General features: G+C 35.4%; 1 long non-coding RNA gene across 1 annotated transcript; it reads right to left on the bottom strand.

Moving 5' to 3' along the window:
- Positions 1-42,932: 42,932 nt before the first annotated feature.
- On the bottom strand, positions 42,933-111,371 carry LOC129135737 (uncharacterized). The gene is made up of 3 exons (XR_008536781.2): positions 111,249-111,371; positions 45,352-45,545; positions 42,933-44,179 (listed from the first exon to the last, which is right to left on the bottom strand). It is a non-coding gene; the product is annotated as an uncharacterized LOC129135737 (long non-coding RNA).
- Between the last annotated feature and the right edge of the window lie 32,808 nt (positions 111,372-144,179).

Genomic DNA, 144,179 nt, shown 5'->3' with positions numbered 1-144,179 from the left:
ATGTATAACTAGAATAACCAATACAGAGAAGTGCTTAAAGGAGCTGATGGAGCTGAAAGTCAAGGCTCAAGAACTATGTGAAGAATACAGAAGCCTCAGGAGCCGATGCGATCAACTGGAAGAAAGGGTATCAGTGATGGAAGATGAAATGAATGAAATGAAGCAAGAAGGGAACTTTAGAGAAAAAAGAACAAAAAGAAATGAACAAAGCCTCCAAGAAACATGGGACAATGTGAAAAGACCAAATCTGCGTCTGATTGGTGTACCTGAAAGTGACGGGGAGAATGGAACCAAGTTGGAAAACACTCTGCAGGATATTATCCAGGAGAACTTCCCCAATCTAGCATGGCAGGCCAACATTCAGATTCAGGAAATACAGAGAACACCACAAAGATACTCCTCGAGAGGAGCAACTCCAAGACACATAATTGTCAGAGTCACCAAAGTTGAAATGAAGGAAAAAATGTTAAGGGCAGCCAGAGAGAAAGGTCGGGTTACCCTCAAAGGGAAGCCCATCAGACTAACAGCGGATCTCTCGGCAGAAACTCTACAAGCCAGAAGAGAGTGGGGACCAATATTCAACACTCCTAAAGAAAAGAATTTTCAACCCAGAATTTCATATCCAGCCAAACTAAGCTTCATAAGTGAAGGAGAAATAAAATACTTCACAGACAAGCAAATGCTGAGAGATTTTGTCACCACCAGGCCTGCCCTAAAAGAGCTCCTGAAGGAAGCACTAAACATGGAAAGGCACAACCGGTACCAGCCGCTGCAAAATCATGCCAAAATGTGAAGAACATCAAGACTAGGAAGAAACTGCATGAACTAACGAGCAAAATAACCAGCTAACATCATAATGACGGGATCCAATTCACACATAACAATATCAACTTTAAATGTAAATGGAATAAATGCTCCAATTAAAAGACACAGACTGGCAAATCGGATAAAGAGTCAAGACCCATCAGTGTGCTGTATTCAGGAAACCCATCTTACGTGCAGAGACACACATAGGCTCAAAATAAAAGGACGGAGGAAGATCTACCAAGCAAATGGAAAACAAAAAAAAGGCAGGGGTTGCAATCCTAGTCTCTCATAAAACAGACTTGAAACCAAAAAAGATCAAAAGAGACAAAGAAGGCCATTACATAATGGTAAAGGGATCAATTCAACAAGAAGAACTAACTATTCTAAATATATATGCACCCAATACAGGAGCACCCAGATGCATAAAGCAAGTCTTGAGTGACCTAAAAAGAGACTTAGACTCCCACACAATAATAATAGGAGACTTTAATACCCCACTGTCAACATTAGACAGATCAACGAGACAGAAAGTCAACAAGGATACCCAGGAATTGAACTCAGTTCTGCACCAAGCAGTCCTAATAGACATTTACAGAACTCTCCACCCCAAATCAACAGAATATACATTTTTTTTCAGCACCACACCACACCTATTCCAAAATTGACCACATACTTGGAAGTAAAGCTCTCCTCAGCAAATGTAAAAGAACAGAAATTATAACAAACTGTCTCTCAGACCACAGTGCAATCAAATTAGAACTCAGGATTAAGAAACTCACTCAAAACCGCTCAACTACATGGAAACTGAACAACCTGCTCCTGAATTACTACTGGGTACATAACGAAATGAAGGCAGAAATAAAGATGTTCTTTGAAACCAACAAGAACAAAGACACAACATACCAGAATCTCTGGGACACATTCAAAGCAGTGTGTAGAGGGAAATTTATAGCACTAAATGCCCACAAGAGAAAGCAGGAAAGATCCAAAATTGACACCCTAACATCACAATTAAAAGAACTAGAAAAGCAACAGCAAACATATTCAAAAGCTAGCAGAAGGCAAGAAATAACTAAAATCAGAGCACAACTGAAGGAAATAGAGACAAAAAAAAACCCTTCAAGAAATTAATGAATCCACGAGCTGGTTTTTTGAAAAGATCAACAAAACTGATAGACCGCTAGCAAGACTAATAAAGAAAAAAAGAGAGAAGAATCAAATAGATGCAATAAAAAATGATAAAGGGTATATCACCACTGATCCTGCAGAAATACAAACTACCATCAGAGAATACTACAAACACCTCTATGCAAATAAACTAGAAAATCTAGAAGAAATGGATAAATTCCTCGACACATACACTCTCCAAAGACTAAACCAGGAAGAAGATGAATCTCTTAATAGACCAATAACAGGATCTGAAATTGTGGCAATAATCAATAGCTTACCAACCAAAAAGAGTCCAGGACCAGATGGATTCACAGCCGAATTCCACCAGACGCACAAGGAGGAATTGGTACCATTCTTTCTGAAACTATTCCAATCAATAGAAAAAGAGGGAATCCTCCCTAACTCATTTTATGAGGCCAGCATCATCCTGATACCAAAGCCGGGCAGAGACACAACCAAGAAAGAGAATTTTAGACCAATATCCTTGAGGAACATTGATGCAAAAATCCTCAATAAAATACTGGCAAACAGAATCCAGCAGCATATCAAAAAGCTTATCCACCATGATCAAGTGGGCTTCATCCCTGGGATGCAAGGCTGGTTCAATATATGCAAATCAATAAATGTAATCCAGCATATAAACAGAACCAAAGACAAAAACCACATGATTATCTCAATAGATGAAGAAAAGGCCTTTGAGAAAATTCAACAACCCTTCATACTAAAAACTCTCAATAAATTAGGAATGGATGGGACATATCTCAAAATAATAAGAGCTATCTATGACAAACTGACAGCCAATATCATACTGAATGGGCAAAAACTGGAAGCATTCCCTTTGAAAACTGAGACAAGACAGGGATGCCCTCTCACCACTCCTATTCAGCATAGTGTTGGAAGTTCTAGCCAGGGCAATTAGGAAGGAGAAGGAAATAAAGGGTGTTCAATTAGGAAAAGAGGAAGTCAAATTTTCCCTGTTTGCAGATGACATGATTGTATATCTAGAAAACCCCATTGTCTCAGCCCAAAATCTCCTTAAGCTGATAAGCAACTTCAGCAAAATCTCAGGATACAAATCAATGTACAAAAATCACAAGCATTCTTATACACCAATAACAGACAAACAGAGAGCCAAATCATGAGTGAACTCTCATTCACAATTGCTTCAAAGAGAATAAAATACTTAGGAATCCAACTTACAAGAGACGTGAAGGACCTCTTCAAGGAGAACTACAAACCGCTGCTCAATGAAATAAAAGAGGATACAAACAAACAGAAGAACATTCCATGCTCATGGGTAGGAAGAATCAATACCGTGAAAATGGCCATACTGCCCAAGGTAATTTATAGATTCAATGCCATCCCCATCAAGCTACCAATGACTTTCTTCACAGATTGGAAAAAACTACTTTAAAGTTCATATGGAACCAAAAAAGAGCCCGCATCCCCAAGTCAATCCTAAGTCAAAAGAACAAAGCTGGAAGCATCACACTACCTGACTTCAAACTATACTACAAGGCTGCAGTAACCAAAACAGCATGGTACTGGTACCAAAACAGAGATATAGATCAATGGAACAGAACAGAGCCCTCAGAAATAACGCCGCATATCTACAACTATCTAATCTTTGACAAACCTGAGAAAAACAAGCAATGGGGAAAGGATTCCCTATTTAATAAATGTTGCTGGGAAAACTGGCTAGCCATATGTAGAAAGCTGAAACTGGATCCCTTCCTTACACCTTATACAAAAATTAATTCAAGATGGATTACATGCTTAAACGTTAGACCTAAAACCATAAAAACCCTAGAAGAAAACCTCGGCATTACCATTCAGGATATAGGCATGGGCAAGGACTTCATGTCTAAAACACCAAAAGCAATGGCAATAAAAGCCAAAATTGACAAATGGGATCTGATTAAACTAAAGAGCTTCTGCACAGCAAAAGAAACTACCATCAGAGTGAACAGGCAACCTACAAAATGGGAGAAAATTTTTGCAACCTATTCATCTGACAAAGGGCTAATATCCAGAATCTACAATGAACTCAAACAAATTTACAAGAAAAAAACAAACAACCCCATCAAAAAGTGGGCAAAGCATATGAACAGACACTTCTCAAAAGAAGACATTTATGCAGCCAAAAGACACATGAAAAAATGCTCATCATCACTGGCCATCAGAGAAATGCAAATCAAAACCACAATGAAATATCATCTCACACCAGTTAGAATGGCGATCATTAAAAAGTCAGGAAACAACAGGTACTGGAGAGGATGTGGAGAAATAGGAACACTTTTACACTGTTGGTGGGACTGTAAACTAGTTCAACCATTGTGGAAGTCAGTGTGGCGATTCCTCAGGGATCTAGAACTAGAAATACCATTTGACCCAGCCATCCCATTACTGGGTATATACCCAAAGGACTATAAATCATGCTGCTATAAAGACACATGCACACATATGTTTATTGCGGCACTATTCACAATAGCAAAGACTTGGCACCAACCCAAATGTCCAACAATGATAGACTGGATTAAGAAAATGTGGCATATATACACCATGGAATACTATGCAGCCATAAAAAATGATGAGTTCATGTCCTTTGTAGTGACATGGATGAAACTGGAAATCATCATTCTCAGTAAACTATCACAAGGACAAAAAAACAAACACCGCATGTTCTCACTCATAGATGGGAATTGAACAATGAGAACACACGGACACAGGAAGGGGAACATCACACTCTGGGGACTGTTATGGGGTGGGAGGAGCAGGGAGGGATAGTATTAGGAGATATACCTAATGCTAAATGACGAGTTAATGGGTGCAGAACACCAGCATGGCACATGTATACATATGTAACTAACCTGCACATTGTGCACATGTACCCTAAAACTTAAAGTATAATAATAAAAAAAAAATGTAGAAGAAAAATGGCTTAGTTTATTTTCAGGCTACTGATATTGTGCAGACTTAATTTTATCTCTGGGTAATTAAAATGGTTAGATTCATGCCACAGATATGAATATTAAAAGATAAAATTATTTTAATGTGCATAGTTTATATACAGACACCATAACTCTATATGCCAAACCTTGGTCTCATAAACAGGATATATTCTCAGATGTAACTATAACCTTCATATACTTCCAGTTATTTGATCTATAACCCTGTTTCTAGAAAGCTGGACAGAAGAGTTATCAAGCATTCTAATGTTATCAAAATAAATTTATAAATTGATATTTTACTATTGAAATTATTTTAGTGATTATTTTTAAAGGAATTTCTAAAATTTATTTCTGGTACCCTGTTTCAACTTCAAAATTGATTTTTTAAAATGAAGTGTGTTGGTCATTCAAAATTGTACATTTTCATTTTACATTAGAACTAAAGTATATATTCACTCTGTAAATTATGGATTAAAAAACACCAAAAGAGCTCACGATTCAGCATAATGATATTTCTATTTACCTTGGCAGTTCCCCATCTCCTTCAAAGTAGTATTAAAATCTCATTTTTCTCTGCATGATAAATCATGGCAATATAAAAATGTTTATATAGCATGTTTTATTCCATTCTTGAGCTGCAAAGGGAAAAATGACAATATTTTTATTGCATCAGTATGGACCATGGAACCAGTTGTCATGAAGGCTGATTGAAGAAATGCTCCTATTTCACATCCATTTAAAATGACTTTGCAAAGGCTTAGCTATAAACACAAAATGACCAGAACACAGTAAAGCTAACATGACTATTTTAGTCATCTCAATAATTGATTCCAATGGCTGCTGCTGATGCAATTGTGCAATGATCAACATCTATCATTAGGACAGCCTACATGATTGTACTGGGAACACTATATCAGGTTATCATGTGTATGGGTGTATGTGTGTGTATTTCCAAGTTTGTACATGCACAATTGGAGCTCAGTGAGGTAATCTGAGCTTTTCCAGAGACCTTATGTTATTATTACCAACAGTGCATTTGGGAAAGTGTCAGATTTTTCAAATGAACGCGGTCCAATTATCTATTTCCAGGAAGATTACCTAAGTTTAAAACGCATTTTTTCTATGGTTTTGATAATTGTTTTAAAATTTCTAGCTACAACTAAAAACATGTATACTTATCATTATTCCAGTTTTTAAGTATAAGGGAAGAAAATTCCAATATTATATTGTTTTCCAGTATTTTAAGCATGTTAAATGTAGTGAAATTTGGGTAAATAAATACTAAGGTTATTAATTCTACTGTAGTACTTTATATTTTGAAAAAAGTGAAAGTTAAAATGGCACATACTACATGGCTGTGATGACATATGTTTATTCACAGGATCATTTTCCCATGCAAGGTGGCAGAACATATAGATGTTCTGCTAGGTAGGAAAACAATACAATTTGTGTGTAGATTTGATGCTTTTCAGGACTTATTTATATATTTTCATTTTTCAAATTGTATGTACTGCTATGAGAGTTTCTGTGAAAAAAAAAAAAAAAAGCAATCCACGTTCAAGCATTGTTAAAATCCCTGCTTTCTCCCTATTCATCTGGGGGTGGGAGGTGGTCACAGAGAACATTAATGTATTAAAAAGGCTCTAAGAAGTATGATGATAGTTCACTGACTGATTCTCAAACTTATTTATTTGCGTACTTTAAAAACATAACATTACATAAAATTAAATGTAGAATACAATTTGGAAAGTGCTCATATAAAGGATAATCTCATTCTGTTTTCTAGGACATGACAAATGTTACCTATTAATGTTTGTAAGAATAGAAAAATGACTGAGAGGGGTATTAAAAGTAAGAAATTATAATCTTGCATTAGGTTCTGGATTTTTTTTTTTTTAAGCATTCTGTCAGATAGTCTTCCAGCACTTTCTTGGAAGCTTCTTGTGAAATGCAACTCACAGTTACTCATTGATATCTATTTTTTTGACATCCATGGCTACCTCTGATTCTTAGTTTGATTGTTTCTAATATTGATTGGAATATATTTTTCTGTGGTTTCCCAGTGGTACTAATTCTATTTTCTCTCCAGGGGAGTTGGTGACACAGGAGAAAAATCATCCAAGGCCATGGGTCAGGCTTGATTCTCAGCTTTTGTGAACTGGGGAGTTGAGTTAGAAATGGCCTACCTGAGATGAACTACTAAATGTTATAAGACTTGCTTGATCAATTCCTGTAGAAAAAGAGCTAACAGGAATCAGGAAATGCTCCCCAGTAAAAAGGAAAGATGGCCTCTTCCAAATTAAGATTGACTGGGAGTGAGAAGAAAGGGAACTCTTGAAGCAGAGGGTCTCAAATTTTTAACCTGTAATTCTTTAGTGTTTTTGGTAAAATGAAGATTCATATTCACTAGTTTGGGGTTAGGTCCAAGATTCTGAACTTCTAAAATCTTCCAGATTAAGTCAATGCTGTGGCTCCTCACCTAGGGGAACAAGGCTCTAGGAAACCTGAAATTTTACCGACTGGGGAGAGTGAGAATCTATTGAGCCAGGTTAGTTTTCTTAGTCCATTTGGGCTGTTATTACCCAAATACCATCAACTGGGTAGCTTATAAGTAACAGAAATTTGTTTTTCAGAGTTCTGGAGTCCAGGAAGTCCAAGCCGCATGTGCTGGCAGATTCAGTGTCTGGCAAAGGCCTGCTTTCTAGGTCATCGATGGCACCTTCCTCCTGTGTCTTCACATGGTAGAAAGTGTGAGGGGTCTTTCTCAGGCTTCTTTTATAAGGGCATTAATCCTATTCATAAGGGATCCATCTTCATGACCTAATCATCTTTCAAAAGTCCCACCTCCTAATACCATGATCTTGGCGATTCAAATTTTAACATATAAATTTGAGAGAGACACAAATATTCAGTCCATAGAATTAGTTAATGCAGAATTTCCCAAACTTTATTTCTTATAAAAATCATGTGGAGGCTCATGTAAATATAGATTCCCACATCCAATTTCATATGTGCCAAATAATATTCTTTAGAGAAAATGCCCAGAATTTTTTTTATGATTAGTAATTCCCTCAGGTGGTTCTTAAGATTAGAAAGTTTGCAAAATATGGAGTTAATGCAGTTTTTTCCCAAGTTGATCTTCAGACCACAGCCAAGCTAAATGCGTAAGGATCTGCTTTTCTGAGGAGCTTACTGGAAATAAGCTTAGAAGTCTTCACTAATGTTAGGATTCAGATCTACCCAAGATCCTGATGCACACCAGGCTTGCGAACCACTGAATGTGCATGCTACTCTTTGATGTGAATTAAGATATTCCCCAGAGTTTATAGAAAATATTTAAATATTCTAGTCTGACTGTATTCACACAAATGGAAATGCTAAAAGCAGTGCCTTCCTGAGGTCATTGGGGTTGATAGTGGTAATTTCTGAAAGGGTAGCCAGAAAGGGCTCCCTAGGGAGAGTGGAGCCTTTACCAACCTCTATTAATCTGAGAGGTTTGTGTGCAAGAGTGTTTTAATGATACAGACAAGGTTTCTCACGTTAGCAACTTCAGCCAACTTCCTGAGTTTAAAGAAGAATTTTATCACTTACAGGGAACTAGTGGGGATTGGGGGATAATTGTAAGGCAGAAAAGGAAACTTCTTGGTATATTTGAAAAAAAGACACATAACTTTCAGTTGAATACTCTTAACTGTTGCCTCTGTTTCTTAATGATAATAATAGCAATAGCAATAACAATAGCAATAGTAATTGCACCTAGATCAGGGCCTAATACATAGCAAACACTGAATAACTATTAGCTATTGCTGATAACAAGCAATGAATAACTATTAGCTTGTTATGCTTGTTTTGTACCAGGCCCTGATCTAGGTGCAATACATCTAGTTGCATGACCTTAAACAAGTGGCTTAACTCATCTACATTCTCGTATTTTCTTATTTCTTTTTATTTGATCCCCCTCTTATTTGATGCACAAGAAGAAAGATAATCTTCTACAAAAACTATCCTGAATGACTTTATCTTTAATGTCAGTACCTCTGCAGCACTGTGGTTGCACAGTAGCTTAATCTCTTTAATTTCAGGTGATCTCGCCTCCATTTCACATTATCCATCTATTCCACACCCTGAACCAAGGGCTGTCCCGTTTTAGATATTTCTAAACACCGTAAACCATCGTTAGGCCTAAGTTTCTGGATAGTTACCTTAAATGTGCCTTTACTGTAACTGTCCTTTGACTTTATACTTACAGTTTCATGATTTTTTTTTTTCTTCCAGTCCATCTGGCTTCCTTCCCTAACTAGCCGGTATCTTTGATTTTCACTGGCACTAATGTTTCAGCGAACTCCTCTATTCCATCCCATTAGGCTTCGCCATTCCTAGGAAATCCTACAATCCTCTTCCCCTCTCTGGTTGGGCAGCTTGAGTGCTAACATAGACACTCATACGACCAGCGGGAGTGGTGCCCTTGTCTATTGAGGGGTCTAATCTTCATAGGGCTGTCAGTGCACCCATTATCCTTTCACTCGTTCATGGTCTGCTCCCCAGAATATTAACCACAAGAACGATTTTAAAAGTTTATTGCTATCATCAAGGCCCTAAGGGTTGTTAAGCCTACCTGTAGTTTTGAGTCACCTAAAGAGATTTATTTTCTAATGCTCAGGTTCACACAGGAGTCATTAAAGAAAAATCCCTGAGGGTTGGCTAGGCAATGGTATTAAAAAAAAAAAAATTCCCAGTTGATTCTAACCTGCGCCTATGGTTGAAACCACTGCTCTAATACATCTTCAACGTTTCTTTTCAGCTGAAAGATTTCCTCTCCTATAAGATATTGAGACAACCACAGTTGGATTCCTCATTTATTTCCCTCAACTTTTTTATAGACTTATATGTATTAACACTCATTCTAATAACTTTCCAGTCTCAGGCATTTGATCCTTGGTCCTGACCATGCCCTATTCCTTCAACTTTGTTATTGAACAATTTATTCTTATCCTCTGTGTCAGTTTCCGTACTGCTTCTCTCTAATTCATCTTTGACTTTCTCTGAGCCTGTGATTTGGTGTGTATGCCTCCATCTCCACATCTCCCTATATCTCTCTCTATGGCTTTGTCCCTGTTTCTGTTCCTGTATCTATTTTCTGTGTCTCTTTATCTCTAAATTCGTTTCTCTCTGTGTCTCTGTCTTTGTGCGTGTCTGCCTATATCTCTGCCTCTGTGTTTCTCTCTGTCTCTGTCTCATCTCTCTCCTTGTTCTCACAACTTTCTTTCCTCCCACAGCAACCCTACCCCTTCCCCTGCTTCTGCCTCTGTCTCCTTGCTATGTCTGACTCTCTCCACTCTTTATATCTCCATTGGCTCTTTGTCCTAAGCCTGTAGATATATTCATATACTCCCATTAAAAAATTGCATGATTCTGAATCTCACTCTACTTCCTTCTCATCTAAAATTTCAGAAATAATAACCTAACATGACTATTTCCATTTATTATTTTCACTTACTTTTCAGTAAACTGCAGTCTGGATTTTATTCCTACTCTGCCACAAAAACTTTTCTCATTCTGATCACCAATGACCTTCAATTTACTCATTCTAATAGGCGCACCTATTCATTAGGTCAAATGGTAATTTCATTCTCAACAAAATTTGATCCTGTTAGCCAACATCTTCTTTTTAATGTTCTTTCTTCTTTTGGCTTCCACGATGTAACTTGCTTATTATTTTTCTACAGTTATTATAATTGTCTTATTTTTTAAGTATGAATTTCTATATCTTGCCCTTACATATTGAGTTTCCCAGAGATGGTAGATTAAACAACATTGTTCAGCTCCTTCCCAAAGGAGGTAGATGCTCCTTACCCTGACCCTGCCCAGCCATCCACATATGTGGACTGACCTTGCGTTTTGCTTATACCAACAGAATGTGGTAGAAGTGACATTGTTGGGATCTGGAGCCCAGTTCTCAAGATACATTAGAGGGACAGCCTTCATGTTCTTGGAATATTGACATAAGGTTCCTATGGTGAGAAGCAGCCCATGATAAAAAGCCTGCAGACAAATAGAGCCCAGTCAGCCCAGGTGTATCACCTGAGATGAGCCTCCAGGTGATCTGTAAGTGTATGTGTATGTATATATAAATATATATATATATACACATATATATATACATATATATATTGTGTAGCCACATCAGTGAGCCTAGGCATGACTAGCAAAGGATTCCTTTAGTTAATCCACAAGGTTTTGAAAAGTATCTCATCATTTTTGTTTTAATTAATTAAGTTATAGAATGGTTTTATAAGCAATAATAAAAAAGTGATAACTCCAGAAATATTGTTGTTGCTAACTTCTCTTTACATACTTAAACTATCCCAGAATAACCTTCCAATGTTCTAACTGCAGATGGTCTCCAACTTATGATGGTTCAACTTGATGTTATGAATTTTTAACCTTACAATGGTGCAAAAGTGATATACATTCAGTTGAATCCATACTCTGAATACACTTACAACCATTCTGTTTTGCACTTTTAGTTCAGCATTCAATGAATTACATGAGATATTCAACACTTTATTATAAAACAGCTCTTGTGTTAGATTATTTTGCCAAATTACAGGCTAATATAAATGTTTTGAGCACACTTAAGGTAGGCTAGGCTACGCTATTATGTGTGGGAGGTTAAGTGTGTTAAATTAATTTTCAACATACAATATTTCCAAACCTACGATGACTATCAGGATGTAATCCCATGGTAAGTTGAGGAGCATTTGTGCCTTCTCTGTGCTTACAACTGCCTAAAATATCTTTCCAGTTTTAGTCTCTTAAGGGTCTCAAAACCAGAAATTTGAGGGTCTCAAAACCATAATTCCAAGTTTTCATAAATATCAATAATTTAATGTCTCATAATTACCTCTAATTCAAAAAATCTAAATATTGAACAATATCATTGGCTTTCTAATTTATTTAGTGGTATAATTACCCCCCCATCACCCAATTCTGAAAAATCTAGATGATTCTTGCCTCCTGATTTTTTTCTCAATTTCTTCATTTAATCAACATCCTATTATAATCTAACCTACTAATTATTTTCTACTTAGTTCCTTCTCATCCATCATTGTTGGGTCTCAGACTTTTGCCATCTTTTGCCAGGACTATTGTAGTGATTTGTTGACTACTGTAATTGGTTTCCCTATTTTCCCAGACCCCCTTGAATTTTTACTACATAGAAATATAACTAAAGTTAGTATTTGACTATATCTCTGTTTTTAAATGTATCCATAAAATAAAATTTACTCTGTTAGCATGACACACAAAACCCTTCAATTTGACCCCTAAGAAACTATCCAACTTTATTCTCTCCATTCCATGGCTCCACATTCATCTCGATGACATTTTCTACAATGAGCAATATTGGACTATTCAAATATACATGTATAAATAAAGTTTCAAAGATCATGCTTCAAATAATGCCATTTCTGTGGCAAAAATTACGCTACAAATCATACCATTTTGTTTATTTGCTTGGTTCAGTTAAACTCAGCCTCCTTTTCCCATTTAGAAAAAATGTGCAGCTCTCTGCCAGCACTCATTTAATTTTACATAAACACACTCTTTAACGCTGAAGCAAATCTGACTGATTTTCAATGTGAAAATAAAATATAAAAACTATTCTTGGAGTTTATTTCTAAACATAACATCAGAATAGTCTGAATCATAAGAATCATCTATTTTGGAAAAATCAGATTCATCAAATGAATCTTCAGCCAACAATGGTTTGAGAACGATGTTAACATCATGCATAGGAATGGTAGGTTTTCTAGGATTTGACATTTTCAGCAATCGAGAATTACTACATTTTGTGAATAGAAATAACACTAAAAACAGAATTTTATAAATAGAATGATGTCTTTTCTTTCCAAAGTTGATATACTACAGCGATGTGAAAATAATAATAAAAGCGAGATATTTTGTGGCAAAGTTATCTCGGGGTAAACACTGCAGCCACAAGTGCAAACAGCAAGTATTCTCAGGTCAAATGTGAAAAGGTTTAAAGATGAAACTCAGTAATTATCTTCTAGAGGAAATCTTTCATAAGTCCCTGCAGATTAGGTTAAGACAGTGTCTTCTCCATTTTGCCATAATATTCTGTGCATATTTCTATCATAGCAGCAGTGACAGAGTATTGGAATTACCTGAATTCCTGTCTGTCTCCCTAAATCTTCTATTTGCTCTTTGAACATAGCACATATTCCTCACATTTCCCAGTATTTTATGCAGTTTTGGATTCAAAGGTTACACAATAGGTATTTGTTCAACTTTTGTTTTGAACTCAATTTACTCTGCTATAATGTGTGTTAATTTGTCTTCGTATTATTGTTGTAAAGTAAAATTGATAAAAATATCAGTTTTCCTTCCTACCTCTCATAGAAGAGAGAAAACCAGGGACTGGACCAATAAGGAAAAACCAACCAACTAACTGAAAAACAAACAAACAAACAAAACAACAACAACAAAAACCTAGGCACTAGGCTTTCTAGATATATGATGAGTTAAGCATTATAAAAAGAATATTTTCAGTGCAATAGATATATACTCTCCTGGATACCAGATGGTGTTCTCTCTGAGGCACTACACAAATGGAAACAGATTATTTGGACACTTCACTGACTTTTGTAGAGGGTTCCTAGTGTGCTTGTGATGGCGGCAGAAGACTGTCTGTAGTGGCCACTGCAAAGATGCCAGCTGCAGCGGGAGAGGCTCGGCTGGGCCTGCGTGCTCCATGGAGCCAGTGGGGGCCAGGAACAGATGATCCTAGTGGGAGCCCCATGCCCTACCAAGTTGGCAGGGTGGGAGCCCGAACTCCCGGGCGCAGCTGCAGCTGCCCAGCTGTGGCTCTGGACCCAGGCATTCCTGCACTCTTTGGGGCCTGGGAAGCCCCCGGCCCCCGTAGGCCTGGAAGTGCCTGCTCCTGCTCCCTGGCCTCTCCCCAGTCCTCGCACCCACTCCACAGTGAAGCAAAGATGTGGACGTGTCCCAGTAACACAAATGGGCTGAAACGCGGCCCCCCTGGACGCACACCCTCAGCTAGCCAGACTGCAGGCAATGAGAAGGAAAGAGGAGCTGCAGCCCTTCTGGGAGCCCAGACCTCGGGGATCCCAAGCCAGGGCTAACACCTTCTTTGGGGCTCTGTGGTTCCTGGCATCTCCAAGCTTTTGAGTGTTGCCACGTTCCTCCAAGTGCAGGTGCCTACAGTGGAAGCTGCTTGTGGTACATCTGGTCCAACAACAGCCTCGCATGGAGCCGATACCTGTGCCGGCATCTGAAGCTGCCCGCCCTGCCACAGCAGCCAGTGTGCCTGGCTGTGTGCAGTGACCGGACCCCACGCTTGCTCACTCACTCCCTGCAGCTCCACACCTGGTTTATCCTTGTCAGGCATGGGCTGTGGGCCAGTAGGACGGGCCAAGCACATCCTGCCGGGCTGAGTGGGTGGAATGAGCCCAGTGGGCACGAGGAAAACTCAAACTGAGGTGCCGCCAACCACGAGGTTTCTGGCTGGCAAAGCAACACCTTAAAGATCCTGTGACACTGTAGGTCTGATCCATCAATAGCCAACATTCAATATAATTAGGATAAAGCTGGATTAGAAGGGACCATCATAGATTGTACTAAGTCATATATATTTTTTTTGGTTATTAGGATTTTTTCCTATGCTTATTTTCACTTATATGTAGTGCCTTTATATTTATCGTTTTTTTAAAAAAATCAGAACTCTTGTTTCTCAAGGTGTTTTTAGACCTTGATTCTTTTTAAAGTTTTATTTTATTTTTAGTGAACAAATAATAAGTGTGTGTATTTATGGGATACAATGGGATGTTCTGAGACGTATATACATGTGAAATGATCAAATCAGGCCAATGAACATATCCACCACCTCAAATGCTTTTCAATTCTTTGTGCTGAGAACATTTAAAATTCACTATTTTCATTATTTTGAAATATACATTTTTATTAACTATAGTCACCATGCTATGCAACAACAGATCATCAGAACCTATTCTTCCTGTCTAACTAAATTTTTGTGCCCTGTGAACAACATTTCTCCTTTCCCTGTCCACCTCCCACCTCCCAGCCTGTGGTAACCACTATTCTACTTTTTAATTCCATGAGTTTGTGCTTTTTTAGTTTCCACATATAAGTGAGATCTTTTTAGTAGTTTCTCTGTTTCTGGCTTATTTCACTTACCATAACTTCTTACAGGTTCAAATTGTTATTGTGACAACATGGATGAATCTAGAACTTAATTATCAAAAAGCAAGAAACCTGACCTATATAGAGAAAGGCATGTCTGGGGAGATGATATAAAAGTTAACCTTATTGCTATTGCTTTTATTTGTTTTTACTTATTCTGGGTGTGTATTTTGAATGTCAAATAACATTAAAAATTGATGAGGTATTTTAGTTTATCATAAAATGGTTGCTTCAAATCTTAGAAGCACTATTTTCTACATATGTTATATTTAGCCCTGGAGGACCACGTACACTTTTTATCCAGCTTTGGAAATCACATTCTGGCAAATATGGAGAGCAGATAGAGTGTGTGTGAATAAAAGTATGCAGAATAAAAATTCAATCACTGTACAAATTCCACAAATATGCTTCCTTATCTTCTTCATATAAATATTGAACAGGGCAGAATCAAGAATAGAGAGTGTCCATTTAAAGACCTCCATCCTAGTCTGAAAATTGGTGTTAATCGATCTTGACAATAGATTAATCACTCACTAGTCAACATAATTGGCATTAAAATCTCATCTATGTTCCTCCATATAAATTTTTTTACAAATATATTATGAGAAAGCTGGTCAAATGCTATATTAAATTCCAGTGACAGTCTAAGTGCTATTTATTTTTTATTTCCATCTAGCAATCCCTTTTAAAAAATAAGAAAAATGCTTTTTCTTAGCAGGACAGTCCATTCATTCATTCATTCATTCATTCATTAAATCATTCTTGAATATCTGATATGTGTTTTCCACCGGGAGAGATACTGACAATATCAAAATTCAGTCACTGCCCTCAAACAGTTTATAGTTCTTAGTTACATACACAACAATTGTTTTGGGGAAAAATTATCCTGAACATAAAAATAAACCAGTCATTACTTTTTCTCATTGCAAATTAAGGCAAATAGAGAATTAGATTATTTCAGTTTAACTGAGGAAATTTTAAAATGTAAGTGATAATACCTAAGTTCAAATACTATTGTGTGCCTACTTGTGTGCATGCCCACACACAAACACACTTACATACATAAGCACACACCAAGGGTAAGGAGTGTTACTGGTAGAAAATGAGCAGTTGAGTTGACGTTGGGAAAGTGTAGAGGTGAATAGGGAATCTCTCTTAGGCTTGTCTTGCTGGTTTCTGAGCATGAACCATTGAGCATCATCTTTTGCATGTAAGGCTTTGATTATAAACTACTAAAATAACAAAAAGAAACTAGCAGTGCAGTATAATACACTCAAGTTTTCACATCCAGTCAATAGACTTTTTATTTTTTGGCAAATATATTATTTTTGGTAAACATTTTTGTTAAATTCTAATTTTTTATCATGTCATTATCTATGAGTCCTCAATGTTCATAAGGAATGAGTTTAATAGTGCCAAATAATTACCTTTAAATTTAACATTCATTTAAAATGCCGATTCATTGTTTTAAGATCTTAAAGAATATGCTATCATTTTTGTCAAGGGTAGTAAAAACACAAACATTTCACCAATATAGTTAACATTTAAAATGTTAAATTCTATACATTTTATTATTTTGGTAAAAATCAGAGAGTTTGACTTTGGCATAGGACATTGAAAAGTAAACAAAAGCAACTGTATAAACTGAGAAACAATTTATAATTCATAAAAAATCTTAACAATAATATTCACACACAAAGAACGTGTATAAGGAAACACAATTACAGTCTATGAAACACCAAATAACACAGAATGTGATTAACATTTTTATTTAATATTTTTAATAACTTTTATACATTTATGAGGTACATGAAATTTCCTCCTCTGACTTCACTTTAAAATTGGATTCTCATATCATTCTGACCATAAAATGAATTGTTATCAATTTTCTTTACTTTTTAAAAAATTTATATTAGATACTTTCGGCAAGTCAAAAAATAATCTGAAGTTCATGAAGATCAGTGCTCAATAAATACAGACAGTTATCTTACATTGTTTGTGTTTTAATTAACTTCCTACTTAGTAGATCATTCAAGCTACAAAAACTTTTTCTGTGTGTAATCACATTTAGACTTTATTTTCATAGAAAATTTAAGTGCATCTTCTGTGCATCTTTCTCCTTAATGTTTCCCTAGTTGCAAATGTTATCAAACCATTGCCCTTTAAGTAACCACGGAAAGGTTGGCAACTCTCCAACCTAATTTTCAACATTTTAATTATTTTCTAATAAAGCAAGAAGTTGTAGTCTCAAAGTGTAATACAATACAGGTTCTACATATAAAATATGGTCCAGCAAGGCATCTAAATTTAGAGTCAGGTCAAGAAAGACCAGTGGACAAAATGCTGCCACAAGCTACAGAAGCCAAAGTGAAAAAGGAGAACAGCCTCTCTTTGGAAGGTAGAACTCATTTTCAATTTGCTTTTTTTCTTAAGACACCTAAGGTATAATACATTTACAAACGTTTTCTGGATTGCTGTCTGATTGATCCCTCCTCTTTATTTTATAAATTGATTTAATATGGGCTCTCAAAATACAGAAAGATTTTCTGAGCCATCAGTATGATTACCTATGAAAATTTGAATCATAAAATGATATTGCTACAGGCTGTAAAAAGGTAACTTTTTTAAAAATTAAACAAGATCAAAATAATCATAACAATCATATAATGACACAATTTAAAGTCTGTTGCTTATAACTGCTAAGATTAAAATAACATCAAGTGTAGAAGTACAGAACTTACCACTTTTGTCTATAAATACAAACATTTTCTATAAGAGTAAATTACTTTTTCCTTATAAGACAAAAGTAAGATTATAATAAATGCTTAAATATTTTTAATATTTGAAAGAATTCACAACTTTTTAAAGTTTAGGAATAGTTACTATCAGAGTTAATTATATTGGCATAGTGTCACTCTTGCATATAGATGCACAGTCATTGTGCTGCATAATGACCTTTTGATCAAGGAGGAAACACATACAGTGGTGGTCTCGTAAGATTATAATGGAACTGAAAAATTCCTATCACCTCGCGACTTTGTAGCTGACATAACATCATAGCTCAATCTGTGGTGATGCTGGTATAAACAAAACTACTGTACTGCCAGTGATATAAAAGCATAGCACAGATGAATAAAGATATTCCTAAAGATGGCTGACTAGATGCAGCTGGGTTGTGCCTCTTCCATGGAAAGGGACCAAGAGGGAACAGATCTTTTGAGAGGAAACACTGTAATTCAGTTGAGATGAGTCAGAAGACACCATGGTTGAGAAGGGAGGAAGCAGGGCTTGGTGCTGCCAGGCACCAGGACCAGCCCATGGAGCAGGACCTGGACCCAAGGAAAGACTGAGTGAAAGAACTCAAGAGCACCACAATCCTGCTGTTGATCTCTGAGATTCCAGCTACAGGAGTTCCCACAACCTCTGCAGGCCTTTTGACTGGCAGAGAGACCTGCCTGGAGACCATGCAGAGGCTTCCACATGGAGCCCAAAACGTTCCAGTATGCTGGGCAGTGCAGTAAGATGCACCTCTGCGTGCCTATCCCACAAGGCTCTGCATTTTGTCCTAGGCAGGTACAGCTCCTGCTGTCTGCCATGCCAGGAGATAGCAGCCCCAGGCACACTTTCAGACCCCAAGGAGAGGCCTTGCCACCACTGCTCTGGGACCAAGGCGAATCCAAACCATGTGCCCCATGCTGGCAGGTCTCTCCTAAGACTGTTTGTCTGGCTGTTCCTACAGGGGTAGACCATAGCACCACTACCATTATCCCACCTTAATGTTTTGTTGGCAGCCTGGGGACAGTTCACCCCCAATCACAGCTGGTACTTGGCCCTGAGGGGCCAGTGGAACAATCCACTAGCTTGGTTCCAGTTCCCCAGGCCTTGAGCACACCACCCAGGGGTATGGAGATGAGAGCCATGGCCTTATCTCAACAGGGGAAAGAGCTCTCACTGTCAGAACACAGACAAGCATGTGGTGTGGGTTTGTGTGGTGATGAGAGAGGTGGTCGCTCCTCCCTTTGTGAGACTGGACCAGGGAGGAGAACTGCAGTTTTTGCCATGGGGAGCCTAGCAGTCCAGAAACCTGAATGGCTCAGCAATCTGGATATGGATGGCTTGGAACCAGCCTAACTGATTGGACCTGTTGTTGGGGCCAGACGCCAGATGGAGACCCATTGGGTTGGGGTTGTAAGAGCTGGGTAGACCACATGGTCATCTGCTAGGCTGAAAACCCTTGTCATTCCCTCTAACACTGAGTAGGCTCTGTGGTGCCAGAGAGGAGCCTCTCCCCCTCCCTGGAGTATTGTTCCAGCAGCTTAAGAGCTGCACCTAGATGTCTACCAAGGTTGGTACTTGCATATACCTCAGGGAGCCTGGTTACAGGCTTTCCCAACCCAGCCATACCCAGCTTTCCCCCTCCAGCTGCCTTGGTGGCAGAGTGTAGAATGGGACAACCTGGGAGCCCCATGCCTTGTTTGTCACCAGAGATAGCATGGCACTTCCCCTCCTCGACAAAGGCCAAGTAAAAATTCCACTGCCGTCACTGCAACTGACTCTTTTGCAAGTACCACTTACTAGCCAGAAGATCAACCTGCATGGCCCACCACAACTCCTGCTGACATCATTGTACAGCCACAGCCAGCTCTTACCCAGAGTCACCACCTACTGTCCTTTAGGGTGAACTGTAAAACCCAATATAATTCCACTGACAGACGAGCACAGCACTGGGGAATGAAATAAGCCTCCTGAGACCTCCACCTCCCCGTCTCTGTAGGAGACAGTGAGCCTGACATTATCCACAAGCCACTGCTGCTACAACCTAAAAACAACTAGCATTTGAGGAAAATCCACTACTTTAAGGCTATGTATAACCAAGGAATTCATACAGAACCTTGGCCTTCTAAAAGCACAGAAGCAAAGCCAAAGGATCTTATCCAACATATGCAACAATCACACCCTCAAGGGGGAAAATCCCCACCCAAATGAAAGTTGATTCAAAAATAAGAAGCGACAGCACCTCCAGATGAGAAGAAACTTGCAGAGGAACCCCAAAACCTTGAAGAAACAGAGGGTCATGACACATGCAAAGGGCCACACTAGCTCTCTAGCAATAAATCCTAACCAAAATGAAAACTGAAATGTCAGATAAGGAATTGAAAATATGGAATGTTAGGAACTTAATGAGATCCAAGAGAAAGTTGAAAGCAAACATAAAGAAATAAGAAAACAACTTAGAAGATGAATGACAAGATAGATATATTTAAAAAAACAAATAGAACTTCTAGAAATGTAGTATTCACTAAAGGAATTTCAAAACATAGTTGATAACTTTAACAATAAACTAGAACAAACAGAAGAAAAATTTCCAGCCTTGAAGACTTGTCTTTCAAATTAACCCAGTCAGACAAAAATAAACAAATAATTTTTTATAAGTGAAGAAAGCCTTCAAAGAATATGGGATTAATGAAAGTTTAAAAACCTACAACTTATATACATTCTTGAGATAGAAAAATAAACATTAAAAAGTTTGAAAGTATATTTGAGGGAATGGGAAAATCTCCCCAATCTTGCTATAGGTATGACATCCAGTTCCAAGAAGTTCAAAGAATACCTGGAAGATGCTATACAAGGGATATCATCATCAGACTACCTAAGGTCAACATGAAAGAACAATTCTTAAAAGAGGTAGAGAGAAATATCAAATCACCTGTAAAGAAAATCCCATCAGACTAACAGTAGACTTCTCAGCAGAAATCTTACAAGCCAGAAGATATTTTGGGCCTATTTTTAAGCTTCTTACCGAAAGAAAATGCTAGCCAAGAATTTTATATCCTTCCAAACTAGAGTTTATACATGAAGGAGAAATTAAGTATTTCCCAGACAAGCAAATGCTAAGGGAATTCATCACTACTAGACTAGACCTACAAGAAATGCTTAAAGGAGTTCTAAATATGGAAACAAAAGAATGACACTTGCCATCATAAAAACACATGTAGTAGAAAGCTCATCGATCCTATAAAGCAATTACACAATTGAAACTCTAAGGCAACTGAATAACAACACTATGATAGGAACAAAACTTCATGTATTAACTTAGAACATAAATCACCTAAATACTTCGCTTCAAAAATATGGAGTAGCAAATTGGATAAAAAACAGAACCCAATCATGTACCCTTGAATCTAAAATTTTTAAAAAATATAGCACATACAATTATGTACAGAATACTGGATAATGAAAATAAACTAATATGTTATTCCTTTATGTATTCATTATGCTATAGTTTTTATCACTATTTTAGAGTATACTTGTTCTACTTGTTTAAAAAATGTTAATAAAACAGCCTCAGGCAAGCCCTTCAGAGGTATTCCAGAAGTCATTGTTATTATAGATGACAGCTTCATGTGTGTCATTGAAGGACCTTTCAGGGCTACAAAATGTGGTGGTGGAAGACAGTGATATTAGTGATTCTGACCCTGTGTAGGCATAGGCTAATGTGTGTGCTCGTGTCTTAGTTTTTAACTAAAAAGTTTAAAACTAAAAAAAATAAATAAATTAATTAAAAATAGTAAAAAGCTTATAGAATAAAGATACAAAGAATGAGAATATTTTTGTGCAGCTGTAAGATGTGTTTGTATTTTAAGTTAAGTGTTACAATAGAGTCAAAAATGTTTTAAATTAAGAAGTTTATAAAGTGAAAATGTTACAGTGTGCTAAGGTTAATTTAACATTGAAGAACAAAAAATTTTTATTAATTTTGTGTAGCCCAATTGTACAGTGTTTATAAAGTATACAGAAGTATACAGTAAATCCAAGGCCTTCACAGTCACTCACTACTCACTCACTCTCTCACCCAGAACAACTTCCAGTTCCGCAAGCTCCATTTATGGTAAGTGCCCTACACAAGTATACTATTTTTAATTTTTTATACTGTGTTTTAACTGTACCTTTTAAACATTTAGATACGTTTAGATACACAAATACTTACCATTGTGGTTTTTTTTTTTTTTTTTTTTTTTTTTTTAACACAGAATTTTGCTCTTGTTGCCCAGGCTGGACTGCAATGACTCAATCTTGGGTCCCTGCAACCTCTGTCTCCCTCTGTCTCAGCCTCCCAAGTAGCTGAGATTACAGGGGCATGCCACCACACCCGGATAATTTTTGTATTTTTAGTAGAGACGAGGTTTCATCATACTGTTCAGGCTGGTCTCGAACTCCTGACCTCAGGTGATCTGCCCGCTCAGCCTCCCAAAGCGCTGGGATTACAGGAGTAAGCCTCTGCGCCTGGCCTACTTACCATTATTTTACAACAGCCTACAGTATTCAATACAGTAACATGCTGTACCTGTTTGTAGCCTAGAAAGAATAGGTTATACCATCTAGTCTGGGTGTGAAGTAGGCTATACCATCTAGGTTTGTTGCAAGTACACTCTGTGTTGTTCACAAAAGGGTGAAATTGCCTAATGACACATTTCTCAGAACGTATCTCCATAGTTGAGCAACATATGACTGCACATGTATTCTTCAGTTTTACTAGAAAAATGGCATTTAGTATCAGTAAGAATATTGTCTAGTCTGTGTTTTTCAAAATTAGCTTTATTAGTTGAAAACTTATAAAACATTTGACTTTTAACTAGACAATTAGCACAATGTTTTTAACCACAGCAGGCAATAAAATTTTAAAATTTATAGAGTACATGGAAGATTTTCTTGTTCTAATCATATTATTAATTTTGTTATTTTTGTCATCTCATTAAAATTTACTTTTGCATTATGTAAATTTTGTTTGTTGAAAAATGTGTTATTTTTCTGAAATAATGGAATATTATTATTCAATTAGTTTTGCAAGGTACTTTAAATTTTCTATGCCCTAAACGCCCTCTTTTCTTCTTATTTAGTCTTTGAGTGACCTCAGTGAAAGAAGCAGAAGTGTCCTCAGAATAGATTGAACTCTTTATGTAACTTTAAGCACTAAATAATTTCAGCAGTACTGAAAAAAATTATAATCCACTTCACTCCTCAATTTTGAGAAGGAGTAAAATGGATTATAATTATGTGTATTAGGTGTATCTAAATATATCTCCCCAAATGGAAATTCTGTGCCCATTAACTGTATAAGTCCCACACTGTACACTTGGGCTACACAAAATTCATAAAAAATATTTTTTTCTTCAATCATAAATTAACCTTAGCCTACTGTAATATTTTTACTTTATAAAATTTTTAATTAAAAAAATGCTGAACAGAGCATTTGGAGGATATTTGGATTTGACTTCCGGGCTGAATTGTCTTCTCCTTAATTATGATTTCTCTTTTCAGCAATACTAGGAAGTCTGAAGGTTTGGAGTACTTAGTAAATACTCAAGCCTACTGCAATGTAAGGCCTCAAAAATGATTTTCGTGTGAAGATGACATAAGTAAAAGAAAAAATGGGATTTTACAAAGTAAAGCCTATTCTAATGCTTCTATAATTATAAAGAAAACCTCTGAAGTGAGCATTCTGACAATAATCATGCATCAAGTATTTATCATATACCTATTGGGTTGGAAAATCCCAGTGGAAATATGTGCCCAGCACTGGGGAAGATGGCCTTCCTTTATTCCACTGAAGTCAGTATATGGCCTTAACATTTATAGCTAGTATCTTTTGTTTGGTAAACATGTTAGCTTGAAAAACAAGAGTGCACTTGTGTTAGTAAGATTACTGCCATTAACTTTTCACAGACTTGAGACCTATGAGATTATCTTCTATTCATTTGTTATTTAAGAAGAAGCTTTCAATTAGAGTACATATGCCAGCTGGTTAAATGTGAGACTAAGGTGTTTTATTTGGTTTTAGTTATCTTACCCTTTTTTATATAATAAAGGATATATTGAAATAATTTTTTATTTGTGGTAAAGTATAACATAAAAACTTACCATTTTAAAGTGTACAGTTCAGGGGCAGTAAGTACATTCACATTGTTGTTCAACCATCACCTACCCATTTGCAACACTTCCACCTCCATACATGGAAACTGTACCTATTGAACACTATCCACCTATTCTTCTCTCCCACTAACTCCTGGCAACTACCATTCAACTTTTTATCTCTATGAGTTTGGCTTCTCTAAATACCTCATTTAAGTAGAATCATATAATATTTGTCCTTTTGTGAGTGGTTTATTTCACTTAGCATAATGTCCTTAAGATTCATCCATGTTGTACATGGGTCAAAATTTTACTTTTTCAATGCTGAATAATATTCCATTTTATATGTATGCCACATTTTGTTGACTTACCCATTGATGGATGCTTGGTTTGCTTCTATCTTTTAGTGATTATGCACAATGCTGCTATGAATATGGGTGTACAAATATGGGTTAGGATCCCTTTTGTGGGAAGTCAGCGACCCCGAATGGAGGGACCGGCTGGAGCTATGGCAGAGGAACATAAATTTGAAGATTTCCTGGACATTTATCACTTCCCAAATAATACTCTTATAATTTCTTATGCCTGTCTTACTTTAATCTCTTAATCCTGTTATCTTCGTAAGCTGAGGATGTACCTCACCACAGGATTACTATGATGATTGTGTTAAATGTACAAACTGATTGTAAAACATGTGTGTTTGAACAATATGAAATCAGTGCACCTTGAAAAAGAACAGAATAACAGTGATTTTCAGGGAACAAGGGAAAACAACCATAAGGTCTGACTGCCTGTGGGGTAGGGCAGAATAGAGTCATATTTTTCTTCTTGTAGAGAGCCTATAAACAGACATGCAAGTAGGGAAGATATTGCTAAATTCTTTTCCTAGCAAGGAATATTAATAATTAAGACCCTGGGAAAGGAATGCATTCCTGGGGGAGGTCTATAAACGGCACGCTGGGAGTGTCTGTCTTATGCAGTTGAGATAAGGGCTGAAATACACCCTGGTCTCCTGCAGACCCTTAGGCTTACTAGGGTGGGGAAAAACCCCACCCTGGTGAATTTGAGGTCAGACTGGTTCTCTGCTCTCGAACCCTGTTTTCTGTTAAGATGTTCATCAAGACAATACATGCACCGCTGAACACAGACCCTTATCAGGAGTTTCCGATTTTGTCCTTGTCCTGTTTCCTCAGAAGCATGTGATCTTTGTTCTCCTTTCTGCCCTTTGAAGCATGTGATCTTTGTGACCTACTCCCTGTTCATACACCCTCTGCCCTTTTGAAGTCCTTAATAAAAACCTGCTGGTTTTGCAGCTCAGGTGGGCATCAGGGTCCTACTGATATGTGATGTCACCCCCAGAGGCCCAGCTTTAAAATTCCTCTCTTTGTACTCTTTCTCTTTATTTCTCAGCCAGCCCACACTTATGGAAAATAGAAAGAACCTATGTTGAAGTATTGGGGGCTGGTTCGCCCAATAGATCCCTGCTTTGAGTATATACCCAGAAGTAGAATTCCTGAATGATATGATAATTCTATAATAGTGTAAATTTTTAAGGAACTGATGTTTTCCATAAAGCAATGAAACCCAAAGTAAGTAGATATATGCACATACAAAATAAGGGGATAATTATTTAGGCAACTAAAAGCAGAAATATGAATTAAAAAGGCTCACCCATCCCACTATTGCATAGGGCAGGTGAAATGATGCTTCTGTAGAACGAATTATTCAATCAGTATAAAATATTTGGGGTTAATTTAAGACATTTCTATTACTACTTTGTAATTATATCACATCCAGGTTTCTATTTGTCACTAAAAGAAAATAGAATAGTGATGGCTTAGAGCACAGAATTTAGAAGTAATTAGATTGAGAATGAGCTTGTGTTTGGTAATTTCTACATATAGGTTTAACTATACCTCCTATCTCACATGCCCTTTTGTAATATGATTTTGATCTTCTTTCATCAAGTGGCAACCTCTTTCCTCTGCCCAGTACAGTTGCTACAGCTGATCAAATATTCTTTGAGTAAAATATGGCCTCAGAGTAAATATTTCATTCATTTTTGTTGCTATAAGGCCCTGTGTTAACACCTAAGAAAAATATACAATGATTTCTGGTAGACCGTCTCAAATAGATATAGGACATTTTTTTTTTTTTTTGAAATGGAGAGTCTTGCTCTGTCTCACCTAGGCCGGAGTGCAGTGGCATGATCTCCACTCACTGCAGCCTCCACCTCCCAGGTTCAAGTGATTCTCCTGTCTCAGCCTCCTGAGTAGCTGGGACTACAGGCATATGCCACCACGCCCAGCTAATTTTCTATTTTTAGTAGAGATGGGGTTTCGCCATATTGGCAAGCATGGGCTCAAACTCCTGTCTGCAGGTGATATACCCGCCCGGCCTCCCAAAATGCTGGGATTACAGGCGTGAGCCACCATGCCTGGCCTCAAATTGATATAAGACTTCTAAGAATCATAGTGGCATTTTCCCACAGTATTCTGACACAGAGAAAATAGAGATAGGTTTGTCTTGTAAAACATTGAGAGAGATCATTTAGGGAGCATGAAGTGAGCTCCAATAAGACTTACAGAAGAATATCATACTTATTAACAAATGCACCCCCTGATTACAGTAAAAGGGACAAAGAATGTTCAAAATGCAAAAGGCTTCCAACTTCTAAGGACAACAAGAAATCTGAGAGAGTTACTCAGCTGCAAATGTCACCTATTTCTTTGAGAATAGGAAAGATGACTGAAATGAAGTCAAGGTATCTGAAGAAATAAATGGACTGTGAAGCCACTGTTAGGAACCAGAACTATACCTCACTCAAGTAACGTTCCTTGCACTTAAAGTAGGGGGACCTGGCCACAAATATCCAACTGGATTCAGAATTGCCATGGACTAGTGAGGAATAACTGCTTCCTGCTCTTCTCCTTTTTAAATGCAAATGTCTGTTGCAATTATTTTATTTGTGCTTCCTCAGTGTATTTGGGGTGGTAACAGGCAGGTCATCTAAATTTTATTTCTGAGGGCTCTGGATCAAGAGCAACCGAGCATGAGTAGCTACAGCCAAGAAACTTCATCCACACATAGACATAGTATAATGACATTATGAGTTTTGGGACAACACCTTAATGATACGAGACTTCTTGGGGAATGAAAGATGGATTTTGCATGCAGGAAGCATCAATCCCTCCCATCCTTCACATCTCCTTGCTATGTAAATTTGCTATATCCCTCATTAATAAATGGGATATACTTCCTCTCTTCTTGAATTTCTCCAGGTCCTGGAACTTGTTTCCATGAATAGAATCCAGAGGAAATGGCACTGTATAATGTTTGCCTATGACTTAATAAATCTTGCAGCTTCCATTTTCACCCTTCCATTTTCATCCAGCTACCAAATAAAGAAGCTTAAATGAATGAGAAAGAAAGACATGATGTTCAGAAGAACCTCAAATCCAGCTCTCAATGGAGCGAAGCTGCAGGAATGACTTCAGATGACACTATGTGACTCCAAAAGCAGAACCCATTGGCTGAATATGTGTAAGTTTTGGAATGGTTTATTTACACAGCAAGAGATAGTGAAAGAGATTTATCTGTCTTAATTTTGGTGAGAGATAGTAGGGGTGATAGAAACTTGTTTACTTTTGTTTATGACTCATATTTCCCAATAAAAATATTTGCTATTGTCAGACAGTAGAAATTTTATGGGTAGAATTACAGAGAGGATTGAAAAGCACTCATAGTATGGCATCACTAATTTTCCTTCTTTTGTTTTTTCTTAAGAAACAATTTACCAATGAATTTTTCACCACTAAACTGATTATTTTGGTAATTTCTTTGGTATAGCATCCACATTCTTTTCCTTATTAGTATGCTGGATGATTGTCCCATTCACATTACTTAGCTCGTTTCTTTGATCCCAAACAAATTATTTCATTTTATCTGTATTTGCCATGTGGCTGGCCCAAGCACCAAACAATTCAACTTCTTCAGAGGCAGGCCCATATAATGTTAGTTTCTTCCTGCTTTTAAACTTACATTTTAAAAACTATAAAAATGTTTTAAAATTATGAATGAATATTTCATCTTATCATAGTCTCAAATCATAAGTTTGCAGTAGCTGCCTATTCCTAAAGAAATGTTTAAAGAATTACACCTGTAATCCCAGCACTTTGGGAGGCCGAGGTGGGCGGATTGCGAGGTCAAGAGATACAGACCATCCTGGCCAACATGGTGAAACCCCACCTCTATTAAAAATACTGAAAAATTAGCTGGGTGTGTTGGCATGTGTCTGTAGTCCCAGCTACTCAGGAGGCTGAGGCAGGAGAATGGCTTGAACCTGGGAGGCAGAGGTTGCAGCGAGCCGAGATTGCAGCACTGCACTCCAGCCTGGAGACAGAGTGAGACTCAGTCTCAAAAAAAAAAAAAGGAATCAAAAGATTACAACTGAACCAGTACTCTGGAGTAGCATTTCCTAGCCATTTCAAACCCAGTTGTTTAAATAGAAATGCATCAAGCTGGTACTTCAAAATAGAGAAATTCTATTATATCTAATTGTGTGAAATCTAAAAGGCAAATTGCAGGAAATTTAATATAACTAATTAATATATTTGCATCATAATATAAGTTTACTTAGCCAAGATGGAATTAACTTCAATATCCTTTATAATTTGATCACTTATTAATGTATTGCTTATGATAAAAAAGAGACATTAATACATACTGATAATTTTACAGATTAAGTCAAATCTCATCTTAGAAGATCCCTTTCTTTTAACAAATGTTGATTCAGTGTCATGAGTATTACTATTTTGGGTTGCTGCATTTTAATTAAAGATTTATAGGATTGCCTTAAACATCTTTAAAACCTATACTAAATTGTAACAATTAAAGCAATTATATGCCAAGTGATAGCAATAAAATGCAGATTTTTAGATGTTTAAAATCCTATAGATCTTTAAGAATTGAAAGGAGAATAGATTGTTAATTTGGAGAAAATGCTCAGACAAGATACATTTTCTAAACTTTGTCTTATTTTATTAATAAGTATTTGACATTTTTAATAATGAAGGATTAATTTGTAAATGCATCACATGATTTCCTAATGCTTTTGCACCTGACATGTTTTACCCATTTTTATGTGGTAGAAATAATATTAGTCCTAAACACATGACTTGCTGCTTACTAAATGGAATCTATATAATTAACATTTTAATTACTGTGTATGCCTATTTTAAATATTTTTGATCTTCCTACACAGACTAAATGTGATTAGAAGAGACTAATTACGATTAGAAGACAAAAATCTCAATGATGTTGCTGTTTGAGGGGTAATTGTAATTAGAGGAATTTAGAAAAGACATTAGCCTTTCAAAAGAAAGTAAACAATGAAAACATTGTAGGGTAAGAGAAGTTAGCATTTTTTGAAACAGGTGGTAATATAAATGAAAATGAAGAAGTGTATATGTTTTGGAAAAACTCTCATACTGTTTTCCTTATTTGCACTTGCACCAACAGAGCAGTCAACACAGAAGACTTCTGTGATAAAATGTGTGTGGGTTTTTCCCCATCAACAAGCTGTGGATACAGGCTACGTATTCTCCAATTCAATTCTGATACTATCTACCTGAGAATAGTGTCAAATCACACTGGTTTAGAGCTCAGTCCCCAAGACGTCCCCCTGCTTCAAATATCAGTCACAAGTTTCAAGTCTGGGCCTCTGGAATTCTGACCAAACAGCTTCAAACTGGGGTTTCCACCACTTCTGCTATGGGTTTGATTAATATGTGGAGTAGTTTACAGAACTCAGGGACACAATTATTTATGTTTATTGGCTATTAAAAGGGATATATGAAGGATACAGATGAAGAAATGCATAGGGTGAGGTATGGAGGAAGGAGAACAGAGCTTCCACGCCCTCCTTGGATTCCACCCCCCAGGAACTTCCACATGTTCAGCAAGCTCAAAGCTCTCCATAGCCCTGTTGTCTTGGGTTTTTATGGAGGCTTCGTTAAGTAGGTATGATTGTTTAAATCATTGGCCATTGGTGATCAACTTGATGGTCAGCCCTTTCTCCTCTCTGGATCTTGGGGAATGGGATTGAAGATCACAACCCTTTAGTACCGCCTTGGTCTTTCTGGTGAGCTACCCCATCCTAAAACTATCAGTCAATATTAGCATTCAAAACACACTTTGGAGATTCCAAGGATTTTAAGATTTGTATGTCAGATGGGGATGAAGGCCAAATATATGTTTCACAATATCACAGTACCTAAATGAGAGTGCTAAATATATCTATAACATAAAAATGTAACTAAATATAACTAAACTGAATGCTGGAAGAAAATCCAGTTTCATTTAAGATGAAATCGTTTCAGAAAGACAAAGGAGGAAGTTAGAAATGGGAAGGGTAATATTCGCCCTAAAAAGGGTAATATTTGCCTTCATCATTGGCAAAATAATAATGAAGTTTGAAAATCACCAAAATGAAGAAAATTATCATCTCTGATGCATGGGTGGAAAGAGCTAAAGAAAGGAGTACATTTCAAATTTGTTTGAACAATAGTCCTAGTACTTCTTGGAGACCACCATTAAAATGGATGTATTTTCTTCTAGTATGTAAACATGAAACGATTTTTACTGTGTTAGAAAGTATGACTATATTAAATAAATCCAAATAAAATTACTACCAAGAGGATGCATTCAAGAAAAAAAAAACCTAGCTTTCATCTATGCATGATAAATGGTTCCAATTTCTCTATGAATATTTGCTTGCCTTCTTACACATTCCCTTTTGCCATCTGCTAGAACATGCTATCAGGAAAGTGGCAGAAGTTGCCAATGCTTAAAACAAAAAATTTAAATAGAAAAACTTAAAATTGAGAAATTCCTTCCATTAAATGTAATTCTGGTGACTTGAAAAAAAAAGAGTGTCATTATTAGATTTATTGACAAAACAAATTAAAGTTTTCTATATATCTTTTGCCTTATAACTGCTACTCGATAATACAAGAATTAAGAAAAAACTTTTATTTTAGGTTTGGGGATACATGTGAAGATTTGTTACATGGGTAAACATGTGTCACAGGCATTTGTTGTACATATTATTTCATCACCCAGGTATTAAGCCCAGTACCCAATGGTTATCTTTTCTGCTCCTCTCCCTCCTCCGAACCTCCCCTCTCAAGTAGCTCCCAGTATCTGTTGCTTCTTTCTTTGTGTTGATAAGGTCTTATCATTTAGCTACCACTTATAAGTGAGAACATGTTCTATTTGGTTTTCTGTTCCTGTGTTAGTTTGCCAAGGATAATAGCCTCCAGCTTCATTTATGTTCTCACAAAAGACAAGATCTCGTTCTTTTTTTCTGGCTGCATAATATCCCATGGTGTATATGTACCATATTTTCATTATCCAATCTGTCAATGATGGGCATTTAGGTTGATTTCATGTCTTTGCTATTGTGAATAGTCCTGCAATGAACATTCATGTGCATGTGTCTTTATGGTAGAATAATTTATATTACTCTGGGTATATACCCAGTAATGGGATTGCTGGGTTGAATGGCAGTTCTGTTTTTAGCTCTTTGAGGAATCGCCGTACTGCTTTCCACAGTGGTTGAACTAATTTACACTCCTACCAACAGTGTATAAGCTTGCATTTTTCTCTGCAACCTTGCCAACATCTGTTATTTTTTGACTTTTCAATAATAGTCATTCTGACTGTTGTGAGACGGTATCTCATTGTGGTTTTGATTTGCATTTCTCTAATTATCAATCATATTAAACTATTCTTCATATGCTTGTTGGCCACATAACTGTCTTCTCTAGAGAAGTGGCTGTTCATGTCCTTTGTCCACTTTTTAATGGGGTTGTTCATTTTTATCTTTTAAATTTGTTTAAGTTCCTTATACATGCTGGATATTAGACCTTTGTCAGAAACATACTTTGCAAAAAATGTCTCACATTCTGTGGATTGTCTGTTTACTCTGTTGATAGTTTCTTTTGCTGTACAGAAGCCCTTTAGTTTGATTAGATCCATTTTGTCAATTTTTGCTTTTGTTGTGATTGTTTTTGGTAACTTTGTCATGAAATCTTTGCCTTTTCCTATGTCAAGACTGGTATTGCCTAGGTTGTTTTGGGTTTTACATGTAAGTCTTTAATTCATGTTAAGTTGATTTATGTGTATGATGCATGAAAGGAATCCAGCTTCAATCTTCTGCGTATGGCTAGCCAGTTACGCCTGCACCATTTATTGAACAGGGTGTCTTTTCCCCATTGCTTTTGTCAGCTTTGTTGAAAATCAGATGGTCATAGATGTGCAGCCTTATTTCTGGTCTCTCTAATCCGTTCCTTGGTCTATGTGCCTGTTTTTGTACCAGTGCCATGCTGTTTTGGTTACTTAGCCTCGTAGCATTGTTTGAAGTTCAGTAACGTGATGCTTCAAGCTTTGTTGTTCTTTTTGTTTAGGATTGTCTTGGCAACTTGGGCTGTTTTTAGTTTCGTATGAATTTTTAAATAGTTTTTTCTGTTTCTATGAAGAATGTTGTTGGTAGTTTGATAGTAATAGCATTAAATCTGTAAATTGCTTTGGGCAGTATAGCCATTTTAATGATATTGATTCTTCCTATCCATGAGCATGAGATATTTTTTCATTTGTGTCTTCTCTAGTTTCTTTTAGCAGTGTTTTGTAATTCTCATTGTAAAGATCTTTCACCTCCCTGGTTCGTGTATTCCTGGGTATTTTATTCTTTATGTGGCAATTGTTAGTGGGACTGCCTTTCTGATTTGGCTCTTGGCTTGGCCCTTGTTGGTGTAGAGGAATGCTAGTGATTTTTATACATTTATTTTGTATCCTGCAATTTTGCTGAAGTTTTTTTATCAGCTGGAGGAGCTTTTGGGCCTAGACTATCGGGTGTCTTAGTATAAAACTATGTCTTCTGCAAACAGGGATAGTTTGACTTTCTCTCTTCCTACTTGAATACCCTTTATTTCTTACTCGTGTCTGATTGCTCTGCGTAAGACTTCCAATACTACGTTGACTAGAAGTAATGAGAGAAGGCATCCTTGTCTTGTGCTGGTTTTCAAGGGAAATGCTTCCAGCTTTTGCCTACTCAGTATAATGTTAACTGTGGGTTTGTCATAGATGACTCTTATTATTTTGAATTATCTTCCTTCAAGAACTGTGGTAACTCAAATGGCCAGAGTAATGTATGTCCTCCAAATGATTGCACCAGTTCTCCAACAAGAGTTCTTAATGAGGCTGAACTGGCTAGAATGACAGAAATAGAATTCAGAATTGGATGGGAACATAGATTCTTGAGATTCAGGAGGACAGCAAAACACAATCCATGAAAAATAAGAATTACAATAAAGTGACACAGGAGCTGAAGGATGAAATAGCCAGTATAAAAAAAGGACCTGAATAGCACAATCCAAGAATTTCACAATGCAATCATAACTTTTAATAGTAGAGAAAACCAAGCCGAGGAAGGAATCTCAGAACATTAATACTGGTATTCTTAAATAACACAGTCAGATAAAAATAAAGAAAAAAAGAATAAAAAGAAATGAACAGAACTTCCAAGAATTACGGGGTTATGTAAAGAGACCAAATCTGTGAATTGCTGGCATCCCTGAAAGGGAGGGGAAAAAAGCAAACAATCTGGAAAACATATTTCAAGATATTGTTTATAAAAACTTCCGCAATCTTGCTATAGAGGCCAACAGTCAAATTCAAGTAATGCAGAAAACTTGTGCAAGATTTTACATAAGGTCATCCCCAAGACACATCATCATCAGATTTTTCAAGGCCATAGTGAAAGAAAGAATGTTAAAGGCAGCTAGAGAGAAAAGGCAGGTCACCTACAAAGGAACCCCATCAAGCTAACGCATGCCCCTCAGCTGAAACTGCACAAGCCAGAAGAGATTGGGGGCTATAGTCAACATTCTTAAAGAAAAGAAATCGTCAACCAAGAGTTTCATATCCAACCAAACTAAGCTTCTTAAGTGAAGGAGAAATAAAATCCTTTTCAGATAAGCAAATGTTGAGGAAATTTATTACCACCAGACCTACCTTACAAAAGATCTTGAAAGGAGCCCTAAATATAGAAAGGAAAGATTGCTACTTGATAATACAAGAACACACTTAAACACACAGACCAGTGTCACTGTAAAGCAACCACACAAACAAGTTAACATAATAATCAGCTAATAGCACAATGGCAGGATCAAATCCACACATATCAATACTAAGAATTTCTTAGCATTCAAAATTCAACAACAATTCAAATTAGTGTTCAACATCTACTCTAAATAGATTTTATATAAGTTAAAAATCTTTGCCTTTTAATAGATACTATATGGTATTATAAAGAAATGAAGGTGAGTTTGCATCCTAGCACTTCCCAAGTGTTCTTGGACATTATTTAACATTTCTGAGATTCCATTTCTTATCCATACAATTATAACAATACTAAAACTTACATCTTTTGTCTTGGTCAAATAAGTTCAGGTAGTACTGGCCTATAGTTTGATGTAAACACACTAAATATCAAATTTTAAAGATTTGTTTGTTTTTATATAAAAACATACCAAAATCTCTACCATAACCATACATTTCAGAAACTTTTTGAGTTTGAACTATGTATTAGTCCTTTTTCACACTGCTATAAAAATGCTACCTGAGACTGAGTAATTTATTAACAAAAGAGGTTTAATTGACTCACAGTTCTGCATGGCTGTGGAGGCCTTAGGAAACTTACAATCATGGTGGAAGGTGAAGGGGAAGCAAGCACGTCTTACATGGTGGCAGGATAGAGAAAGCGCAGGGGAAACTGTCACTTTAAATCATCAGATCTCATGAGAACTCCCTGAATATTAGGAGAACACCATGGGGAAAACCAACAGCCCCTATGATCTAATCACTTCCCTCTACCAGGTCCCTCCCTGAACACATGGGGATTACAATTTGAGCTGAGATTTGGGTGGGGATACAGAGCCAAACCATATCTATTACAAACTCAAAATATCTTCATAGTAGTTTTAGTTTGATAAATATTAGGAAACATTCAGACACTTGTAATTTTAAATACCCAGTACAATTTTATAATCTAGAATCAATAAGCCATTGATGTTAGTCACACATTTAATTGATTAGCAAATATTTATTAGTTTTATTTTGTACTGCATGCTAGGTTTAGCCCTGTGATTGGAAACACATAATTTGATCAGATGCAACTTTCCCAGTTTACCAACTTAGAAAATTATTTCATTGTAATTGTATTGCTCCCCTTTCTTAGCACTCATGGCACAATTATTTTGATAGATCCTCATATTCACATAGATTAAATTTATAGAAGAGTCTATCTATCATCTACCTATTATAAAATAAAAAAGCTGCATATAATACAATAGATTCTTGAACAGGGTGCAATGAGAACCCAGAGGAGGCCAGGAAGATCACTATGTGGCAATACAAGTTCACTAGAGCAGTGGTTCTACACATGAGAAACAGCTAGATAGTCTGTGGAAAATATGCATGAGTGCTGAAGTCAGCACTCAGATTAATAAAACAAGAATCACTTGTGTGGAGGTAGGGGGCCTGGGCAATAGTATTTTTGTGTATCTCCCGAAGTGATTTTTACATGTGGAATGAGAACCAGTACTCGAGACAAACTCTCTAATTAATACATAGGAGATAATTTATTGTGGCATTATTTATAATTGCAACAAATTGAAAGTGAGCTAAATATCCACCAGTAAGTGTATGGACAATTCTAGATAAAAATTGTACCCCCCACCCCCCAAAAATTTCTGGAAACTCAAGTGCTTTGATGCAGCTGGAATATGATATGTATGTGGGGAAGGGAGGAAGCTAAGGCTGCAAAGATTGGCAGAGTCCTACATAAGGTGAAAGATGCTGACCTACTGCTCTTCTCTATATTCCTGGTACATTTCCCTTTCTGTAATAAATATTTTAAACAACTTATTCATGAAATATGCTAATGCACTGACATGGATGTGAGCCCAACACTTGAATTAATACATGTTTATGTTTTGCTATAGTGTTTTCAGTATTTCTGTTAGTTATTAAAGACTAAAGCATTAGAGAGTTGGATATCTCATGTCCTTTTCTCCATTCTTCCCTTCTACAGGTATTCTGAATTAGATAGGTACACTATATATGTATTTTAATCCCTTTATTATGTATGTATTCATCCATACCAAACATTGTTTTGTTTTAAAATGTATACAGTAATTTACTTTAAAATTTTGCTATTATTTCTTAACATTTCCCAAAGTTGTTCTATGCAAAGTTGGTTCCATGCAGATCAAATTTATTCTTTTTATTTTTCATTTGTTTTAAAATTTTTTTCATTATCATTAATGTAGGTAACCCTATATATTTTTTAAAAAAAATATTTTTAATTTTTGTGGGTACAAAGTAGATGTATATATTTATGGGGTACATGAGAGGCTTTGATACAGACATGTAATATGAAATAATCACAGCTTGGAGAATGGGGTATCCATCCCTTCTAGCATTTATCCTTTTGCTACAAGTAATCAAATCACACTCTTTTAGTTATTTAAAAATGTACCATTATTCTTGAAAATAGTCATCCTGTTGTGTTATCAAATAGTAGGTCTTAATTCTTTCTAACAACTTTTTTTGTTCTCATTAACCATCCCTACCTCCCCTAAAGCCTCTACAATACTACCCAGCCTCTGGTAACCATCTTTCTACTCTCTACGTCCATGAGTTCAATTGTTTTGATTTTTAGATCCTACAAATAAGTGAGAACATGCAATATTTGTCTTTCTGTGCCTAACATATATATTATTTAACGTAATGTTATCCAGTTCCATCTATGTTGTTCCAAATGACTGTATCTCATTCTTTTTTATGGCTGAATAGTACTCCATTGTGTACAGGTACCAATTTTTTTTTTATCCATTCATCTGTTGATGGACACTTAGGTTGATCCCAAATCTTCGCTACTGTGAAAAGTGTTGCAACAAACATGGGAGTGCAGTTATGTCTTCAATATACTGCTTTCCTTTCTTTTGGGTATATATCCAGGAGTGGGATTGCTAGATTACATGGTAGCCAATTTTTAGTTTTTTTTTGAAGAATCTCCAAACTGTTTTCCATAGTGGTTGTACTAATTTACATTCCAACCAACAATGTACAGGGGTCCCCTTTTCTCCACACCCTCACCAGCATTTATTGCCTGACTTTTGGATGTAAGCCATTTTAACTGGTGTGAGATATCTCATTGCAGTTTTGATTTGCATTTCTCTGATGATCAGTGATATTGAACACCTTTTCATATGCCTGTTTGCCATTTTTATGTCTTCTTTTGAGAAATATCAGTTCAAATTTTTTGCTCATTTTCAACTGGATCACTTGATTTTTTTCCTATAGAGTTGTTTGAGCATCTTATATATTCTAGTTATTAATCACTTGTCAGATGGGTAGTAAATTCATTCTTTTTAAGTGCTGTGTGTTTTTTCATCATTTGGACATGAACTCAAAGATCAGCAGGACTTATTTTCCGAGCACCCCTCACAAGACCCTGCTGAACAAAACAGGAGCTAATCTAAACAAGATGTAGCAAATAAACGGGCCAAAACCAGCTAGGAACAAGATGATGACTAGTTGCTCTCATTGCTTATTATATGTGAATTATAATACATTTGCATAAGGTGCTCTCACCAGCACCATGGCAGTTTAAGAGTGACGCCATTGATGCAGGGCAGGTTTTTGGCTTCGCTCAGTAAAGAATTTAAGAGTGAGCCAATGGTGGAAAAAAGCAGCTTTACTGAGGCAGAGGCTGAGATGCAGTTCAGTTAACTGCTCCTTGAGGAGCAGGGCTAGGCCATATGCAGTGTGCTGGGAGTAGCAGTGTATGGGCAGTTTGCAGTCATATTTATACTCACTTTTAAAGACATGCTAATTAAGAGGCAGATCATTTAGAAATAGATCAAAAATGTGGGATAACTTCCCATTTGTTGCCATGGTAAGGGGAAGTAACTTCTGGGTGTTTCCATGCCATTGGTGAACTGTCATGTTGCTGGTTGGAGCGCCTCATGGTGGTGGGCAGTGAGGGCACCTAGTGGTTGCCCTTGGGGTGGCTTCCTGGTCTCAGCCTTATTCATTCTGGTTTGGAGATGAGTCCTGCCAGCCTCCTACCTCACCATAGCAATGACCTGGAAGTTAGCTTACATGGCTCTGGGAGCTCCCCGTCTCTTTTCCAGAAAGTTCATGAATAACCCACCCCTGAATTAGCATATAACTAAGAGTGGATATAACTATAGCTAGCCAGCAGCCCATGAGTGCTACTCTTGGCCACTCTGCCTGTGGGATAGCCCTGCTCTGTCTATGGAGTAGCCATTTTGCTGTACATTGTTGCCCTAATAAACTTTTCCTTCACTGTTGGTTTGCTTTTGAATTCCTTCCTAAGCAAAGCCAATAACACTCCAGGGCTTAGCCCTAATTTGGGGGTTTAGCTGCATAGGGAGTACATTAGTTGTTTTGTTTATATGCTTATCTTTCCAAGCATACCTTTTGTGTAGAATCACAGTTCTAGGATATAGACGTTATACTAGACTAGACATATCATAGGACATGTAGTCTTCAATTTTATTTAATATTGCACATTCTCTTCTAAGCAGATTGATAGTGCAGGAAACAATATACCAAGCTTGATGTTTCCTTTCATATGAAGAGAAAATTATAGAATTGAATTCTTTCCACCTTCTCTCTTGCTCCTCCTCTGGGGAAATGGAAAGGATTATTTGGTGACTTTGGAAAGAGGAACTGGGCATTCATAGCTCTCCCATCTTCCTCTTTTAATTCTCTTAGGACTTTTCCTGAATGTGTTCTTTCCTGATTACTCTTGGCAATGTGAGAGGCTAAGTAAAGGCCACTGAAGAGAAAGCCTGCAGTTTACTTTCACTGGCTGTGGCTGATTGGTGAGTCAGCTTCATCCTGGGATTCAGTACTAGGAAGCACAATACAATCATGCATTTAAGCTATGATCTCCAAGTTAGACTTCAGTAGTAAGCACAAGATTTTGATTTTCTTTGCCTGATGACTTTATGTATCTTACTTAGTTCAATAATTAGATTAAGAAATGGGTGTTATTATTCCTGAAATTCCAACTTGGCCATACCTATTTCTATTCCTCACCACCCCCACATTTTACACTACTTCTGAGTTCCAAACATTCTTGCTTGGGTACAGAAGCAGATTTACTGTGAAGTTAATGAAAGTTAAGACATATACAGGCATCTTCATCTGAAATGGCTCCCACCCAAATCCTTGTTTTCACACTTTAGAGATATGTAAAATTTTCAAAAGTAACATATTTACATATTCTTTTTCACAATGAGAATGCTCAAATTTATAAGTTGCAGCTTCAGAACTATTAAGACTTCTATTAATATCTTATCATGTTAATATACTTCCTATTTTTCCAATATTGGTTTGAAGTGATATCTCGTGGTGGTGGTGTGGTGGTGGTTTTACAACCCCTTGTTTTCTAGGGAGATTAAATATTTTCTCATTGACAATTTAGTTTTTATCTTCTATGAATTTCTTGTTCATAACCTATGAACAATTTCTTTTCTTTTTTTAAATTTGGTTGTCAGAGTTAGAGTTTATAAAATCTTGATGCTAGTTCTTTATTATTTTTAACTATTGCAATTATCTTTTACAATCTAAGGCTTACCTTTTATCTTTGTTTATGGAATCAAATTTATCAATGTTTTCCTTTATCACATTTAGTCTTACAAAGTCATAATAATATTATCCTAAATTTACTTAATTTTAAAGTAAATTTTTATATTGAAGAATAACGTACACAAAGCAGAGTGAAGCTTGATGGATTTTTTCCATCACAAGGTGAACATACATCTTTTACTACCATCCAGATGAAGAAATAGAATATTGTCATTACCCCAGAATTACACCAAAAGCTGTCCTTCTCACTATTGTTTGCAATGTTAACTAGCATTCTAGTTTTTATTCTAATAGATTAATGTTGTCAGTTTTTGAACTTTATATAAAGGGAATTTATTCAGTAAGTATTTTTATGTGACTGTGCCTGAATAATTTTCCTCAACATTAGGTAAGACTTATCTGTGTTTTTGTTTGTAGCATCAGTTTATTTATTTAATCACTCTATAGTGTTACATTTTGAATATCCCACAATGTATTTGTTTTTTCTACTTCTAATGTAGATTCAGATCTTTCCAGTTTCTGAATATTATGAGTAAGGATGCTGTGAATATGCCTTAGAAAGTTTTTGATACACATATGCACACAATTTTCGTGTTATATACCAAGGGTAGAATTGGTAGGTCATAGAGCATGCTCTTTTTTAGTTTTAGTCAAGACTGTCAAGCAGCTTTCCAAAATAATCATACCAATTTATACTCCCATTAGCAGGGCATGATAGTCCCATAATGGATCATCCCATTAGTAGGGATGAAACTTGATCTTTACTAAAATTTGGTATTTTCTATCTTTTAACTTTTAGCTATGATGTTGGATATTGACTGGTATGCTATTTGGGTTTTAATTTGCATTTCCAGATGATATATAAAATAGATCACATTTTAATAAGTTTTTAATCTTTGTTGTAACTTTCTTGATTATGCTTTTGGTTTTTTTTTGAAAATTGAATTGGCTCTCTTTTTCTTACTGATTTGCAGAGATTCTTTATGTTTTCTGGATACGAGTTTTTTTTTAGATCATATACACTTTCAATATCTTTTTTCACTATTGGGTTTGATTTCTCATTTACCTTTTTGCATCTTTTGTGTTTTTCTTTGCTTTTTGAATATATATATGTGTGTGTGTGTGTGTGTGTATACACATATGTATATCATATACACACACATATATATATACACATACACGATATGAGCAATAAGCCCTCGTTTTGTTTCTGCATACCTACACCTGGAATCAGCTTTTATTTCAGACTGTCTTTTTAGAAATGTATAGAAAAAAACTTGGTAGATAGATAGTGCTTTCCTGTGGGCAGAGAGAAAATTTGTTTTCTGATCAGGATAAGAATATATTTAACCTGGGCGCGGTGGCTCACGCCTGTAATCCCAGCACTTTGGGAGGCCGAGGCGGGTGGATCACGAGGTCAGGAAATCGAGACCATCCTGGCTAACATGGTGAAACCCCGTCTCTACTAAAAAATACAAAAAATTAGCCGGGCGTGGTGGCACGCGCCTGTAGTCCCAGCTACTCAGGAGGCTGAGGCAGGAGAATGGCGTGAACCCGGGGGGCAGAGCTTGCAGTGAGCCGAGATCTCGCCACTGCACTCCAACCTGGGCGACAGAGCGAGACTCCGTCTCAAAAAAAAAAAAAAAGAATATATTTAATGTCTCCTTCTCGGGGACAGTTTGGCTACATTTACTGGCAGCCTTTTTATAAGATGGAGGGTTTTCTGAACTTGGGTTCTATCCCTATAATGCATCTTACTGCTTGTACAGGCTTCACATGATGAGATACGTTGAGATACGTCGTAGGAAGTGAGGATCGGGAAGTACTACAAGTGATATTCTGTCTACTGTGATTATTTGAGTAATAAATTGTCCCTTTGACTTTGACCCAACAGGTTCATGCCTCCTGTCAGTATTGTTACAGCTTTGTTTATTTTTACTTTATATATTTTGAGACCACTGTATTTAGTATTTTCATGTTTTGGATGGAATAACTTCTGAGTTGGTTGACTCCTTTATCGTTTCAAAATGCCCTCATCTCTTATCATGCTTGTCATTTTAGTGTCTATTATTTCTAATATTAGTATCAGCCTATAGTTGAATTTCATTTTTCTAATCAAGCAAAATCATTTTTATTTATTTTAAATTAGGGTATTTATTTTGTTCATGCTGAACAGTTATTAATAAATTTCTATTTAAATTTACCATCTTGCTCTTTGTCTTTTGAAATCCTTTTTTGCCTGCTTGTTTTTCTTTTTGGCTTATTAAATTTTGAATTATGTCTTTATTTCACAAATACAATCTGACAATTTTTATCTTTCAGTTGGTACATTTAGTACAGTTCTTCATCAATTTGTGTTTAAATCTGCCATCTTATTATTTGCAGTGTTTTTCCACCTGCTTTATATTTCCTGTTTTATCCTTTTTTTCATATTTGGATTAAGACTAATATGCATCTTTATTTTTTATTTTTTATTTTTTTTGAGACAGAGTCTTACTCTGTCATCTAGGCTGCAGTGTGGTGGCGCGATCTCAGCCTCCCAGTTTCATTCTCTTGCCTCAGCCTCTGGAGTAGCTGGGATTACAGGTGCGCCACCACACCTGGCTAATTTTTGTATTTTCTGTAGAGATGAGATTTCTCCATCTTGGCCAGTCTGGTCTCGAACTCCTGGCCTCAAGTGATCTGCCTGCCTCGGCCTCCCAAATTGCTAGGATTAAAGGTGTGAGCCAGTGTGCAGCCTTAATATTCATCTTATCTGTCATATTTTTAAAACAATGTTTGAGTGTTTACATGAGAAATTACTATATGCATTATGGATTTATTAATGTTTCATTTAACTTAATGCTTTTAATATTCCCTTGACAATGCAAGGACTTTAAAAACACTTTGATACCTTTTTTCACCTCCACTTTCTTTTCCTGTGGTTTTCAGTTAATTATTCACAATGTTTAAATGCACACATGTATTAATATTGTTGTTAAATGCAATCAATATTCATTTAGATTTCTCTACATATATTCATATATTTAATCTTTGTTTTTATTTCTATCTGAATTTCCAGACTTCCACATGAGATCTTTTTTTTTTATTGCTTTAAGTATTTTTATTAGTATGGATCCATTAGTAATCAGTTTTCTTCATTTTCACGTATCTGAAATGGCCTTTATGTCATCTTCACTTGTGAAGCACATTTTCTCTTGGAATCAGATTCTAAGTTAGTGCCCTGTTACCAGTTTTATGAAAATTCAGTTATATTATCATCTGATTTCATTGTTTCTATAGAAAAGTCAGCTGTCAGTTCTATTACTTGTAGGTAAGGGATCTATGTTTTTCTTTCTGCCTGCTTTTTAATATTTTTTAAAACTTTGGTATCCTAAAATGTCCCTAGTAGTTGTTTTCTTTCCACTTATTTTGCATGTGATTCATTATATTTTTTGAATCAGTGTTTAATGTCTTTCAAATTTTGGAAGATTATCTTTTATTTTCCTTCAAATATTGCTTATGAACCCTTTTCTTTCCATTTCCTCCTGAGACTCTATTTTTAAAGATGATGTTAAGCATTTTTAACACATTCCATATGTCTCTTAAGCACGTTAGTATAGTTTCCATCCTTTTTCCCCTCCTCTCTTTCTAGGCTTGAATCTGGATCTAATGAACTATCTTCCACCTCATTAGTCTTTTTTTCTTTTTTGGAGAGAATACAGGCTGTCTCATCTGCTGTTAAACTCTTCTATTGGTTTCTTGGCTTTAGTTATTATATCTTTCAGATCTGAAATTTCCATTTGTGTTCCTTTTTTATATTCCCATTCTTTGCTGAATTTCTATATTTTCTCCATTTAATTCAACATGTTAAATACTGGTATTATAAAGGACAGATCTGATATTCCATTATCTGGATCTCCTTTGGGTTTATTTCTATTATCAGTTTTCTCTCTTTTTCCACTTCATACTCAGTCCCCTGTTGAGTCTTTTATAAGACTAACTGAAAAACAAGAGTATTTAACAATGCCCTCCTCCTAGAGATCCTGAGCTCCTCTTTTTGTCTTAAGTGTGGGACTGGCAACCATGCTCAGCTTTTCAGCCATAGCTAAGACAAAGGCAAATGTTCATACTAAGGTCAATGATTGAGGTCATTCAGTGACTGCTTTTATTTTCTGAAAGTAATGTTTTATTCACAGTTTGTTTTCATTTGTTTGGGAGACCCATCTTAAATCTAGAGTTCATTGCTAGAATGCCTCCACATTGATAGGTCCTGAACTCCAACTTTTGTTTCTTCAGCTTCTGTGAGGTGCTTGCAAGGGCTGCTCAGATTCTCAGATGCTTATGCTGCCATTTGCGTTGGGAAAATGCCTCTGCAAAAGGTAGAGAAAAGGAATCATAAATACTGGTCTGTCACAAATCTGTATTTCCCTTCTCTTTAGGATCTTGATATTTCCGGACTTGGCTAAATTGGTGCTCTCTGATACCTTCAAGTATATAAATTAAACCCTGGTTTTCCATATTTTTGATGGCAAGTTTGATCAAATTAGAGCTTTCCACCTAGACTTTCAATTAAACAAGCACCAAATTATTGAATAGTTCATTTTTTTTTCAGACTGGTGTAATGCTTCTGCTGATATATACCAAGTTTTCATTAAAGTGTGGGTTTGTATGTTTTCTTTATTCAGCTTCATTGGTCTAATGATTTTTTCTTTTTTTTTTAGACGGATTCTCGATTCTCGGACTGTCTCCCAGGCTGGAGTGCAATGGTGCTATCTCAGCTCACTGCAACCTCCGCCTCCCGGGTTCAAGTGATTATCCTGCCTCAGCCTCCCAAGTAGCTGGGATTACAGGTGCCCACCACCATGCCTGGCTAATTTTTTTGTATTTTTAGTAGAGACTGGGTTTCACTATGTTGACCAGGCTGGTCTTGAACTCCTGACCTTGTGATCTGCCTGCCTCGGCCTCCCAAAGTGTTGGGATTACAAGCGTGAGCCACTGCACCTAGCCTCATTGGTCTAATTATCTTTTCCACAATGTTTGAAATACTCTTTTTTCTTGAAATATAATAGCGGCAATTTTTGTTCTTAAAAATGTCCTGGCTCTTGTGGCTCTATGTCGTTTAAGTTTTAGGTAGGTCTTTTCAAATTTTGTGAAAAACACTGAGTTTTTTGGATTGTATTGAATTAATAGAATAACTTTAAGAGAACTTAAGATGTAATATTTTCATCTATAATAATTGTAGAAAATTCACCATTTTAAGTCAGTGAATTTAAACAATTATATTAATGAGCGTCATGCTTATTTTTGACTAGATTTATTATTAAGCAACATTATTTTTTATTATGATATTTTAGTAAAGTTTACTTTTTCGAATTTTATAGACTTCTAGAAAAAATGAGAAGATATAATTGAGTACAGCATACCCAATTTCTTATATTATTAACATATTATATTAGTGTGGTCTGTTAGCATTCATAAACCAATATTGATACATTATTATTAACAAATGTCTATATTCTATTCAGATTTGCTCAGTTTTTACCTTTTTTTTTTCTGTTCCAGGATCCCATCCAAGGTAGCAGATAACATTTAGTATTCAGATTTCTTTTGGCTCCTTTTGACTGTGACTGTTTCTCAGACTTTGTTTTTCACCAACTTGACGGTTTTGTGTATTGGATAGGCACTTTATCCAACATCCTTAATTTGGGATGATTTGGTGTTTTTCTCATGGTTAGACTAGGGTTACAGGTTTTTAGAAAGAATATCATAGAAGTGAAGCATCAATGGTATAGCATAATAGAAGCACATGTTATTTACGTGACTTATCAATTATAATATTCACTTTGATCGCCTGGCCAATGTAGCAGTTTTCATGTTTCTCCACAATTTTATTTTGAATACTCTACTCTTTGAAAGTAAGCCACTAAGCATAGTCAACCCTCCATTATTTGTGTGCTTGAGTGTGTGTGTGTGTGTGTGTCCCATTGTGTTAATTCATTCACCAGTTGGACATTTGGACTCTTTCTACTTTTTTTTTTTTTTTTTTTTTTTGGTGACAAGGTCTTGCTCTATTGCCCAGGCTGGGGTACTGTGGCATAGTCATAGCTCATTGCAACTTCAGACTCCTGGGCTGAAACTATGCTCCTGCCTCAGCCTCCTGAGTAGCTGGAACTACAAGTGCATGCCACCAGGTCTGGCTAATTTTTAATTTTTTTAGAAAATTAGTAGCGAGTCTCACTCTGTTGCCCTAGCTGGTCTCAAATTCCTGGGGCTCAAGCGATTTTCCTGCCTCGGCTTCTCAAAGTGCTGGGATTACAAGGGTGAGTCACCACACCTGGTCTTTTTCCATGTCTTGATTATTATAAATAATGCTTCTATGTATATTTGTGTGCAAATTTGTTATTTCTCTTGGGCAAATACTGAGTATAAATGCTGGTTCATGTAGTGACTGTGAGTTTAAAGTTTTAAGGAACTGACAGACATTTTTCCAAAGTTGGTTGTATCATTTCACATTTCTATGAGAATTGTATAGATTTTCCAATTCTACCATATCATTTCTAACATTTGTTATTATGTCTATTTTATTACAACAATCCTAGTGGGTGTTATATCTCATTGTGGTTTTCATTTGCAATCATCTTATGATTAATGTTGTTGAACGTGATTTTATATGATTATTGGACATTTGTATATCTTCTTTGGAGAAATGTCTACTCAGATTCTTTGCCCATTTTTTATTGGGTTATTTATCTTTTCATTTATTGAATTGAAATAATTATTTATATTATATAGATATAAGTGTCTTACTGGAAATAAGGATTTACAAGCATTCCTCGGATTTTTAGATTGTCTTTTCATTTTCTTATCATTTGAAGCAATACGTTTTTAATTTTAATGAAGTCCAATTTATCTAATTTTTAATTTTGTCCTTTATGCTTTTGGTGCCATATCTAAGAAGATTTTGTCTTACACAAGGACATACAAATTTACTACTAGTATATTTTTTCTAAGGCTTTTATAGTTTTAGCTATTACAGTTAGGTCTGTAACTCATTTTCAGTTAATTTTTGTGTATAGCATGAGGAAGGTGTCCAATTTTATTATTTTGCACGTAGATATCCTGTTATGTTACACTACTTGTTGAAAAAATTATTTTTTCTGATTTGTCTTGTCACCCTTGTCAGAATTCAACTGAGCATTAACCTAAGAGTTTATTTCTGAACTCCCAGTTCTATTCCATTGATATATATCTTTATGCCAGTATGTCACACATTCTTTTACTTTTTTTAAGAGTTAAGGTCTCTCTCTGTCACAGAGGCTACAGTGCAGTGGCGTGGTCATAGCTCACTGTAACCTCAAACTCCAGGGCTTCAGCAATGCTCTCACCTCAGCTTCCCTAGTAGCCAGTCATGTAAACCACCTTGCTTGGCTAATACTTTAATTGTTTGTAGAGATGAGATCTCATTATGTTGCCCAGGCTGGTTTCAAACTCTTGAGCTCAAGCAGTTCTGTCTTGGCCTCCAAAAACTCTGAGATTACAAGCATGAGCCACTGTACCTGGCAACACACAATTTTGATTACTGTAGCTTTATTATAACTTTTGAAGTTGAGTAGTTTAAATCCTCACTTTTTTAAGTATAATTTTAGCTCTTTAAGGATTGTTTTGTATTTCCATACCAGTCTGAAGATCAACTTGTCAATTTCTGAAACAAAGCCTGTTGGGATTTTGATAGAGATTGCATTTACTTTGTAGATCAATTTGAAGAACATTGCTACATGTACACTATTAAGTTTCCTGATCCATGAACGTGACTTCTTTTTGCATTATTTACTTCTCTAACTTCTTTCGGCAATGTCTTGTAGTTTTCAGAGTATGTGCTTTGCATACTCTGATTTAATTTGTGTTAAATTTATTCTTAGGTATTTTTTATGTAAATGTAGATAGAATTAACCCTTGATTTTATTTTTAATTATCCGTCTATAGTGTATAGAAATACAATTGATTTTGTACATTGATATTGTATCCTGCATCTTTGACACCTTTGTTTATTGGTTCTTAAACAATTTTAGTGGGTCTTTAGAATACCATATACACAAGATTATGTCATCTGCAAATAGAGATAGCTTTATTTAACTTCAATCTGCAAAGGCATTATTAGTCTCATTACGAAGTAGAGAAAAAATGAGAATTACAAAACTCATATGAGTACTACTAAGTAGCACAACTGAATTTGGAGTCATTTATTTGACACCAGAGTCTTTTTTCTGTATGGATATCTAGCATAATGCCAAGATGAATTACTGTAATATTTTAAATCTACAAAAATAATTTTGTCCTTAAAAAAGATACATTGATTCTCCACTGTATAATCCTGTTTCAGTCATTCATAATTTGGTTAAAGATACAACATCTTTATGATGCTAAAAGTGGGGAGTACTCATCAGTTATTACCATTTGTCATACCACTTAGAATTCGATTCATGCAGTTACCACTGCATTATTTAGTTCACATACTCTTCTATCCCACTGGTATGAACATTTCTCTCTTACCCCCTCCTCTACCCTCCTCTTTTTTCCTCCTCTTTCTCCTCTTTATCTTGATTTCAATGTTGACATTTTAGTGGATCTGAGATCTTCATTTAAAAAATAAAGTATAGTAAAGCACACAATAAATGATTCAGCCACTACATTTTGAAGCAAATTTATAAATGGAAATGTGTAACAACCAGCTATTGGTTGAAAGTCATAAAACCTCATACTCATTAGTATCATTACTAAAAACAAACAAAATAGAAACTAGCCAGTGTTAGATGCAATACAGAGAAGTTGGAGTCTTTACACACTGTTGGTAGGAATGCCAAGTTGTGCAGCCACTATGGAAAACAGTATGGCAGTTCCTCACAAATTTAAAAATAGAACTACTGTGTAATAAATATACATCAACTCTGTCTCTCTGTATGTGCCCAAAAGACATAAAAGCAGCATCGCAAAGATATTTGTACACTTACATGCACAGCAGCATTATTCACAATAGTGAAAGGTGTAAGCAACTCAAGTGTCCATTAAAGAATAACTGGATGAACAGAAAATGATATGTATGTTAATGAAATATTATCGAGCCTTAAAAAGGAAGGACATTTCAACACATGCTGTAACATGGATGAAACTTGAGGACGTACATTAAGTGAAACAACACAGTCACAAAAAATAAATACTGTATGATTCCATTTATGTGAGGTACCTAAAATAACCAAATTAATAGAGACAGAAAGTAGAAAGGTAATTGCTAGAACCTGGGGGAAGAAGGGAATGGGGAGTTGATTAAAAGGTAAAAATGTCAATTTTGCAAGACAAAAAGAGTTCTGGGGATTGTATGTACAGCAATGTGAATGTACTTAATACTACTCAAAAGTAAACTTAAATATCGTTAAGATTGTAACTTTACATGCTACATGTGTTTTACCACAGTTTGAATTTAAAGAAAAAAAAAGAAAAATACAAGTCTAACAAAAAAAGTTAAGCAAATGTTAACAATAACCAAAGTTACAAAAAAAGTCATAAAAACGATTGCCTTTACAGATATGATAATAGGTAATATTTTCTAGATAAGAGCAGGCACTAACAGATCCCTACAAGTCTTATATAATGGCACTTGTATTTTTCATAACATCCTTTCTGCTTCCAGAAATAAGAAATAGTAACATGTTAAGACTTTTACTGTTATTAGCTTCCCCATTTTTAAACATTTCGTAGCATTCGTTTTCAATTTTTGTAACTTCACCCTTGATTTTTTTTGCGGTAATTTTGTATAGATTATTTTCTGCCAGTCACCACCAATGATTATTAATTTATGTCACAGTTTTTAATAGACTGATGCTTAGTGTTAAGACAAATAGCTTATTAGCACTATAACTAACTATAAGGAGCATTTGAGTGCAAAAGTTATAATTTAAAAAATGTCTCTAGATGATAATCAATAATCAGATAATCAATCCTGAAAATATGTACATAAAATTTTCACTGCTCACATAATTCAAGGTGAACAAAACCCTAATTTAAGGTCATTTAATGGTGATATTTGGGTTAGAAATAATCAGTCTCTGTACGTCTGCTATATATTAGTACCATATACACCCATAATCGGTAAAAACTTTAGAATGTTGTACAACATTCTAAGAAAGAAAGCAATATATGCTTAACTTTAAATGGACGGTATTTTTTCAGAGATAAAGCATTAAGTTTGTAGCTTTTAGATTAGGCATGAACATTCCAATTATTATATTTTATTACTATTATTATTATCATTTCTTCAACATGCAAAATGATTATTACTTGTGAAATGCTTTTACAACAATCTTATGGGGAGAAATATTCACATGAAAATGGGACAGAAGTTTGAAATAGTTGATATACCTACCTCAGATCACATAACTTGTAAGAGATTGGACTCTGGTTTTGAAGTAGTTATTTGATAAGGCTGTTAATGCCTATTGTTACTCAGTGCATTAAACAGGGAAGAGACTTGGCTATTCAATTATGGCATTATTTTCTTTGATTCCAAAGCAAGGTTCTGCAAGTCACCACAAAGATTATTCATTTATGTTACAGTTTTTAACAGACTGATTTTTGATAGACTGGTTTGTGGGGTACACCTATATAATGAATGATAAGATAAAATTAGAAACTATGAAAGATTTATTAAAAATTCTCTCTTTTAACTCAGAGTACTTAACTACATTTAATTAAACATAGCACTTTCTGGAAAAATATGACTTAAACTATACAAAGGACATGAAAGCAGTAGTATTTAATCTTTTTAGTCTTGACCCATATGAAAACTATATTAGATGCTCAATAAATGTCTGCTGAAGTAACGAGCGACAAATGGGCATAGAGTCTTAAATGATAGCCACCAGTCTCAGACATTATTATTAAAGGTAAATTAATTAAGTTAACCAATACAAAGTACTATTCTCAGCGGCTGGCCATATCTTGGCCACTACTTTTTTATTCAGTGACTAAATGTCAAATGCAACAACATATTCTTTTATGAAACTTTAGTATCTGGTAGTGAGCAAAAGTCACGTTATTCCCAAATAGTGGCAGAGTAGCAATATATTAAAGAAAAATGAGACTTTTCATTGTATTAGTTAACAAAACATATTTGACATTATAGATCACTAACAAAAAATACTTAGTAAACATTGGAACAATCTGGAGAGTGTCTTTAGGCAACGTGGCAGGCTGAGAAACAGCGGGTGAAACATCAGCATTATTCTTCAATGACAGATTCAGCCAAGAGTAGATAGAGACCAGATTAAAAGTGCACTTTTTGTTTTGTTTTGTTTTGTTTTACTGTGTTTGTAGAATGGCTTTATTAGTCTTTTATAATTTTACAAGGAAACTCAAATCAATACATTTGATATCTTCATGAACACATAAATCAATATGCCATAATTACAAAGATTTCAAAGAATTTACCTTCTGAAACTTGGAGGAGATTATGAACAAAATGTATTTTCTTTGGGCAGATGTCATTTCTTTAATGGCTCCTGCCCACATATTGAGGAGTGAAGAGTGGAGGGAAGCATACAGGAAGTCTATTTCAGGGCCTTTATGGATGATTTCAACTCATCCATAAAGCTTGGTGAATTTATAGAACTCAGGAAGTATATGATCTTATAACTTCAGAATTTAAAATTTCAAGTCTCTCTTTTCATTATGGACTGCAAATCTGTATTCAAATTATCTTATCCATATGATGGACCGAATACATATGTTGTGTGTGTGCGTGCGTGTGTTAACTTTAAATTGACCAGTGATCACTATAGAATATAGAACAGATATTTTCAGTACATAAACAGAAGCAGACTTCCTAAACGATCGTGTTTTGTTCAAAAGTCAATGCTGATAGAAACCTGGGTCCTTGCTTGCAATCTGCCCTTCAGTTTTGCTGTTTATCAGATCTCCATTTTTTTTCTACCTCCAAGAAATACTTTGGGGCTGTTGACCAGGATATGACACCCAGACAAAACCTGAAGAACACAAAGTGTTGCTGCTAGGTATTTAACAGTGCTTCAATCATTTTCCCTAAACTCTGTAAATAATTGGAAATGTTTAAAAAATATTATTTATATTAAATAAAATGTGATAAAATAAGAACAAATACCAATGAATCTATTTAGAGACATTCACGTCAGTTAACAGCATGATAGATTGTTAATGTTGGGTAAAATGTGATGAACTATAAAGAAAAATAATGATTTGTTTATAGGAAAATCACAGTGTTGGTTACATTCAAATATTGAGAAATCATAGGTAATAAGAATAATGAACATGTAGAATATAAAAGGATCACCAAAACGCTTTTTTCACACTTAACAAATAAAATACTTTCTTTTCCCAAGTTCTCCTCTGGGCCTAAGGCACAGCTATAAGTGGCATTATAAATGTTGTTAATATGAATTGAATGCATCCATTCTCTTTTTTATGTGGGAAGTATGGAGGAAGGGAAGAGATCAACATAAATATACTGTTTTGAATAATGTTAAAACATTTTTAATTTTTTTCTAATTAAAAAATCAAGCTATTAATATATGTTAGACTCTTAATCCAATAAAGATTATAATGGGAAAACAGATAACATATTATCGATAATATTACCCCAATGATGTTTACCTAACTCACATGACCACTTGACTGCAGCCTAAGCATTCACATAAACTTTTCAGCTTAGCAATTGATATTAATCATGGACAGACCAATTTAGCTACAGTGATTGGTACTGACTGCTAAAATAGCTGAAATGTTTGTACTGGTCATGAACCTGGTCGATTTGGCCTCTATGTAGACATGAAAAAGATGAGCTCATCGGTGTTTTCAGAATAATATGAATCTAACCACATCTTGATACTTTGCAATAAAATGAATATTGAGAAAAATGAATATTCATTTTAAAATGAATGAATATTGAGATAAAAAATGAATATTGAGAAATACTATATGTGTATTCAGTAATCAATTGTCACATTATTCTGCATCACTTTTTATCACAGCTTCTAGTACACAGTGATATTACAATTATCTAGTTTCTTATAAAGATGCTAATATCAACCGGAATTCCAGACACATTATTTTGGAAATATTAACGCAAGAAAATCTTCTTGGTGCATATGTGTTTACCCTTTGGAATGTGCGTGGCTGGATACCACTGATTCTTTTTATTTTAAATAAAACTTTATTAGTAAAACTTCTCAAATATCTTTACAATAGCCCACTGTTCAAGAGGAAGTCTCGTCCTTCCCAGCACACAGGTCGAATCGCCCCCGAACCCACCCGGAGCCCCACGCCGGGCCTGAGAAGTCCTCCTGGGATGGGGAGCAGTTATAAGAGGGGGAAATATGGGGATGAATGGGGTGGCTCCCCAGCGGCTCCCCACTTTTCTATTACGAGAGAAAAAAAGCACAAATGAGACAGTGGGGGTAGAGGTGATGGACAGCTGACACCTAAGCTGGAGGATGGGCGCCCAGGATGGGGGAGGCGGAAGCTGCTGCGTGAGTGAAACAGGCAGCCCCTCCCCAGCATCTCTAGCCTTTGGGACCAGTGATTCTTTTAGGAATTACAAGGAAGATGAAAATCTCTTCTATAAGGTAATGTGTGGTGGTGGTGGTGGTCGTGGTGGTGGTGGTGATTGTGCTGGAAATCCTAAAAGTCAGAACTTTCCTGGAGTTGAGGCTTATTGTTATTATTATTATTATTTGCCCTTTCTATTCCAGAATGCCTTTCAGCTGGGATAAAATTCTTCAGGAAGTGGAAAAGAGAACAAGCTTACTTCTGGGATGAGGTAGACAGAATGTCAATTAAGTCAGAAGAATCTAAGGCTGAAGATCTCATGTTGGTTTCAAGATGCCATCTTATCAATATGGTTGGAAGTACTAAAGTCATAATTCCTGTAAAATTTTTATACCGTTCTGAAACCTGAATAACTTCACATTTATTTCCCCCTTTAGTTTCACAACAGTGTTTAACTGTAAAAACCTTTGGAAACACTAAGATGGTGCTGGAGGTTAGCTGGGAATTACATAGAGCTTTACAGCCTAATTAGGGGAGGAGTAGCTGTAACACATAGGTAAATACCCAAACTCTACAGTTACAGGGGATGAAGCAGAATCTGATCAAAGACACCCAATAAACTAGAAAAAAAAAAAGAGGAAAGGGATAAGAAAATAAAAGTAAACACAAAACGAAGAATTCATCAGCAGTGAAGTGCAAAATGAAACGGGAGCAAATCACAGCCTCAAGTAAATTTTGCCAGATACAAAATGCTGTAGGTAATTTGATGAAGACACTTGAAACTGATACACGATTTCTCTTCCTGGGAAAGTATTTCGCTTTTTCAGGAAGGAAATTAAAGACAGTTTGGCATATTCCATCAACATTCCCTGTTTTGGAAGGATTGATGATGGATGCATGGGTAGACCCTAGAATAAGTGGAATATTCCTTCCCCTGCCATAAATAAGCAGCATTTAATAGTTCAATAGCTCTAAGATAAAACAGGATTACTTCTTGCTATTTTCTCCCTCTAAACCAGGTTCTTAAAAATACAAACAATTTACTCCTACGTGGGAAAATACTTCCTAGAGGGGTTAAGTCTGGAAACAAGTGCATACCACTGACAAGATGATCTATTAGGACTAATTGCATAATGGAGGAGTCAAAGCACAAAGGAACCACACACATCTTCACCAAAGATGATGTTAATGAGATTTTTTTCTCTCTCTAGCTAGTATCATTATTTGCAGAGATAACGATCATGTGTACTAAAAATCCAGGACTATTAAAGTAAAACTATTAAAATTAACAAAATAGTTCTGGGTCCTGGTCAGTTTCAAGATTAATATAGAAACATCAAGATTCTTTAAAAATCACCAATAATTGCTTAGAAAATAAAATTAAAATGCTCATTTTTAAACAGGAATGATAATTATATAGCTGGAATTTTCTAAAATTATACTTTAAGTTTCAAGATACATGTGTAGAACATGCAGGTTTGTTTCATAGGTATACATGTGCCACGGTTGTTTCGTGCACCCATCAAACTGTCATCTACATTAGGTATTTCTCCTAATGCTATCCCTCCTCTAGCTCCCCACCCCCTGACAGGCCCCAGTGCATGACATTTCCCTCTCTGTGTCCATGTGTTCTCATTGTTCAACACCCAGTTATGAGTGAGAACATGAGGTGTTTGGTTTTCTGTTCTTGTTTTGGTTGCTGAGAATTATGCCTTCCATCTTCATCCATGTTCCTGTAAAGGACATGAATTCGTCATTTTTATAGCTGCATAGTATTCCATGGTGTATATTTGCTACATTTTCTTTATCCAGTCTATCATTGGTGAGCATTTACGTTGGTTCCAAGTCTGCTATTGTGAATAGTGCTGCAATAAACATACATGTGCATGTGTCTTTATACTAGAATGATTTATAATCCTTTGGGTATATAGCCAGTAATGGGATTGCTAGGTCAAATGGTACTTCTGGTTCTAGATCCTTGAGGAATTGCCACACTGTCTTCCACAATGGTTGAACTAATTTACACTCTCACCAACAGTGTAAAAGCCTCCCTATTTCTCCACACCCTTTCCAGCATCTGTTTCCTGACTTTTTAATGATTGCCATTCTAATTGGCGTGAGATGGTATTTCATTGTGGTTTTGATTTACATTTCTCTAATGACCAGTGATGATGAGCTTTTTTTTTCATATTTGTTGGTCACATAACTGTCTTCTTTTGAGAAGTGCCTATTCATATCTGTCACCCAGTTTTTGATGGGGTTGTTTGTTTTTTCTTGTAAATTTGTTTAAGTTCGTTGTAGATTCTGGATATTGGCACTTTGTCAGATGGATAGATTGCAAAGATTTCCTCCCATTATGTAGGTTGCCTGTTCACTCTGATGATAGTTTCTTTTGCTGTGCAGAAGCTCTTTAGTTTAATTAGATCCCGTTTGTCAATTTTGCCTTTTATTGCCATTGCTTTTGGTGTTGTAGTCATGAAGTCTTTGTCCATGCCTATGTCCTGAATGGCATTGCCTAGGTTTTCTTCTAAAGTTTTTATGGTTTTAGGTCTTATGTTCAAATCTTTAATTCATCTTGATTTAATTTTTGTATAAGGTGTAAGGGAGGGGTCCAGTTTTAGTTTTCTGAATATGGCCAGCCAGTTTTCCCAACAGCATTTATTAAACAGGGACTCCTTTCCCTATTGCTTGTTTTTGTCAGGTTTGTCAAAGATCAGATGGTTGTAGATGTGTGGTATTATTTCTGAGGGCTCTGTTCTGTTCCATTGGTCTGCATATCTGTTTTGGTAACAGTACCATGCTGTTTTGGTTACTGTAGCCTTGTAGTATAGTTTGAAGTCAGGTAGCATGATGCCCCCAGCTTTGTTCTTTTTGCTTAGGTTTGTATTGGCTATATGGGCTCTTATTTGGTTCCATATGAAATTTAAAAGTAGTTTTTTCCAATTCTGTGACGAAAGTCAATCGTCGCTTGATGGGGATAGCATTGAGTCTATAAATTACTTTGGGCAGTATGGCCATTTGCACGATTTTGATTCTTCCTATTCATGAGCATGGAATGTTCTTCCATTTGTTTGTGTCCTCTGTTATTTCCTTGAGCAGTGGTTTGTAGTTCTCCTTGAAGAGGTTCTTCACATCCCTTGTAAGTTGTATTCCTAGGTATTTTATTCTCTTTGTAGCAATCGTGAGTGGTTCACTCATGATTTTGCTCTCTGATTGTCTGTTATTTGTGTATGCGAATGCTTGAGATTTTTGCACATTGATTTTGTATCCTGAGACTTTGCTGAAGTTGCTTACCAGCTTAAGGAGATTTTGGGCTGAGACATTGGGATTTTCTAAATATACAATCATGTCATCTGCTGGGAATAGTTTTTTTAAGTGTAAGATTTGTGTGAAAAGACTATATATACAATTTTACCTAGGAAGAGAAAAGAATAAATATAGAGACATGCAAAGTAACTTCTTGATAAAATAAAATAGTCTAAACATTATATATATTATTAAATTGAAATAAAAATAAAATTTAAGACTATATGTACATTATATCAACCAGTTACATTTTTAATTTTAAGTTCAAAAATGAAACCAGTTTAAATCACTTCTGATATCACCTACAAAGAGTTATGTGAAAATACCTAGAACATTTAAGACAAAGAATAATAGATGAGGATTAGCTTTTTAAATTTTTGAAACATATTTTAAAACATATTATTTAACACTAGTCAGCAAGGTACAAAAGTAGACTAGCCAATGTAACTAAATATGTATGTCTAGAAAAGAATCTGGATATAGTTGAAATTTTAGGGAATTATATTGGGAAGTTTTTCAAAATAATACAATAAGGAGAAATTAGTCAATAAATATATGGACAGGTGATTTGCCATATGTAAATATAAAAGTTATATCCCCTACCTCATGTGTAACATGAAGTATTCCCAGGTCTCTACCAAAGACATACTTTTTAAAAATAATTTTTATAATTTTTGTTTTTGAGAGAGTTTGATAGGAACACAAACTCAGAATAAAAGAAGGTTTTATTATATTTTCATGGTTAAACATCCCCCTCTACAACTACCTTCTATATCAAGCAAGAACAGCAACAATCTCTGTATGGAAAATACATAAAACGACTGATATTTAAAAGACATAAGTTCATATCTATGATATGTAAAAATTTCTTGAAATGTAAAAGAAAAACACACACGTGTTCAACCTCATTAAAAAATGTTAAACAAAAAAGTACTTTAGTACAGTAGATAGAAAAGGGCTAAAAATATTGACAAAAGTATATTACAAAGTGATGATGTCCAGCAGAAATTTCTATATGATGGAAATGCTTTCATATCTTTAATATCATGTATGAAAGCCATCAGACATATATGGTTATTGAGCAGTTGACATATGACTAAAGTAACTAAGAAACTAAAATTCAATTTTATTTATTTTTTAATTAAAATTTGAATAGCCCTCTAAGGATAATTACTACCTTACTGGAAAGTACAGTTACAGAGTTTTCACTAAAATATATTCTTTTCCACATATGATCAGTATGACCGAAACATACCACTTTATTTTATTTTTGAGATGGAGTCTTGATCTGTCATCCAGGCTGGAGTGCAGTGGTGTGATCTCAGCTCACTGCAACCTCTGCCTCCAGGGTTCAAGTGATTCTTTTGCCTCAGCCTCCTGAGTAGCTGGGACTACAGGCTCCCGCCACTATGCCCAGCTAATTTATGTGTTTTTAGTAGAGATGGGGTTTCACCATATTGACCAGGCTGGTCTTGAACCCTGGAGCTCAAGTGATCTGCCTGCCTTGGCCTCCCAAAGTGTTGGGATTATAGGTGTGAGCCATTGCACCCAGCTCAAACATAGCATTTTTGAAGAAATCCAACCATATGCATCAAAATTATCCAAATATATTCTCTTTAACCTAAAAATTTCAAATTTAGCTTTTTATTGTAAGAAAATAGCATGGTAAGTACAATAAATGTAGTACATGGACACACGGAGAGGAACAACACTTACTGGGGCCTGTTGCTAGAGGGGAGAACATTAGGGAAAAGAGCTAATGGATGCTGGGATTAATACCTAGGTGATGGGTTGATAGGTGCAGTAAACCACAATGGCACACATCTACCTATGTAATAAACCAGCACATCCTGCATATGTACCCTGAAACCTAAAAAAAAATGAAAAAATTTTATAAAATGAAGAATGTTTATTGAATTTGAAAAATTGGAGACCATATAAATGCCTAAAAATAGAAAAAACGTTAAATAGATTTGGTTCACTAAGTCACGAGAAAATTCACATAACATAACTTCCATGTTGCTTCTGTATTGTGGTCACTCTCCAACGTTTTACATATAATAGGATGTGATAATTAAAGAGCAGTGGGATCAATGTCAGCAAAAGTCATTTTATTGCTTTTCTTGTTCTGGAAACTGCTCTGTTATTAGCAACTCCTTAGTGAATTTTGGTTCTGTATGAATAGCTCATCATATTTATTACTCATATTGATCTTACTGATTACTAACACCCTTAAGCCATTTATATACACAAAAAGAGGTGCAATTTTGAATCTTATGTACATTATAGCATTGAACTAAAATTTGTTATCCTCCTCCATTAAACTGTAAATTCAACAAGGAGCGAGAATGTTTCAAAATAATATTCCCCAGTGTTAGCATACACTTAGTAGTCACATAATAAATATGTGTTGAATTAATTAAATAAATGAAACATACATTAGAGACCTGAGCATATTTCAATGGTAACCCCATTTCAGGAGTAAAATTTCCTACACATCTGATGAATTAGTTACTCAAAACTTATCTGTTATGTGTGATAGATAACTTCAAATATCTGGATAAAGTCAATGCTCAATTCTGAATCTTGGTCTATGTATCTAACTGCCATCAATTCTGCATGCATGTTGTTTTATTATGGCAACAATGATTACATAAAAGCACAGATTATTAAAATATAAATAAATAAGACAGGAATTATGTAGGCTTCATTAAAATTGCCAAGTGTGTTAAGCTATCCTGATAATTTGCCAGTAATGACTTGTACATTTTTATTGCATAGCCATAAATCATTCTATCAGATTTTATTCTTTGATGTTTAACTAGCAGATTACACGTTATTAAAACAGACTATGTACCTCATAAGATTTTTCTTCCTTCTTTAGAAATATTTATGGAAAAACTATTTAATTTTAATTTAAAGAATGCTTTAGTTTGCCTTTTCCATCTACTGAAATTTTAATCACACTGACATCATATTTGTAAACAACATAGAAGTCTTCTGAAAAATATGTGATATTTCACAGGGAAAAATGGACAAAACAAAACAAAATTAGAATGTAAGAAACATTAACAGAAGACCAGTTGAATCATATTAGACCAGCTGCCACAGAACGTTGAGCAGAGAAGTTCCTTCAGAGGGATATTCGGATTGTTTATTTCATCTTCTTTGATTTCATTTATATATTTTTCAACAACAGATGGATTAGTACTAGCTGTGTCTCCATGCATGAATGTTTTATACAGGTATGTGTTGCTCGTTTTGGCTAGGTACAACTGAGCAAGTGAGCACTTTCCATTTCACTGCCAGGTGTTCTTTACAATGACTTTTAAGATTGACTTTTAAGTTGTCATGTTCTTGAATCTGGAGTTAAGAAAGGAAAAAAAACATTTTGTCTTTGAAATTCAGTATTGCTTTTGAACTCACAATCTGAAGACTTGTAGTTACCAGAAAGTTGAGCTTTTGAAACCTTGCTTTGTATTTTTTAAGTTTGAAATATTAACGCTGAAAAAAAAACAGTATCTCCTCTTCACAAAATTGAAGCTTCTGGGAAAATATCCAGTGATTTTTTTCCTGTTAAATATACATTTTAATAGACATAAATGTAGTAAGTAACAATTTGATATTTCCAAAAAAAAGGCATGTTTGAATTCCTTCCAAATATATTTTATAGTTATTTATGTATTTTATTTATTTATTTATTTATTTTTGAGATGGAGCCTCGCTCTGTCACCCAGGCTGGAGTGCAGTGGCATGATCTCGACTCACTGCAACCTCCGTCTCCCAGGTTCAAGCAATTCTCCCTGCCTAAGCCCCCCGAGTAGCTGGGATTGTATTTTTAGTAGAGACGGGGTTTCACCGTGTTGGCCAAGCTGGTCTCGAACTCCTTACCTCAGGTGATCTGTCTGCCTCGGCCTCCCCAAGTGCTCAGATTACAGGCGTGAGCCACCGCACCTGGCCTATGTATTTTATTTATGGGTTGGTGGTGGTGGTGCTTTTTATGTTTCATGACTGAGATGGACTTTTGAATCTTATGCATTTTTGTAAAATTAAATCATATTTTACTTTGTGTAAAATTAAACCATAATCTGTTCCAAATAGTGATCTTAGCTTTTACATTTGGAAACTTTTAGTTCTCTAAAAAAACTTATTTTTGACTTTGAGAACTGAGATTGCATAACCTAGAAGGACTGCACTGGAGATACAAGTCGAATGTATCCTTTAAAAAACAGATGAGAAACCTTTTTACTTTTGATGAAAATATAACAATTGAATAAAAATTCTGTGGAAATAATTTTTTATAATCCAGAAAAAATATTTTCTTCCTCTTTCCACCCCCTGCTTTTTCTAAAACTTGTTTCTCTACTTACTTTATATTTTTTAAGTTGTAAAGCTTGCTTTCCATATTATTACATTAATATCTTTTTGTCAGATCATTTTTATTGTCTTAAAATCTTTTTTATCATTTGTTCCTGTTTCATTTAGAAATTTTATCTTCTAGAGAGCTATCAGTGTTTGTGAAAATGTTAATTTTCTATAATTTTGCTAATTTTATCGTGATTTTCAGAAATCAAGAGATAGCTGATTATTATAATCTCTATGTGATTTATTTATAGAAAAAAATGACCATTTCTGAGACGGGCAAATAAGATGGCTAAGGAAAAAATCAATTTTAGATTTAAAAAGATTACTAAAACATAATTTTTATTCTGCCATTTAAATTATTCTTTCTGTGATTTTCATTGTTGTTGTCTTAATTTATCCCTTCACTACAACTTATCAATATATTCTTTTAAGAGGTGAGATCTCTGTCTGTCACCCAGGCTGGAATGTGGTGCTATGATCATAGATCATTGCAGCCTTGAACTCCTGGTTCAAGCCATCCTCCTGCTTCAGCCTTTCAAGTAAATAGGATTCATGGACACAAGCCACCTGCCTGGCTCAACTTATGTTAGCAGCAAGTTAGTTGTCTACTAGAAAAGGTCTTGTTTTTCTTTTTCTTTCTTTTTTATTTTTAACCCAACAGAGAAAAACATATTTGCTTCTATAATCTGTACTGAATTCACTTCCATTCCAATATTAACAATGCCCACAGTAATTTGGGCTCTTCAAATTTTTGATTTCTATATATACCATCACTGTAATGGAATAAGGTACAAAACTCTTGTAATCAGAAATCTGTATTGCCTTGGTGCACTAATACAATCATTAGCAATTTCCATTAAAATACATATGTATGTGCACTCACACACACACATACAGATTCACTCACCCAATACAATGCTGGAAACTGTGATGGAAAGCTAACCTATTACCACATTCTGAGAAAATTCTCCATATATGAGGCCAATGGATCTAGTCCAAGAAACTCTTGCCCAGGTATATTTAAAATCTTCATAATACAATAGAAACAATTAAAAATTTATTTCGTATTTCCCCCGCTATCTGTTATGTAACTCAAAGATCCATTATTTATACAACCATGTTTTCTTTCAGCTGCACTCTATCCTAAATGCTATTTTTAGTATATCTTAAATTGTATTACACACATACAGTCCATTGCTATCCTTTATATTTTGTTTAAATGCAGTTATGCTTTTGCCTATATTGTTTTAAATACTGTGACCTAGTGATATCTATTAGTGTACACACTGTGGCAGACATACCCAAAGCTGACTCACAATAAGTTATGGCCTTGTATAATTCCCTCCCCTTGAATGTGGGTAGAACCTGTGACTTACTTTTAACCAATAGAATATGGCTGAAGTAGTGGGATGACAATTCCTTGATTACATTACTTTACATGGCAAGGAATAGCACTCACTTATGTTATACTATATATAACTTTGTCTTAGCTTTAGATTGGAGAGTCACATTATTCTGCTGACCTTGACTGGCCATATGTCAGAAAGTTGTGGGTGTCTCTACAGCCAGAGAGTGGACTCCATCTGATAGTCAGTAAGAAGCTGGGTACTTCAGTCATACAATTAAAAGAGAATTAAGCCCTGGTGCGGTGGCTCACGCTTGTAATCCTAGCACTTTCAGAGGCCGGGGCGGGCAAATCACTTGAGGTCAGGAGTTCGAGACCAGCCTCGCCAAAATGGCAAAACCCCGACTGTACTAAAAATACAAAAATTAGCTAGTTGTGATGACTGGCACCTGTAACACCAGCTACTCAGGAGGCTGAGGCAGGGGAATCGCTGGAACCCTGAAGGCGAAGTTTTCAGTGAGCCAAGATCATGCCACTGCACTCCAGCCTAAGCGACAGAACAAGATTTCATTTCAAAAAATTAAAATAAAATAAAATAAAAAGAAATTAATTATGTCAAAAACCTAAATGAGCTTGGAAGTGGATTCTTTCCCAGTCAAGCCTCTAGATGAAAAGGTAGTCTGGCTGACAACTGGATTTCAAGACCCTGAGGAGGATTCTCCTAGGTCCTGCCCAGAATCCTGAACAAACAAGCTGTGAGAGAATAAAGTTGGTTTGTATTAAGTTGCTAAGTCTTTGGTAAAATTTTGAGCTGCAGTAGTCAACTAACAAGGATATCTATACATCCCACTTTTTGAGGGGGTGTGTAATTCCAGACGCACTTTTTCAGATGACTCTGATAATTATTTTGCTAGATTCCCACAAATATTTGACAATTTTGATTGGAATCATATTAAACGTATAAATTATTTTTCAGTGAATATGCATTTTTACAGAAATATTTAGTTGTTTTAAAAATCTAAAACTATATTCCCTTGAATCCAGTAATATTTTTGATATCAAAATATATTTTGTCCTGGATCCAAATGATTATGTTTCTGTATTAACATATTGAACTTATTTACAAGTTAGATTTACTAGCATCAAATAATCATGGGAGTCCAAAAAGTCATGTTGTATCACTGTTGAATATAAAGTCAAAATCAGTTTACCCACATTTTATTTTACTGTTTCTGTATTTATTTCGGAAATAATACTAATACATACTACCATTTCTTGTACTTGGTGAGGTTGGGTACCTTTCTCTTTTATGAGACAGGGTCTTGCTCTGTTGCCCAGGCTGGAGTGCAGCAGTGCAATTGTAGCTCACTGCAGCCTTGATCTTCCAGGCTCAAGTGATCCTCCCACCTCAGACTCTTGAGTAGCTAGGACCAGAAATGCATGCTAATGCACCTGGCTAATTTTTATGTAGAACCAGGATCTGGCTAGGTTGCCCAGGCTGGTCTCAAACTCCTGAGCTGAAGTGATCCTACTGCCTGGACCTCCCAAAGTGCTGAGATTATAGGTGTGAGCCACCATACCCAGCGGTATCTTTTGTATTGAATTGATAAGTCAACATTTTTCATACTAAGGTACAGCTAACATAGCATCATAACTAACTTCTTGGAATGACTTGCTAAAAAATCACCTTTAAATCACCTAATCCCATGGCTTTTCTTAAAGAAAATTTTTTTTTTCTATTTTTGTTGGCCTGAAGAAATTTGATTACCATTTATACAAACACATTTACTTCATGGAGAATGTCAACTATATTGGAATAGATACTAATTTCAATCTTTTTATTCATTTAAAATCTTTTCCATATCGGAGAATACATTGCCTTCCTTATGTATAATTTATATAGTTTGGCCTTTTTCCATTTTTCTTTTGAATACATTGTCTTGAATCTGTGTGTGTGTCGTGTGTGTGTGTGTGTGTGTGTGTGCATTTAAGAAGCAGAGGTGGAACTAGTTTTTAGTCCTTTCTCTTGATTTCCTGTTTTCTAATGTATTTCTATAAATAGCTTCTTATTTGCTTATTTGTTTATAATGATTAGTTGCATTTGTAATTTCTATGTAACATTAAGAATGTTTATCACATTGATTAAAATAAACATACTGGATTTTTAGGTAATTTTCATTAATCTCATGTTTTATCACATTGTATTTTAAGCATGTTGTTTTATCTATTGTGATTTGTAAGTTTTAATAGACAACGCCAATATGTACATAGATGTAGATTTCTTTTAACTGATTTACTTTGGAATGTGATGAATGATTTTTGTCCATAAAAATAATACTTTTTTAGAATTTTTTATTCCTATTTGAATTATAACTACACATTAAATCTTCCAATTGCCTCATCCTCTGGCATATTATTAACATGCTTTTACTGTCCAATTTTTTCTTTCACATGAGTTCTTTAGTCACATTTTTGTATTTTTGTAATTTTCTCTTTGATTTCTTTGAGTTGCACTTTATACAAGTTACTGTTTTTACATGACTTGTTCTTTTTACTCAGAATGGCTATGGTTATTCTGGAACTTTTGTGGTTCCACATACATTTTAGGATTGTTTTTTCCACTTGTGTGAAAAATTTCATTGGTATTTTGATACGAATTGCTTTGAATCCATAGATTGCTTTAGATAGTATGGATATTTTAATAGTACTGATCTTCCAATCCATGAATATGGAATATCTTACTATTTTTGTGTATCTCCTTCAATTTCTTTCATCATTGTTTTATAGTTTTCACCGTAGATATCTTTCACTTCTTTGGTTAGGTTTTTTTTTCCCAGGTATTTTTAGCTAATGTAATTGAGATTGTTTATTTTTCAGATTGTCTACTGTTGGCACATAAAAGAGCTACTGGTTTTTGTATGTTGATTTTGTATTCTGCAAGTTTATGGATTTGTTTATCAGGTCTAATAGTTTTTTAGTGGAGTCATTAAAATAAAAGATTATATCATCTGCAAATAAGAGTAATTTGACTTTCTTTTTCCAATTTAGTAATTTGACTTTTTCTCCATTTTCTGTTTCTCTTGTTTAATTGCTCTGCTTAGGACTGTTAGTACTATGTTGAGTTAAAGTGACAAAAGTGGACACCCTTAACTTGATAAAGATCTTAGGGAAAAGACTTTCCATCTTTCCCCATTAAATATGGAACTAGTTATGCTTTTGCCACATACGGCTTTTATTATATTGAGGTTCTATACCCATTTTTGAGAGTATTTTTCATGAAGGATGTTGAATTTTATCAAATGCTTTTTTTGGCATCTATTGAAATGATCCTGTTTTTTGTCATTCATTCTACTGATATGAAGTATCACATGTATTTATTTGTGTATGTTGAACCATCTTTGCATCCCTGGGATGACTTTCACTTGACCAGATTGAATTCTTACTTGTTGTTTGACCTTTAGCAAATTACAAACTATATTGTACTTCAGTTTCTTCACCTGTAAAATGGCTTTAATGGTTATATCTACTTCATAAGGTTGATATGAGGTTTAAAATAGTTGTACAGTCATGTGCCACATAACTACATTTTTGTCAATATCTGACCACATACACGACAGTGGTCCGTAAGATTGAAATGGAGATGAAAAATTCCTATTGCTTAGTGACATTATAGCTGTCATTACATTATTCAGTACAGTAACATGCTGTCCAGGTTTGCAGCCTAGGAGCAATAGACTATACCATACAGCCTCAGTGTAGTAGGCTTTACCAAGGTAGGTTTAGGTAAATGCATTCTATGATGTTCCCATAGCAACAAAATTGCCTAAGGATGCATTTTTCAGAAAGTATCTTCATCATTAAGTGATACATGGCTGTATATGTGGCATGTTTAGAGGACTGCCTGCTATATACTAGGTGCCATTTCTGTATTAGCCATTAATAATAAAAATTAATCTTATCATTAAACCTATTAGTTTATCCCATTATACTCTTTGATCAGAAATGACTTACTACCCACTTTACAGATTCAGGATTCCTCATAAATCACAGTCTTCTTTGCAGTTTTATCTATGAATTTGTTGCTTCTCTTTATTATTATAATATCAGTAGGTCAAAACTCTCAGTATTTATTTCAGCCATATTTTCCTCTTCAGTTTCTTATTTGACAGTTATTGTGGAGAGAAAGAAGGGTTCAATGGAAATAGGAAGGAAATGTCTAGAAATCACTTTTCATTTAACTAAAATCTGTGGATATATTTCTAGTTTAAAACAGTAAAATTGTTAAACTGTGGAAAAGGAATAAGCCTTCCTTATATATATATACATATATATGTTTGTATATATATGTGTATATATGTTTGTATATATATGTATATATATGATCAATTACTTTTTTCTTATATATACATATATGTATATATTCAGATTGGAGTTCATAAATCTCAGGATATACTTGAGTTGGCCTCATACAGTGTCTAGCCCACCTTAATAGTTCTATTTTTTAACAGTATCTCCAGAACTTGTTCGTTTATCTTTGGTAGTCTGCTCACCATACTCCTGATTTGATTGGGACAGTCTGTGCCTGCACTTATTGTCCTGTTGTGATTAACAGAGACTCTTTTCTCTCTCAAAACTGTTGCAGTTTGGACAATATTTATTTGGTCACTCTAGTCAAAGGCAAATCTTCAGATCATTAACTTCCAACTCACTCAAAACTGACCAAGAAGGAGCAATAAGGTTTTATTATAGTTCTCCTTGCTGCTATTTTTAAAAATTTACTTTTTTGTCCTCTATAACTTTTGAGCCAATGCCATTTTCTTATCCCACCACAATCTTGTCTGCCTACTTTCTGAGAGTTCTTTCTTATTCCCTACCAAGAAATAACATTGGCATTGAAAATGTAGTTTTACAGATATGTGCATATTTTTAAATACATTAACAAATGTTGGCAATATTTTGCCCTAATGTGGTTAGGGTTTAATTCTTGCAATATTCTTGAAATAGTCTTGCAAATTTTTTTTTAGAAATCAATTACTGAGTTTTGATGCTGTCACTTCACAGTTATTGTATTTATAGTTACATATCTACAAATTTTGAAATTTAGAATTTTTTCTATTTGATATAGTTGGCTTACTTGCTATATGTTTGAAAAATTAATTTGTAATGATGATCTGAATTATATTTTAAGATGAATTTAAGATCAATTTGTTTTATAATATTGTCAGAAAATATTAGAAATAAGAATTTTCTATCTGAGAAAGAGTAGTACTCAAGAATCATTAAAACAAGACACTGGTGGCAATATGAAACAGGTCAGAAGTTTAGTAAAGGACCTACATTTTGTAATAATTATTTTTAATATTTTAACAGAAGTTGAGAATAATGTTATAAAAGAAGATTGATGAAATGCCACTGAAATAGATAGAAAACCTTAACACTGCTAAAATTAAAAAAAAAAACTAGTACTAATAACACAAAATGGGAAATACATTTAATTTTGTAGTCAGTAATTCTGTTGAACACTTGCAGAATTGGTTTTAAGGGAAAAATTACTTTTTTTTCTTATTCTGTAGCTTGAAATGACTTCATCATTTAGCCATGGGATGACTGTTCTTTCATAAGATGCATTCAAAAATAGTAAATCATACGAATATATCAGAACTAGTAATAGTGTATGTCTTCCAAAACATAGCTGTCCCAGCTTTCATGCCAAGCTCTCATAGTTATATGAAATGTGTGGATTCTACTTCTTAAACAATGATTAGTATGCATCTAAGATTTAAGCTGTAACAAATAGTGAAAAAATTGAACATTTAAAGTGTTGAAATAAAAGAAAATATCAACGACTATTTTAGATCATCAATAGATGTAAGCATTAAATAAATACCATATTCTCTACCTGGTTACCCTTTCCAACTAGACAAGACTCAAAATGACAGAAGGAGGCAGAACCTATATTTGAACTAAAATATACAGCCCAGGAGAACATCCTGTCAAAATAAGATGACAGATACTTTCTCTTCCACCAAGTGAATTTAGTAATGAGTTTAAATCTCACTGAAATAAGACCGTATCCCAAAATAGTTATAAAATCTGTAGTAAGAAATGGGGGCAGCAATAATATTTTATACTTGCTATGTGAGGAAAAATTGGATCTAAAATATTATACTAATGATCTACTAAGTCTCTCTCTTATTTTTAAAGTATTAATTTTATAGAAATATATTCTATAGACTTATGGTCTAAATAAGACAGAGATTAGTCTAAAAAGAAACACCAAATAATAACCTAAAATATTTGTTTGCATATATAAGTTATATATATCCTTTTCTAATCTCTTCCTATTAGAAATTACTAGATTTCTTCATATGTTTTTCAAGAAAAGGCATTCTCAGCTTAGAAGGGCCTGTGCAGTTACCATCTATAGGAGATGCCATCTTAAAATATAATATTCCCATATATTTAGTAGACTGTTAATGATAATTATCATTTGGGACAATCAGCTTCATTTACTTATTGTTGGGATTTTATAGAAATCTTAAGGACAAAATTATTATTCTTTTTTTCTCTTTGATAAGTAATGAGCCCACATTATTGAATAAGCTACATTACAGCAGTCATAATGTCTTAGCTATACAAATAATTCTGGAGATTGAATTCTTACTTCTTGTTTGATCTTCAGCAAATTACAAATTGAGTTTATTTGGTATTCAACCAATTTCATTTCAATAGGCACCTAGTTGAGCTTTTATCCAGGAAGAACAAAGGAAATACTTATCTTCTTCCATTTGCCTCCTTGTCTTCAATTGTGCTGCTTCTCTCATCCTTGTTCTCTTCTACAGTCTGTTGACCTGTGTCCATTCATCTTGGAATAACCCTCTCTTTATATTAGATTTGATAACTTAGCTATCGAATTTTCAGTGTCTCAGGCTGTAATTGATCAATGTTTTTAAATATTGGGTATAGAGTTGTGTGTGTTTGTGTGTGTGTGTGTGTGTGTTTTGTTTGTTTGTTTGTTTTTAGAAATAGCTCATTCTTTCTGTTTGCTTGTAAAAACAGACTTGTGAGAAATGCTGGAGGTTAGGAAGACACAGGCTGTCAACCAACATGTGGATTTTAATTATGTGTTGCAGCTGTTTGGGAATATATTCATCTCTAGGCTTCATTATTGTGTAAAGGCTAACTAATTTGGCATTTGGTTTTTTGTTTGTTTTTGCAGAGAAGACAATTTTTGACCTCAGTAATACTTAAAGTGCGAAAAATAAAACTGTGAAAAATAAAACAACACTAAAGTCCAATAGATGCTATAATTACTTACTGTGTCAAGTTGTCCCTTTAATGTTGCAACATGTGACATTAATAAATTCATTCACATTTAGATGTCAAGTAAAGTAGGGTCTTTCTGCGTTTAATATGTTTGTCATAATTAAACCCTGGAAGGAAAATTGGTCAATAAAGAACAAAAGAGCAGAATGAATCAACTGCCACTTTTCTTATATGTTCACTAATTTCAAAAACCTTTAATTATAAATTGAATATATGATACATTTATTCATGTATTATTTCTAATCCCAATAACACTTTTGCAAAATTTTTATTACTCTTGTTTTATGTATGAGGGGGCTGAGGGCCAGAGTGACTAAATGACTTCAAATCCCTAATTGAGCCAATAAATTATGATTAACCAGATTGTATCAGGCATTTAGCTAGATGCTGGGTATATGGTAGTGAAATGAACCGGCATGGCCCTTGCCCCTGTAGAGCTAAAAGGGTAATAGAGTGCTTGGTAGCATCAACACAACTGAGTTCACTTTAGCCTTTCTCTATTCTAATTCAGTGCCATTGCTAGTTTTATGCCACTTTCTAGCTCTATGCAGTTTGCCAGGTGGCAAAGTTTCTTAAATTTGATAACCATTAGTTTATGTCATCTATAAAATAAGTATTGCATTATAGTTTTTTGAGAGGTTTGGCTGAGTGAATAAGTGGTGTTTTTTTCCAAGTGACTGGTACCTTGTGGTGCTTAATTTAAAGAGAATATTATGTAAATGTATTGTATAAAGTCTTACACAGTTTCAGAGATCATGAAACTTATCTTACTGCTCAGTCCTGCATGGATTCTATTTCCAAAGTCACATTATGTTCCAAGGTGGATGATAAAGCCCCAACACCTCCATATATATTTCATCCAGCAAGAAGAATATACGAATGTCATGGTCTCTAATGATAAGAATGTGTCATGAAAATCATAAAACACTTTCAATAAAACCTTATTAGTCAGAAGTTAGAAGTTAGCTGTGTCTTTTAACTAATTGAAGGTAGGCTGATAAATATAGTTTTGATTATACCAAAACTGAGAAAATGTTTGATCCTAGTTACAAGCCTACCACTTAGTCTGCCATAGTTTAATAGATGCTGACAGGAGACATGAGACTCCAGAAAAAAGCCAGAGGACTTTATTATTCACAATAGAGCAGGCATTATGAATTTTATATGTATATCAGTTTTCCTTGTTCCCCAACTCCCTTTGGGCACACACATATGTGGGCCCACATGGATGCCATATACACAGTGGGTCTGTGTCATGGTTGAGGAAATCTAAGGTGAGAAAATTCCCAACCTTATAAGGAAATTCCTAACAAACCTGTCAAAATGTTAGCCCACACTAAGTTACTATTTGTATTATATGCTTAGGAAATGTATCTGTCCTCTAACCTGGAGGGACAGCCTATCTATAGTTCCCAAGGCTATTTGCTACACAAATATCTCTGAAATGCTATCCTGGAACAAAAGATGATGTGCAGAAACACGTGCATGAGAGAACCATGGAGAATTCTCTCATTGGACAGTCTGGGGATTGTGTGCTTAATTAAAAGTAAGGAAGGTTTGATTAATTTTAAGGAAGGATGGAAAAACAGTTACAGGGAAAAACTGATGGCAAATGCCATATCCTATTAGGATTTACAGTGAGGTTTAAATCATGTCTCTACTATTCTGTTTCAGAGAAACCGATCTTGTCATTGCATGTATTCCCAGTCTTTGCATGTATTCTTACTTCTGCATCAGTCTTTATTCATTTTCCTCATCTGGAATTGTACTCTAAGGAGCATGCACTGAACACTTGCCAAGTACCCAGCACTATATTTAGGTCCAGGAAAATCATAGTAGATGAAATATGGGCTCATCATCTTTCAGTGGCATTAGAACTTGGTCAACACAATTTGCTCGATTCCACAATTATAAATTATCTTAATTGCAGTCTGTGATTCTGGCCTATTCATGCCTCTGCTTGACTTCTCTCTCGTTTGTCTCCTGGCCATTTTGATAGCTAAAATCTACACATTTCATTGCTAACTTCATTTTTAAACTTTAGTGAACATGTCACCTCTTGCTGAAATCAATTCTTATCTCTGTCTGCTCCTGACCAAGCTTATACAACCCTAGCACTTTGCATGAAGAACTGAAGCAGCTGTCTATTTGGCGTCATCTATAGTAGGGAGGGCTCCATTTAGACAATAAAATATTGATTCCTGTTTTTTCCATGTATATTTACTGTAATTTTATATTTCCTATTTAACATTTATTTTATTGACAAAAAAGTCTTACTTCCCATTTAGGTTAGGTGTTATAAATTCTGATTGCCATGCCTTTCTTTAGGACACATTTTAATGCTTCCATCATTTCTTGTGGCATATCCAACTGCTTCTGACTACGGTTCCTTCTTTTCTTGCCTGCTAATGCAGATTCACAGTATCTGTCCTGCTCTCCTTCCCTCAACAACTCACAGCTTTCTGAAGTTTTGAAAGAGTAAGCAACCATGAGGAAAAATTGTATAAAAGACTCTCTCACCTGTTCCCATTTCATTTCTTTCTTCAAAGTTTACACTTTCAAAAAAGATAAGCAATCTGTGACTGTTATAGGAATACTTAATATACTAAAATGTGAAGTTATATTTAACAATATTTCGGAGACATGCTCTGTTAAATATTTTTGATAGATCTGGAATATGAAAAATATCCAAGAGAAAAATAAGCCTAGCGCTATAGGCCTTATGGGAAGATGTGCTATTGGGAGTGTTGAATTCCCCAGGCTTAGGCATGAACACATGACATTTTCACTAGGAGGGAAGTGGAGCTCCTTCTTCCCTCCTTTACCATTAGTCTGAAACATTCCTTCATCTAAGCCCTGGAGAAAGGCTAAGAGTAGTATGGGTCATAAGAGAAAATGAAATGGCAAAAGAAATGGAAGCCTTAAATTACTGCAGTAGGAAAAGACATGTTATATTCATTTATCCTAAAGTTTCCAAGGTAATCTTGATGTAGTTTACACGTGTAAATAAAATAAAATAGGCATATTCATCCTTAAGGGGTTAAATTAATGATAATAGAGTTATGCTGGGATTTTCATATTGCTCAGTGAAGGAAGATCTATGTATTTTTGAATAAATGAAGGTCATCAAGAAGTTTATTATTAATAAAAAAAACTATAGGAATGGGAACTACCTATGATCAACCCGCTGGAAAAATATTTCACTGGGCTTAAGCAATGGGAGTCAGGGATTACTCTGACATTTTTATCGATCGATTGCCATTTGCAGATGGGAGAGAGTAAATTACCAAACATGACTCGCTTGGAGAATAACTTACTATTCTTAAACAGATTTAAGCTGTTTAAGAATAGTAACAATAGGCTATGTTTAAAACCAATTGGATCAGGGGAAAGTAGTGGAGGTGTGATAACTATGTGTTACAGGATCTATAATACACGTATGGAGAAGAGTTATGCAAATCCTTAAAACTGATCCAAGTTACTTCACATTTTAGATAGAAAAAACAAAACCAGCAATTCATTTCTTCTTTAAGACCAGTACTTTTCTGTTCTAGATGGCCTAACACTCTGTGTAACTTTCATAAGCTTCCTATGTCACCTCTTTCACATGTACACACGCTCTGCTGAGTGGGGCAGCCACACACTGGACAGTATGCTCAAACTTATGGCTCTGAGTATCTGAAGCAGTCTCAATCACACTAATTTTTGCGTTTATTTAATTTGGCTCAGAATAAGCTCCAGTTAATTTCCCTTTAGGTTTAAGTAGAAAGGACCTACATAAGCTTTGGCTGGTTATTATTATCTATTAAAAAATTTATAATTACATTTAAAAAGAAATGATGCATATTAATATGTCTTTTTAAGTTTTTTATTATTATACTTTAAGTTCTAGGGTACATGTGCACAATGTGCAGGTTTGTTACATACGTATACGTGTGCCAGGTTGGTGTGCTGCACCCGTTAACTCGTCATTTAGCATTAGGTATATCTCCTAATGCTATCCCTCCCCCGTCCCCCCACCCCACAATAGACCCCACTGTGTGATGTTCCCTTTCTTGTGTCCAAGTGTTCTCATTGTTTAATTCCCACCTATGAATGAGAATATGCATTGCTTGATTTTCTGTCCTTGCAATAGTTTGCTGAGAATGATGGTTTCCAGCTTCATCCATGTCCCTACAAAGGACAGGAACTCATCCTTTTTTATGGCTGCATAGTATTCCATGGTGTATATGTGCCACATTTTCTTAATCCAGTCTATCATTGATGGACATTTGGATTGTTTCCAGGTCTTTGCTATTGTGAATAGTGCCACAATAAACATACGTGTGCATGTGTCTTAATAGCAGCATGATTTATAGTCCTTGGGTATATACTCAGTAATGGGATGGCTGGGTCAAATGGTATTTCTAGTTCTATAAAAATCAAGCCAACTCAACTTTATTTTCTTCTCAACTGAGGTATGTTTCCAGGCAAAAATTCTCAGAGCATTGTTCAAACTGATGTTTTAATTTAATGACACTAAAATAAAAAGTGTACTTTTGATCTAATTTTACCTGTTATAGTGCAATTATAATAATTCTGAATGTTGAACATTTGTGGCATTCCTTAAATTAATAATATTTCCTAAGGTATTATTTTAACCACGATTTTAGTATATGTTGCTATAATGTCAATGAATTTAAGCCCTGGTCATATATGTTTTAATTGGGTATCTATAATTTATCCATGATCCCACAGTACTCCATTAAGTAGCTAATTATTTCATTGCCAGTGGCTGGTGAAGAGCAGATATATAAATTCTCAGCTAAAGGGTGGAAATTAGGTCATTCTTTTTATTTACTCATTATTTATACTTATTAACAATTCCCCTCTTTGAAATCCTTTTAGGGTACACACACAAACAAATTCACTCTAAATGACATTTAACATACACAATTAATTTAAAATCATTCTCCTCCTGTAGAGATATTATGGCAGAGAATAAAAGCCAAATTACTCTCATTTATTGGCATACAAGGGTTTGTTCTTGCTGATGGTACACTGACTCAGAAGGCTTGCAGCAGTAGAGATAACTTCTTTTAGACTGCATCAGCAGTCCCCTGTAATCATTCCTGATTATCCTTTGAGTGGTAACCTCTGTTACCACTCAAGATGGATCCAAAGCATATCCAGCTAGACCTATCTTTGCCAGACTGGTGCTTGAAAGGTTTAAATGGATTGATGACCTCAGTGACATTCCTAGAGCAACTGTGATACTTATTTCTCTTTACTGCCTAGTAATCATACTGTATACTTCTGAGCATCTCCATAAAAGAGAAGCTAACGTTTTCTCCTAAGATTTATCTGTACAGTCAAAAGTATTGTGTTAGTATTCCTGTCCATTCAAGTAAGCTTTGCTGAAACAAACAATAAATGAGTGTCTTCGGTAGTGAAACTTTTTTTCTTTCTCTCTGTCTCTTTCTCTCTCTTTCTTTCTCCTTCCCTTTTTTCTCCCTCCCTCCTTCCCTCTTCCCCTTCCTTCCTTTCTTTGCTTTTGTCATATAAATAAAAACAAACAAAATAATAATTCTTCATTCAGACATATTTCTTAAGCATTACCAGGCACTAGAAACACAATGAATACAATACAAGACTTCCTGTCCATGGTGTAATGGGAGAGAAAAACGAGCTAAATAATTATAATACATTAATTTCACAATTCATCAAATGACTTATAGATAATAAATCAGGATTTTTAAGTGTTAATTTGCCAGTTATATATAAAAAGGAAACTTCTTGTGTGAATAGTAGACTCATAATTCAATAGGGAAACTGTGGCAAAAGTGTAAAGTTTTGATATCTAAGAATATCTAAAGATAGCACAGTTCCTGCATTAAGAGCAGCTATTTTGATTTTGCCAGAGCTGTGTGCCATTTCACAGCACAATCTTCCATTTAATAATCATACCATCTCTTCATCATGTATCAGAGAGATGAGAAGTTTCACTTTCTAAAGCCCATGATTCATAATGCTACTTGGCCTGATAGAGAGCCAGCACCAAAATCATTCACAAAAGCACCTCCAAAAACCTTTTCTCTACTACTGAAAAATGACTCGGTCTGTTTTCAGGCTGTGACTAGAAACCCTGGACATTATTTTCATTTTTATATTAATGATAGATATTTTAAGTACAATAAGGATGAAACACTGCATTTACCAGGTGTGGTGAGTTACAGCAGGTGTCTGAACAATATAGACATTTAGCCTGAATCATCCACCCTGAAACATTTTCTCATTTCTTTAATAGAAGAGGAAATTTTCTCTCTAGGTCACGTAGATACATTTTCTTAACTTTCAATTTCACTTTCCCTGTTTAGATATAGATATGCTTTCAATACCCTGACAGGTTTTGGAGGGCAAAAGCATGTCTTTCCTTTCTTAATTTCTTACAGCTTTTAGTGTGACAGCCATTTCCACAAGGAGAATATTTAATAAAAACATATTACCCTGATTTCAAAACCTGTAAAGTCAAATGTAGCAAAAGGTAAAAAGTCAGTTGTTCCAGACTTTTGACTCATTCCTGTTCCATCACTTGCTTCTATGGCTACTTTAGGATTTCAGCACTCGCTACACTAGCAAGGCAAAAAATTACAGCATCTGGGCATTCAGCCAAAGCTCATATGCTGTCATTAAAACTGAACTACCATGTAAATAGGATTGCTTAAATGATTTTTTTTTCCCTCACTGCAAAAGTGACATTTTTCCCTGTCTTAAATTTGTCAAGCCGTCTTTATCGTTTGGTTAACTATGTAAGTTCTTGCAAATTTATTTGTACAATCATGTAATGATATGTACAATTTTTAATGGTATGAGGTGAAATTTTTTTTTCAAGATCAAAACAAACTCAATGCATTGAGTGAGGTGATCTTACTTGTCTATTGAATTAACCATTTTATTATAACTTTATACAACATAATGATTGCTCTTCCTTGACCTTTAAGCTTAACCACATACCCAGTTTTCTTGTGGGCTAGTGGAGAAGGAATCAGTAAAACTGAACATCTACCAACTCTGTATGAGCTAAATTTTCTTTCCAATTAAAGATAAGCAAAAAGGCTAGGAATAAACTCCACTTAAAACTAAAATTAAGAAAATGCAACTTAGTAAGAAATTTCACCCCAGGAATCCTTACACGGTGTCAGAAACAAATAATATGATGACTTAGTATCTTTTATATTGGAATAAATATAAAATTAAACTTTCAGTACTTCTTAGTGCAACACATAAACTAACAGAGAGAAGAGAAAAGAAATAGGAGAAGCGAATGAAATGAGAGGAGAAGAGAAGAGAAAAGAAACTCCTTAAAGAATTATAGGTTTTTGCCAAGCCCTACACTTTTGAACTTTTCAGAGACATTCACCATTGTTAAACTTAATTTCTAAGGTCATTGTCCATCTACTTGGAAAAGATAATCTATTGCATTGTAACACTACAAAAAATTGTATCATGTTGCTCAGAACTCTTATCTTAATGAAATCTTCCTGGCATTTTGACAATTTTGGAAGAAGTTTCATTTCTCAGATGAAATTTCTTAGGCTGATTTATATGCTATTTGCATCACTGAAACATAGGTTCCCCCTCCCCCTTCCCTTTAAGAGTTTAGACTAACACTGCTCACTTGGAAACTCATTCTGTCTTTTTAATGTCTGACATATTTTATTTTTTTGTTTTGTTTTGTTTTTGCAAGAATGACTGACTGGCAATACTGTATTAAGTGAAATTCCAAAGGCAAATCCGCAGCCTGAGTGCATGTTTGCTTCTTTTGTAATTTGTCCGTTTTGAATAATTCTCTTATCAGGATCTGTTTATTTTTTGTTTCCATACACTTTTTTATTCTGCTCTCCCACTTTGTAAGTCTTATTTAAAGAAATAGCTACCCTTTAGCTTATAAAGAATCTTGTACATAATCATTCAGTTGTGCTACTGTTCACTGATTCTTCCTTCTCATTCTCAGAAATTACTGATTAATTCTTAAGGATCTAATCAGCTTTTTCTTAATATTCCTACTTGACTACATATGAAGAAATAATGCTGCTTAGATGCACACTTAAATTATATTTTTCTTCATAATGTATCTTTTCATATTCTTAAATGCAACAAGTAATGGGATTTATATTTTTTATTTAGACAAAATTCCCATTACACTTTCCATTTTATACATAATTATCTCATTATTGGTATTTTTGAGGCACCTAACTTCCCATTATTTATGATTTATTGAAGAAGCTGCTTAGTTCAGATGCAAAAAAGAATTGAAATGAATCTATAAAATTTTGAAATGTCAACCCTTTACAATTAGTAAATAGGTCACAAAGTAGAAAAACTACAATCTTATAATAATTGTGTTAATCATCCTAGAATATTTAGAACCTTATCAACAACTAAACTTTTATAGGCCCCAAATAAAATAATATTCTAAAAATACAGAGCTTGTTTCTTCAATATCGTCTGCTTATAGAATATGTGATTCTTAATAGGAAGTGGAGACACCTCCCTACTATGCTCCTCTAATGATTTTCTTATTTGGGATGAAAAAAAAATTACAAATAAAAGAAAGAAAAGCTCTTATTTCTTTCTTTCTTTCTTTTTTTTTTTTTTTTTTTTGGTGCCATGGACATCATCCTAGTACTCAGCACAGAATGAGAGCCTATATTATGCCACAAAGAAGACAAAAGTAGCAAAGCAAACCAGTGATAAGTTTAATGACTAAACCTTCCTCCTTATGCTGTTATTTCAGAAAAACCAAGATGCTTACTTTATTTTAAATAAATTAAAATAATAGTTAATCATTTTACAAAGAATGTCCACTACCATGATTTGGTGGCAATGCTGCCTGAGAGAGCAGACCAAGAAAAAGAGTGGGGAATTAGCAAAAGATGTGGTGAATATATGAACACATTTCTGGTCACTTTAACAATTTTAATGTAATTTACTATTGATCACATCACATATATATTTCTTGAACCACTAACTTCTCAATGCTAATGGATTCTGTCTAGGCCAGAGAGCTTTTCTATGACTCCTAGAGAAAGCAGAAACTCACAACTCTGCACCTCACCATCTAGATAGGTGTTTTGTTTTTCTTAATATTATCTACAAGTGCAAGTCTTCTACTAAATGGTGATGTTGAAAGCATTCCTTATATAATTTCTGTGAGGGATGAATAAGATAAATGCATAGTTCCTAGCACATAGAAAGCATCAAAATTTCTATTATTATCAAAAATATGGACTCAAAATAGTAATAGATGGTTCTTCATGATATTTTAGTTTAGGGAGAAAAATAGCTAATATTCACCAGTGACTATGGCATTTTGATTAACCCCAACTTATACCATAGTTTCCTGGGTTTTTGTTTGTTTAATATGACTATATTTGATACTTTTATTATACAACATTAAAGTCATGAAAAATAAAATAACAGAACTTAAATAAAATACTAAAAGCACAAATATATTTACTAATATTCTATTGTATTTTGAACTGAATAAACTAAATATATGTTGCAAAAAGTTACATATATACATATATGTATGTGTATAGTCATATATTTATCTATTCATATATATGTTTATAAACACTTTTACAAATTTACTTTTACTAATTTGCATTAATAATTATTTATAGTTTTACAAATTTGATTTCTTCCTAATGTATAACCCTTCATATAAGACATGCTGAAGTATAGTAAAAGATAAAATCAAGGATCAAGAGAAAAGACAGAGTAATAGTATGAAAAACTGGATGCTCTCTAATTAGATAATTCAGATAAAATAGACAAATTCTTAAAAAACAAAACTAATAAATCTTATTTAGCAAAAAAAAAAGAACATCTAAATAGGTCTATGAAAGTAAAGATACTGGCTTAGAAATTAGAAAGCTTTCTACAAATAAAATCCTGGGTCTGAAAGGCTTAGATGGTAAATTCTACTATATTTATGCCAATTCTTCATATATAAGTCAAAACAAGAGAAGAGGAATGAACACTTCCTAACTAATTCTATGAGGCTAGTATTACCCTGATACCAAGCTGTTTCAGGACTTACTACAAAGCTACAATATTCAAAGCAATGTGATTCTGTCATAAAAATAGGCCTATATGTGCAACCAACATTGGTGCATTTGCATATATAAAGCAAATATTAACAGAACTAAAGGGAGAAATAAGCAGCAATACAATAATAGAAGGGGATTTTCATAACTCACTTTCAACAATGGATAGATCATCCAGACAGAAAATCAATAGGGAAACAGTACACTTGAATAACACTATAGACAAAACGGACCTAAAAGATAAATACAGAACATGCCAACCAACAGTAGCAGAATACACATTATTTGCAAGCACACAGAGAACATTCTCCAGGACACATCATAAGTTGGGCCACAAAATAAGTTTTAACAAATTTAAGAAGATTCAATGAAGTCATGTATCCTTTCCTATCACAATGGCCTAAAACTAGAAATAAACAATAGGAGAAATTTTAGAAAATCCACAAATATGTGGAAATTAAAAATGACACCCTTGAACAACTAATTGTTTAAAGAAAAAATCAAAAATATAATCAAAAATTATCTTGAGACAAAATAAAATGAATACATAACATACAAAAACTTATGGAATGACTGAAAGCCACACCAGTCCACTGGGAGCCTGGGGATCATCCCATTCCTGCCTACTATGGCCAGTACCTGAATGAATCACTGTGGGGGCTTGAGGTTAAGACCACCTGGCCTGGCTTTGCCAATCCCTGAGCACACTGTCCAGGGACCTGGAAATTGCCCAGCCCAGAGTAACACCATTGGCACCTAAGCACTCTTTTCAGTGTCTGAGGTCAGACCCATTTAACATGCCACAACTGCCACAGCTGGCACCCACCCATTTGTGCCAGATGTGAGCCTAAGGACTGGCTGCCCAGCCTATCACAGCCTCTTTCAACACCAACACAGACTGCCAGACACCTGGGTTGTTTCACCACTGCTACTGCCATTGCCCATGCCATGTCCACTGCCCAGGGTCTTGAGAACCTGTCCACCTACCTGGCCCACTGCTGCCACTCCCAGAACCCAAGCAAGCCACCTGGAGGCCTAATAATTACCCTGCCTGGGCCTGCTAAAACCATTGCCAGCTTATGCAACCCTGGGGCCCAAGGACAGGTATGCTCAGCCTACTGCTACCACCACTGGGGCCCAAAGACTGGTCTACCTGGTGTCCCAGTACCAAGCACAACTTCACCACAGCCTCCGGTCAATTTCACCTGAATCCATGGAAATCTCAAATTCAACTAATGCTGTTTACAGCCATAGGAATAATACAGAGACTACATTACTCCATGCACACACAATCAAAGCCAAAGTGCTTTACCCAATCAACACCATAGGTCCACTTCAGGAAAAAGTACCCCCCTATGAAAGCAAATTCAAAACACTGGAAGAAGTAACTGTTATACCACTTACGCAAATATCAAGGTAAGGATATAGGAAACAGAAAAGTAAGAAAACTTGATACCACTGAAGGAATACAATAATTCCCCAGCAACAAATCCCACTCAAAAAGAAATTTATAAAATCCTGGAAAAAGAGTTCAAACTATGATTTAAGGAAGTTTAGTAAGACAGAAGATAAAACGAATTCAGGAAATACATGAGAAATTGACCAAAAATATAGATATCCTAAAAGAGAACCAAAAAGAAATTCTGGAATTGAAGAATGTATTGAATGAAATATAAAATACATTTGAAAGCTTCAACAGTAGACTAGATAAAGCAGAAAATAGAACCTTAGAAATTGAAGAAAGATCTTTTGAAATAACCCAGTCAGACAAAAGTAAAGAAAAAAAAAAAAGAATGAACAAAGCTTGTGTGGCATATGAGAAACTATAAAGTGACCACATTTTCAAATTTTTAGAGTCCCAGAAGGCAAAGATAAAATCAACAGTTTAGAAAACCTATTCAAGAAAATAGTAGATGAAAACCTCCTAAGTCTAGCAAGAAAATTAGACATCCAGATCCAGGAGGCCCAGAGATTCCCCAAAAGACACAAATTCTAAAATGTCTTCTCCAAGGCACATTATAGTCAAAGTGTAAAAAGTAAAACAAGTGAGAATTCTAAAAAAAAGCAACAACTCAACATTAAAAAACAAATAATCCCATTACAAAGTGAGTTAATGACATGAATAAATATTTTTCAAAAGAAGATATACAAATGACCAACAGGTATATGAAAATATGCTCAATACCATGAATCAACATGGAAATGCACATCAAAACTACAATGATATATTATCAAGAAATCTCAAAAGAAGGATCTCAAACGAAAGACCTCAAAATCTCTAAAGAAATACCTCAAAATTTAGCTGAGTATGGTGGCGTGTGCCTGTAATCCCAGCTACTTGGGAGGCTGAGGCAGGAGAATCGCTTGAACCCGGGAGGCGGAGGTTGCAGTGAGCCGAGATGGCACCATTGCACTCCAGCTTGGGCAACAAGAGCGAAACTCTGCCTCAAAATAAATAAATAAATACAAAATAAAAGAAAAAGAAAAACCTCAAAATTTCAAAAGAAAGATCTCAACCTGATTTCACACATAAAGAGATTAGAAAAGAAAAACAAATTTAACTCCTAATCAACAGAAGGAAAGAAAGAGTAAAGCTCAGAGAATAAATAAAGGAGATAAAGACTAGAAATGCAATAGAAAAGATTAACAAAACTAAGAGTTGTGTTTTTTTTAAAACAACATGCAAGAATGTTTCAACATATGCAAGTCAATAAAAGTGATACAGCCCATTAACAGAATAAAGTATAAAATCCAGATGATCATCTCAAAAGATGTAGGAAAACTATCTGACTAAACGTAACATCTTTTCATAATAAAAACCCCCAGCAAATTAGGTATAGAAGGAATGTAACTCAACATAATAAGGGTAATATATAACAAGCCCACAACAAATACCATACTCAATGGTGATTAGCCAAAAGTTTTTCTCTAAGATCAGGAACAATACAAGTTTTCTCACCTGTGCCACTTCTATTTACATAGGAATGGAAGTCTTAGCTACAGCAATTAAACACGAAAAAGAAATAAAATGCTTCCAAATTGGAAAGGAAGATGTTAAGATTTCTTTGCAGATGACATGATATTATATATTGAAAAGCTCTAGACTCCACCCAGAAATAGTTACAACTAATAAACAGATTCAGTAAAGTTCTAAGATACAAAATAATTATGCAAAGATCAGTTTCATTTCTTTATACCAAGAATGAATTATCTGAAAAAGAAATTAAAATAATCTCATTGACAATAGCATGAAAAAGAATAGAATACTTAGAACAATTTTAACTAAAGAATTGAAAGATCTTGACACTGAAAACTATAAGACATTAATAAAAGAAATTGTAGAAGACACAAATAGATCGGCATATATCTAGTGTGTAAGGAATAGGATAATCAATATTGTTAAAATTTTCACACTCCCTAAAGCAATCTACATAGTAAATGTAACCACTATCAAAATACCAACATTATTTTTCACAAAAATAGAAAAAAATTCTAAAATTCATATGGAAACACAAAAGACCCCCAAAATAACAAAGCCATCTTGAGAAAAAACAATGTTGGACTCATTACACTTTTTGATATCAAATTGTATTGCAAAAATAATTAATCAAAACAGTATGAGACTGGTATTAAAAAATGACATGTAAACTGGCCAGGTGCAGTGGCTCACACCTGTAATCCCAGCACTTTGGAAGGCAAAGGCGGGCAGATGATGAGGTTAGGACCTCGAGACCAGCCTGGCCAACATAGTGAAACCCCGACTCTACTAAAAATATAAAAAATTAGCCAGGTGTGGTGGTGTGCACCTGTAGTCCCAGCTACTCAGGAGGCTGAGGCAGGAGAATCACTTGAACCCAAGGGGCAGAGGTTGCAGTGAGCTGATATCGCACCACTGCACTCCAGCCCACATGACAGTGCGAGACTCTGTCTCAAAAACAAAAAAAGAAAACAAAAAAAGAAAAAAACATGTAGACCAACAAAACAAAATAGGGAGCCAAGAAATAAACCTACATCTCTATGGTCAACTAAGCTTTGACAAGATTGCCAAGAACACACTATGGAGAAAGGAAAGTCAGTTCAACAGGTGGTGTTGGGGATGCTGGTTATCCACATGAAAAAGCATGAAATTGGAACCTTGTCTTGCACCATATAGGAAAATTAATTTGAAGCAAAATAAAGACTTAAATGTAAGATCTAGAACCATAAATCTCCTAGAAGAAAACAAAAAGAACAAGATCCTTGATATTGGTCTCTGCAATAATTTTTTTTTGATATGACACAAAGAGCGCAGGCAACAAAAACAAGTGAGAATACATCAAACAAAAAAGTTTCTTCACAGCAAAGGAAGAAATCAACAAAATAAAAAAAAAAAACCCAAAATGGGTAAAAGTATTTACAAGCCATATATCTGATAAGTTAATATTTAAAATACATAAGAAACCAAAACAACTCAATAGCTAAAAAAGACCCCTATTAAAAATGGGAAAATAACCTAAATAGATATTTTTCCAAAGAAGACAAGAAAATGGCCCACAGGTATATAAAACGGTACTCAACATCACTAATCAGAGAAATGCAAATGAAAACCACAATGAGCTACTACCTCACACCTTTTAGGATGGCCATTATCAGAAAGAGAAGAGATAACAAGTATTAGTGAGGATGTGGGGAAAAGAAACCATTATACACTGTTGGTGGGAACGTAAATTGGTACAGTTATGAAAAACAATATGGAGTTTTATAAAAAATATTAAAAACAGAAATACCATATGATCCAGCAATTTCACTTGTGGGTTTATATACAAAGGAGTTGGAATTAGTAAATTGAGGAGATATATACACCCACATGTTCACTGCAGTATTATTCACAATAGCCAAGATACAGAAACGAAACAAATGTCCATTGATGGATGAATGGATACAGAAAATTCGATACACATATAAACAACAAAATATTATTCAGATATTAAAAAATCCTGCCATTTGCAACAGCATGGATGAATGTGGAGAACACTATATTACGTAGAATAAATGAAACCCAGAAAGGCAAATACTGCATGATCTCACTTTCATGTGCAATCTAAAAATGTTGTACTCATAGAAGCAGAGAGTAGGAAGGTGGTTGTCAGGGCCTGGGGCTGAGGAAAATGGGGAGCTGTTGTTCAATGGATACAAACTTTAAGTTATAATATAACATGAACAAATTCGTGGGATTTAACGCACGGCAAGGGTTTGATGGATGTGTTGATTAATTTGAACATGGTAATAATTATTAAGTGCATACATGTATCACATCATCACATTTTACACTTTGAATATTTACAATCTCTTTCCATTAAATATTTTAAAGTAAAAAAGAATAGACACATTGATGACTAAAATAGAGAATTTAGAAATAAATACATATTTATATTCAATTGATTTTCTTTTTCTTCCTCCCAGTTTTATAGAGGCATAATTGAAAATACTCAATTGATTTTCAACAGGGATGCCAAGATAATTCAATGGGAAAATAATTAAATAAGTGGTACTGAAACAACTGGATATATCCATGTGACAAAATTGTGTTGGACCTTTCTCAGTGTGAACAAAAATTATACAAAAATAAATCAGCGTCTACAAGTAAGAGCTTAAGATTCTTAAGACTATATAACTTAGAAGAAAACAGGAGTCAAAAAAAAAAAAAAGAAGAAGAAAACATGAGTCAATTTTTGTGACATGGATTAGGCAAAGCTTTCTTAGATACAGAACCAGAAGCACAAACAACTAAAGCAAAAATAGAGAAATTTGTCTTAATACAAATTTAAAAGTTCTGTGCTTCTAAAGACACTTCAAGGAAATACAAAGTCACTATAGAATGGAAAAATTATTTAAAAATTATATATCTTATAAGCAGCATATATTAAAAACATGTAAAGAACTTTTCCAACTCAATAATAAAACACAAATAACCCAACTAATAGGTATAGGATTTGTATAGACATTTCTACAGAGAATACATGCAAATAGCTAACACACATATGAAAAGTGCTTATGATAATTAGTTATCTGGGAATGCAAATCAAATCCTTAAAAAGATACCAATTATTACCATGATTACTATAATAATAATAATAATAAATCCAATAATAAGCGTTGGTGAGAATGTGGGGAAACCAGGACCCTCACACCTTGAATGTGGGAATGTAAAAGGATACAGCTGCTTTGGAAATTTTCTGGCAATTCTTCAAAAAGTTAAACATGGAGTAACTATTTGATTCAGCAATTCCAAGTTCAAGATACAAGATAATATACTACAACCAAAAAACTTGTACATGAATTTTCAAGCAGCATTATTCCATATAGTAAAAAAGTAGAAACAACTCATCTATTGATAAACAAATGTGATATGTTTATACAATGGAATATTATTCAGCAATGAAAACTTAATGAAGCACTGATGAATGCTTCAACATGGATGAATTTTGCAAAAATTGAAACAAGCCAGTCACAAAAGACCACATAAATCACACTCCTCTAATGCCTCACTTGTTCAGATCCATGCACAGGCCTGGAAGTTTCTTACAGGGAACTTAGAGGAGCACTGTCTGCACCCCTTAAGCTTCCACAGCAACACCAAGTTCCAGGAAAAGCAGAAGTGGGTTGCACCCATCAGATATGAGGGCTCATCCTGTGGCTTAGGTATAACAGCTATACTACCCCTCCTGGTACTTGGGGCTGTTGCAGCGTTGCCTAAGGATAGAAGTACTCAATATACTGCTACTAAGGTGTGTACGGCCTCAGATAATTAATTGAAGAAATGAATAAGCACTGACTCTATTTATATACTGACTTTAGGGATACATTCACACTGGTTATGTGAACAAAATATGCGTTTAAAAAATTCTAATTTAAATAAAATACTAGATGTAAACTAGGTTGTAAGGAGTAACTATTTTTAACAAGGAGAAGTTTAAAAGACATTATTTTTTCTTTAATTGACACAAAACCTATCAGAAATTTCACTCCTATTATTAGTCATGGTCTTTCCTATCTTCTTCCCCTAATATAAACAGTAGACAATAACTTTCACCTTGGAGAATAATAATACAAAATTGGCTTTAACATACAGCAATTGTAGCCTATATTTACAGGGGCTAAGTCACTGTTTCTTGTTCTCAGGAGATATGTTGAACAACAAAGAAGGACAATATATTTGATGTTTGAATTTTCTTTCTAACAACTTAGGATTCTTCTTTCATTCTTGTATAAATGATTCCTTATCCAAAAAAAATCTAATAAATAGTATGAATATTTGGGCAGTTCCAAAAGGATGCTGTAGTGTGATAATCTTGAAAATCTTTCCACAGAAAGTAATGTGAAAAAAAACATGGGAAATGTAATATAGGCAAGTTCTTGAGACCATGAAGGTATGTGGGAGCAAAGTAATGATTTATAAAAGTTATAGACAGTTACAAACATGTCTCTATAACTTAGGAACCAATTATTTTTTCTAGATTTTTCCATAAAGCTCAATTTTTACTGTTCCTATCATGCTTGGGCTGCTTAGGTATATTTAAAAAGTACTTTTGGGAATTTAAAATTCAATAGAATTTTAAAATTATATAAAAGTCCCTACCTTTTGGCTGAGAATAAATGTAAAACTTTAATTGTAGTTCAGCAATTTAGCTTCATCTGTGAGCCAAATGTGTCAATAAGCATTGACATCCATGTAGTTTCTAAGCTTTGAAAGAATTGCATATCTGAAAACTGCCCCCAAAACCACACACTTAAACTATAGCTTTTATATACCTTTTTATCATTGGGAAGATTTCATAACAAAACCTTTAGGATACTTGCTAGGTAATTAAGAATTGCTATTAAGAATATTTTCTAATTCTATTTGATGTCAAGTATAATGTGCCGATTTGAATAATTGCATGTCTGTGCACTGTTTCCCAGAATATTCTCTATTTCCCACACTACAGTCTAGCTTGTATTTCCAGCTTTCAGCCACGAGTTTGCAATTTTAAAGGGTCTCCAAAATGTGGGTACATTTTCCTTTAGAAATCCTCTTCTTAAATAAAGCCATTTCAGCTGCAAATTACCTATTATGAAGGAATAAAAGCACCCTTTTGAGTGAGTGATGAATGCCATAGAAATGGATGTTTCTGAGTAAGAATGTTTGCTTTATATAGCATGTAAGCATTGCTATCAAATTACATGTGTATATATAATATTTTTTCATATCTAATTTATTTTTCTATACTTGACATTTCAATCTCATTATGGGTCAATGCTCAATTTTTGCTTTATATATGGGTTCCAATAAAGAGAGGAGTGTCTGTTTCACTGTCATAGAAAATAGCATCGTTCTACAGGCTACAAAGTAACGCATTTGATTTTATATCTTAAGAAATCATAATTACATTCAGGCACTAACTTTGATTTCTCTGAGACTTGAACTCTATAGATACATATTTCAAACTTTCATATTCTTTTTTATGATTTTAATAATGCATGGTACATTGGTATATTATTTGCAATATTAATTATATTTTATCATAGATTAAAATGCTATTGAAATAATAATGAATCTTTAACATTTGAAAAAATAAAACAATGAAATAAAGCAGTGAAATGCAAAGAGTGTTAGAAATCTTGCAAGAGAGAAAAGTTTTACTTAAAAATTTTTCTTAATATTCAGTAACATTGTAAAGACGTGCATATAAGGAGAATGAATTGCAGAGGGAACTATTTGCCTTTTTTTCCTTTTGAGTCTGTCTAGACTAAGAGAGTGGATTATAAAATCAGATCATATGTGTTCACATGACATTTTCCCTCAAATACTGGCTTGTTAATTTTGGCCAATTCACTCAGGGACTCTTTTGCTCAGACTTCTAATTTTTAAAGCATAAAGAATAGCATCCATCTTATAAAGTTATATTAAGATTAAGCAATATAAATACTTTAAAATGAATATCCTTAAGGAAATCTAAAATTTAACACAGACACACCACACAAACACACATGCAATTTTAAAAATTTGTTACAACTATCTTTTCATCTCCAGGTTTTTCTCAGCTAAAAGATCTCAAAAGTGTTGGAAATTCAAGACAATGAAATGTTAATCAGCACTAAAAAGAAACGAGCTATCAAGCTATGAAAAGACATCATTAAGCCTTTAAACCTCCAAGAAGCATTCTCTTCCTTTCATCCCAGCTGCCACTGCCTGAGTTGAGAATATTTTGGACTACTAGGGTATCCTTTTAACAAGCTGCTAACAGGCTTTTCTGCTTTCAGTGAGTCTTTTACCTATATTACGGGTGAAAATATGATTTTTTCTCCTTTACAAAACAGACTCTAATGACTTCTCCCCTTAATCTTGAACATAGAATCTGCAATTATTATAAATGTATTATTTCCTAAATGGCCCAACCCACCTGTAAAACTTCACTTCTCTCTTTGCTGTCTTATCAATTCTACACTCCAGCCAAAGCCAAAGTGGATTCATTCTTCTTTTAATATGTCCTCTGTATTTCTGTTTCATATTAATAAATTTACATTAATTTGGAATACTTTTCCTCAACACTCAATTTTTCAAATCCAACATTGCTGCAAAATTTCTTAAAATTTTTCCAGCAATAACTTATTTCAAAACCATATGACCTTTTAGCTCAGGGCCTAGTTAATGCTGCTTCTACTACCACTCTTCCCTATTTCTTGAGACTTAATATCGCACATTGTTCAAGTACTATATTCCTTAGAAAGACATCGCTGAATTCCAGAGTAGGTTAGGGACCTCCCAGAAAAACCTGTCTTATACTGTCTTGTAATTAACTATTTTTCCCTCCCCTCAGCTCCCTTAGTAGACTAAGTGCTCTTTAATAGCAGGGGACTTAGTAGACTAAGAGCTCTTTAATAGCTCTTATCTCAGTTCCTGAGTCACAATGCCTGGCACACAGTTGGAGTTCAATAAATGTTTGTTGAGTGAGTTAATTTAGCTGTCTATCATACATTTTTAATGTAGTAATTTCTAAGCTATAATTATTATTTTATTACTCCTTTGCTTAAATATTTCCCCATTGTTCTTTGGATAAAGTCCACACAACTCAACACAAACTATAATATAAGGCAATGTTCTGCCTGGTATAGTCCCTGCTCATCTCTTCAGTACAAACTTATCTTTTTGAGTCACATTGTTCATGTTCTTACTTGCCTCCAGATATTCGCATTTGCTATTCCTTCTGCTAAGGACACTTTTCTTACATATATATATATATATTTTTTTTTTTTTTTTTTTTTTTTGAGATGGAGTCTTGCTCTGTTGCCAGGCTGGAGTGCAGTAGCACAATCTCGGCTCACCGCAACCTCTGCCTCCTGCATTCAAATGATTCTCCTGCCTCAGCCTCCCAAGTAGCTGGGACTACAGGTGTGTGTCACCACATCCAGCTAAATTTTGTATTTTTCATAGAGATGGGGTTTCACCATGTTGGCCAGGATGGTCTCGATTCCTTGACCTCATGATCTGCCGGCCTCTGCCTCCCAAAGTGCTGAGATTACAGGCCGTGAGCCACCATGCCCGGCCTCTTACTTATATTTCTGAACCTAGTTTGAGAAATATTTCCTGACACCTTACTCATCTCCATCTGAATTATGTTCCCCTCTAATTTTCCTAAAACACCCTGTACTTACCCTAATACAATACGTGCCACAATCTTGTAAATATTAATTTGCTTTCTTGTAGCATCTTTAGCTTGTTAGCTCCTTAAAGCTCAGTTCTTAAATTCCGTATATTACCAGAAATTTCATATTAATCTACTTAATATTGTATTTCCAGATTCTAGCATAGTACTTGACAAAACAGTACGTGGTGAATAATTATTTATTGAATAAATGGAAGCAGTTCAAATATTTTACTCATTGTGAAACCCAAAGAGAGAAAGCAAAGGAGAAATAAACTCGCTGAATGTAGCTTGCTTTCAGACTGCATATCTTTTTCATTTGTGTATTCTTCTCCTTAGAGAACCTAGTATACAGGAGATGCTTAATAATTATTTTTAGAATAAAAATAGAATGATTATTCTACCAACAGAGAAAATTCAATAAAACTTTAGATAATGAAGCATTCTACTTGTTGTCTAGAATCTCTGATTAGGGCCTTGACCAACACCAACTATGCAAGAGGTGAAGTCAAAAGAGCAGTGCAATTTAAGAATTCCTTGGGCAAGAACTCAAGGGTCACCAATTTCTGGCCTAATAGTGACACTAACTCACATTCATGGTTTCACATTCTAGGAGCAACAGAGCCATAGATGGAGGTCATCAGAGTGAGGTCTAACAAGACTCTTAACAGATTGTGTCCCCAGAAAACCTGAATCTGGAAAACATATCCATCAAATTATTTAGATGAGGGTTTGATCAAAAACAAACAGTCTTATTTTTTTTCCTTTTAACTTTTAATTTTCTTTTTGCTGCTTTTGAAGATTAAACATTCAGGAGTCTTGCCATTCTGTTTTCTGATCCAAACATTTATATGCATGATGCATTTCATTTTTAATCTTAAACTCACAATTCCTCTTTCCTACTTGTCTTCCCTTGAATTATTTTCCCCTTTTCTTTTCAGAAAAAGATAGTTATTTTATTGGAGCTTCTGGCTTTCATGTGTTCCTATATTAACTTTCTTTAGCATATTCTGTTTTTAACTCTATTGCTGTTAAGCCTAAAGCACATTCTTTCCTCAAAAGCTGATGAATAGTTGGAGGACATAATGAAGAAAGGAAAACTTTTAATGACATCTTGAACAAATGTAGACTTTCACCACGTGGTAATATATATACATATAAAATAAGACAGATAAAATATCTATACTGTTGTTATATGCAAGATAATTACTTCCTAGCTTATCATTTGTATATGTTTCCTATCAGAGAAATTAATAGTTAAGGCTTTCTATATAAAGAAACTTGAGATAAGTACAAATATATAGCACAAATTGTAGTAAGAATAGGTCTTGTCTTCAGTGAACACTGTATTTAGATACTGACCTTCTTGTGTTCATTTTGTTAGATGAATATCTTTAAATTGGAATTACTAGAGTTAGGCAAGGCAGAACCTACTAGTATATATGTAGAAATTTTATAGAACAATCTATCAGATAAAGTCAACAAGTGCATACTCATTTTTTGAATGACAGAAACCTTTATGGAAATGACACCTCATCTTTTCTGAGATGGTTGCCTTTTGATTGATCATGACAGTAAATTTTATGTGATGAAATGATGGCTTTTGTACTGATTTGTATGGCCTGCAAAGTGTCCAAATTGTTCACCAGAATTCTGTCTTTAAATGAGGTGTTTTTCTTAAGATCCAGGAATTCTCAAACTGAGTTTCTCAAGAAGGTGCGATCAGCAGCAATTGTATATGAATTTATGTTTCCTTGAAAGAAAATCTGGAGGTAGTTTATGTTACTTCTAAATCTTAGAGGTAAACAAATACATACTTCCCAAAAGAGAGCATGTGTTATTTTTGCTCATTTGTTTGATAGTCTTTGCCACTAGATTGCAAATTAATTGAGTGCCGGGGAATCAAGCCCCCAATATTTCAACATAGGTTCTTTCTATTTTCCATAAGTGTAGGCCGGCTGGGAAACAAAGAGAAAGAGTACAAGGAGAGGAATTTTACAGCTGGGCCTCCAGGGGTGACATCACATGTCGGTAGGACTGTGATGCCCACCTGAGCTGCAAAGCCAGCAGGTTTTTATTGAGGATTTCAAAAGGGGAGGAGGTGCAAGAACAGGCAGTATTTCACAAGATCACATGCTTCAAAGGACAAAAAGGAGAACAAAGATCACATGTTTCTGAGGCCAATAAAGATCACAAGGCAAAGGGCAAAGCAAAGATCGCAAGGCAAAGGGCAAAATCACAAACTCCTGATAAGGGTCTATGCTCAGCTATGCACGTATCGTCTTGATAAACATCCTAAACAACAGAAAACAGGGTTCAAGAGCAGAGAACCAGTCTGACCTCAAATTTACGAGGGTGGTTTCTTCCCCACCCAAATAAGCCTGAGGGTACTGCAGGATACCAGGGCGAATTTCAGTCCTTATCTCAACCACATAAGACAGACACTCCCAGAGTGGTCATTTATAGACCTCCCCCCAGGAATGCATTCCTTTCCCAGGGTCTTAATTATTAATATTCCTTGCTAGGAAAAGAATTCAGCAATATCTTCCCTACTTGCATGTCTGTTTATAGGCTCTCTGCAAGAAGAAAAATATGGCTCTATTCTGCCTGACCCTGCAGGCAGTCAGATCTTATGGTTGTCTTCCCTTGTTCCCTGAAAATGGCTATTATTCTGTTCTTTTTCAAGGTGCACTGATTTCATATTGTTCAAACGCATGTTTTACAATCAATTTGTACACAATAGTGGTCCTGAGGTGACATACATTCTCAGCTTACAAAGATAACAGGATTAAGAGATTAAAGACAGGCATAAGAAATCATAAAAGTATTAATTTTGGGAATTGATAAATGTCCATATTAAAACAAAATCTTCACAATTTATGTTCAGAGACTGCAATAAAGACAGGTGTAAGAAATTTAAAAAGTATTAATTTTGAGAACTGATATATGTCCATATTAAAATGAAATCTTCACAATTTATGTTCCTCTGCCACGGCTCCAGCCAGTCTCTCCATTTGAGGTCCCTGATTTCCTGCAACATCTGAGAGTAGGCGTTATTTCTGCCTATTAAATGCAAAATTGCGTATATATGTAACCATAAGACCTATTATGAAGAAGTCAATAAACTCTACTTATTTTGTAGGCTGATAAAAATCTCCTAAAAATATAGTTAAAATATTCAAAAGCAAGGACTAGAACATGAATCTGAGCTCTATATACATATACAGAAATTACTGTGTACATATACACATATGTATGTATACACACATAAATAATTATAAAGGTTGATTGCAATGTATGTTTATGCTTATGATAACTGCTCAAAAACTGGGAGTAAAGAATCTACTCTTGACATATACTTACTGTGGTAGACACTGAATTCTGCATTCGTATCTACAAAAGTTTTAGCATATTAGTCATTGTGTACTATTGGGATTCAAATCTTATTGACAATTTATTCATAGAAATGTACAAAAAAAAACCTTCTGATTTTACTTGAGGGACTTATATTTACAATCTTTACTAACTACCTCATTAATAGATCCTGGTACTTCTTCCTAATTCCACACTTAGAATAACTAATAATAACAATAATAGGTTAACATTACTGGAAACCAGGCACATTCACTAATCTTGTTAAATGTTTACATTAATCCTATCTGGTAGATTACTGCTATTATATTCATATAACCTAGTTTCAACTGCCTGTGTATCTTTTCAGTTTTGCCTTTCAGGTAATATTAAGTTTTACTGCCTGGGAAAATTTTATATTTCTTACCCTCTAGTATTTCTGAAAAGGGTGGGAATGGGGTGGCTGTCAGTGAGAGGCCTCTTGTGCTTCACAATTCCTGTTTATACTAAATTTCCTGTCTCCTTTTTTTCTCACAAAAGATGACTGCTCTTTACCTCCACCTCACTTATTTCCTTGAAGCAACCCCCATACAAGGCAGTTGTGTGTAGCCAGTTTTTCTGAGGGTGCCAGAGGGAGGCTAAAGAGAGACTTTTTACAAGAATTGCAAATAGGTGGGCAGAGAAAGATGATAGAATACAAGTCTATGTTGTTGATTCCCCTCTGGGATACCAAATTTTAACAACTATCTGCACACAGAAAAGAACAAGCACAAAACCCAAAAATCGGGTACTAACCAAGCCACAGGGATAGAGCACCCAGCAAGCTCTTGGGGCTTCCAAGTCCAGGCCTAGGCTCCTGCACAGCATTTTTAGATCTGTCATGGGCCAGAGGGGAACACTCTGCCCTGAAGGGTGAGTCGCAGGCCTGGCAACATTCACCACAGGCTGACAGAAGAGCCCTTGGGCTTTAAGTAAACATCAGTGGTGTCCTGAAAGAGCCCCCTGTGGACCAGGGGTGGTAGTGACCACAAGGAGAGGATCCTTTGCCTGCAGAAAGGGAAAGGAAGAGCAGGAAGGACTTTGTATTGTGGTATGAGTGACAGCTTGGCCACAGTAGAATAGAACATCAGGTAAATTGCCAAGGCTTTTGACTCCAGTCTCTAGGTCCAAGATAGCATCTCTGGACATGTCTGAGGCTTTCGGGAGCTCACTGCCCTGAACAGAAGGGCCAGAGCAAGACCCAGTGCTGTGCTGGCTTCAAGGCTGACCCAGTATGGACCCAGTGCATTCCCACTGGTGATGGTCACAGGGGTGCTTGCATTACTCTACCCCAGTTCCAGGTGGCTATACACACACACACACACACACACACACACTCACTCACTCACTCAGAGAGAGAGAGAGAAAGGAAAGGCATCTCTGCCTGGTAATCCAGAGAAGTCTTCCAAGTCTTATCCCAAACCACCAAGGCAGTACTATGAGTCTGCAAAAACCACAGCATTATTGGGCTTAGGGCCCAAGTTCCTTTGAATACTTGGAAAGCCTTCCCAAGAAAGACAACCCCAAACAAGCCCAGGCTACAAAACATATGTATCTCTTCAGTGCCCAGACACTGAAGAAAATATATAAGCATGAACACCACTCAGTAAATGTCCTCACCAAATGAACTAAATAAGGCACCAGGAAACAATCCTGGAGAAACAGAGATACATGACCTTTCAGACAGAGAATTCAAAATAGATGTGTAGAGGAAATTCAAAGAAATTCAAGATAAAGCAGAGAAGGAATTAAGAATCCTATCAAATAAATTTAACAAATAGATTGAAATAAAAGAATCTGGCAGAAATTCTAGAGTTGAAAAATGCAATTAACATTCTGAAGAATGCATCAGTCTCTTAATAGCAAAACCGATCAAGCAGAAGAAAGAATTAGTGAAATTAAAGAAGGACTATTTGAAAATGCATAGTCAGAAGAGACAGAAGAAAAAAAATTATAAAACGAAGCCTGCTTACAAGATCTAGAAAACAGCATCAAAAGGTCAAATCTAAGAGTTATTCATCTTAAAAACGAGGTAGAGAAAGAGACAGGGATAGAAAGTTTATTCAAAAGAATAATATCGGAGAACTTCCCAACCTGGAGAATGATATCAACATTGAAGTGCAAGAACATTATAGAACACTAAGCAGATTTAACCCAAAAAATACTACCTCAAGGCATTTGACATTCAAATTCCCAAATATGAAGGATAAATAAAGGATCCTAAAAGCAGCAAGAGAAAAGAAACAAATAACATACAATGCAGCTCCAATATGACTGGCATAAGCTTTTTCAGTGGAAACCTTACAGGCCAGGAGAGAGTGGCATGACATATTTAAAGTGCTGAAGGAAACAAAATTTTACCCTAGAATAGTATATCCAGTGAAAATATCCTTGAAACATGAAAGCAAAATAAAGGCCTTCCTAGATAAATAGAAGCTGAGGGATGGTTTTATTGACACTAGAACTTTCCTAGAAGAAGTGCTAAAGGGAGCTCTTCAATCTGAAAGAAAAGGATGTTAATGAGCAAGAAGAAATCATCTGAAGTTATAAAACTCACTAGCAATAGTAAGCACACAGAAAAACACAGACTAGTATAACACTTGAATTGTGGAGTGTAAACTAGTTTTGTCTTAAGTAGAAAGACTAAATAATGAACCTATCCAAATAATAACTAATAACTACAACAACTTTTTAAGACATGGACAGTACAATAAGAAATAAAGAGCAACAAAAAGGTTAAACAGTGGGGGACAAAGTTAAAGTGTAGAATTTTTATTAGTTTTCTTTGAGTGTGTGTTTGATCATTGATGCAAACAGTGTTAAAGTGATATCAGTTTAAAATAATGGGTTATAAGATTCCATTTGCAAACCTCATGGTAACCTCAAATCCAAAAAACATGCAACAGATACACAAAAAATAAACAGTAAGAAATTAAAACAGACTACTAGGGAAAATCACCTTCACTAAAAAGAAGACAGAAAGGAAGGAAAGAAGGAAGAGAAGACCATAAAATAATCAGAAAACAAATAATAAAATGGCAGGAGTTAGTCCCTGCTTATGAATAATAGCATTGAATGGTAAATGGACTAAATTCTCCAATGAAACAATATGGAGTGGCTGAAGGATGAAAAACAAGACCCAATGATCTACTGTATATGAGAAACACACTCCATCTATAAACATACACATAGACTGAAAATAAAAGAATGGAAAAAGACATTCCATGCTGATGGCAGCAGCAGTCTGTCTGGAGGAGTCACTGTGAAGATGCCTGCTGCAGTTGGGAAGGCATGGCCAGGCTCCTCTGTGGAGCTGGCGGCAGCTGAGAACAGGTGGGAGCCCTGCCCCCGACCAAATTGGCAGGGTGGGAGCCCTGCACTCATGGGCTCAGCTGCAGCTGCCCAGCCATGGCTCTGGACTCAGGCATCTCTGTGCTCTTGGAGTTCCAGGAAGCTCCACTGCCCCCACAGGCTCAGACGTGCCTTCTTCCACAGCCTGGCCTCTCCCTGCTCCTAGCACCGGCTCTGATTCTGGAGCAAAGTTGAGGTGAAGCACAGACCCTGTCACAAACCAGCCAAGTGTGCCATGCTTAGGGAAGCATTGACACACCAGCCCCCTGCCGCCTTGACCCCCTCTGGAATTTGGGTGCTGAAGAGCATGGGAGGGAGGCTGAAGGGGGCTGACGGTGTCTTGGTGCCAGCCTGCTGGCATTTCTTTGGACAAACAGCCTTGGTGCCATGGACAGCATGTTGATGGCATCACGAGAGGAGGCAGACAAGCTCCTGAGTGGAAACGGGTGGGTCCCCAATGAAGCCCCACTTTCAAGCCTGGGACAGCCTGAAGCCTGGAGGCCAAGCTACCAGTTCCAAGTGAAATCCATGGCCCAGAGTGAGAACTTGTGGTGCTTCTTCCGGGTCCACCCATGGCCACTCATGGACCAATCTGCAGGTATTTCCTTTCTTCTGAGCCCATTAAAAATCCAAGACTAAGCAAGACTTGAAAAGATGTCAGGAAGACCAGCTGCAGAGAGGAGCTACCCACTCCAGGGCCACCTCAACTTGTTGGGATGACCTGCCTATGGAAAGGAGCTACCCGGTTTGGGTCTCCTGAGAGCTATTTTGTTGCTCAATGAAGCTCCTCTCTGCCTTGCTCACCCTCCAGTTGTTCGTATACCTAATTCTTCCTGGATGTGGGACAAGAACTTGGGACCCACTGAATGGCAGAACTGAAAGAGGTGTAACACAAACACAGCTGAAACACACTCCCCCAACCCACTCACCATGTTGTGGATGAGAAGGAGAGAAGAGCTGCAGTTTTTCAGGGAGCCCAGATCTACAGATTCCCCAAGCCAGGGCTGTGACAGCATCTTTGGGGCTCTACAGTTCCTGGCATCTCCAAGCTTCCCAGTGCCACTGTGTTCCCCTTGTCTAGACATAGGTGCCTGCAGTGCAAGCTGTGTGCAGTACATCTGGTCCAGCCACAGCCTCGCACAGAGCCGGAACCTGTGCCGGTGCTTGGAGCTGCCCATCCCACCATAGCCACCAGTGCCTGGCTCTGTGCTGTGGTCAGATCCTGTGCTCGCTTGCCCACATACCCCTTGCTTGCCTGGCATGCTCTTGGCAGGTGTGGTATCCAAGCCAGTAGAGCAAGTCAAGTGCAGCCTACCAGGCCAAGTGGCAGAATGAGTCAAGAAAGCACAAGAAATACTCAAACAGAAGGTGCTGCTGGACACAGAGATTGGCAGCTGGTGAAGCAACACCCCAAGGATCCCATGATAATGCCAATGGACACCAAAAATGAGAAGGAGTAGCTATATTTATTTCAAAATGGATTTCAAGACAAAATTATAAGAGACAAAGAAGATCATTATATAATGATAAAGGGATCAATTCAGCAAGAGTATAATATAGTTATGAATATATATGCACCCAACACGGGAGCACCCAGATATATATAAAGTAAATACTATTAGACCTAAAGAGAGAGATAGATCCCAATACAATAATAGCTGGGGACTTCAACCCCCCACTTTCAGCATGGGACAAATCTCCCAGACAAAAAAAATAGCAAAGAAGCTTCAGAGTAAATTATATAACAAATGTACCTAAGAGATAGTTACAGAATATTTCATCCAATGGCTGTGTAATACACATTATTTTCCTCAGCATATAGATCATTCTCAAGGGTAGATCATATGTTAGGTCACAAAACAAGTATTAAAACATTCAAAAAATTAAAATAATATCAAGCATCTTCTCTGACCACAGGAAAACCTAGAAATTAATAAGAGAAATTTTGAAAACTATATAAACACATAGTAATTAAAGAACATGCAAATGACCAGTTGGTCAATGAAGAAATAAAAAGGAAAATTTCTTGTAGTAAATCATATTGGAAACACAACATACCAACTCCTATGGGATAGAGCAAAACAAGTACTAAGAGGTAAGTTTATAGCTATAAGTGCCTACATAAATAAAGTAGAAAAATACCAAATAAACAACCTAATGATCCAACATAAGGAACTACAAAAGCAAGAGTAAAACACACTCAAAATTAGTAGAAGATAATAAATAATAATGAGCAAAGAAGAAATACATAAATTTGAAATAAAGAAAATACAAGAAAGTAATGAAACAAAAAGTTGTTTATTTTGAAAAGATAAACACAATTGACAAACCTTTAGCCAGTCTAAAAAAAAGAGAGAACACCCAAATGAATAAAATTGAGAAAGAGAAAGGAGATCACAGAAAATCAAAGTACATTTATGACTACTATGAACAAGTATATGTCAATATATAAGAAAATTTAGAAGAAAATAATAAATTTCTAGACACGTACAACCAACCAAGATTGAACCAGAAAGAAATTTGAAACGTGAGCCAGTAAAGAAAAACCCAGGACCTGATGACTTCACTGCTGAAATCTACCAAACATTTAAAGAAGAAATAACACTAATCGTACTCAGATGGTTCAAAAAAATTGATTAGTTCCAAACTGATTCTATGAGGCCAATATTTCCCTGATACCAAAATCAGACAGATACATCAAACAAAGAAAACTACAGGCTAGTATCTCTGATAAATATTGATGCAAAAATCCCCAACAAAATATTATCAAACCAATTTCAACAATACAGTAAAAAGATCATTCATCATGACCAAGTGTGATACCACTGGGATGCGAGGATGGTTGAACATACAAAAATCAATCAATGCAATGCATCATATCAACAAAAGGAACATTAAAAACTATATTATCATTTCAACTGATGCTAAAAAAAATCTTTTGTAGTTCAATATCTCTTCATAAAACTTTCAAAAAACTGGTTATAGAAGGAACATACCTAAACATAATAAAAGCCACATATGACAGACAAACTAGTATCATACTGAATGGGGAAAAAATGAAAGCCCTTCCACTTACATCTGGAACACGACAAGGATGCCTATTTTCACAACTGTTATTCAACATAGTACTGGAAGTCCTAACTAGAGTGATCAGACAAAAGAAAGATATAAAGGGCATCCATCTTGGAAAGGAATAAGTCAAATTATGCTTGTTTGCAGATTATATAATCTTACATTTGGAGTAACATAAAGACTTCACCAAAAACTATTAGAACTGATACATGAATTCAGTAAAGTTGCAGAATACAAAATCAACATGCACAACTCAATAGCATTTCTATATATCAAAAGTGAACAAGCTGAAAAAAGAAATAAAAAAGGTAATCCCATATACCATAGCCACAATAAAATTAAATAACTAGGAATTAATTTAACTAAAGAAGTGAAAGGTCTCTATGATGGGAACTAAATAACACTGCTGCAAGAAATTGAAAATGACGTTAAAAATGAAAAATATTCAATGTTCATGGATTAGAAAAATCAATATTGTTAAAATGTCCATACTACCCAGAAATTGGGAATGGTTAATGGGTACAAAAAAAGTGGTTAGAATGAATAAATAACACCTACTATTTGATAGCACAACAGAGTGAATATTATCAATAATAATTTAGTTGTACATTTAAAAATAGCTAGAACAGAATGATTGGTGATATGGTTTGGCTGTGTCCCCACCCAAATCTCATCTTGAATTGAACCTCTCATAATTCCCAAATGTCATGGGAGGGACCTGGTGTGAGATAACTGAATGATGGGGGTGGTTCCCCCATACTGTTATCATGGTAATAAATAAGTCTCATGTGATATGATGGTTTATTAAGAGGTTTCCCCTTTCACCTGGCTCTCATTCTTTCTTGCCTGCTGCCATGTAAGTAAGATGTGCCTTTTGCCTTCTGCCATGATTGTGAGGCCTCTGTAGCCACATGGAACTGTAAGGCAATTAAATCTCCTTGTCTTTATAAATTATAAATTCTTGGATATGTCTTTATCAGTAGGGTGAAAATGGACTAATACCATAAATTGGTACCAGGAGTAGGGCACTTCTGTAAAGATACCTGAAAATATGGAAGAAACTTTGGAACTGGGTAACAGGCAGAGGTAACAGTTTGAAGGTCTCAGAAAAAGACAGGAAGTTGTGGGAAGATTTGGAATTTCCTGGAGACTTCTTGAATGGTTTTGACCAAAATGCTGATAGTGATATGGACAATTAAGTTTGGGTTGAGGTGGTCTCAGATGGAGATGAGGAACTTGCTGGGAACTGGAGTAAGGGCAACTCTTGCTTTGTTTTAGCAAAGAGACTGGTGGCATTTTGCCCCTGCCCTAGAGATTTGTGAAACTTTAAACTTGAGGGAGATAATTTAGGGTATCTGGTGGAAGAAATTTCAAAGTAGCAAAGCATTCAAGAGGTGATTTGGATGCTGTTAAAAGCATTCAGTTCTGAAAAAGAAATCGGGCATACAAGTTCAGAAAATTTCAACCTGATAAAGTGATAGAAAAGAAAAACCCATTTTCTGAGGAGAAACTCAAGCTAGCTGCAGAAATTTGCATAGGTAATGAGGAGACAACTGTTAGTTACCAAGACAATGGGGAAAATCTCTCCAGGACATGTCTGAAACTTTTGTGGTAGCCCCTCCCATCACACTCCTGGATGCCTAAAAAGGAAAATTGGGTTCATGGACTGGGCCCAGGGACCCCTGCTTTGTGCAGTCTCTGGTCTTGGTGTCCCATGTCTCATCTGTGGCTAAAAGGGGCCAAGATACAGCTCAAGCCATGGCTTCTGAGGGTACAAACCCTCCTTGGCAGTTTTCACATGGTGTTGAGCCTGTGGGTGCACAGAAGTCAAGAATTGAGGTTTGGGAACCTCCACCTAGATTTCAGAGAATGTCCAGGCAGAATTTTGCTGCAGGAGTGGGGCTCTCATGGCAAACTGCCGCTAGGGCAATTCAGAAGGGAAATGTGGAGTCAGAGCCCACACACAGAGTCCTTACTGGGGCACTGCCTTGTGCAGCTGTTAGAAGAGGGCCACCATCCTCCAGACCCCAGAATTGTAGATGCATTGACAGCTTGCTTTGTGCACCTGGAAAAGCTGCAGACACTCAATGCCAGTCTGTGAAAGCAGCTGGGAGGGAGGCTATACCCTGCAAAGCCATAGGGATAGAGCTGTTCAAGACCATGGGAACCCACCTCATGCATCAGTGTGACTTGGATGTGAGACAGGAGTCAAAGGAGAAAATTTTGGAGCTTTAAGATTTGACTGCCCCACTGGATTTCAGACTTGCATGGTGCTTATACCCCCTGCATTTTGGCTAATTGCATCCATTTGGAATGGCTGTATTTACCCAATTCCTATACCCCCACTGTATCTAGGAAGTAACTAACTTGCTTTTGATTTTACAGACTCATAGACAAAATGAGACATTGGACTGTGGACTTACAAGTTAATGCTGAAATGAGTTAAGACTTTGGGGGACCGTTGGGAAGGCATGATTGGTTTTAAAATGTGAGGACATGAGATTTGGGAGGTGCAAGAGGAGGAATGATATGGTTTGGCTGTGTTTCCACCCAAATCTCATCTTGAATTGTAACCTCCCACAATTCCCTCATATTGTGGGAGGGACCTGGTGGAATATAATTGAATCATAGGGTGGTTTTCTCCATACTGTTCTCATGGTAGTGAATAAGTTTCATAAGATCTGATGGTTTTATAAGGGGCTTCCCTTTTCATTTGGCTCTCATCATCTCTTCCCTGCCTCCATGTAAGACATGACTTTTGTCTTCTGCCATGATTGTGGGGCCTCCCCAGCACGTGGAACTGTGAGTCCATTAAACCTCCTTGTCTTTATAAATTACGCAATCTCAGTTATGGTTTGATCAGCACTGTGAGAATGAACTAATACAATTGGATTGTTTGAAACACAAAGAATAAATGCTTGAGGGGATGAATACCCAATTTTCCATTAAGTGATTATAATGCCTTGCATACCTCTATCAAAATATCTCATGTACCCCATAAATATATAGACTACGTACCAACAAAACCCAAAAATTTAATAATTAAAAAAAAAGAATTGCAAACAATTTACAACTGAGTGATAGACATACTTGTTCTCAAAGTATTTTTTCCCTCCATGCCACCACCAATTTTTCACACACTACTGTTCTTTTTAGATTGCATGCTCCTACAAGGGATCTGGTCCTTCTCCCAATATTTCTCTAAGTTTACTTCTTTTCTTCTTTCTTTCCACTGGCTATCCTCTGCCAAATGCATCAAATACTTATTTTGCTATGGAAAACATTTTTCCTTTTAATGACTCTTTTCAAGGTCTTCCCACATTAGGGCCTGATGTTTAATTATCCAGCGTCTGGATGATGTATTAAGACAATTTATACAATATAACAAATTTCTTACTCAGAAATGCTGACATCTGCCTGTAATTATTTTGTTTTTGCTTACGTTTTAGAATGATAAAATTACATAGCCAGTTAATGGCAAAGCTTAGATTTGAATCCAGACACTTTCCCACACTTAGTGGCTGCACTATAGAAATACTATTTTTGGTCCTCATCCTTGTGAGCCTTTTGATATCCTGAGAGCTAATCTTGTTGCTTTATGTCATACAAAATCTGTCTAAATGTTTCCCTCAGCTTGATCAAACTTCAGACAGATTTCTTCATGACTCTAGGCTCCTGACCTCCCTTTTTAAAGAATATTTACATTACAGAACTTTCCATTGTATATATATATTTTTCTGTCTCTTTGACATGTGACTCTTATTTAAGCCCCCTGCCAATTTCATGACCCAAGATCTTCTTTCTCAAGGAAGTGGGAGTTGCCACTTTAAAATGTAATCACCTAAAAGAAAGAGCCTCTATCTCCCAGTTTCTGTGGCAGCATAGAACCCTAAAATAGATAAGTAACAATTAGCAAACATAGATAGCCTAGTCACCTTGGCCAATCGCCCCCATCACATCCTCCAGTAATTTTCCACTTGCTCACCCTAATGCTTAAAATTCCTCTAATTGTTTCTGTGGAGTTGAGTTCAATCTCTTTCTCCTCCTGCAACAGTCTTCAATGTAGTCTTCCTTCCCTACTGAACTCTGGAGCATTTTTTATTTTTGATGTCTCACGCTCAAGTATCCCCACACTACTGAAAAATGGGAGGTGCATATCTGGTATTAAAAACACTTTCAAATGCTCTGTTCCTAGAAAATTGTACTGCAGTTGTAAAAATGTCCTAGCCATTAACCACTCAAAGCTGTTCTCCCATTCTTAATGTTGAAAGGCTGCATTGTGAGAACTTTTTAAAAATGGCAGAATGTGTCTTTCTAACACATCACAAGATGTCATTAGTAAGACATGGGTGAGGACAAACAGTCCTGCCTTTTTAAAAGGAGGATTCAGATACATGATTCTTAGATTATTTCACAAACTGCTGACACAGTTACCACGTTATTTTTATTGAGTTCTCAATAATATTTAGACTTTTTTTCCTAAAATGAAGTATTTTATCTAATGTGATAAATTAACTTTTATAAGGTATTCTATACTTTAGATTCTTTTAGATAAGGGCAATGAATGGTTCTACATTTCGAATTATTTCAGATAAGGCTGCTGAATGCTTTCTTTATAACACAAGGCATTTTAAAACAATCTCTATTATTCAGACAGTTTTGAGATAGGTGCTGACAGCAATAACAGAAACAAAACGAAATACTTTCCTATTCTTTTGAATTAGAAACTATTTCTGGAGTCCTGTTTTCTGTGTGAAATAAAGCTATCAATCCATCAGTCTATCCATATGTATTTTTCTTTTCAGCACCAGTGTCAGGCAATAGAAATCCAAGCTTTCTGTTAATGTTTTCTTTAGTAAAATCTTTGTCTACCTGCAGTGCTAATCTTTAGCTTTAAATTCAAGATAAGATTTACTTTACTTTGTATTTGTTTCCTACCATCTCTCTTCTCTCCTATTTTTATTTTAACAATGTGATGGAAAAATGTAACTAATCCCGTTATGACGGCATGCTTTAATATCTACTTAGTTTCTATCAGACTCTTTTAAATTATGTTTCACAGCAGTCTTATTTAATTTCTGGAAACTATTATAGCTCCCCCAGCCCCCCCAACCCCGCTTATTGAAAACCTAAAGATCAGAATGTTGTACACAATCTAGATTTTCCAGTGTGTGTGTCTATGTGTATGCATGGCTAGTTTTATGTGTAACTGGTTATCCATAGAGCAATATACACATACAAGGATAAATATTCATATTTTCATACAATGTTTTATGCATAGATTGGCTTGTATGGATCGTTATTTAATAACCCTTGGAAAGATTTTTTCAACTAAGAAACTGAATTATTTGATGAAACATAGCTGATTAATTTTCAGTGTTTTGAAGCGTTAGAAGTTTAAAATACACTTTTGAAGTCATTTCACTTTGATTAATAAAATGTGATGGGCTAATATTGTATCCTTTTAATATCTTACTCTGTGTTGGGCACTTTATCAGGAACTAAAATTTCAAAGACAAATAAAACATGTTTCCACACCAGAGGTCCTAATAGCAGTGGTTCTCCACCCTGTCTGTACATTAGAATCAGCCGGGGAGCTTGGAAACTACTTTGAGCTCTACCACAGAAGATAGTGACTAGCTTAATTTTAAAACTTCTCCAATTAATTTTGAAGTGCATTCATTAAGACTCATGATCTTATAGCACATAAGAGGAGGCTAAACTACACATGGGCAGACATTTAACTTATTTGGTAGGAACCTTAGATAGAATTACACAGGGATTGCAGAGATGGTGGAGGGTCAGTGAAAGCCACAGGAGTTTTTTTTGTGAGATTGGGGTGGGACAAGTGGTAACATGATTCTTGAGTTTTGAAAGAGAAGATTTTCAAGTAGTGGAGAAAAAGTGGATAGAAATGTGGAGCACAGAGGAATAAAATTCAGATAGAGGAAACTACAAACAAAAGGAGTCATATAGCAACCTGGTGTGAAAAAACTATGTGTGGTTTAGTGCTTTAGAATTCTCAGATGTACATTTGGGTGTGATCAACTTGGGACTGGAGTGAGGGAGATAATGGAGAGTCCTTAAGATGTATAATACTTTAAATGCATATTCAAATTCACATTGACAAGGAGAGAAGTAGGATAAAATAATTAAGTCTGAAAGCCATTCACTTTTGAAAATTGGATATAGAGATCAGTTACATAATCTTAAGCTATCCTGGTAGTGGTCACCAAGGAAATAAAATGTGCTATGTCTTGATTAATGTTACAAATGGAAATATAGCTTTTGGACTACCCAAGATATGTACAAATAAAAACAAACATCTTCCTTGCTAATTTGATTGTCTTATTCCAGAAGACTAAAAAAGTGTTAACTCCCCTAGCAAACAGAACCCATTTATTAAGGGCATGTAATGTTCCAGATACTTCCTCTCAATTAATTTTGGTCTATATGGCTGAGTCGTATGTTTTGGCCAAAGTATTGTAACAGAACCCAGATTTAGCTGCTTGTTGTTCAAAAGTGAACTCCAGAAACAAAAGTTGGTGGGCGGAAAGGCAGGTTTATTCAAGAAGCTGGCAACCCGAGAAGTTGTCCGACTAGTGTGACGAAAGCTATCTCGGTTCCTCGGGCTGGCTGAAGGGATTTTAAAAAGGAAGCACCTTGGGAAACTATGTGCAGGTCAACATGTCTTGTTCTGATGATTATCTTGAGTAGTGGGCCATCTGGTGGTCTGGTTGGTCTCAGCTAGACTATAAGAGGATTGTAGATTAATGCTCAACTTTGTATTTTGAGAAGGCATTTTAAAATTTTGGTTTTATCTCAGGGCTCCTTCCTGAAGTTTTTAAGCAAGCACAAAGATTAGGCATTGGAAGAGAAAGAATGATTATTCTAAAATGGAGTGACTGCTTCGGTTACAAATTCCTCACTGCCAATTTTTAAATCCATTTCTATGGAAATGGAGCAAGTCTATTCTGGCTACTTCCTGCTGAATGGGGGCTCCACTGGGGACATAGATATGAAAACATTTGGCCAGGCAGTGAGTTGATGTTCAGGATCTTGTTTGTTTTCAGGTTTTTAGGACTTGATCTCCCAGTTGAAAAAGATGTTGGGCCACATCTGTGGGTTGAGTGGTCCTGCTAGAAGCAACTTACGAAGAGAAATCAATTTAGTCCTTAGAGCCTTAATATATTTTACTATTGCTAGATTTCTTAAAGTATTAGTAGATTCTCCTCCCAGTGTGGAAACTTGGAATAACCAGCCATATAACTTTAAAGAGAGTCAATTTGTGCCTATTTTGGGGAGCCATTTTGATTTACAACAGGGCAACTGTCAGAACCCTGTGTTGAGTCAAATTAGTTTTTTTTGACATATATAGGGATTTTTTTTAAGAGTACAGTTTATCGTTTTAGCTTTTTCCGCCATTATGGTCTCCAAAATACAATTTAAAGTTTGCAGGAAGGGGTGAGTTACAGCTTTTCCTGACATTACTGCAACTACCATCGTCTTTTTAAAATTGGGATAGACTGGTATTAACTACAAAATATATGGCCTCCATGTCAGTAAGAAAGTCAATAAGTTTGTTCCCCACTATCAGTTATGCTTGGGTCTCCTGTGAGAATATAATGATATGTTGATTAAACATACATATTTAACAGGTTATAGGAAGAGCTATGAATATTTATTAAGGTGGTCCTGACACACGTATATTAGACAAATATGCATGTAACACACCACTCATGTTCACCTTGGGGTAGAGACTTAACATTTAATTGTATTACAATTAGGCCCTATATGTTAAAGGTTCTTTTCAGGACACAAAAGCACACGAGTACATAATTTCTGTAAACTGGCCAGAACTAATCCATGGTCAATGATATCAGGAAAGTTACTGGAACCAGTCTCTTGTTCAATCAAAGTTGTAGTTATGGCTGGTGACACAGGAGCTGGGGTTCATTCAACATCTGGGGGAACTTCAAATTGTTTTAATACTGCTTATCCCAAGGCCAGTGCTTGTTTAGCTGCTAGAGAAAAATAAAAACCTTGTGACAGTTAGAACATAGCATATTCCTTAAGTGTAGGGGTGTGTGCCGTGAGACCCTTGCCTGGTATAGCCTTAGGTTCTGTTTTTAATTCAGTATCTTATTGTCACAGAGAGTCTGCTATCAGTTCATGATTTCTATGTAAACATTAGTGCTGGTCACTTGTGTCTAAACCATAAAAGGGAAGGAGTTTAATGAGGAGTGTCTGATTCTCCCATTTCATGTTGGAAACAGTTTTTAAGGTTTCCTTTCCTGGGGTTTCTTTGACCAAGGAAGTTTCCATTCAGTTGGTGATGGTCTTATAATTTTATTCTTTATTTTATATTCCCTCTTTTTTGGTAAAGATATGCCAGAGGCAGTATTGGTGGTCAAGTTTTGTTTTATTCCAAATGGATGCTGGGATGGTGTGGCTACCTGCCCTGAGTTCATCATGTTATTTTGTAGGACCCCTATGGCCAAGGGACTTAGAGTCGAAAGACTTAGACCAAGTAACCATTCTGAGCCAGATAGGAATAGAAGTGGGCAGGCATTAATTAACACTTTGACCCCTTTTAAGTAACACAAGAGCCAGAAAAGAAAAGCCAAAAAGCAGGATTACAAAGTTGACTTGTCTATAAGTCTTATGTATTGAGCCATTAGCTGTTTAGGCACCTGTGTATCTGTCTTTGATTTGAAGGGTCTAAAGTAATTTTATCCCTCAGAACCGATCCTTACAATATCACACGCCAACCCCTTCCATGATAGTCCCTGAGCTTAAACAAAGGGTGCTTAATCTTGTTTAGCTTTAGCAGCAGTGCATTGGCAATGCAAAACAGACTGGCCCACTAGGATTGAACAGTTTTGAAATTCTGAACTTATTAGGTAGAGAGAGAAAGGTAATCTTTGTTGTTATGTTCAATTTTTGTAAGCTATAAATAGTTAAAAGAAAAAAGATTTTCCTGTCTCTGGAAAAATATAAAGAATGAGCAATATTTATTTTATTTTGAGGAGGTTTGTCAAAGATGTTAAAAGCTCCAAAATAAGTGATCAAAATGGAATCAGAGGCCAATGAAATATAGTTATTCATGTAACCAATAGTAATAAAAAACTTTTAAAAATCAATACAGAAAGTTACATGAATATAAAACCTTAACTCTTTTAAAGTTCAGTTTTCCTAAGAAATCAAAAACCTGAGAAGACAACACAGGAATTATCTTGATAAAATGTAAAATCTTTGTTTCTTAGGCCAGTTATTAAAAAAAAAGAAAAAAAAACGCTTGCAGTGTGATTGCTTCTCCTATGGAAAGCTCATTTAGATAACTTGGAAACCAAAGCTGATGAAAAAAAGTAGTTGTGTTTCATCAAACCTAGGAAGACTGTGTTCAAGGTTATGAGTATAGCAGGGGAATATATAATTCTTAGTAACTGTATGAGAATTGTCCTAAATAAATTGAAAAATTTAGTCATGTAAAGAAAAGCCAAAAGTATAGAATCAAGTTATTCAGGGGGGAAAAACATTGTTTTTCTAGATCTTCAAGGTAAAACTTTTCATCATCAGGCCACAACAATAGTTAGATCCAGAGGAAGCTTACAAAAAGTTGGAGAGAATTATCAAGGAAAGAAAAAACTGAAAGAAGGAAGACAGAGTAAAAGTTGAACTTTTTAAATATAAATCTGAAAGTGTTCAAAAAGAAACAGGTAATATAATTAAAAATAAAACCTTTTTGAAGTTTCATTAAGAATATTCATTAATCAATACCTTAAGAAAATCTTGTTTTAACATAGGGAATCAATCTTAGAAAGAATGCTATAAATGTTTCTCTTTTAATTATAGCCAATTTAATGACACAAAATGCTTTTTATAAATTCTCTTTCACAAAACTTATAACAATGTACACAGACTACTTACAACATGCTTGAAATTTCTGAGTTATCCTATACTACTTCTTTCCTAAATAACCAGTCATTTTACTTTAGGACAAAAATTTATCATATAAGATCTTTTCTCATAAAAAATTTATTCTGTTTCTAATAATCTTTCTTATCAAAAATTCACCTTCATATTCATAACTTTCTTGACACCTCTGTCTTTTACTTAATGGTCCATTTCTAACTTCTTTCATACATAACTTTTAAATAACCTCCAAATTATGTAACATTATTGATTTTCTCAATAAGAACACAACTGATAGAATTATATGTTAACTAGAATTCTTACTCTTAATGACCTGAAATTTTAGTGAAATCCTAGGAAGAAAGAAATGCTGAACTATCTTGGATGTTAGCATTTTATAGATAAAACTACTGCACAATTTTTAGAAGCATATTTCCCCATATCATAAAACTTTCTTCATTGGAAATGACCAGACATCCAATGAGCATCCATAATGAAATTCAGAATAATTTTAAAATAAATTACACAAAAAGTTCACCTACAACCATTCCTCCCATTTACATGTACTCAATTCTTTCATTTTTAACAGTTTATCTAGGTGACTTCTGAAAACTGAGATACTGCAATTAGACACAGTTAATCATCATTTAAGGTTATTTTCCTGTTAACCATTTTTAAAGCCTGTGAACATCAGGTGTTCACCTAAGTAAGAACCTTAAACTCATGGGTATTTTGCCAATAACTTCGAAAATTCTGCTTATTTCATTGAACCAACAATCTTAAATTAGTTTTATTTGCCAAAAAAGCCCACCCAAACAAAGGTTATTCTCTTTTTTGGTTGAGTTCGTAGTATTAATCTTTATGCCATACTCTAGCACCTTAAAATCTTTACCAGAGGCAAATATAAAATAACCAGTAAACCCGTACAAAAATCTATGTTGACAATTCTGAAGACATTTTTATTTTGCTAGTAATTTTAAAACCATTTTTATTTACTAAAGATTACTCATTTCATATGAACTTGAAAAGCATTTGCACTTACTTAATGTTGGGGTGGCCAGACCCAAAACCAGGTTGTGGGGGTGACAAAGTCCGGCGGAGTCAAAGGATTGAGAAAAGGACAGTTTGAGAGAGAAAGATGGGACACCAGAGGGCCATTGTGATCGTGGAGACTGCGAAGGCCCTGAGCGCTGGGAGCCCACGCTATTTATTGGTAATCCAACAGAGAAACAGGTGGTGAAAATGTGGAGGTCAAAAGGGCAGGCACATGATCTACAGCTGTGATGGTTTAGCATTTATAAGAAACATGTTCTGCTACTTGAGATAATGGGAATAGGAGCCTAGGAGGGCTAGAAGCAAGGAGCCAGCAAGTCTGGACACATTCCAGAGGACATTATGTCAGTCATGCAAGTCCTGCCTCAGCTTTCTTCCCAACCCTCAGCTTTTTTTCCAACACTTAATTTATGAGTATTCATTTATTTGTAACCCAATTTGGTAGCATTGTAGTCACAACATACAATATAATACATGTATATATACATAAACACATCTAAATGTATATACATAAATGTAAGTGAAGATCAAATAGCTTTTACCTCAGAACTAGTAATGAGACAGCATTGAAAATTCACTAGCCTACTAAAAATAGCTGGATCCAAATTATTTTTGACAAAATTGAGACCTGTCCACATGTCTAACCTTGTTTTCTCTTATAGGTAACCTAACACAGGGTGTAGACCAAATTTTTTGGCAAAGCAGTTTTCATGGCAGTTTTTTTTTTTTTAAATCTCTTTTACCTTCTTTTTTTCTTCAGTTTTAAATGAATTTTCATTGTCTATATTTTAGCTCAAATAGGCTGGGCTATGTAAGGCAAACAAAATCTCCAAGTGTCCTTGAATCAGTGTTACCATAAACAGTGAGTTTTATCTCAGCACCAATAAGTTAATAACAGCAGATTCAAAGCTGGCAGGAAGGAAAATAGGAAAATAGAGAGATCTGGAAGACCCTACTTAACTCTGTAGCTGCAGGTTAACCATTTGAGCTCTAAATTTTTCCTACTGTAATGTGCCCACTAGTTTAAAAATGCACACAAAAATGAGCCATAGTATGTAACCAGCTGGAGTCCCAGAAAATCTGGCATGCCTTTAGGGACATGAACAGACACTTCTCAAAAGAAGACATTTATGCAGCCAAAAAAACACATGAAAAAATGCTCATCATCACTGGCCATCAGAGAAATGCAAATCAAAACCACTATGAGATATCATCTCACACCAGTTAGAATGGCAATCATTAAAAAGTCAGGAAACAACAGGTGCTGGAGAGGATGTGGAGAAATAGGAACACTTTTACACTGTTGGTGGGACTGTAAACTAGTTCAACCATTGTGGAAGTCAGTGTGGCGATTCCTCAGGGATCTAGAACTAGAAATACCATTTGACCCAGCCATCCCATTACTGGGTATATACCCAAATGACTATAAATCATGCTGCTATAAAGACACATGCACACGTATATTTATTGCGGCATTATTCACAATAGCAAAGACTTGGAACCAACCCAAATGTCCAACAATGATAGACTGGATTAAGAAAATGTGGCACATATACACCATGGAATACTATGCAGCCATAAAAAATGATGAGTTCATGTCCTTTGTAGGGACATGGATGAAACTGGAAACCATCATTCTCAGTAAACTATCACAAGAACAAAAAACCAAACACTGCATATTCTCACTCATAGGTGGGAATTGAACAATGAGATCACATGGACACAGGAAGGGGAATATCACACTCTGGGGACTGTGGTGGGGAGGGGGGAGGGGGGAGGGATAGCAGTGGGAGATATACCTAATGCTAGATGACGAGTTAGTGGGTGCAGCGCACCAGCATGGCACATGTATACATATGTAACTAACCTGCACAATGTGCACATGTACCCTAAAACTTAAAGTATAATTAAAAAAAAAAAAAGAAAAGAAAAAAAATTAAAAAAAAAAAGAAATTTTTCATGTTTTTAAACAATTAAAAACCTACAAACACACAGAAAACAAAACAGATGTAGCACTCCCAAACTAATTTCTGAAAAAGGACACCAGAGATGTGTCTTTTAGAATCTTATATCACAACAGATTGTACCACAAACAACCTGTGCCTGGTCCAAATGGCACAGAAGCCCAAACAGCAGAAACAGAGGAATCCTGGTGTGCACACTAGTTTGACTTACCCAATCTTGGAGGCCGTCAGCTCCTCAGATGCTGCTTTCCCTTGCACCAGCTGAGCACTACAAGCAGCAGAGGCCATGCAGAGAAGCAAAATACTCAAGAAAAGTTTTATTAGTTGCTAGGGTCTTCCTAAAATCCCAGCTAGAGGGGTAGCTAGCCATGAGCAATTGGTACTCATGAGTAGTTGTCATCCTGTCTGGTAGTGTGAACAGATAAGTTCTGGCACACTTCCATGGCCTATTGCTCCATCCATTGGAAACCAGGCAGACAGGACCACCCAAGACACACATCCCACATTGGATGCCAGGAATTTTAACTGAGAATCTAGGTTCCACTGTTTGCCATTTGAAAGCCAAACTCAAGAGACAAGAGTTGGTGGAAGGAAAAGCAGGTTTATTGAGGAACTGGCAATCTGAGGAGATGGTAGACTAGTGTTACAAAGGCCATCTCTGGTTCCACAGGCTGGCTGAATGAATTTTAAAGGATAATGGCCTTGGGAAACTATGTGCAGGTTAGCATGTCTTGTTCTGATGATTATCTTGAGTGGGCCATCTGGTGGTCTGGCTGGTGTCAGCTAGACTGCAACGGTATTGTAGATTAGCTGCTCAGCATTTTCTTCAAGGGAGTGTTTTCCAACCTTGATTTTATCTCAAGACAAGTTCCAGAAATTTTTAAGCAAGCACAAAGTTAGGCATCGTAAGAGAAAGAATGACTATTTACTTGTAAAAAATTAGTGCCTGCTTTACTACCACTTTACAGTACCACTTTAATTACCCAATAATGTCAATTAAATCATCATGAGTTTTATTGTTACTTTTTTCAAAAATTATTAATGGAAATGTGCATTCTGGATCAGAGTGAGAGATTGAATATGTATTTTTAACTTTCTTACCTCCAGAGATGACATTGAGGTGATGTTAATGGAATAAAAAAAGTTTACATTTACAGTGATGAAGAAAATGAGAATGACTAAAGAAATGAGGTCAACATTCTTTAGATATATGGAAAGGAAATAGAGGAATGCTTGCTAATGAAGTCAGAGCTGCAGCCTAGGATAAGAAAGTAGAAAATTGTAGCCAAGGAGGGTGGCAGATGTGCTTTGTAGATCTTAGGCAGAAGGATTGGTGTTTGACATGCCAACTAAAGAATGGGGATTAAAAGAAGGAGATTAATTACAAATTAGTAGGTAATATGGTTGACTAGTCACCTCTGTCCATTCTAGACATTTAACACCACTTGCTCATCACTAAAGAAACTGAATGCACTCTTTGATGAGAACTAAGGTAATTAGTGTGGACACAGAAGTCTCAGAACATCCTCGTTTTGGGGTCCCAAAGTGTGAAATCCCAATCCTCTTGAGAATAATGATTGATGAGACATGCAAACTACTGAAAAGTCACACTCAGTTAGGTATTGTCTCCCTCTTAGGACCGAAGATTACCAGATTTTTGAAAAAAAAATAGTAGAAAAGAACTCTATATACGCAGGTATACAAGATGGATTTGGTAAGGGAATCACAAAACGTTACATAAAAATTAGAAATATATAATTGAAACAGGAGGTCAAACATCCAACTAATTGGAGCTTGGGGAAGAGAAGATAAAAAAATAAGAGAAAATTTTCAAAGAAATAATGTAGGAAATGTCTCAAGCTGAATCACACAATACTTTAGATTAAAAGATCTATATAGACTAAAGTAACTATTTACCATATTTGAACATTGAGAACAACAAGGCTAAAGAAAAGGAGGAGTTTGTTGTTACCCACCTTCTGAATCCTACTTCTGTCAATTCATCAAACTCATTCTCTGTCCAGTTTTGTTCCCTTGCTGGCGAGGAGTTGTGATTCTTTGGAGGAGAAGAGACATTTGGGTTTTTGGAATTTTCAGCCTTGTTGCACTGGTTTCTCCCCGTCTTCATGGACTTATCTACCTCTGGTCTTTGATGTGGTGACCTTCGGATGGGGTCTCTGAGTGGACGTCCTCTTTGTTGATGTTGGTGCTGTTCCCTTTTTTGTTAGTTTTCCTTCTAACAGTCAGGCCCCTCTGCTGCAGGTCTGCTGGAGTTTTCTGGAGGTCCACTACAGATGCCAACCAGAGTTTTCCTGTATGAAATGTCTGTAGGAACCTACTGGGAGGTGTCTCCCAGTCAGGATACATGGGGGTCAGGGACCCACTTGAGGAGGCAGTCTGACCCTTAGCAGAGCTCGAATACTGTTCTGGGAGATTTGATGCTCTCTTCAGAGCCATCAGGCAGGGACATTTAAGTCTGCTGAAGCTGCACCCATAGCCGCCCCTTCCCCGAGGTGCTTTGTCCCAAGAAGATGTGAGTTTTATCTATAAGCCCCTGACTGGGGCTGCTGCCTTTTTTTCAGAGATGCCCTGCCCAGAGAAGAGGAAGCTAGAGAGGCAATCTGGCCACAGGAGCCTTGCTGAAAACACTCTTCAGGATATTATCCAGGAGAATTTTCCCAACCTAGCAAGACAGGCTAACACTCAAATTCAGGAAATACAAAGAGCACCACTAAGATACTCTTTGAAAAGAGCAACCCCAAGACCCATAATCATCAGATTCACCAAGGTTGAAATGAAGGAAAAAATGTTAAGGCAGCAAAAGAGAAAGGTCTGGTTACCCACAAAGGGAAGCCCATCAGACTAATAGCGGATTGCTCAGCAGAAACTCTACAAGCCAGAAGAGAGTGGGGGGCAATATTGAACATTCTTAAAGAAAAGAATTTTGAACCCAGAATTTCATATCCAGCCAAACTAATCTTCATAAGTGAAGGACAAATAAAATATTTTACAGAGAAACAAATGCTGAGAGATTTTGTCACCACCTGGCCTGCCTTACAAGAGGTCCTGAAGGAAGCACTAAACATGGAAAGGAACAACTGGTACCAGACACTGCAAAAACATAACAAATTGTAAGGACCACTGACACTATGAAGAAACAGCATCAACTAATGGGCAAAATAACAAACTAGCATCATAATGACAGGAAAAAATTCACACATAACAATATTAACCTTAAATGTGAGCGGGCTAAATGCCCCAATTAAAAGACAGAGACTGGCAAATTGGATAAAGAGTCAAAATCCATTGGTGTGCTGTATTCAGGAGACCCATCTCACTTGCAGAGACACACATAGGCTCAAAATAAAGTGATGGAGGAAGATCTACCAAGCAAATGGAAAGAAAAAAAAAAGCAGGAGTTGCAATCCTAGTCTCTGATAAAACAGACTTTAAACCAACAAAGATCAAAAGAGACAATGAAGGGCATTGCATAATGATAAAGGGATCAATGCAACAAGAGCTAACCATCCTAAATATATATGCACCCAATACAGGAGCACCCAGATTCATAAAGCAAGTTCTTGGAGACTTACAAGGAGACTTAGACTCCCACACAATAATAGTGGGAGACTTTAACACCCCACTGTCAATACTAGACCGATCAATGAGACAGAAAATTAACAAGGAGATTCAGGACTTGAACTCAGCTCCGGATCAAGCGGAACTAATAGACATCTACAGAACTCTCCACCCCAAATCAACAGAATATGCATTCTTCTCAGCACCTGATTGCATTTATTCTAAAATTGACCACATAATTGGAAGTGAAACACTCCTTAGCAAATGTAAAAGAACAGAAATCATAACAAACAGTCTCTCAGACCACAGTGTAATCAAATTAGAACTCAGGATTAAGAAACTCACTCAAAACTGCTCAACTACATGGAAACTGAACAACCTGCTCCTGAATGACTGCTGGGTAAATAACGAAATGAAGGCAGAAATAAAGATGATCTTTGAAACCAATGAGAACAAAGATACAAGGTACCAGAATCACTGGGACACATTTAAAGCAGTGTGTAGAGGAAAATTTATAGCACTAAATGCCCACAAGAGAAAGCAGGAAAGATCTAAAATTGACACCTTAACATCACAATGAAAAGAACTAGGGAAGCAAGAGCAAACATATTCAAAAGCCAACAGAAGACAAGTAATAACTAAGATCAGAGCAGAACTGAAGGAGATAGAGACACAAAAACCCTTCAAAAAATCATTGATTCCAGGAGCTGGCTTTTTGAAAAGATCAACAAAATAGATAGACTGCTAGCCAGACTAATAAAGAAGAAAAGAGAGAAGAATCACACAGGCACAATAAAAAAAAAATGATAAAGGGGATATCAACACTGATCCCACAGAAATACAAACTACTATCAGAGAATACTATAAACACCTCTATGCAAATAAACTAGAAAATCTAGAAGAAATGGATAAATTCCTGGACACATACACCCTCCCAAGACTAAAGCAGGAAGAAGTTGAATCCCTGAATAGACCAATAACAAGTTCTGAAATTGAAGCAATAATTAATAGCCTACCAATCAAAAAAATCCAGGACCAGATGGATTCACAGCTGAATTCTACCAGAGGTGCAAAGAGGAGCTGGTACCATTCCTTCTGAAACTATTCCAAAGAACAGAAAAACGGAATCCTCCCTGACTCATTTTATGAAGCCAGCAGCATCCTGATACAAAAACCTGGCAGAGACACAACAAAAAAAGAAAATTTCAAGCCAATATCCCTGGTGAACATCTATGTGAAAATCCTCAATAAAATACTGGCAAACTGAATCCAGCAGCACATCAAAAAGCTTATCCACCACGATCAAGTTGGCTTCATCCCTGGGATGCAAGGCTCATTCAACATATACAAATCAATAAGTGTAATCCATCACATAAACAGAACCAATGAAAAAAAGCACATGATTATCTCAATAGATGCAGAAAAGACCTTTAAGAAAATTCAACACCGCTTCATGCTAAAAACTCTCAATAAACCAGGAATAGATGGACTGTGTCTCAAAATAATAAGAACCATTTATGACAAGCCCACAGCCAATATCATTCTAAATGGGCAAAAACTGGAAGCATTCCCTTTGAAAACTGGCACACAACAAGAATGCCCTTTCTCACCACTCCTATTCAACATAGTATTGGGAGTTCTGGCCAGGGCAATCAGGCAAGAGAAATAAATAAAGAGTATCCATATAAGAAAAGAGGAAGTCAAATAGTCTCTGTTTACAGATGACATGATTGTATATTTAGAAAATGCCATCATCTCAGCCCAAAATCTCCTTAAGCTGATAAGCAACTTCAGCAAAGTCTCAGGATACAAAGTCAATGTGAAAAAATCACAAGCATTTCTATACACCAATAACAGATAAACAGAGAGCCAAATCATGAGTGAACTCCCATTCACAATTGCTACAAAGACAATGAAGTACCTGGGAATACAACTTACAACCAATGTGAAGGACCTCTTCAAGGACAATTTCAATGCACTGATCAAGGAAATAAGAGATGACACAAACAAATGGAAAAACATTCCATGCTCATGGATAGGAAGAATCAATATTGTGAAAATGGCCATACTGCCCAAGGTAATTTAAAGATTCAATGCTATCCCCATCAAGCTACCACTGACTTTCTTCACAGAAATAGAAAAAAAAACTACTTTGAATTTCATATGGAACCAAAAAAGAGCCTGCATATCCAAGATAATCCTAAGACAAAAGAACAAAGCTGGAGGCATCAAGCTACCTGACTTCAAAATATACTACAAAGCTACAGTAACCAAAACAGCATGGTACTGGTACCAAAACAGAGATATAGACAAATGGATCAGAACAGAGGCCTCAGAAATAATACCACACATCTAAAACCATCTGATCGTTGACAAACCTGACACAAACAAGCAATGGGGAAAGGATTTCCTATTTAATAAATGGTGTTGGGAAAACAGTCTAGCCATATGCACAAAACTGAAACTGATTCCCTCCCTTACACCTTATACAAAGATTAACTTAAGATAGATTAAAGTCTTAAATGTATGACCTAAAACCATAAAAGCCCTAGAAGAAAACCTAGGCAATAGCATTCAGGACATAGGCAAGGACAATGATTTCATGACTAAAACACCAAAAGCAATGGCAACAAAAGCCAAAATTGACAAATGGGATCTAATTAAACTAAAGAGCTTCTGCACAGCCAAAACTGTAAGAAACTATCATCATAGTGAACACACAACCTACAGAATGGGAGAAAATTTTTGCAATCTCTCCATCTGACAAAGTGCCAATATCCAGAATCTACAAAGAACTTAAACAAATTTACAAGAAAAAATCAAACAACCCTATCAAAAAGTGGGCAAAGAATATGAACAGACACTTCTCAAAAGAAGACATTTTTGCAGCCAACAAACATATGAAAAAAAGCTCATCATCACTTGTCATCAGAGAAATGGAAATCAAAATCACAATGAGATACCATCTCATGCCAGTTAGAATGGTAATCATTAAAAATTTAGGAAACAACAGATGCTGGAGAGGATGTGGAGGAATAGGAATGCTTTTACACTTTTGGTGAGAGTATAAATTAGTTCAACCATTGTGGAAGATAGTGTGGCAATTCCTCAAGCATCTAGAACTAGAAATACCAGTTGACCCAGCAATCCCATGATGGGACACATACCCAAAGGATTATAAATCATTCTAGTATAAAGACACATGCACACATGTTTATTGCAGCACTGTTCACAATAGCAAAGACTTGGAACCAACCCAAATGACCATCAATGATAGACTGGATAAAGAAAATGTAGTACATATACACCATGGAATACTATGCAGCCATAAAAAAGAATTAGTTCATGTCCTTTGCTGGGACATGGTTGAAGCTGGAAACCATCATTCTCAGAAAACTAACAAAAGAACATAAAACCAAACACCACATGTTCTCACTCATAAGTGGGAGTTGAACAATGAGAACACACAGACACAGGGAGGGGAACATCACACACCAGGGCCTGTCGGGGGCGGGGGCCCCCGACGGATAGCATTAGGAGATATACCTAATGTAGATGATGGGTTGATGGGCACAGCAAACCACCATGGCCCATGTATACCTATGTAACAAAACTGCACGTTCTGCACATGTACCCTAGAGCTTAAATTATATATATTAAAGTATATATATTGAAGTATATATATTAAAAAAAAACAGGAAAGACTTGATCACACAATATTTTGCAGCAAGAACCAGAACCATCGCATTTTGCTAGAAGGACAGGTAACATATTCTTTAATCTTTTATGATTTTGTGCTCAGGTTTACTTTATATGGTTCCTAAGTGAACAAATACTGAAGGTAAATATATATACATGCATAGGTGACTAGAAGGAAACAGATAATGTAGAAATGAAAAAAATTATTAATTGGTAACTATAAGTGGTGTTATAAGTGTAAAAATGAAACTGTTTTGCAACTATGGAACAAAGAAGATGGCCTTTTTTTCATCAAAACTATGAACTAAAGGTTGAAAAAAAATTCATCAGGTGTGCTGCATTTTGATGATGTCAGTTCAAGAAGAGCCAGAACTGGAAATCATCATTCTCAGTAAACTATCGCAAGAACAAAAAACCAAACACCGCATATTCTCACTCATAGGTGGGAGTTGAACAATGAGATCACATGGACACAGGAAGGGGAATATCACACTCTGGGGACTGTGGTGGGGTTGGGGGAGGGGGGAGGGATAGCATTGGGAGATATACCTAATGCTAGATGACGAGTTAGTGGGTGCAGCGCACCAGCATGGCACATGTATACATATGTAACTAACCTGCACAATGTGCACATGTACCCTAAAACTTAAAGTATATATATAAAAAAAAAAGAGCCAGAATAATAAGTCAGAACAAATTAGGGATGTGTTTGATACCTGGAATCAATATTTAGAAGATGCATATACTTCTGGTTCATACATGACAATTGATGAAGCATTAGTTGCTTTTAGAAAACATTAAATACATATACTTTCAAAACCAAAACATTTTTAAAATTTTTTTAAATTATACTTTAAGTTCTAGTGTACATGCACACAACGTGCAGGTTTCTTCCATATGCATATATGTACCATGTTGGTGTGCTGCACCCATTAACTCGTCATTTAGCATTAGGTATATCTCCTAATGCTATCCCTCCCCCCTCCCCTCACCCTACGACAGGATTCGGTGTGTGATGTTCCCCACCCTGTGTCCAAGTATTCTCATTGTTCAATTCCCACCTATGAGTGAGAATACGCAGTGTTTCGTTTCCTATCCTTGTGATAGTTTGCTCAGAATGATGGTTTCCAGCTTCATCCATGTCCCTACAAAGGACATGAAATTATCTATTTTTATGGCTGCATGGTATTCCATGGTGTATATGTGCCACATTTTCTTAATCCAGTCTATCATTGACGGATATTTGGATTGGTTCCAAGTCTTTGCTATTGCAAATATTGCCACAATAAACATACATGTGCATGTGTCTTTAAAGCAGCATGATTTATAATCCTTTGGGTATATACCCAGTAATGGAATGGCTGGGTCAAATGGTATTTCTAGTCCTAGATCCTTGAGGAGTTGCCACACTGTCTTCCACAATTTTTGAACTAGTTTACAGTCCCACCAACAGTGTAAAAGTGTTCCTATTTCTCCACATCCTCTCCAGCACCTGTTGTTTCCTGACTTTTTAATGACTGCCAATCTAACTGGTGTAAGATGGTATCTCATTGTGGTTTTGATTTGCATTTCTCTGATGGCCAGTGATGATGAGCATTTTTTCATGAATCTGTTAGCTGCATAAATGTCTTCTTTTGAGAAGTGACTGTTCGTATCCTTTGTCCACTTTTTGATGAGGTTGTTTGATATTTTCTTGTAAATTTGTTTAATTTCTTTGTAGATTCAGGATATTAGCCCTTTGTCAGATGCCTAGATAGCAAAAATTTTCTCCCATTCTGTAGGTTGCCTGTTCATTCTGGTGGTAGTTTCTCTTGCTGTGCAGAAGCTCTTTAGCTTAATTGGATCCCATTTCTCAATTTTGGCTTTTGTTGCCATTGCTTTTGGCGTTTTAGACATGAAGTCCTTGCCCATGCCTATGTCCTGAATGGTATTGCCTAGGTTTTCTTCTAGGGTTTTTATGGTTTTAGGTCTCACATTTAAGTCTATAATCCATCTTGAATTAATTTTTGTATAAGGTGTGAGGAAGGGATCCAGTTTCAGCTTTCTACATATGGCTAGCCAGTTTTCCCAGCACCATTTATTAAATAGGGAATCCTGTTCCCATTTCTTGTTTTTGTCAGGTTTGTCAAAGATCAGATGGTTGTAGATGTGTGGTATTATTTCTGAGGGCTCTGTTCTGTTCCATTGGTCTGTATCTCTGTTTTGGTACCAGTACCATGATGTTTTGGTTACTGCAGCCTTGTACTGTAGTTCGAAGTCAGGTAGCATGATGTCTGAAGCTTCGTTCTTTTGGCTTAGGATTGTCTTGGCAATGCAGGCTCTTTTTTTCTTCCATATGAACTTTAAAGTAGTTTTTTCCAATTCTGTGAAGAAAGTCATTGGTAGCTTGATGGGGATGGCATTGAATCTATAAATTACCTTGGGCAGTATGGCCATTTTCATGCTATTGATTCTTCTTATCCATGAGCATGGAATGTTTTTCCATTTGTTTGTGTCCTCTTTTATTTCGTTGAGCAGTGGTTTGTAATTCTCCTTGAAGAGGTCCTTCACATGCCTTGTAATTTGGATTCCTAGGTATTTTATTCTCTTTGAAGCAATTGTGAATGGGAGTTCACTCATGATTTGGCTCTCTGTTTGTCTGTTATAGGTGTATAGGAATGCTTGTGATTTTTGCACATTGATGTTGTGTCCTGAGACTTTGCTAAAGTTGCTTATGAGCTTAAGGAGATTTTGGGCTGAGACGATGGGGTTTTCTAAATATACAATCATGTCATCTGCAAACAGGGACAATTTGACTTCCTCTTTTCCTAATTGAATACCCTTTATTTCTTTCTCCTGCCTGAATGCCCTGGCAAGAACTTCCAACACTATGTTGAAGAGGAGTGGTGAGAGAGGGCATCCCTGTCTTGTCCCAGTTTTCAAAGGGAATGCTTCGAATTTCTGCCCACTCAGTATGGTATTGGCTGTGGGTTTGTCATAAATAGCTATTATTATTTTGATATACGTCCCATCAATACCTAATTTGTTGAGAGTTTTTAGCATGAAGGGCTGTTGAATTTTGTCAAAGGCCTTTTCTGCATCTATTGAGACAATTGTGTGGTTTATGTCTTTGGTTCTGTTTATAAGATGGATTATGTTTATTGAACTGTGTAAGTTGAACCAGCCTTGCATCCCAGGGATGAAGCCCACTTGATCATGGTGGATAAGCTTTTTGATGTGCTGCTGGATTTGGTTTGCCAGCATTTTATTGAGGATTTCTGCATCGATGTTCATCAGGGATATTGGTCTAAAACTCTCTTTTTTTGTGTGTCTCTGCCAGGCTTTTGTATCAGGATGATGCTGGCCTCATAAAATGAGTTAGGGAGGATTCCCTCTTTTTCTATTGATTGGAATAGTTTCAAAAGGAATGGTACCAGCTCCTCTTTGTATCGCTGGTAGAATATGGCTGTAAACCCTTCTGATCCTGGACTTTTTTTGGTTGGTAGGCTCTTAATTATTGCCTCAATTTCAGAGCCTGTTATTGGCCTATTCAGGGATTCAAATTCTTCTTGGTTTAGTCTTGGGAGGGTGTATGTGTCCAGGAATTTATGCATTTCTTCTAGATTTTCTAGTTTATTTGCATAGAGGTGTTATAGTATTCTCTGATGGTAGTTTGTATCTTTGTGGGATCGGAGGTGATATCCCCTTTATCATTTTTTATTACGTCTATTTGATTCTTCTCTCTTTTCTTCTTTATTAGTCTTGCTAGTGGTCTATCAAATTTGTTGATATTTTCAAAATCCAGCTCCTGGATTCATTGATTTTTTGAAGGGTTTTTTTTGTGTCTCTATCTCCTTCAGTTCTGCTCTGATCTTAGTTATTTCTTGCCTTCTGCTAGCTTTTGAATGTGCTTATTCTTGCTTCTCTATTTCTTTTCATTGAGATGTTAGGGTGTCAATTTTAGATCTTTCCTGCTTTCTCTTGTGGGCATTTAGTGCTATCAATTTCACTCTACACATTGCTTTGAATGTGTCCCAGAGATTCTGGTATGTTGTGTCTTTTTCCTCATTGGTTTCAAAGAACATCTTTATTTCTGCCTTCATTGCATGATGTACCCAGTAGTAATTCAGGAGCAGGTTGTTCAGTTTCCATGTAGTTGAGCGGTTTTGAGTGAGTTTCTTAATCCTGAGTTCTAGTTTGATTGCACTGTGGTCTGAGAGACAGTTTTTTGAAATTTCTGTTCTTTTACATTTGCTGAGGAGTGCTTTACTTCCAACTATGTGATCAATTTTGGAATAAGTGTGATGTGGTGCTGAGAAGAATGTATATTCTGCTGATTTGGGGTGGAGAGTTCTGTAGATGTCTATTAGGTCTGCTTGGTGCAGAGCTGAGTACAATTCCTGGAGATCCTTGTTAGCTTTCTGTCTCGTGGATCTGTGTAATGTTGACAGTGGGGTGTTAAAGTCTCCCATTATTAATGCGTGGGAGTCTAAGTCTCTTTGTAGGTCTCTAAGAACTTGCTTTATGAATCTGGGTACTCCTGTATTGGGTGCATATATATTTAGGATAGTTAGTTCTTCTTGTTGAATTGTTCACTTTACCATTATGTAATGGCCTTCTATGTCTCCTGTGATCTTTGTTGGTTTAAAGTCTGTTTTATCAGAGACTAGGATTGCAACTCCTGCTTTTTTTTTTTTCCCATTTGCTTGGTAGATCTTCCTCCATCCCTTTATTTTGAGCCTATGTGTGCCTCTGCATGTGAGAAGGGTCTCCTGAATACATCACAATGATGGGTTTTGACTCTTTGTCCAATTTGCTAGTCTGTGCGTTTTAATTGGAACATTTAGCCTATTTACATATAAGGTTAATATTGTTATGTGTGAATTTGATCCTGTCATTATTATGTTAGCTGGTTATTTTGCTCTTTAGTTGATGCAGTTTCTTCCTATCATCGATGGTCTTTACAATTTGGCATGTTTTTGCAGTGACTGGTACTGGTTTTCCCTTTCCATGTTTAGTGCTTCCTTCAGGAGCTCTTGTAAGGCAAGCCTGGTGGTGACAAAATCTCTCAGCATTTGCTCATCTGTAAAGGATTTTATTTCTCCTTCAGTAATGAAGATTAGTTTGGCTGTATATGAAATTCTGGGTTCAAAATTCTTTAATAATGTTGAATATTGGCTCTCACTCTCTTCTGGCTTGTAGAGTTTCTGCTGAGAGATCCGCTGTTAGTCTGATGGGCTTCCCTTTGTGGGTAACCCGACCTTTTTCTTTGGCTACCCTTAACATTTTTTCCTTCATTTCTACTTTGGTGAATCTGACAATTATGTGTCTTGGAGTTGCTCTTCTCAAGGAGTATCTTTGTGGCATTCTCTGTATTTCCTGAATTTGAATGTTGGCCTGCCTTACTAGGTTGGGGAAGTTCTCCTGGATAACATCCTGAAGAGCATTTTCCAACTTGGTTCCATTCTCCCCATCACTTTCAGGTACAGCAATCAGATGTAGATTTGGTCTTTTCATATATTCCCATATTTCTTGGAGGCTTTGTTCATTTCTTTTTACTCTTTCTTTTCTAAACTTCTCTTCTCACTTCATTTCTTTCATTTGATCTTCATTCACTGATACCCTTTCTTCCAGTTGATTGACTCAGCTACTAAAGCCTGTGCATGTATCATGTAGTTCTCATGCCATGGTTTTCATCTCCATCAGGTCATTTAAGGTCTTCTCTATGCTGTTTATTCTAGTTAGCCATTTGCCTAATCTTTTTTCAAGGTTTTTAGCTTCTTTGCGATGGGTTCGAACATCCTACTTTAGCTTGGAGAAGTTTGTTGTTTCTGATCTTCTGAAGCCTTCTTCTGTCAACTCGTCAAAGTCATTCTCCATCCAGCTTTGTTCCATTGCTGGTGAGGAGCTGTTTTCCTTTGGAGGAGAAAAGGTGCTCTGATTTTTAGAGTTTTCAGCTTTTCTGCTCTTGTTTATCCCCATCTTTGTGATTTTATCTACCTTTGGTCTTTGATGATAGTGATGTACAGATGGGGTTTTGGTGTGGGTGTCCTTTCTGTTTGTTAGACTTCCTTCTAACAGTCAGGACTCTCAGCTGCAGGTCTGTTGGAGTTTGCTGGAGGTCCGCTCTAGACCCTGGTTTCCTGGGTATCAGCAGTGGAGGCTGCAGAACAGCAAATATTGTGGAACGGCAAATGTTGCTGCCTGATCGATCCTCTGGATTCTTCATCTCAGAGGGGCACCCGGCCGTATGACGTGTCAGTCAGCCCCTACTGGGCGGTGCCTCCCAGTTAGGCTACTTGGTGGTCAGGGACCCACTTGAGGAGGCAGTCTGTCTGCTCTTGGATCTCAGACTCCATGCTGGCAGAACCACTACTGTCTTCAAAGCTGTGGACAGGGATGTTTAAGTCTGCAGGAGATTCTGCTGCCTTTTGTTCAGCTATGCCCTGCCCCCAGAGGTGGAGTCTACAGAGGCAGGCAGGCCTCCTTGAGCTGTGGTGGGCTCCACCCAGTTTGAGCTTCCAGGCTTCTTTGTTTACCTACTCAAGCCTCAGCAATGGTGGGCATCCCTCCCCCAGCCTTGCTGCCACCTTGCGGTTTGATCTCAAACTGCTGTGCTAGCAGTGAGCAAGGCTCTGTGGGCATGGGACCCTCTGAGTCAGGCGTGGAATATAATCTCCTGGTGTGCCATTTGCTAAGACCGTTGGAAAATTGCAGTATTAGGGTGGGAGTGTCCCGATTTTCCAGTTGCTCTCTGTCACTGCTTCCCTTGGCTAGGAAAGAGAATTCCCCGACCCCTTGTGCTTCCTAGGTGAGGCAATGCCTCACCCCGCTTTGGCTCACAGACCTTGGGCTGCACCCACTATCCTGTACCCAGTGTCCGACAAGTCCTAGTGAGGTGAACCCAGTACCTCAGTTGGAAATGCAGAAATCACCTGTCTTCTGCGTTACTCACACTGGAAGCTATAGACTGGAGCTGTTTCTATTTGGCCATCTTGATTCCTCCTCCAAAACCAAAACTTTCTAATGAAATTTCACTGCCTCTTTATTTTTATTTCTGCTATGTAAAATGACTTGAATATAAAAATAAAATTATGTGGCCCATCTGACCCAGCTCATGAAAAAACAAATGAAAGAACCGTAAAAACATGCCTTCAAATTTGTTTATTCTTCTACTGATAATTCTATGACCAGTGAAATTATCAAATGTCAAGATAGAAGAAATTATTTTTAGGCATTTAAACAATTATAATAGTTGTTTATCATGCATCCTACCTTAGCATGTTACTTTCAGAGAAATTATAAAGAAATAAACAGAAATAAAAAATTAAAATGAAAACAGATTAAATATTTCTCAAAGGAAATTAGTAACTGTAAGAAAGACAAAACTGTCTAACACTAAATCATAAAAGTATAATTCTCAATGTACCAATAATTAATGTTTTATATACTCATATTAACATGATTAATGAATTCATTCAGAATTTTAAAATCAATTTAAAGCCAGAGAAGTGGACCTAATTTTACTAATTGAAAGGAATCACCCTTGACCATATAAATGTACATGTGGCAAGTTGAAGGACAAAATGATAAACAAAAAAGACAATCAGAAGGATAATAAAACCCATATCTTAATATGGTAATGTTTAGAGCCAAGAATACTATATATTCTGTAGATTAAGAAATAAAAATATGAGCAATAATATTTACATTTTCCAAAACTAACTAATAAAGCATATAAATTTGGTGTTGTAATTATGCTGATAGTAAAAGACAAAGTGGGCTTGGCTGAATACTTCATAACAAAAAACCCAACTTCATGAAGTTTATAAAGGCAGAAGTAGCAACATTAATATATTAATTTATAATATGGGCATAACTCCCAGGAGAAATAGTTAAAGAATTGAATGTGTGAAGGGATGAGGAAAGAAAATGTTATGTTTGATTTTTAACAACCTTATTTGATTAAAAATAAATCCATAGATAATTTTAATAAACAGAAACAAGTTTAAATACATACATGTATATGTGCACCCTGAAGTTATAAAATTTATTAAAGTAGCTAAGCTCTACTCTCTAGCAATTATTTTTTAATGGTAACCAGATAGCAGCCACCATAGGGAATAACTGACAGTCTAACCATTTTGTAATTCTTAAAATCTAATGAGCTTCATACTCAGTTTATTTGATCCACTCCTCCTGACTACAGCTTACTCATCATTTTTATCTGTTACTGATTTTCGAAGTACCTCATAACTCAATGGTCTTTATCTTTCTTTCTTTACCCCTGCCTTCTGTAAGATGTTAGAAGGTATAGTCACTTTTGATGACTCACTCTTGGAAATTGTTTATTACCTTATTACCTACACTCTGTGACACTATTTTCTCCTCATTCCTCTTACACATTTCAGTTTCTTTTTTAGTCTCCTTTATAGATCTCTGTTTGTCTTTATATTAGGTCTCCAGGACTCACTTTTCATACAGTTCATGGGTCTTTACATCTAAAAATATGACTTTACATAACAAATCCAAAATCTGTATTTAAAGTCTCATCCAAACAACTTATCCAAAGTTATTCTTCTATATATAACACTATATTGTGCCCCTCAATTTGAATAACTCACCAGTATTTCAAACTCAACCTGTCATGAACTCTTAACTGTTCTTCCTCCACTTGTCCTACTTCATCAAGCTGCTGGTCCTCCTAAAATAATTGTATTATCTACCTATTTTAGCAATATTCATAAACAATGGCACTCTGGGATGATCAATGAGCATACCTTCATCAGTTACCATGCTTCTTGTCACCAAACAGTGTAGACTCTTCCTCTGTAATAACTTAAAAATAAAGGCTCTCAACTCTTTTATATAACCTACTTACTCTTTTGATACTATACCCTTTATAAAAGCCTTCAATGGCTCTTGTATCTTTCATTTTTCCCATTCAAAAATTATCTGTCTCAGCAAAAGTGGGTCGTCAGTGTCTCCAAAAATGTGATGGGCATGTTATCTGCAAGATTTATTCTTTCAATAAAGCTGTTATCTCTTTACTCCACTTGCCTATATCTTACTCAACCTTCACATAACCCATCTCCTCAATAAAATCTTCACTTTCTCTGCAAATATTTGGACATCACTTACTATTTTGAAACCTATGGAACTTACTAGCAATACCAATTACTAAACTTGTTCTATATGTTAGGCTGAAACTTTTTTTCCCTTAAAAATTATTTATCTTACCCATTAGATGTTAAGGATTTCTTAAGAACAAAATGTATCCTATGCCCCTTCAAATTCTCAGTGTCTGTGTGTCCTACACATATTAGCTTCTCACAATATATTTTTGATGGAGATGAATAAAAAATCTTTATAGAATATATTTTCCCAATTTTCTCATTGTGGAATAATCTACACATTTAGGGTACTATAGTAAAGCACTAGCTTTTGATGAAAAAAATGTTTTAATGCATACCCTGTCATCATGTACTAGGATAAATAACACTAACATGTATACATTATTGATCATTAGAAGCTTAATATGTGTTAGTTGATGAAAATGTCCTAACAATGTCCATCTAAGAACTATGACCTTTATCATATACCAATGGATTGTATTTTAGACAAGCAAAACCAAACATTATGCAAAGATATATTTTTAGGTATCCACTAAAAAAGCTACCTGCTAATTATCTAGGAATTCATTTTTTCGGTTTCTGTAAATTTCATGCTAATCATCTATTTTATGAGATGCATGAATCAGGTATCTAGCCAAATTTTGCTCAGTAAAGATGTTAGCTTGAGAGTATGTAGGCACCGTTCAAATAAGATTCAAAAAGATGAAATAATAATAATTAAAAAGATTGGGAAGATGATAGAGAATAATGCTCATCTGAATATTTCTCATCAAAATTATTTTTATAACCATGGTCCCATGATCATCAAAGATGAGAGAGATTAAAGTAAATTTGAAAGGGAAATGATAAAGGCACCCTAATATTCTCATCTATGTACTTCCTAAGGCTGAGTTCCCAACTTCCTGGTGGAAAAGGTAATTCCTTCTCAGAATACTGAGTTTTTGTTACTGCTTACATTTACAACTAATTTCCACTTAAAATATGCTGCAACTAATAAATAACCTCAGAATCTTTATGGCTTACAGCAACAAATATTTTGTTTTCACTCATGTTACATACTGATCCCATGCTACCCCCTGTAGTACTTCTACAGGTGTCTTCTTTGTAGGTCCTTAGCTGACTGAGTAGTCTCTAAGTGGGATAGTACTTTTATTGTGATAGAAGTAAAAGAAAGAATGGTGGTACTAACTAATGGATATTTAAGCTGTTCAGAGATGATGTGTGTCACTTGTTCTCATTTCAATGATAAAAGCAAGTTCATGATCTATCATAAGTAATGTTACAGCAGTGAATTATTTGAACAATAATTCTTCCACAATTTATTCCTGCTGTCACATATATTCACTTACTTTCTTCATATTACGTATTCTCACTTTCTTCCAAATAGAGTTAAATTAAAAATTTTATCCATCGCAACACTAGGCTTAAAGTCTAGGCTCTCATGATCTCTACATTGGTTTACAATATGAATTGTTTTAATCTAGACATTTCTGAATTAAATGACACACTATATCTCTCAAACATGCACTTTACAATTTTGGAACAGAAAACTGCAATAAATATACCTATTGAAAGAAGAAAAAATGGATGATGCCTAGGTGTCACTGGTTTGTTGTATATCCATTGAGGCCCAGTTAAGCTCCAGCTTAGCTGCATATGTTTTCTCTCTGCAACTAAGACAGGTGGATTTGTCTATAGCAGAGGCTCCTGGAAAAAAGAGTAAACACAATCGCTCAAGATTTTCTTCTTGAAAACCTACTCATAATTGTCACTCACATTTTATTGCCCAAGAAAGTTACATAGCCAAAGCTGACTTCTAGAGCAACAGAATAAATAATAGAATAAAGGTAGAATGAAGTTTGAAAAATACTAAAATCTACCACATTAAATTAGCATAACTTTAATACAAACACAAGTGCACAGGAAGAATTGTGTATATGCATTTTTGTTGAATACACAGAATGTAGAAAGAGCCAGAAAATCTATATTTTCTCAATATGTATAATATACATATATTTCAATTTACATGATATGAAGTAGTTTAAGTGAGTACATGCTTTTAAAATAGACCAAATTTATCTAGTATGTCTCCTTGTAAATTTCCTGGCTTCTTTGATAGATACTATAATTAAAAGTATAATATCTTTGCCCAAGATGATATGCCTTCATCATTGATAATTGTTGTCCATTATTGAAGTCAAAACTAGCCATGGAAGTCCAGCTTCATCTCTCATTTCCTACCTTCCATTACTAAGAAACGTGTACATATAATATACAATAAAACGTTAAGAATTAGCATGGCTTGCCAAAATATTTTCTTATTGTTCTTTATCCTGATTTAATTTATAAACTTGATGATAAAATCAAGTCCTTATAGAAATGAGAGTTTAAAATGAATATTCTTGAAATGTAATATATTTATATGCAGTGATAGGGAATTCCTCTGAACTTTTCTGACCATGGTTTGTTGTCTTACTAATCAATAATTGGTCTTAAAAGTGGTTCCATTAGAATAACTTAAATTTACTAAGTATCCAATAGTTCAAATATCATAATAAACTGCTACATTCATCAACAACTGAAATGGGAATAATCATTTTTATAATAGATCTAGCACATTATTTGCACTTTCCCCCTTTGGTCTTTAATGATATTTGCTTAAAAATATTAACAAGGTTACTGTAGCCTTGTAGTATAGTTTGAAGTCAGGTAGCATGGTGCCTCCAGCTTTGTTCTTTTGGCTTAGGATTGACTTGGCGATGTGGGCTCTTTTTTGGTTCCATATGAACTTTAAAGTAGTTTTTTCCAATTCTGTGAAGAAAGTCATTGGTAGCTTGATGGGGATGGCATTGAATCTATAAATTACCTTGGGCAGTATGGCCATTTTCATGATATTGATTCTTCCTACCCATGAGCATGGAATGTTCTTCCATTTGTTTGTATCCTCTTTTATTTCACTGAGCAGTGGTTTGTAGTTCTTCTTGAAGAGGCTCTTCACTTCCCTTGTAAGTTGGATTCCTAGGTACTTTATTCTCTTTGAAGCAATTGTGAATGGGAGTTCACTCATGATTTGGCTCTCTGTTTGTGTGTTATTGGTGTATAAGAATGCTTGTGATTTTTGTACATTGATTTTGTATCCTGAGACTTTGCTGAAGTTGCTTATCAGCTTCAGGAGATTTTGGGCTGAGACAATGGGGTTTTCTAGATATACAATCATATCATCTGCAAACAGGAACAATTTGACTTCCTATTTTCCTATTTGAATGCCCTTTATTTCCTTCTCCTGCCTAATTGCCCTGGCCAGAACTTCCAACACTGTGTTGAATAGGAGTGGTGAGAGAGGGCATCCCTGTCTTTTGCCAGCTTTCAAAGGGAATGCTTCCAGTTTTTGCCCATTCAGTGTGATATTGGCTGTGGGTTTGTCATAGACAGCTCTTATTATTTTGAGATACGTCCCATCAATACCTAATTTATTGAGAGTTTTTAGCATGAAGCGTTGTTGAATTTTGTCAAAGGCTTTTTCTGCATCTATTGAGATAATCATATGGTTTTTGTCTTTGGTTCTGTTTATATGCTGGATTACATTTATTGATTTGCATATATTGAACCAGGCTTGCATCCCAGGGATGAAGCCCACACTGGTACCAAAACAGAGATATAGATCAATGGAACAGAACAGAGCCCTCAGAAATAACGCTGCATATCTATAACTATCTGATCTTTGACAAGCCTGAGAAAAACAAGCAATGGGGAAAGGATTCCCTATTTAATAAATGTTGCTGGGAAAACTGGCTAGCCATATGTAGAAAGCTGAAACTGGATCCCTTCCTTACACCTTATACAAAAATTAATTCAAGATGGATTAAAGACTTAAACATTAGACCTAAAACCATAAAAACCCTAGAAGAAAACCTAGGCATTACCATTCAGGACATAGGCATGGGCAAGGACTTCATGTCTAAAACACCAAAAGCAATGGCAACAAAAGCCAAAATTGACAAATGGGATCTAATTAAACGAAAGAGCTTCTGCACAGCAAAAGAAACTGCCATCAGAGTGAACAGGCAACCTACAAAATGGGAGAAAATTTTTGCAACCTACTCATCTGACAAAGGGCTAATATCCAGAATCTACAATGAACTCAAACAAATTTACAAGAAAAAAACAAACAACCCCATCAAAAAGTGGGCAAAGGACATGAACAGACACTTCTCAAAAGAAGACTTTTATGCAGCCAAAAAACACATGAAAAAATGCTCATCATCACTGGCCATCAGAGAAATGCAAATCAAAACCACAATGAGATACCATCCCACACCAGTTAGAATGGCAATCATTAAAAAGTCAGGAAACAACAGGTGCTGGAGAGGATGTGGAGAAATAGGAACACTTTTACACTGTTGGTGGGACTGTAAACTAGTTCAACCCTTGTGGAAGTCAGTGTGGCGATTCCTCAGGGATCTAGAACTAGAAATACTGTTTGACCCAGCCATCCCATTACTGGGTATATACCCAAAGGACTGTAAATCATGCTGCTATAAAGACACATGCACACGTATGTTTATTGCGGCACTATTCACAATAGCAAAGACTTGGAACCAACCCAAATGTCCAACAACGATAGACTGGATTAAGAAAATGTGGCACATATACACCATGGAATACTATGCAGCCATAAAAAATGATGAGTTCATGTCCTTTGTAGGGACATGGATGAAATTGGAAATCATCATTCTCAGTAAACTATCGCAAGAACAAAAAACCAAACACCGCATATTCTCACTCATAGGTGGGAATTGAACAATGAGAACACATGGACACAGGAAGGGGAACATCACTCTCTGGGGACTGTTGTGGGGTGGGGTAGGGGGGATGGATAGCTTTAGGAGATATACCTAATGCTAAATGACCAGTTAATGGGTGCAGCACACCAGCATGGCACATGTATATGTATATAACTAACCTGCACATTGTGCACATGTACCCTAAAACTTAAAGTATAATAATAATAAAATAAAATAAAAAAAGAAAAAATATTAACAAGATTTGGTTTTAATATACAATATATTTCATATGTGTCAACCAGTTGGGGATACAAACTGTGCTAAGAGAGCAAATGAATTTACAAAAAAAGGATATAATTTTTACAAATGCTGGACTTGGCTTTGGATGCTGGTTTTGTGTTTCAAGAATATTGTGGTTATTTAAAAAATAATGGTCACCAATATTTGCTGAAATCATTTTTTGGCAAAGCTAAAATGTTTTAAGAAGCATCTAATTCATCCTAAACATATCAGCTATCATTTACATTAACCTAGGGTTGTCATTTCAGACTAAAGTGAATCATAAAGGCATTAAGAAATACAGGGAATAAAACTCAATGGAAAATTTTTAATTGAATGTGTCATGAAATGTTCATGTTATATATTATGTACAATTTTTAAATTTTTGCATTATTAAGTTTGGTGCCACAGAAGATGAGAGTTTTTTTTTCCAATTACTATAATTTCATGATGGCATCCATTAGAATTTTTTTCTCTAAAATTAACAAATACTTCAAAAATAGTGAATTAAACAAGAAATTAATTTTATATTTTATGAATACATTTGTTTCTATTTATAATGACAGCATCAATTACATTGTGGCCAAAATTAGTAGAATTCCCATTTGTTTTCTTCACACATGCAACTTTTCATAAAAATTGAGCCCATTCAAAGCCGTTACACTAGCAATAATATCTTTGTATGCTTGGATATAATGAAAAGTAATGGAAAGTATGCTTGGAAGTAATTAAATAACTCATAGTTTGAGAGATATCATTGATATCATTGATTTTTTGAAAATACTAAAAGATAAACTATTATTATTATTATTTTTACTTTAAGTTCTGAGATACATATGCTGAACGTGCAAGTTTGTTACGTAAATATACATGTGCCATGGTGGTTTGCCACACCTATGAACCTGTCATCTAAGTTTTAAGCCTCACAGGCATTAGGTATTTGTCCTAATGCCCTCCATTCCCTTGCCACCCCCAGCCCCAACAGGCCCTGGTGTGTGATGTTCCCCTACCTGTGTCCACGTGTTCTCATTGTTCACCTCCCAACTATGAATGAGACCACGCAGTGTTTGATTTTCTGTTCCTGTGTTAGTTTGCTGAGGATAACGGTTTTCCAGCTTCATCCATGTCCCTGCAAAAGACATGAATTCATTCTTTTTTATGGCTGCATAGTATTCTATGGTGCATATGTGCCACATTTTCTTTTTCCAGTCTATTACTGATGGGCATTTGGGTTGGTTCCAAGTCCTTGCTATTGTAAATAGTGCTGCAATAAATATAACGTGTGTATGTTTCTTTATAGTAGAATGATTTATAATCGTTTGGGTATATACCCAGTAATGGGATTGCTGGGTTAACAATTGTTAAAATACCACATGTCAAATGTAAGCAATGGTCATAAAATGGCACTTAGAGGGAAAAATATAATCTTGTCATAAAATGACACTAAAATTACACTTAGAAAAATATAACCTTGAATAGTCATATTAAGAAAAGAAGATTAAAAATTAATGAGCTATGCATTTAATTTAAGAAGAAAAAGAATAGCAGGCAAACCAAAAGGGAATACAATAAATGATATAATAAACATAAGAGAAGACTTTAATACGATTGGAAACAGACATACTCTACAAAAGTTGGTTCTTTGAAACAACTAATAAAAGACACACAACTTGCTCAAATTAATCACAGAAAACAACAAGCAAGAAGAGGAATGTCACAAATAAATTATAGTTGATCCTCGAATGGGTTTGAACTGCATGGGTTCACTTTCATGTTTATTTATTTCAAAATATTTAGAAATTCTTTGGAGAGTTGTAACAATTTGAAAAAACTTGTGAATGAACTGTGTAGCCTAGAAATATAAAAAATTAAGAAAGTTATGTTACTAGTGCATGAAATATATGTAGACAATACTGGTCTATTGTAAGATGACTACCATAAAATATACATCAATCTATTATAAAAAGTTAATATTTATTAACACATGCACACAAGCACTCACAAATAGTACATGACACCATTTGAAGCCCACAGAATTGTAAACAAATATAACAATGGAGTATTATTTCATAAACTGCATAATATGTTTGGTACTACTGCTATAGTTTTTTAGCCATCGCTTGTTGCTATTGTGGTCAGCTCAAGTGTTGCCAGTATCTACTTAAATACTCTGTGATACTAATTATCTCTGCATAAGGAGTTTGTCTCTACAGTAAATTGCCAATTGCGGTAAAAGGTGGTCTTTTGCGGTCCTTGTGTATTTTTCATCTTGTTTAGGGCAATACCATAAACATTGAATAGTGTCATGGGACCTATACAAAATGCTACCAGTCATGCTGGAAGTTTTCCCAAGAAGCAGAGAAACGTCATAACATTATAAGAAAAAGTTGAATTATTTGATATGTACCACAGATTGAGGTCTGCTGCTGCAGTTGCTGCTATTTTAAGATAAATAAATCCAGTGTAAAAACCACTGTAAAAAATGAATAAGAAATTTATTAAGCTTTCACTGAAGCTATGCCAGCAAGCATAAAAAAATTCACACTTTTTACAAATTACCTTTTTATCTAGTATTAAAACTGCAAATTTACGTGGATGCAAGGTTTGTATAAGAAAGGCATACTTACAGAATAATATAATTTGATAAAAAGTGAAGTCATTATATTAAAACTTAAAACTAAAGGAAGAAGAAGGATCTAAAGCTGGATAATGTAATGCCAGCAAAGGATAGTTTGATCATTTAAAAAGGTGGTTTGGCTTAAAAAATGTCAAGATAACAGAAGAAGCAGCTTCTGTTGACCAAGAAGCAGCAGACAATTTTTCAGATGCCATTTAAAAAAATAATTGAGGAGAAAGAATATCTGCCTGAACAGGTTTTTAATAAAGACAAAAGTGCCCTAATCTGGGGCCTGTGTTGGAGCTCCAAAGGACATTTATTAGTAAGTAAGAGAAGTAAGCACCAAAATTTAAGGCAGGAAAGTATAGGAAGGGAAAGACTATCTCTACTCTTTTGTGCAAGTGCAGTCAGGCTTATGATTAGAACTGCCCTTATGTCTAATTCTGGTAACTCCAGAGCCTTGAATTAGAAAGATAAATACCAAAAAAAATGGTTACCAGAGACTGAGAAGGGTAGTGGGGAACTAGAGGGTGGGGGTGGTGGAGATAGTTAATGAATACAATAAAAATAGAATGAATGAATAAGACCTGCTATTTCACAGCATAACAGGGTGATTATAGTCAATAATGATTTAACTGTACATTTTGAAATAACTTAAAGAGTATAGGTGAATTCTTTGCAACTCAATGGATAAATAGATGCTTGAAGAGATGGATGTCCATTCTCCATGATGTGTTTTATTTCACATTGCACACCCTCATGAAAACATTTCATGTACCCCATAAATATATACACCTGCTATGTATCCTCAACAATTGAACAAAATGCAGCAGGTAATTTTGCATTTGGAGGAAAAAAATGAAAAATAGCGGCTCCTAGTCAGTAGTTTGGTTGTATAACAAGTAGGCCAGGGCAATGAGGGCATATATACTGGGTCAGTTTCATTGATGCTTTGTCTCTGAAGTTAGGAAGTATCTTGCCAGTAAGAAACTGGCTTTTAAAGTTCTTTCAATATTGGACAAGGCCCCCGGCTATTCAGAACCTCATGAGTTCAATGTTGAAGGTGTCAAAGGTGTCTACCTTTCCCTAAATACGACTTCAATTCAACCTCTAGATTGGGGGTCATAAGGACTTTCAAGCCTCATTATGTACTCTATGGAAAGGATTGACATTGCTATGGAAAAAACCCTAATAGAAAGAACATCATGTGAGTCTAGAAGGATTACACCAATGAAGATGTTATTGTTATAGAAAATGCTGTGGAAGAAATCAAGCCTGAAACAATAAATTTCTGCTGCAGAAAACTGTGTACAGGTGTCCTGCATGACTTCATAGGATTTATGACAGGGCCAGACAAGAAAATCATGAAAGGGATTGTGAATACAGCAAAAAATATAGGAGGTGAAATCTTTCAAGACATGGATCTTAGAGAAATCCAAGACTTAATGTACACCACACAAGAAGAGTTAACAGAAGATGACTTGATAGAGATGAGTGCTTCTGAACCAGAGCCAGATAATGAAGACAACATAGATGAATCAGAGCCAAAAAACAAGCTGACATCAGAAAATCTGTCACAGATCTGCTTTTGACTTCTTTTCATGGCATGACCCTTCTATGACAACAGGCACTGAAACTAAAGCATATGGTGGAAGAAGGATTGGTACCAAACAGAATCATTGTAAGGGTAATGAAAAAGCAAAAAATGAGCAGAAATTACAATGTATTTTCCAAAAGCTCTGTAAAGGCCTTCCTCCCCTGCCTCCCTTTCCATCTCCTTTACCTTTTCTGCCTCTGGCACCCCTGAGACAGCAAGACCAACCCTTCCTTTTCCTCCTTCTCAGTCTATTCTATGACAAGCTTGAAGACCTTTATAATGACCCAGTGATAAAACAGACAAAAGATATATATATATATATATATATATATATATATATATGAATATATTTCTCTTCCTTATGATTTTCTTAATAACTTTTTTACCTTACTTTATTGTAAGAATATAGTATATAACATATACAAAATCTGTGCTAATCGACTGTTTATATTATCAGTAAGCCTTCTGGTCAACTGTAGGCTGTTAGTTAAGTTTCTGGGAAGTCAAAACTTACGTACAAATTTTCAGTTGTGTGGTTCGTGGGCAATCCTAACCCCTATACTGTTCAAAAGTCAATTCTATACAAGGGGAAAAAGACAAAAAACAATGCAAGTATGAGAAACTAAATATAGACTAAAAGTGTAAATAATTTTATGCCAATAAACTTCAAAGTTTAGATGTAATGGATTCTTTATTAGAAAAAGTAAATTTCAAAGCCATCTCAAGGAGAAATAGAAATAAGGAAAAGTATATAACAATTAAATTAGGAGTTCAAAATATTCCCTCAAAAACATTAAGTTCAGATAATTTTGTAGGTGAGTTATTCTAAGAATTTATATCACAGGTATTTCCTACTTTTACAAACTCCTCCAGGGAATAGAACACAGGGAGTATCTGCCTTCTTATCTGAGACTAGATTTAAGTTCCATATTAAAATCAGGTGTCAGGAAAAAAATTAAATGACCAACAAATCTCAATGATAAGTATAGTTGCCAAATTCCTGAACAATACAGTAGGTATAAGAGGCCCAGGTATTTATCAAAAGCAAAACTAAACAAAACCAGAATATGTAGTAACCAAAATTTACTTAGTGAAGGAATTTATGGCTTGTTTAATATTAGAAAATATTTTAATGCAATATGTCATTTTAAAAGAGTAAACAATAAAAGCTATGTGAACACATTAATAGGTACACAAAAAGTAAAAATAAGTAGTATCCATTTATAATAAAAAAAAAAACTTAGGAAGAGAAGATCATTTACCAAGCATGAATCAAGGCATTAAACAAAAAGCATACTCCATAATGATAGGTGAGTATGCTTTTTTTTTAAAGTGTGAAGGAAATTATAATGTCCACTTCCACCACATTATCCAACATTGAGCTAGGAGTTCTAGCCACTGCAGTTAAACAAATAATAAGAAACAATCGTTATGAGAAATGCAACAGGCGAAACTAACTCATTATTTACAGGTAGTATGATATAGAAAGCTTCTCCCATCCAAATCTGAAGACAAGTTATTATAATTGTGAATAGAATGTGGTAAGATCAGTTAAATGAAAAATACAGAAGTCAATAGCTTTTCTACGCCAACTGAGTTAGCTAGAAAATGTATCTGAAATAAACACATAAGCACAATAGAAAATAAAATGTGAGCCTTTTATTAAAATAAAGAAATAAAACTTTACAAAATAAATGGAAATATCATCTTTCTAGATAAAGTTGTACAACACTTCAAAATGCAGAATTACCTCATTTGATTTATATTTTATAAACTTGCTTTGTATATTTCAATGTAAAAAGGAAAAACAAACATGTAAACCAGTTCACACTCTCCCTGGCGGAACAGATTGGTCCAGGGATAATTGCTGATTATACTGGAACGAATAATTGTAAATACATTTCACTTTGCTAGAGATAGCAAGAAAACCAATATACTAACAGAATAATATGCTACAACCAAACAAATTATAACATAATGAAAGAAAAGTAATAAATATTAATCTAAAGAAAGAATAAAATTAATGAAGGTAAAAACACACCATAAATAATAACAAAAAGTATTCATATTGTCAATAAAACACCCCAGCTTTTAAAAGCTTTATATTAAGCATATTTCTATATTTCTATCTAAAATGAGGTTTTTTTAATCTTATAAGATAGTTTATTCAGTTTATAAAAGAGAAATAGGCAAAATATATTTGTATGACAAATAACATCTATACGATTATTTCAGCACTTGGAATTGATTCAATAAAAGCTAAAGTCCTTTCCTCATTAAAAAAATTTCATTTAAAAATTAGATATGAAGCATTGTAAGTTTAACAGAATAATGATCACTATTAGCTGTTAAAACAGTCAGCTAACTGCTATACTAAGACGTTTGGATAGCAAAGGATTAAGCTTGGTCTCTGAAGATAGACACTGATCCTTTCCTTGTCATGTTCTACCATGGACCAGTTGGGTAAGCCTTAGCAAATTACTGTATTGCAGTTCCTTCATCAGAAATATGTTCATAAAAACAGTACCTCCTCTAAGGGTTTTCTCCAGGATTAAATAAGTTAATAAATATAATGCTCTTAGGATAATCCTTGCTACATATTAAGTTATCTATAAATGCAAGCTTTTGGTATTACTATACTTAAATATAGAACTATCAGAGGTATTGCAGTAAAAATAGGAAAGAAAAAATTTTACTGTTACTGCTATAATTATCATACTGCTCACAGTCTATGATACTACAAATTTTAATTAAAGCTTTCAATTGAATAGGTTTTTGTTAAAACCACAATCACATTAAATGTATATAACAACTATAAGATTTCACCTATATTTCAAAAGTGTTAAAGTATAAGAAAGTACGTTAGGATGTAAATAATATGTTAATATTGGCCTGAAAATGTAGCAGGTTATTAAAAAAATTCAATTGAAAGAATACATAATTGTTATTCTATGTTATATAAATTCATGTCTAGTATCCCAAGAAGACTAATTTAAAAAATGCAAATTAATAAGAGATGAGTAAAGAGGAAAGTATATATTTGTAAAAATAAAAACACTTATAATAACTATCAGGCAACTATTAAAATCACATTTAAAATGCATTCATTCAATTAATATACTTTCCCATGATTATTTATTCATGCATTGTTTTATATAGACATATATATGTTTGTGTATATATGTATATATATATATGTATTCATCCATTTGACATTCTCTTACTTTAGTAACTAATAACTTTAGATCTGAATTTTAATTTTCTTTTTCTTTTCTTTGGTGTGGGATTTACTAGAAAAGTTTGAAAAACAAACGCAATTACCAGGATTTCAAAAATAGGACACTTCTGACAGTTCTAAATACAAACAAATGTAGATAGTGATAAATTCCATATCCTTTTTCTGAAGTCATGTAATTCATTGAAACACAGCAAAGAATAAAAATGAGATGCTTTCAGAAAGAAAAAATATATTTCCAAATAAAAGTATACTTTCAAAAAATTTTTAAAAAGGGGATTTTAAGGAGTATTTCATCAAACAGACAAGCTTAGGAAAATTCATTATAGTGACCAATAATTTTTATAAGGTACCATTCATGTAAATTTTCCTGATCTTTCAATTTGACACAACTTTGAGCATAGATTATATGCAGGTTTTCATTTCTTTTTGGCAGTAACATCAATATGAATAAAATGTACAAGTACATTTTAACAGCTGTAAAAAAGAAAACCTAATAGATTGCACTATTTTGAGAAGTTATTTAGAAAGAAAATAAAAATCTACTATAAAGTGTTATAGATATTTAGTATTTATAGTCAAGAATGTAAATATAATAGATGTATTATAAATCCATACTTAACAAAATACCCCAAAATACTTATATGCCATGAAATATTTTGAAAACATTTTCTAGGATGCCTTTATTTGTTACACATTAAGTACATGGTTTTTCCCCTAAATTTTTTAGAATTTCTTGGCATTTGAGTAAAGTTTCAAAGATATATTTTAATTCAGAGAAATTATTAAATTATCTGTGAATGATTTAATACAAGGGATAACATCATGGGAAGAAAAGGAAGTAAGTATAGGCTTGAGAACTGCTAACATTTATTTGCCCTTATTCTAACTCTTTATTTATTTGTTCATTCTAAAACAGACATATAGCTATTCATATTATAGCTCTTCTTTTATCCCCTTTTTCTCTGCTTATTAAAAAAGCTTATTTATGATATAGTTTCACTTATACTGATGTATGACTAACAACAACATCTTTTCTAAGAATAAGTGATTTTTTTACAAAAATGACATGAGACTGCTTAAATAGGAAAAATAAATAAATCTTAGATATTACAATTTCTGCTCTTAATTTTTCAGAGTTGTTTCAATTCCATCTTGACTGTTTAAAATAAATTAACAGAAGATAGAATCTTGGAGTTAGACTTGGTTATTAGCCAGTGTCTTTATTTCTCCCTTTATCTTTACATAGCCCCCCACTCAAATCATTGTACCTGTAGTTTTGCAAAGTGAATATCTAAGGTATTCAAAAATAATAACGTTCTTGTGGTAGGGCTTTTTGTATAATTTTAGGTGAAATTATAGGGATTCCACACAAAATGTGTTTACAGAACAATGAGCAAATATCAACACAGACTGGTCATTGAATTAATTTATATTTTAACTTAATTTGATATGTTGAGAGCCAAGTCTCAACAAATGTTACTTTGTAATACATTGAGCAGTGTCGACAGAATCTAAATGTAACTTTATAAAACTAGGAAAACGTTGACTACATATGTGAACTTAGATGCTGGTACAATTATCCCATTTTAGGTTCAGTGACAAATTAAAGCTGACAAAGTAGAAATGAAATTAACATACTTTGAAATAGAAACATGTTCACTCTAATGGATTAATTTCCACATTCACCTGCCATCTTTCTGTTTCAGCAATAAGAAAGGGAAAAAAATTAATGAAGTTAGATGATCCTGTAAACTTCAATACAAAGTGAGTTCACTGATGTGATTATGGTTTCATCATTTTCTCTGTTAGAAGACCCAATTTTCAAAGATATGTTCATTTTCACCAAGGATTCTTTATAGATGAAAATCTTATCCAAAATCTCCATTTAGCAATGACATAAAATGTGTCACATTTATCTGCTTCCCACTTTCACCTAAAGAAATGTTTCTTCTGGCTTAACAAAAGGCAGCAGAAACTTCTGCAGACTTAAATGTCCCTGTCTGACAGCTTTGAAGAGAGCAGTGGTTCTCCCAGCACAGAGCTGGAGATC

Source organism: Pan troglodytes, chromosome 7 (genome assembly GCF_028858775.2).
Source record: "Pan troglodytes isolate AG18354 chromosome 7, NHGRI_mPanTro3-v2.0_pri, whole genome shotgun sequence".
Taxonomy (NCBI): Eukaryota; Metazoa; Chordata; class Mammalia; order Primates; family Hominidae; genus Pan; species Pan troglodytes.
The sequence above is the reverse complement of the archived record's forward strand: the minus strand, read 5'-3'. Positions and strand labels throughout refer to the sequence as shown.